Source organism: Diadema setosum, chromosome 3 (genome assembly GCF_964275005.1).
Source record: "Diadema setosum chromosome 3, eeDiaSeto1, whole genome shotgun sequence".
Taxonomy (NCBI): Eukaryota; Metazoa; Echinodermata; class Echinoidea; order Diadematoida; family Diadematidae; genus Diadema; species Diadema setosum.
This window is the reverse complement of record NC_092687.1, coordinates 23,575,116-23,682,732: the sequence shown is the minus strand read 5'-3', so window position 1 is coordinate 23,682,732 and position 107,617 is coordinate 23,575,116. Positions and strand designations below refer to the sequence as shown.

The 107,617-nt window shown below is 38.3% G+C and overlaps 2 protein-coding genes across 2 annotated transcripts; both read left to right on the top strand.

Moving 5' to 3' along the window:
- Positions 1-10,889: 10,889 nt before the first annotated feature.
- LOC140246700 (nitric oxide synthase 1-like) lies at positions 10,890-63,964 on the top strand. Its single transcript, XM_072326037.1, has 22 exons — positions 10,890-10,946; positions 18,369-18,517; positions 19,024-19,186; positions 20,282-20,373; positions 20,961-21,102; positions 21,599-21,738; positions 22,880-23,054; positions 23,164-23,265; positions 23,459-23,739; positions 31,694-31,838; positions 33,691-33,795; positions 35,069-35,127; positions 48,017-48,115; positions 50,196-50,370; positions 51,091-51,320; positions 51,791-51,984; positions 52,564-52,733; positions 59,281-59,491; positions 60,128-60,215; positions 60,775-61,066; positions 62,415-62,606; positions 63,827-63,964. The coding sequence occupies exons 1-22, from the start codon at positions 10,905-10,907 to the stop codon at positions 63,962-63,964; spliced, it is 3,384 nt and encodes a 1,127-aa protein (XP_072182138.1). The 5' UTR covers positions 10,890-10,904.
- A 7,096-nt stretch (positions 63,965-71,060) lies between these two features.
- LOC140246699 (nitric oxide synthase 1-like) lies at positions 71,061-96,777 on the top strand. Its single transcript, XM_072326036.1, has 24 exons — positions 71,061-71,223; positions 71,302-71,429; positions 74,606-74,736; positions 75,481-75,643; positions 77,527-77,618; positions 78,516-78,657; positions 79,079-79,218; positions 82,081-82,255; positions 83,736-83,837; positions 84,350-84,544; positions 84,958-85,055; positions 85,663-85,807; positions 86,398-86,502; positions 86,984-87,042; positions 89,093-89,179; positions 89,471-89,660; positions 90,771-90,994; positions 92,013-92,206; positions 92,552-92,721; positions 92,869-93,079; positions 94,335-94,422; positions 94,658-94,949; positions 95,351-95,542; positions 96,568-96,777. The coding sequence occupies exons 1-24, from the start codon at positions 71,061-71,063 to the stop codon at positions 96,775-96,777; spliced, it is 3,696 nt and encodes a 1,231-aa protein (XP_072182137.1).
- Positions 96,778-107,617: the final 10,840 nt, after the last annotated feature.

The following is a 107,617-nucleotide window of genomic DNA, read 5'->3' as shown; positions in this document are numbered from 1 at the left end:
AATGAAACAAACCTAGTCCGGTAATATGTTATAAGATTTCAATAAAAATAATTTCAATTTATTCTTGAAAGAATTCAAAGTTCGTGCTGTTACAATATCATTAGGAAGTGAGTTCCAAAACTTTGGCCCATCGTAAATAAAGGTGTTCTGAGCCAGCAGAGTTCTGAAAAAGGGCAAATGAAACTCATTCGAACGCCTTGTTGGGTAATTGTGAACGGACTGATTTCTTGGAAACATTGTTTCAAATATATTTGGAAGATTTTTTTTTTTTTATCATAATTAAACATAAATTGTCCTAGGTTATACAGATACAAATCCTTGAATTTCAATATTTTGTTTTCAAAAAATAACGTGTCGGTATGAGACAGAAATGCAGTATGACATATAATACGGAGTGACTTCTTTTGTAATAAAAGTAATTTATCTAAGAATGTTTGATATGTATTTCCCCAAGCAAGAATACCATAATTTAAGTGCGGCAATATGAGAGATGAGTATAATGTAATAAGGGACGACAAAGGAAGACAAAATTTAACCTTGTTGATTATACCAATATTTCTTGAAATAATTTTACATATACTATCAATATGGAATTTCCATGAAAGCTTATTATCAACCGTTATTCCCAGAAATTTAATATGGGAAACAATTTCCAGTGGAGTCCCATCAAAAACAACGTCAACAGGTGGTTTCTCTATAGAGTTGCTAAAAAACATATATTTTGTTTTTTGAAGATTGAGAGATAATTTATTTGCCTATATCCATTGGGCGACATTTTCTAATTCAGAGTTTATTGTATTTACAAGAGTAAGAGGATTATTGTGCGAAAAAAATAAATTTGAGTCATCCGCACAGAGAATAAAGGAAAGAACATCTGATGACCTACAAAAATCATTTATATAAACGAGAAACAAAAGCGGACCTAATAAACTTCCCTGTGGGACCCCACATTTGATGTTTAACATTTGTGAATTATACCCATTCAAAGAGACATATTGCTTCCTGTTCATGAGGTAGCTCCTGAACCACTCCAAGGCCTTCCCACGCACTCCGTAATGATGTAATTTATCAAGATCGAGTGATGGTTCGCGAGTTCAAACTATCTAACGTAGATGAGGGCTGAGTGAATCTCGAAAATCCAAATGTAGATAGACTCTCTTCAACGGCACGCACGATTTACGCTTAGTGAGATGAAAACGGTACTCAGTACACATAGACTCTGAAATACTAGAACTAGGACTAGGACTACTGAGCAGTCAAGGAGTAGGTTCTACGTGGCAGTCCAAGTTTTGATGAGTAGGCCCTACACTCACTCACCGTCGACATTGCAGCTGTAGGCCCTATGTGCACAGCGCTACGGCACAGCGTAACGTTACATACCCTGCTGCCAGAACTTGAAGAAAGTCCAGAAGAAAGTCCAGACCCCAGATCTAGATCTGGACCCTTGTCCTGTAGGCACTGTTGTTCCTGTGCTGAATTTTTCAGGTAAGGTATCTGCTTTATGGATTTCCGATGTTTTGTAGTCGAGTAAATCTCATAGTGGTGTTCTTCACACCCAGGACTAATGTTAGATCTATATAACAGTTTGTTTCAGTAGGCCTACTAGGACCCATATCTCGGAAAAGTGGCCTGACCACGTAGATTCTAACACAGTGTCGCCGCTTCGCGATCCCAGCGCTGGTGTAGGTATAGTGCTAGCGTACTTCCGTATCCATGTAGATATCTCAAAATTCACCTTGCCAAATGGCACCAAACTCACAGGAAGTACTTTATGATTCATATCCAACAGCTCACATTAATTGGAAACAAATCACATGTCGGGAAGCGTAAGTGTAGATGTCGACTTTCCTGTCGGCGTCGCTAAAAATAATCTGCTCTACGACTAACATGAGTGATTGCGGCCAGGCCCTACCTAGAGTGTCTATCTGCTGCGCACGCACAGACTGAAGTTAGCCATTTAATATCATGAGACAAATATTTCAAGTAATCGGGGGCAATAAATAAATTTACAAATTATTTGTGGTAAGTTGGATGAAAAATGTAGTTCCTATATCACACAGGTCGCAAAAATCATTACACTTTTGATTTTAGTTCTCGCGTAAATTCCCCGTTCGCACAGTACTAGTCGGCTAACTTCAGTTCTAGATTGTGCATCTTGCGTTCGCCAAGATCTCTCGCGAAGAGTGATTTTTTTTTGAGTGACAACTTGAAAGTCGGCGTCAATATTGATACTTCTTGATTACTGATTTCGTTCAAATATGAGAGAATACTTTGAAATATACTATGAAGTATATCCTGTAATTTTGATGCGATTTGGTTTAGTGAAATTTGAGATATCTACATGGATAGAACAGTACACAAGCGCCGCCTGCTAGCTAAATTAGGCCTAAGCGTCGTTTGCTACTCGATACGAATTAACGCACGCATATGCAAGCACTTGTAATCAGTAATAGTGAGAGCACCTGTGACATCATATCATCCGGGCTCGTCAGCTCATTAGCATAATACTCACCTAAAAAGTTCCATTTTTAACATTAAACTTAATCGTTATGAAATTGTGATTCTGTTTGCACCGCTGGGTCTTTTAGAATTAAAAGAACAACATATAAAAAAATAAAAAACCGGTAAAATGCCCTTTTAAATGCTAATGACAGTACAGTCTAGTCAACTCCAGTCAGTCAGTTTTGACTGAAAAGCGCATCAAATTGGGCAGTGTTTGACTTCTGCATGTTCAGAGGAATACACATGACTAGGGCATAAAAATTGGGATTTTTTGGTTTCCTCGATTTGGCCATAGTGTATTCGATATACATGTATACAGCGTTGGCTGTGTGAGAGTCAATACTGGTAAGAGCATCAACCTACTCGTTGCTACATATAGCTTCTTTTATTAAACAGTGAATCAATTAACACTTACAGTCTGCACCCATCCACCAACACACACATGGAAGTCAGTTTTTAAATACATATTTTTTAGACTATAGCTAGAAGGAAAATAATAGAGAATTGGTCTTCTCCTGTTTCAGAGTCCAGGTTCATATACATGTTTACAAAATGTACTGTATCATAATACATATGTATAGGAATTGTAAGAATTATTATTCTGCTCCAGGTAATTTACTGAAAATATTTTTATTTCATCACTTTATGTGAAGACTCTATTGTGCTATTTATTGATCATTATTCATCAAATATCAAAGCAATTGTGGAAAAATATATTTCTCCAACCAATTTTCCCCATGGTTTCTCAAAGTACTTGTGAAATGCAACTGTAGTTAAAAATACATTTTTCTACGATATAGCACTGTGGTTAAATAGTGGGTTTACTATGTACAATGGATCATGGTTGTATCGTGATTTGGGTTGTAATTCTGTGGTTTGGCAGCTGTAAAACCATGGTTTCATCTTTTCCTAACCAAACTTTCACCTTTACCTAACCATGGTTTTACACTTCCTTAACCCATGGTTTCACTTTTTCGTAACCATGGTTTGGGCACGGTAAAAACACAGTAGTGACCATGGTAAAACCACAGTAATGTCATGGTAAGTGCGTTCCAATTTACCTCCTTTAAACCATGGTTACCATGGTTAACCCATGCTAAACCTATGGTTTAACCGTGGTTACATGGTTTAACAATAGTGCACCATTGTTTAACTATGGTTAAACTGTGGTTTAACACTAGTGCACCATGGTTTGACCATAATTAAACCATATTGCACTATGGTTAAACCATGAGTTTATCATGGTTTCATCTTGTCCTAACCATAGTTTCACCATTTCCTAACCATGGTTTTACACTTCCTTTACCATGGTTTCACTTTTTCTTAACCATGGTTTTGGTTCGGTAGAAACACAGTAGTGACCATGGTAATACCACAGTAATGTCATGGTAAGTGCGTTCCAATTTACCACCTTTAAACCATGGTTACCATGGTTAACCCATGCTAAACCCATGGTTTAACCATGGTTACCATGATTTAACCATAGTGCACCATTGTTTATGGTTAAACTATGGTTTAACACTAGTGCACCATGGTTTGACCATAATTAAACCATATTGCACTATGGTTAAACCATGAGTTTGCCATGGTTTCATCTTTTCCTAACCATAGTTTCACCATTTCCTAATCATGGTTTTACACTTCCTTAACCATGGTTTTACTTTTTCTTAGCCATAGTTTTGGTACTGTAGAACCACAGTAGTGACCATGGTAATACCACAGTAATGTCATGGTAAGTGCGTTCCAATTTACCACCTTTAAACCGTGGTTACCATGGTTAACCCATGCTAAACCTATGGTTTAATCATGGTTACCATGGTTTAACCATAGTGCACCATTGTTTAACTATGGTTAAACTATGGTTAAACACTAGTGCACCATGGTTTGACCATAATCAAACCATCTTGCACTATGGTTAAACCATGGATGGATCCAATGTAAAACCATGGTTATGCCTCATGGTCAAACCATGGTATTTTTTTACAAGGGCACAACGCCTACGGATGTCTAGGCTGGAGGTGGGTTGGAATGTCTTATATAGAGCACCAACAGTAATTGCAGATTACTTGGCACGCTATCTTTTGAAGAGAAACAATACTTTGTTTCACTCACGATGATAGCAGAACGACAGTTGATAATCATCCGCTCGTGTGAAATCAAGCAGAAGTTTTCCAAAAGATTTCAATAGGCATCTTGGTGAGTTACAGTCTGTTACACATGTCAATATAATGTGAAAAACAAATTGAAGGCCACCTGCAATAGGCCACCTGCATTACAGCCTTGCATTTTCCGACATTACAACAACTTCACGTGAAATGATCAAAACGTTCCACGGATAATCGTGATGGAGAGGGAAAATAATAAACAACAACATAGCAAGATTGATGAAGACAACAGACGGGAACTGATGCCACGTAAAATACATAAACATGTACATGTATATATGTATTTTGATTTCTCCATGCATTTTCCCATATCATTACACACAATCATTGCACACGTATCCTTGATAATATGGTGTTCAGCTCACTGTGTGCAGACTGAGCACGATCCGATAACCTTTGCCTGTCCCGCGAGTCAAAAAGAAGCTTTCTTATCATCTCGTGCATCCTGTAATCTATGCGCAATGCACCTGTCATAGAGACAAGCTTGCCCTCACCCAAACTGTTTAGATATTGCCAATGGAAGACTCTGATGATCGCATACAGTGGCTGTGCACCTGGAAGAAAGCTGGTCTGACCTCAGGATGTCCATTTTAAGTGTGGTGTAGATCTGTGTGCTGATCCGTGCAATGTAAGCTCAATCGCGTGCTTCACTGAAGACGCAGATGCTGCCCTGTCTTGAAAGAGATCGAGGGTATACATCTAGACCAATTTCAGCAGGAGGTTACACTGAATCATCACTTGCTGGCAGAGAGTTTTAAACGGATGATATTACCCGCTGCCATATTACCCTGATTCACACATTGGGTGCAAACCGGATGGCGGCCATATGGAAACAAGCAATATTTGGGCATGGGGGCACAACTCTTGGCCAGGCCCAATTGTTAAGGAATATCGAGTATAAAGAAGACAATAAGAGCAAATAGTAGTTCCACTCCTATTTGGAAGTGAAGTACCTAAAGATGTCATAAAAAAATGCCCCAAGTTGCCTGACCTAAACTTTAACTGGATGACAATAGCAAGACACAGGATTACTTCATGTGGAATGCATGTTGTTAGGCCTTACAGTCGTTTTCCATATGGTCCACGACGTCACTGTATGCTCCAGGACCATGAGTCATTCATCGGAACCATACAGCCCACGAGCTCGAAACTAGGTAGCATTGCCCATGAGCTTGACACTAAGTTTAGGCAAACCAGGCCCCTAAGAGTCCGACACATACGGGGGGGGGGGGGAGGTCCACAAGACCTATACACTTAATAGATTAAGCTCTCGATCTGAAATACATATATTAATCTCGTACCGTGTACCAAGTTTTCCTCGAGTGTCGAGCTCGCGGACCGCACAGCTTGTGGGCCTATTATATTTGATGTCCAGCTCATGGACCTTGTTCACCTAGCATTTAGGTCACAGGATGTATGACTCGTGAGCTGCGTAACTCATGGGCTGTACGACTCTTGAGTTGTTTGACTTGTGACGTACACCTAATGAGGTGGGCCTGTTGTTTTCTGGTTAGCATCTTTCACCCTTTCATCCAGTTCAAGGGACTTTGCCATAAGCCTGTTCACATACTATTAAGCATCAACCCAAAATATGATACTCCTCTCCCCACTTTCCATGTTTAAGCGTACAAACTTTGTCCAGTGCAAATTTGATAATGTTGCACATAATTTCATGCAAGCTAGGCTGCATAACTAACCCAAACATAAATATTATACAGTATGTCCCAAAAAGAAATTACAATCAGATTTTCGCATTGATAACACCACATATGATTAAATTGTCTAAATGCTACTCCAGGGTCTTAAAATATAAAATTTTAGCTCTATTTTGCAGTAAACCCCATTTGATTTGGTTAAGCGGTCACAGAGAAATGTGGATTGTTTTAAAGCATGTCATGAGTTTGATTCTTCCAAGCTTAGCACTTCGATGATCTTGTGTGTGAATACAATAGACACAACTTAGAGGGAAGATATTCCTGACATCCTCTACAAAATTCCTCATTTCTCTTTGACCACTGAAGCAAATCGTATGGGGTTTCCTGTAAGACGTGGGCAATGAGTTACAGTTTCATACCCTGAATTTTTATTTAGATTGATTCGACATTTTTAAAGATATCATTGCGGAGGGTCCCGTTGTATTTTTTTTTTTTGGACATACGGTATTTGAGGTCACTGCCATCACTGAAGACACGTAAGCTTCATTTCTGAAGTAATTGACCGCTCACATTCCTGAGACCTTTTACTATGAACCAATGCCCTGTGGAATATGCATACATGCTTTGATACAACGTCAAGGCGTGATTTGTAAATGATTTAACTTTTAGGATTAAACCAATGAAGCCAAACATCAATAATTGTAATCCTACACAAATTTTGATATTCTAAAAGTCTGACCTCACATTGTCCTCAGATGTCAAAGTTGGATATACACAGGGTAATGACCAATGTTCTGTGGAATGAGAAGACACTTCTATTGTAGCATAAATGCTAATAGCAAAATGCGTGATTTCATACCAGATATACAATTAACCATTGAATATACGTCAGATATCAATATTCTGATATTTTGAGGTCATTGACTTGTCACAGTCCTCGGAGGTCACCGGCAGTGACATGTAGATAATTTCCCTTGATCTGAGGAATAGGAAAGCGATTCAGTTGTAACACAAATTAATTTTTAAGACATCGTTATCATGTTTATCATCAACCAATTGCACCAAATATCAAAATTCTGATAATTTGAGGTCATTGACCTCTGGAGGTCATCAGAGGTCAAAGGTAGAAACCTGTCAAGGATCGGTGGAACATTGAGGCAATTCCACTGTAAAAAAAAAAACAACAACAACAACAACAAACAAACAAACAAACATGGTTTTAGTACATCCAAACTTAAAACTTATCTGTTCCTTTCATACTGAGGACTGTAATTGCTGTATGTCATTAATATTGGATTAATATTGTATTTTTAATTGATATATGTTGTATTCTTTATTTGGTATATATTTGCTTTTGTTTACCATTTTTTTCTTTGTTGAAATGTTTGAATATGTATATGCATGTAAATATATGATATTTTTTCATTTTTGAAGCGCCATGAGCACTGAAAAGTGGACCTGTGCGCTATACAAGTAGCCACTATTATTATTATTATTATCATTGCCGTGTTTATCATTAATCAATATCAATATTCTGATATTTTGAGGTCATGGACCTCTGGAGGTCATCAGAGGTCAAAGGCAGAAACCTGTCAGGGTTCTATGGAACATGAAGACAATTCCACTGTAACAAAAAATGAGTTTTTAGTATATCATTACCATTTTAACATTCATCAATGACGCAAAATATCAATTTTTATCAAATTTTGAGGTCATTGACCTTTGGAGGTCATCAGAGGTCAATTCAGACTTACCTCCCGACTTTAAAATGAATCTTATAACATGTACTAACACTGGTGAAAGTTTCATGCTGTAGTCAAATTTTGCACAATTTTTCGGCTTATCTACTCTACTAGAAAGAGATAAAGGAGAAAAAAAAAAGAAAGAATCGCTTTATAGTCCGGGGGGGGGGGGCAGTTCATGAAAGAACTTGTCGGATAAAATATCTGACAAGTCAATTATATCCGACAAGTTTTGAGAAATTCTTTAATCTGATTGGCTGATTTCGCTGAACTTGTCGGATATAATTGACTTGTCAGACATTTTATCCGACAAGTTCCTTCATGAAATGCCGCCCTGGTCTCAAATTGGCAACTTTGTTTGATTGGCTGGTTAGAGAGATTAGGAGAAGTTCATTGGCTGTGGAGGGAGACCGGAAGAGTACATTTTACTGAAGGGGTGTTTCCCCATTACCACTTTGTATACATTGTACTGTAGAGACCCGGATCGAATCGGCGGCTGGGGATCGTATCGGCGGTGAGGCAAAAATCCCGCCGAGTGGATCCGGGGGATCCGATATACTGGCCAAATTCCACCGATTCGTTCCGGCGGAACTTATCTACTGGCCGGAACGGATCGCCTGTGACACCGGTACAATCGAAAATTAAAGGCGGCACAATCTTTTAATTCTTTGGTTTAAAGAAAAATCTAAGCGGCAGCGCGCCCGCTGCGCCTCCCCCCCCCCCCCCCCCATTCGCCACTGTAGAATATTAAAGAATGCGATTGAACGGATTTTGGAAGGTTGACTTTTAATAGTCAAAGTTCGTTGATCTAGTCAACGATCGTTGAGTTCTAAATCGGAAGACCTGGGAGTAATACGGAGACACATTACATGGGCCAAGCAAATTCACGAGGCTCATCTAAAACACTCTAGGAAAGATTTCTGGCCTGTATTTACAAAGACAGTCCCGCACTGAGTGTCAAATCATGTTTCAACGATGCAGTAGTTTCTCCCACATTGTTGACTGCACCTGGAGTAAGCAATGATCCACGTCCAAGAATAACATTAAAGATAATGAAAAGTTTTGGTACCTCAAAAGTGTCCTTGAATTTCCTTGTCTCAGTTTGTGTTTCAGGTTAAAGTACCTTTCATACAACTAACACTGTGAGACTTACTCTCCCCAAAGTGCTCTCATGTCTTAGTAATCATGCAGTTAACTGCGATCAGCAGCCCCATACGCATAGCGACCAGTAGTCCCATACGCATAACGTAATCGGGCTTCGCATTGTAGCATTCAGGATCATGACAGATTTAGTATCGCAGGGTAAATGTCAACTTAAAATCCCATAAATTCTTCAATTTGAAGACTTACCAATTAAGTTGAAGTATTGAAAACAGGCTTCGGGCAACGTTTGGTTCTGCCTATAGTCCCTTTCTGTTCGAATTGATGACTGAATGTGACTCGGTCGACAGGACTTTAGGAGAGCTACATACAGTACACTGAATACTAGAGCCAGTGCATGCGAACACATCACATGCACACAAATTTCAAATCCATGAACGGATAAGATGTTTGTGTGCGCATGCGCTGGCCATGGTATTCAGTGTACGTAGCTCTCCCAAGGTCCTCTCGACCGAGTCACATTCAGTCATCAATTGGAACAGAAAGGGACTATTGGCAGAACCAAACGTTGATCGAAGCCTGTTTTCAAGACTTCAACTTAATTGGTAAGTCTTCAAATCGAAGAAATTTTTGGATTTTAAGTTGACATTTACCCGCGATACTAATTCTGTCATGATCCTGAATGCTACAATACGAAGCCCCATTACGCTATGCGTATGGGGCTGCTGGTCGCAGTTACTATGCGTACAATGGGCTGCACGCTGCTGGTCGCAGTCAGTGGTTTCGTACAATACTTATCGACGCTGTACAGCGTCGGCTCTGGTACGAACCCATTATTGCATGATTACTAAGACATGAGAGCACTTTGGGGCGAGTAATTCTCACAGACAACGTACTTTAACCTGAAACACAAACCAAGACAAGGAAATTCAGGGAAGCTTTTGAGGTACCAAAACTTTTTATTATCTTTAAACCGCATTCTAGTCATTTCCTTATCATTTTATAATGTCATGACTTGCTGGTGCCAGAGTTTACGCCCCACCCACGCCCTACCAGGAAACCAATGAAACAATTCTAAAAACATGAAATTTCCTGATCATCCAATGAATTGCTTTGTGTAGTTTAGAGCAAACAAAGTGGAACTAGTCCATCATGGATGAGGAATTATTTGAAACAACAACGGCAGCATTCATGCCTTAATAAACATCATGTATGACAACGATGATAACAGCTGCACGAGCAGAGGGAAGCATACCCCTTGTCGGAAAGGAGGGTCGCAGTGATCAGTTTAACGAGCGGGGGTTTTGAGAGATACACCACATGAGCTGCAAGGAGAATGAGGAGAACATCACCGATCTAGGGAACTATATAACAGCGAAACAAGAGCTGACATGGAGAAACAGTGTTCAACAGATGACGTCACAATAATAAGTGACGAAGGCCAAGAGGAAAACTACTCCACCAGTGACACAGTTACAGAGAAGAGCATCCAATTAGTCCTGGTCAACAGGGAAGCGACCAGTTACCATGGTTACGAGGATGGACACAGGGGGACAGTCCCGTCCGCCTTAGAGTCGACGTCCATTCAACCCGATTCCTTTCCCTCCGTGCAGTCGGAAGGAATTTCCGTGAAGACGAGTGTCCAGCAAAATGGACAGTCGCCTGTGACGTCAAGCAAAGGTCCAGGCAACGGGCATGTCACATGTCCCGCGACTCAACGGTACATTCCTTTGAAAAACATGATCGATGGGAGTCGAATTCATGATACATTGCACCAGAAAGTTGGCCAAGTAAGTTGCAATACATCTTTCGTAACGACAGGTCAATTTCACTCGAAGTGCTCACCTATTTCATTATGTGAAAGAACGTTTCAAGAGTTTCATTTCAATAAAAAAAGTTACAAACATAATGTACACACAACTTTACATTATCGCGTATTTTAACGAAACCGCGATAGAGGGTTGTAACTACAATTTGCATAGAAAGTAAATGAAGCGACTGTTACTATATCCCTAAACAGATTACCTTATAGAACAGTAAAATACTGTTCAGAACATATCCCACTGAAGATATGAGGCAAAAGCAATATCTTCAATTCAGCTCAAATTTATTTTCATTATCAACAAAAGCATCACATATTAAAAGTATGCATTCGTCGGTTCATGTTATTGAGCAAATAATATGGTAATGTAGTGTTATTTTGTCACCATATCTTCGTGGTACACATGGCTTAATGAATAGTGTCCGTACCATGTTTATATTTTCTTCTACTTTACACGTACTGTTTATGAATGCTTAATATCATTATAACATCATGTATACATATTTATCTCAGTTGCTTAACGGAACAAATTATTCATATCAAATTTGGTTATAATATTCTCTCGAGTGATCTACGATGTACAAGCTTTGCTTCTTAGTGGATCAATCTTTTTATTGCTTCATTTTTTTTTCGGTTTGTGTTGAAAAGTGTGCACTGTTTTCCCGGTATTATCATTGTCTATATATGTATGCATGTATGTATGTATATATAATATGTATATATATATTATATATATATTATGCAAGAGAGTAATCATTAAATAGGAATGACTCATAAGAAAGACATTTGAAAAGATTGTCTGAGTTGTTTCATGAACAAATCAATCCAATTTTAGCGAAAACAGTTCGATTACGTGTAAGATGATATGCATTAAAATCACTCTGCCTACTGAGACATGTATGAACCAAATGGTTTCTCTGGAACATGAATCATGAATTGTGTTGAAAAAGTTGTTTGCAGTTATGTCGAAGGCAAGATGTATACATGAAAATATCGACGCTAAAACCATCGTCATAATATAAACAGTATGTAAAAAGTAATGTAAATTGTATGCTGCTATTTTTTCCTGCTTAACATACACTTGTATTTGTTAATGGGGAAAAAGAAAAAAGAATAGTCTCGCTTCATGAGAGATGTTAAGGGTGACAGTGGGGATTGAAGATCCCACTCGTTACCACAACGGACGTCTCAAGGTGAATGTGTGGGTTGGAATGTATTGAAAAGCACCAACCGTAATGGCGGATCAACATACTGTCTTTTGAAGAGAAACCATGTTTTGTTTCACACTAGATGATAACAAAAAGACAATAGATAATCATCTGCTCACAATAAATATAACAGAAGCTTTAACAAACATTTCAAGAGGCATTTTTGGTGAGTTACAGTCCGTTGAACATACCAATCTAATGTGGAAAACAAATTGAAGGGCACCATACAGCCTCACATTTTCAGACAATTAAATCTGAAAATATATATTTATATTTAGTCATGATGGAGAGGGAAAAATAGGAAACCACAACGTTACAAGACGTTGGAACGACGTCTTTGAACTCCAAGATGTTAATTCTTCTTACGAAATTGTCTTACAAAAACTATTAGATTATTATGATAAACATATTCCTTTAAACTCCCAAAACAAATGGAAGGAAAAGAGCTCGGCAACCCTGGATTACTGAAGGTCTTATACATTCCATTCTTACTCGAAACCGTCTTTATGAAATATCTCTGAGAAAATCTACTCCTGAAAACGTCAAAAGGTATAAAACATATAGAAACAAATTAACTACCTTGATTCGAGTTTCACGTAAATCATATATTTCAAATAAACTCGAATCTAATAAGGATGATAAAAGTGCTCTTTGGCGAACCGTTTAATGAAATACTCAAAAAGAAACCTACGGAATGTCCTGATAGCATTACTCATAATGATAATGTCATTACCAATCCTGACCAAATTGCAAATACTTTTAGCATTTTTTTTTTAATTTTGGTCCTTCTTTAGCAGCATATATTCCCTTAAATGATATCAAAATTATAGAGATTACTTACAAAATTCTTTGTTCTTTACTCCAATTAATGAATCGGAAATTATTGATACTGTTCGATCTCTGAAATGTAGTAAATCCTGTGGGCCTGATGACTTAATGGTGAATTTGTTGAAAAAAAATGATAATTTAACCCCCCAGCAGCTCCTCTCGCCCATTTATTCAACCTATCCCTACTTAACGGTATATATCCAGACTCCTCCAAAATCGCCAAAGTTATCCCCATCTATAAAAGAAAAGACCCATCAATGGTGAAAAATTACAAACCCATCTCATTGTTACCTGCAATATCGAAAATTCTAGAAAAAGTAGTTTACAATCGTCTCTACTCGTTCATGATTGAAAATGAAAGGAGCACATAATTGGAGTCTTTATGGCTCTTAGTAAAACATTTGACACTATCGATCATGACATTTTACTTGAAAAATTACAAAATTATGGCGTGAGAGGGATTACGTTGTCGTGGTTCAGAGGTTATCTAAGTCATCGAAAACAATATGTTGCACTTAAATCCAGTCACTCATCATATTCTAATGTGTCATGTGGTGTCCCTCAGGGATCTATCCTCGGGCCCCTACTTTTTGTTTTTAATTTACATTATTGATATTATCAATACCTCTCTTCGTTTAAACTTCATCTTATTTGCAGACGACACTAACTTTTTTATTCCCATAAGGACATTGTAACACTGGTTGATACACTAAATATGGAATTAAGCAACATCTCGAAATGGTTTAGAAGTAACAAGCTTTCATTGAATATTGATAAGACATGTTTTATACACTTTCATACGCTTCAATCCCAACCCATCCTTCCTCAAAGTATTTCTATTGATGATACAAACATTGCTTAGAAACATTCAACCAAGTTCCTAGGAGTGACTCTAGATAGCAATCTAACTTGGAATACTCATATCCAGAATATTACAACAGCAATTTCTAAAGCAAATAGTGTTTTAAGGAGAATAAAATACTTAATTGATGATCAAACTTTAATAATGTTATACAACACCTTATTTCTACCATATGAAATGTACTGCAATATCGTATGGGCAACTGTAGCAAAACCAACTTGAACACAATTTTTCTTCTCCAGAAAAAGGCTCTTTTGCACACATTCAAATTTCTTGGCTCACACTGATCCCATATTTTATCGCTTAAACACTCTAAAGGATCATGATATACATTTATACCTAACTGCCATATTTATGTGTAAACACACTCGAAGTTTATTACCATTTTTCCATAATGCCCTAGTAATCAATGACCATATTCACTCATACCCTACCCGTCGTTCCCATGATTTTCATTTAAGTAATCCAAAGCTTTTATTTGCTCAAAAGTCGATCAGACATCACGGTCCGGATACATGGAACACTCTTCCTGAGGAGTTGAAACAGAGTGCCTCCTTGTTTTTATTCAAAGCAAATTTAAAGAAGCACATTTTATTACAGTATACTTCAAATACGAACTAAAAACAAATAATCTATATGACTAATGTTGGTCTCCCGATAGCAAAATCGCATATCGTTCCCTCTTCCAGCAAACCAATTCTATTATTCTAAATTCCAGCCTATCTGCCCTTGTGTACTTTCAAGCACTTGCACGCACATTCATCACCACACATCAGAGTTTATTTTCCCCTGCTATCTTCGCAGTAGAATTTGAATTGTTTCGAATCCATTACGTCTCTACCTTTTCCTCGGGCCTGCCGTCTTTTCAAGCAATGCTTACAATGGCGGCCCTTTGCATAATCACTTCTTAACTACAGTTATTGTAATCACTGCTGCAGAGACATGCATACTGTATTGTATCAATTAATTTCATTTTATGTCGTTGTTTATGCAAGTCAAATGACTCTGTTTCAAATTTACTTTGTATATTTCCCACATGTTCATGATTATGTAACTTATGTATATTGATTTGCAGAAAATAAAGTATCTATCAAACAAACAAGACTGATGCATAGGAATTGCATATGAATTGAATTGAATTGAAATGAATATATTCAAATATTTCACAACAAACCAAACACAGCACATATCACTGGGCAAAAAAAAAAGCATCAAAATCATCAGATTACATTTCAAAACATAAAAGAAAAACGTATTGTTACGAAAATTTATTACAGTATACTTCAAATACGAACTAAAAACAAATAATTTATATGACTAATGTTGGTCTCCCGATAGCAAGATTGCTTATCGTTCCCTCTTCCAGCAAACCAATTCTATTACTCTAAATTCAAGCCTATCTGCCCTTGTGCATTTTCAAGCACCTGCACGCACATTCGACACCATCACACATCAGAGTTTATTTTCCCCTGCTATCTTCGCAGCAGAATTTGTATTGTTACGAATCTAGTACGTCCCTACTTTTTCCTCGGGCCGGCCATCTTTTCAAGCAATGCTTATAATGGCGACTCTCTGCATAATCGCTTCTTAACTACAATGGTTATTGTAATCCCTGCTGCATAGAAATGTATACTGTATATTATACCATTAATTTCCTTTTATATCGTTGTTTATGCAAGTCAAACGACTCTGTGTTAAATTTACTTGGTATATTTCCTACATGCTCATGATTATGTAACTTGTGTATATTGATTTGCAGGAAATGAAGTATCTATGAAACAAACTAATTGAATGATATAATTACGAATCAAGAAGAGGATATGTGTAAGGAAAGATAAGGATTATTATGTAAGTGAATGATTAAATAAAAGCTTAGGTCCGTTACGAATAAAAGCGTTGAATATGAAACCAAAATTACATGAAACCTACTAAAAGAAATTCTTCTTTTTGTTTACCGTACATTGCGCAAATTTGCCCCTGTCTACCTTCAAAATACTCTTCATCTTCACCAACCACCACGTAATCTACGTTCATCGAACTCGCTAAAATTACAGGTACCTCGAATCAAGCATAATTGGGGGGATCGGGCTTTTTCATATATGGGCCCAAAACTATGGAATGGCCTACCAAAATCTCTTAGAGAAGCATCTTCCATTGATAGTTTCAAAAAGAATCTCAAGACGTATATTTTTAATTTGAATTGACAATATTGTATGCCTGTATGTAATGTATGTGTACGTATATATTGTTTGTTGGTTTATTGTCTTATTATTTTCTGTGATACTGTTGTAACGTGACACAATATGTACTCTGTTCTATAGCGCCTTGAGTATCTTTTTTAGGTAGAAATGTGCGCTCTACAAGAGTCTCACTATTATTATTATTATTATTATAAGTGTTACTCGGTTCCTAAGGTTGAATATTGTACACACATATTTATGATGCAAGACAAAATTAGCCATGAGAATGAATATGTTCAAGTTTTTGCGGATATAAAGAATAAACAACAAAATCTTAAATCGGAAAGAAGAAAGTAAGGGAACTATGCCATGTTGACTTGGTTTTAAAAACACTTCTCTAGACCTCATGGGGTCAAGAAAAAAAAAAAAAAGCTGTTTGACCAAAATACAGTCGAACTGACTGTCAGTAGAGTATTGGTTTTCTGCTCAATGACTACAAGACTAGTGATTCCGCAAATCTAAACATGGAGCTGTCGATTTATGTACTACATGTAGTGAATTCATGACAATTGCCTTGACTTCCCCTTTAGACACCTTATTCAAGGAAAAAAAAAACAAACGCTTATTTGTATGAGCGAAAGACAACTTCGTGTTAATAATTCTGACAGAACGTTTCTGGATAAGAAGAATCTTATCAAGAAGAAATGTTGGAATTTTTCCCTTGGCTATAAGATACTATAATACATAGTTATATATGAATATATGAAAGTATAAAAGTACCGTACAGTGGTTGTAGAATGTAAGCGGGGGAAATATCTTTTAGTTTGTAGAGAATTCCAGTGTTTCTTAAAAGTAATTAACATAGAATAAATTGATGTGGGATTTCCGTGAGAGGTCATTATCAATTCATAAAACTTAAAAATCTATACAATCAGTTTGCTACTTATTATCAGATTTGATATGACCAGGAAGAGGATTTTTTTTTCTGATTACTGTTATTAAACACCATAATATGGTGTTTAAAGAATCGATACAATATATTTGTAATGTATATATATATATATATATATATATATATATATATATATATGAAGAGCTTGCTTTAGGATTACGCTGTGTGAAAATATGTTAGAGTCAACTGCACATAGGATAAAAGAAAGTAGGTCGGACGAGTTAGAGAAAATCATTGTTATACTTGATATTTGATACTTGATCCCTTGATGACTGTAATCCCTCTCGCAGCTCAAAGAAGCTATACTGGGATGAAACTACACATGCGTGCCATTGGGAGGTGCCATGGTGATGATCTCTATGACAAGAAGCAGGAAGATTAAGGACCCTTGGTGAACACCACATGGTTTGTTGCGAGGACTAGATTCATGACCATTATTCACAAGAAGTTGTTTTCTGATAGAAAAATGGCTCTTGAACCAGTCCAAGGCCTTTCCATGGATTTATAATGAGACGGTGTGCAAAAAAAAAAAAAATAATAATAATAATATATATATATATATATATATGTATATATATATATATAAAATATATATACATATATATATAATATATATATATATATATATATATATATATATATATATATATATAATAGACCATATGGAGTCTCATACTTGACTACGAGCTTATCCTATAGCTAATCCTCGAAGTTAAGGCTCACTTCTAAACGTAACTATCATCTGTTTCACCATTAAAATGCCCATTCTCTTTGCACGCCGGCAGACACTAAAATTACTTCCTGACTTGCAACATGGATATGTGTGATGAAAGCAGGAGTGGGCACGTGTTCAAAGCCCTTGTTACTTTGTTATTTATGTTCAGTCTCAAAACTATCTAAAATACTGGTATTTAAGAGGCGGCGTCTCTAATTAAAGCTGTCTGACAGATTTACCGTACTATTTATATGGACTTCTTGCAGTGACGGGTCTGGCATGGGCACGCAGACGTTTCGTCGTGAAACATGTCGGCTTGGGTTTCAAAACGTATTACACTTTGAGACGCTGTTTTTCTTGAAACTCATTTTTTCCCTCCATGGGCCATGAGAGAACTGTTGGTGGTGACAGCGACGAAATGATGACTTTCAGCTGAAGGGATCACAAAACATTCTATGTGTTCTGCCATCAGATTTTTCAGGTGTAGGTTTGGAGAGTTTTCATTAGTGCCTACATTTTCGTTTAGGGATTTCTTGTTTGTTTCGATACCATTTTAGACTCTGAAGATGGAATTCTGTATATGTCATCAATAATGTTCAATACTGTAATTGTACTTCAAATTGCGCTGAAATATCTTCACTCTTTCCATCACAGAACGGACCATGTACGGAGCAGAGATGCATGGGATCTATTGTGTTCCCTCCACGCAAAAAGGACCGGACTAAAGAGGAAGTCTTACTTCACGCCGAGGACTTCATTAATCAGTTCTACGTTCACAATAAAAGGTGACTTGTATGCTTCCACAGTATTTGTAGATAATTTCATTATTCAATAGTAAGTGTGCATATTTTACATAGTACACACTCAAGCATATTATGTCAAATACCAAAGAATGACCAAAATAATAACGTTGACACCCATCGCAGTTTGCTAAATCTTCACAGATTGTAATAAAATTCAGGTTAGGCCATGAAAGCGCTGGCTTCATTGCTTGCTGAGGAGAGGAAAGATACAAGTCATTTCCACTTCGTATTTCTTCTCCATGCCAGAAAAACAAGAAGAACGAGACGATTGTTATTGTTGTCATGTTGCTACATTGCACAACAATGAAGATTAAAGGAAAGAATATAGTTGTAAGTTTTTGACCAAAAAAAAAACACGCGAATTTGTTTGTTTTTCATATATCATTTTGAGCACAAACCGATGGGAGAGCTGAAAAAATCGCTCAACCTCTGTGACAAGTTATCCTGTCTAGCAATTACTCATTTATTAGTTTCATTTACTGATCCAGGTCAGGTAGCAAGCTACACAAGGAGAGACTTGCAGCCGTTTTCGGGTCGATTGAGAAGACGGGTACCTACGAGCTGACGGAGGCCGAGCTTACTTTTGGAGCCAAGACGGCTTGGAGAAACGCAGCCCGCTGTATTGGCCGCATCCAATGGAACCACCTTAAGGTTCTTCAAATTCACTTTAGTTTATCCAAGAAAATAGATAAATGAACATATCAATTGCAGACAAGTTAATGCAAAATTGTATGTTTTGTTGGTCAAGCCTGTCTACATGTTCGGTCATGCATGGGAAATTCGATAACAGTTCTTGTGTGCATGTGGCTTAAATAGACATGCAGTTATGAATTTATGTAATATCTGAAAAGTGTTAGTTAAATTGTTCCTTTTTGTGGCATAATTTTTTCTAAAGTTATTCTTGTGGCTATGGAAACTTCCCCATTTACAGAGTATCACCCTTACGTGTCTCATTATGTAGAGTTAAGACCATGCCGTCAAAGAACAACCACGTTCCTTTTACGATTTTCGTTTGGCTGTATGTGAATGTTATGTGACTAAAAACAACAGCAAAATATAGTACCTAATATAGAATTATGCTTTTTTGATGAAGAAAAAATAATGTTCTCCTAGCCTACCTATAAAAGGAAAAGAAATTTACGAAATAATTATAGTCAGTTCAACAAAATATGCGAACAACTCTTAGAGATGATAAAACCTACCTTCCCTCGAAGAAATGCGTATAGGTTGAGACTCGCTTTAGTTTAAAAGCAAAAACGTGCTAAGCACAGGAGGATATCTGACATTTATATCGACAGAGGCCGAAAGCAACATATTACCTATAGATTAATTAAAGCGCAAAGTATAACTTAAGGCACAAAGAATGAGAACACTGAGATTGAAATAGAAATCAACATTGATTGGGAGCAAGCATTGAAAGTCATATATATGTATATGCTGAAATAGAATTATTGCTAATCAAGAGATTGGTCATTTTATTCCATAAGCCTTGTCCGTCTTGGACTACGTAACACAACAATAGGCATTTGTTTCAAATTCAACGTGTCACTGCCTGCAACCAGGAATAGCCTGGTGGTAATACCATTGCCCGGAAGTGTAGATGACAGTGTCTATTCTTACCGACTTCTTTTTTTCGACAAGTTTGTTACAATGTTGATTAACAGTTGCGATGTTTATAGAAAGGGAGACAAATGATCAAAGTCTTTCATTTTCCATGATTATTGTTACTTTTGCTTTCTTTCCAAGGTGTTTGACGCACGAAAAGCGATTTCGTCAAGTGACATGTTTGACGCTCTCTGCAGCCATTTGAGTTATGCAACGAACAAAGGGAACATAAGGTAACCAAAGGCCTGGAAGGTACAAATGGAAAATTGTACTCACCCTCGCCCACCTTCATTCCCACAATACATTCATTGACACAACAATCATGAGATGTATCCCGCAAGTACATGCAGTAGCAGTGCAAACATGCCGAGAGCTAAACCCTTAGGCATCCACTCAGGGCATAGTATACAATCGACTCAACTACCACTGCAATATCCTCTTTTATTTAACTTCTAGATGGTTCTAAGGAAACCCTTACCATGATCTTGGCACTGTCTCACTGGTATCTAAATGATGAATAAACTCAGTAGATGTTGTTTAATCGGTTAATTAAACAGCTCGATATCGTTGCCCAGTGGATTCTTTTCATTTCTCCTATTTCATTACATTTTACTTATTTTCACATCTGATAAAAAGCATTTACAAAGAATACAAGAACTATACATAGAACATTGAAACAATACAGATAAAATGTATTACTTCTATAATCTGACAAGAGACAAAACACAACATGGACATTTTCCATGTGACCAAATAGCTTCAAGTGTGATACTTTATCAACAAGAGAGATTTTACTTTACAATACTTTTATGTGCTTCAGGTCAGCGATCACGATCTTCCCCCATCGCAAAGGTCACAGGGGTGACTTCCGGGTGTGGAATAGCCAGCTGATTAGCTACGCAGGATACAAACAGAAAGACGGATCCATCGTAGGAGACCCGGCAGGAGTAGAATTCACACAGGTATGTGGGATCCCATTTTATTTACACTTTGTTTTAATTTGGCTTGGGATATCTCAGCCAGTTCAATATCGATTTTGATTCTCTCTAACAATAATTTGTTTGCTCTTTAATATTTCATATATTAAGTGGTTTCTAATTGTCTCTAAAAAGTTAAAACCTGAATCACCATCTCAACAGAAGCTATACCATCCCTTTAAAGAGGACTCAAGATGATTTTCATGATTCCACATCATGCAGTGTGCATAATCGATAGTGACATGTTTAAATCTGTGAAATTTATTGTAGTCCTTCAGCAGATAAACCAGTATGGAGGAAAAAAAAGTTGCACTGAACATGGATGATGACGTAGGAGGCTCACATATTCCATTAATGTAGCACTGTTATTAACTACCATTCCACTTGCTTTGCAACTTTACCAGTGTAGAACTTATGGATTCTAAAAAGGGCTTCAGTGACTTCAATAAACAGATGATTTTATATCTGGCGACTGATACAGGTGTGTGAAAAGCTAGGATGGAAAGGGAAAGGGGGTCCTTTCGAAGTCCTCCCACTCGTTCTACAAGCCGATGGCGGGGAGCCAGAGATGTTCGATATACCGTCTGATCTCCTGCTCCAAGTGCCGCTTGAACATCCAAAGTGAGTGGTATTACCAAGGAGGTTCGAGAGATGGAGTTACAACCGACTATGATTATTCAATCAGCTGTCAGTTTTCTATGGATGGACAAAAGAATTCCACAGGTGCATTTGTGCCTTTGATGTTCGATGCTTGAAGTCGCCATCTTTCTGAGCAATCTGAAGATTCATTTTTAACGCTAACATAATGTCGGGCATATGCTGCTCTTTTATATATGCAATGAAATTTCACCTAATGATAAAGCATATAAAACAAAAGTCAATTCCGTTCGAAAATATGTGCAAAAGTGTAAATCTGAGCTGTATTTTGTGAAATTGTTTGAAATTTTACCCTCATGGAAAGCCGGTTTTATCACTTTTCTCCTTATTTCCGCCTAATGAAACTAATATGGTATCATCTTCAAGTATAGTTCTTTATAAATTAATATGTCAGATTAGCGTACAGACACGTACAGTCGAGTAATTTTGATATCTGTTTCAGCAATATTTGAGCAATTTCAATTTGCGCACCCCCGTTCCTTTACCATTGTCTACTTCCAATCGTTTGTAAGTAGGGATGGCGAAAAGTAATTACCATCACAAAGACATATCTTCCTTGGAAAGTGGCTGGTGATTATGCGATGAGACACGAGTCAATTGTCTTCGCATCTGAGCGGCAGATCCAGTTTGACACATACTTCAAATATTTTTGAGTGGCGGCTTCGAGAATGGGATCAAAGCGAATAAGACTGTGGTGACTCCATTTCTCGTACCTCCTTGGTATTACAACAAGGATGAAGGGGTTAATTCCAGTGTTTTTGTTTTATTTTTGTCTGTGTACGTGTGGGCGTTTTGTGTATACCATTGCAAAAGGATGGGGCGGGAAAAGCACATGCATTGACATATGAATCACCTAATATCCTCCTAGGGTGTTAAACAAATTATTTCGTTTAATTTCATTGTACTTCCTTGGAAATAGAATGTAAGATTACCTATTGCAATGTCTGTCTAAGTAACATTTGTATAACAATTATTTATGATTGTATAAAGTGCATCAAAGGAATCGAGCTTTGATTATATACAGAGGCGCGCATTGGAAAGGACATTAAAGTCAAACAACACTTTGAGCTAACAAGCATAACATTTCTTTGTTTCCCATGTGCAGGTACCCATTGTTCAAGGAGCTGGGGCTAAAGTGGTACGCTGTGCCAGCCGTCTCCAACATGTTGCTCGACCTCGGTGGTCTTGAGTTCACCGCCTGTCCCTTCAACGGCTGGTACATGGGCACAGAGATCGGCGCCAGGGACCTGTGCGACAAGAACAGACTGAATATGCTGGAGGTATAGAAGACTTTATTTTTTCATGCGCTTTACATTACAAATAATTATAAAAGCCTCTAAATAATGCCTTAGATCTTGATCTTTGACCTCTGCTTATGTCTATAAACAGAAGGTGGGACGAAGCATGGGTCTGGATACCAGTACGAACTCGACTCTGTGGAAGGACCAGGCTCTTGTTGAGACCAATGTGGCCGTGCTACATAGCTTCCAGGTAAGTGTTTGTCTCAAAGAAGTTTAAGGATGGTATCACTTCCCTTAGCGAATTGTTAAACAGGAAACAATCCAACATAAGGGTCTTAAACATAAAAATCATAGTTGTTAGTAGGTATCGAACGGCTATTCTGGGGTTGTGAGAGAGAAATTAATCTTTCTACCTTAAAATTGTGATTTTCTATGCTTCTAAGAAAATGAACGTGACCATAATTGACCACCACTCGGCGTCGGAGTCGTTCATGAAGCACATGGAGAACGAACAGAGGCTTCGTGGCGGTTGTCCAGCGGACTGGGTGTGGATCGTCCCCCCGATGTCCGGCGGCATTACCCCGGTCTTCCATCAAGAAATGCTGAACTACGAGTTGAAACCATCTTTCGAGTACCAGGTTTGTGCTGCCAGGAACGTCCTCGCACGCTGTCTACGGTATAACCTATCAACAGCGACTTTTAAAGGGGAACGATCAGCAGCTGCGTGGTCGATAATATATTTGTTTTCTGTTTTACGATTTGTGTGCGCATTTTGTTTTAATCTATATTGTTTTGTTTTGGGGTGGGGTGGGGCAGGACTACTTAATATCTTAAAGAACAACTCAAGCGAGTGTCGAGAGAAGATGTTTCCTACTAAACATCCATTATCATGTTGAATCTAACTGAAAATAAAGGGTCTACGAGACACATTATAATGTTCTATAATTAGTTTCTGTGAAAGCAAGCAAAACGTTAACATCCCGTGATTTGTTCATTCTTTGTCTGGGTTTGTGCAGAACGTCTACCATTCACTCTGTCTGCCTGTCTGCCTGTCAGTCTGTCTGTCTATATACCTGATTTAGCTGTATCTATTAACCCTTTGGGTTTTTGAGTGCAAAATTGCAGACACCGTCCAAAGTCCCCTTATGGCACAGCAAGGGTTAACGTCAACTTGACTATGCTGTAGCATTCCACTACAAATTCGACATTAGTAGAGCAGTTAAGCCCTCAAAATCATGAGAATTGTGCAAAATTTGACTAAAGCATGAAACTTTCACCAGTGTTAGTACATACCATAAAATTCATCTTAAGATCGGGAGGTAAGTCTGATTTGACCTCTGATGACCTCCAGAGGTCAATGAACTTTAAATATCAAAATATTGATGTTTGGAGGCATTTGTGAATGATAGGCCTAGATCTTGGTTACACTGCACTAAAATGCATTTGAAGTGTTTGTTTGCAAAAACCGATAAGTCCATATTTGTCAAATGGAGATATTTGCGATTAAAGGTCGAGAAAAATGAAGAGAATAATAAGAAAATGTTTGCTTCTTTTGACCATAACTTCAAAAATGTACCTTTAAGTGTAGTGATCAATATATCATTTAAAAGGTATTATTTTGTATTTTATGACAGATACCGTACTTCAAAATCTTCAAAAATGGACTTATCGGTTTTTGCAAACAAACTCTTCATTTGTACTACAAATCTTCCGTTTCCACAGGGCATTGACAGGTTTCTACCTTTGACCTCTGATGACCTTTAAAGGTCAATGACCTCAAAATACCATAATATTGATCTGTGATGTTATTAGTTAATGATAAACATGGTTAAGATGTGCAAAACAGGCATGTCTGTTTTGCACTGAAGTTGTCTTCATATTCCAAAGAGCAAAGACAGGTTTCTACCTCTGACCTCTGGTGACCTTTAGAAGTTTTTATGCTCTCAAAACATCATAATATTGATCTGTGGTGTCATTAGTTAATGATAAACATGGTTAAGATGTACAAAACAAGCATATCTGTTTTACAATGAAATTGTCTGCATATTCCAAAGAGCACAGACAGGGCTCTACCTTTGACCTCTGGTGATCTTTAGAGTATGTACAAAACAAACATATCTGTTTTACAATTGTAGCCCAGATGGCTACTAGCACATAAAATAAAGAACAAAATAGAATAGAATAGAATAGGATAGAGAGTAAAAGAAAACAGAACACTGCATTCGTTTTCCTAGTTACCCTGTGACGTCAATATGCTCAGTATTTTCCCCTTCTTGGAGTTTATGAAACCGTTTATCTTCCTTCCAGCTATTTTTTTTTTTTTTTTGTCGAAACCCCCTCTCCCAAGAAAAGTCTATGGTCATAGAAATTACAAATTAGACATTGGCTACTTTCCCCGCTAGTGGTCAGTTCCAATGGCTCTCCATCCCCAAAGTCCCGCACCAAATTACGGGGAATGACATGATGGCGTGTTTTTACCCTCTGATCCCTCAACATAAAATGATCTTCTGAGCTGGAAGGTCGCCCTCCTGCCAGAATTTATCTCTCTAAAGGGCTTTTTACACAAGCAAATTTTTGCTTGGTCCCGTACCGACGGTGGGGCTCAGGGGAGGGGGGGGGGGGGGGGGTCTTAGCCCCACCAATAAGGAATTCATTTCTAGTGAACACCACACCCCAATATAAGATTGAGCCAATGAAATGCTTTAGGGTGAGGAAGTTTGTTAGCAAATTACTTATTTAAAAAAAAAACACACACATGTTTGAGCCGAGAAATCAGTTAGAGTGGCAAGCTGTAAATTTGACGACAAATCCAATATCTATGTATCTGTACAATAAGAGGGTCGCCGGCTTGGAGAAGGTCGTAAGGAGCTTTTGAGAACTTACACAATAATGACGTTGTCTTCATATATGTATATATATATATATATATATATATATATATATATATATATATATATATACATATGTATATATATATATATATATATAAGAGAGAAATCGTTCAAGAGGAATGACTTTAATTTACGTTTGAAGGCATTTCAAGAGATGTAGTCTGATTTGTTAAGGGGCAAATCATTCTACTGTTTTCTTTTGAACATGTATTGTGTTGAAAAGTTCTTCGCAAAATTCCAGGGAAAATGTGTACATGAAAATTCCTATGTTCAAAGCATGTAATGGGAAATGCAAACAGTATGTGCGAATGCTTCTATGTTTCCTGTTAAACTTAGTTGTGAGTGGGGAAAAGAAAAGTCTCGCTCTACCATGTCTACACCACAAGACCTACGGATATCTAAGCTGGAGGTGGGTTGGAATGTCTTGTTTAGAGCATCAACCTAAGTACAGATTATTGGCACGCTATCTTTTGAAGAGAAACAACACTTTGTTTCACATTGTTAGTGGGGAAAAGAAAAGAAAAGGAAAGAAAAGAAAAGAGAAGAGAAGTCTCGCTTCATGAGAGATGTTCAGATCCCGCTCTACACCACAACGCCTAGGAATACGGATGTCAAGGCTGGAGGTGGGTTGGAATAGAGCACCAACAATAATTGCAGATTAATGAAGAGGAACAATACTTTGTTTCACACACAGAAAGACAGTTGATAATCATCCGCTCGCGTGAAATCAAGCAGAAATTTTTCAAAACATTTCAAGAGGCATCTTGGTGAATTACAGTCTGTTAAACGTGTCAACATAATGTGAAAAACAAATTGAAGGTCACCTGCAATACAGCCTTGCATTTTCCGACATCACAACTTCACGTGAAATAATCAACACGTTCCATATTATACTCGTGATGGAGAGGGAAAATAATAAACAACATTGCAAGATTGATGAAGACAACAGACGGGAACTGATTTCACGTAAAATACATAAACATATACATACTGCAGTATGTATTTTGATTTCTCCATGCATTTTCCCAGATCATTACACACAATCATTACACATGTATACTTGATATGGTGTTCAGCTCACTGTGTGCAGACTGAGCACGATCCGATAATTCAGAACCTTTGTCTGAGAAAGGATTGTAGCCTATCCCGCGAGTCAAAAAGAAGCTTTCTTATCATCTCGTGCATCCTGTACTCTATGCGCAATGCACCCATTATAGAGACAAGTTTGCCTTCACCCAAACTGTTTAGATATTGCCAATGGAAGACTCTGATGATCGCATACAGTGGCTGTGCACCTGGAAGAACGCTGGTCTGACCTCAGGATAGTTAGTGGTGGAGATCTGTGTGCCGATCCGTGCAATGTAAGCTCAATCGCGTGCTTCACTGAAGACGTAGATGCTGCCCTGTCTTGAAAGAAATCGAGGGTATACATCTAGACCAATTTCAGCAGGAGGTTACACTGAATCATCACTTGCTGGTAGAGAGTTTTAACTGGATGATATTACCCGCTGCCGTATTACCCTGATTCACACATTGAATGCAAACCGGATGGCGGCCATATTGGAAACAAGCAACATTAGGGCATGGGGGGCACAACTCTTGGCCAGGCCCAATTGTTGAGGAGTATCGAGTATAAATAAGACAATAAGAGCAAATAGTAGTTCCACACCTATTTGTAAGTGAGGTACCTAAAGATATCATTTAAAAAAAAAATGCCCCAAGTTGCCTGACTTAATGACCTAAACTTAACTGGATGACAATAGCAAGACACAGGATTACTTCATGTGGAATGCATGTTAGGCCTCACAGTATGTCGTTTTCCAGATGGTCCATGACGTCACTGTATGCTTCAGGACCATGAGTGGGAGTCAGTCATCGGAACCATACAGCCCACGAGCTCGAAACTAGGTAGCATTGCCCATTGCCCATGAGCTTGACACTAAGTTGAGGCAAACCAGGCCCATAAGTGTCCGACACGTGGGGGGGGGGGGTCCACGAGACCAATACACTGAATAGATTAAGCTCTCTGAAATACATATATTAATCTCGTACCGTATGCCAAGTTCTCCTCGAGTGTCGAGCTCGCGGACCGCACAACTTGTGGGCCTATCATATTTGATGTCGAGCTCATGGCCCTTGTTCATCTAGGCCCGAATTCTCAAAGCTGGAATAACTATTCCGCAGAATATTTGTTCCGGGGAATAAGTTATTCCACCCTTGAGAATAGATTCCGGGGAATAAATCGCGTCATTTTACGTCACGAGGGCCTGATTTGCATAAGAGGCGTAATAAATCGGCGGAATAAGCGGTGTAATAAAGTTATTCCACCTTTGAGAATTCGGGCCTTAGTGTTTAGGTCACAGGATGTATGACTCGTGAGCTGCGTAACTCATGGGCTGTACGACTCTTGAGTTGTTTGACTTGTGACGTACACCTGATGAGATGGGCCTGTTGTTTTCTGGTTAGCATCTTTCACCCTTTCATCCAGTTCAAGGGACTTTGCCATATGCCTGTTCACATACCATTAAGCATCAACCCAAAACATGGTACTCCTCTCCCCACTTTCCATGTTTAAGCGTACAAATTTTGTCCAGTGCAAATTTGATAATGTTGCACATAATTTCATGCAACCTAGGCTGCACAACTAACCCAAACATAAATATTATACAGTATGTCTCCCCCAACAAAAAAAAATAAATAAATAAATAAATAAAATCAGATTTTCGCATTGATAACACACAATATGATTTTCTGAATGCTACTCCAGGGTCTTAAAATATAAAATTTTAGCTCTATTTTGCAGTAAACTCCATTCGATTTGGTTAAGCGGTCACAGAAAAATGTGGATTGTTTTAAAGCATGTCATGAGTTTGATTCTTCCAAGTTTAGCACTTCGATGATCTTGTGTGTGAATACAATAGACAGAAGACATTTCTCTTTGACCACTGAAGCAAATCGAATGGGGTTTCCTGTAAGATGTGGGCAATGAGGTACAGTTTCATACCCTGAATTTGTATTTAGATTGATTCAATATTTTTAAAGATATCATTGCGGAGGGTCCCGTTGTGTATGATTTTTTTTTTTTTTTTTTTGGGGGGGGGGGGACATACGGTATTTGATGTCACTGCCATTACTGAAGACACGTAAGCTTCATTTCTGAAGTAATTGACCGCTCACATTCCTGAAACATTTAACTATGAACCAATGCTCTGTGGAATATGCATACATGCTTTGATTATAACGTCAAGGCGTGATTTGTAACTGATTAAACTTTTTGGATTAAACCAATGAAGCCAAACATAAATAATTGTAATCCTACACAAATTTTGATATTCTAAAGTCTGACCTCACATTGACCTTAGATGTCAAAGTTGGCTATGTACAGGGTAATGACCAATGTTCTGTGGAATGAGAAGACACTTCTATTGTAGCATAAATGCTAATAGCATAATGCGTGATTGCACACCAGGTATACACTTAACCATTGAATATACGTCAAATATCAATATTCTGATATTTTGAGGTCATTGACCTGTCACAGTCCTCGGAGGTCAAAGGCAGAGACATGTAAATAATTTCCCTTGATCTGAGGAATAGGAAAGCGATTCAGTTGTAACACAAATGAATTTTTAAGACATCGTTATCATGTTTATCATCAACCAATTGCACAAAATATCAAAATTCTGATAATTTGAGGTCATTGACCTCTGGTGGTCATCAGAGGTCAAAGGTAGAAACCTGTCAAGGATCGGTGGAACATTGAGGCAATTCCACTGTAAAAAAAAAACAAACAAACAAACAAACAAACAAACAAACATGGTTTAAGTACATCATTGCCGTGTTTATCATTAATCAATGACAAAATATCAATATTCTGATATTTTGAGGTCATTGACCTCTGGAGGTCATCAGAGGTCAAAGGTAGAAAACTGTCAGGGTTCTATGGAACATGAAGACAATTCCATTGTAACAAAAAATAGTTTTTAGTACATCATTACCATTTTAACATTCATCAATGACGCAAAATATCTATTTTTATCAAATTTTGAGGTCATTGACCTTTGGAGGTCTTTAGAGGTCAATTCAGACTTACCTCCCGATCTTAAAATGAATCTTATAACATGTACTAACACTGGTGAAAGTTTCATGCTTTAGTCAAAATTTGCACAATTTTTCGGCTTATCTGCTCTACTACATCAAGTACATCTCTGGTTGTTGTGAGAAGCATGTTACCAGGAAGGGCAATTCATCAGTCAAAATGTGCTACAATTACACTGCATCTGTTGTTTGTGTCCCGATCGTTCCCAGGATGACCCGTGGAAGAGCGGAGCGTGGAGGGCAGGTAGAGGTGCCACAAACGGACAATACCTCTCCTCCTTCAAGAGCGTTGGAAGGTGAGGACACAACCATTTCAAGTCATGGTGCGTGTGTGTGTGTGAGAGAGAGAGAGAGAGAGAGAGAGAGAGAAAGAGAGTGCGCGAATGTGTATATGCGTGTGTGGGTATGTGTCTTTCTTTTACATACAATATAACGCGCAAGGTGGCCCAAAACTTGAAATTTGAGCCTGGCGCAAGGTCAGAATCTGAGAATATTGCAGAAATTGTTTGTGCGCGGAGCGCATATCACGAGAAAGCAGGAGTAAAGCAATATTTCACAGCTTATCTCTCTTTGTGCTGCTTACATTCAATGTTCTCTCTTATGTTTTGCACACAAATACTGTATCTAATTACAAGGTACTTTGATGTTTCTTATGCTTTGCACATGTTCTTCACATGTTTGAATACATTTAATTTCGAGCTTGTTGCAAATTCTTCAGGATGTTGCAAAACATGGTCCTGGCATTTTTTTGAAGATGTTGCACAAGATTTGAGGATGTTGCTCAAGAATTTGAGCATGTTGCAGCGAAGTGCTGAAACCCCTCTTGGACCACCCTGAACGCGTATCGCTACTATTTCATTTCATTTCATTTCATTTCATTTCATTTCAAACGGTAAACCTGATACCAATGACACCGATGATAACGAAGAAGTATTGTCAATCTGCCTGTCTTGTTTAGGTCAATTTACATCAAGAAGAAGTGTTTCAACAAAGGTTTCGTAATTTGATTACTATTGTTGCATTCAGACAATGTTATGAAACAATTAACAAATGATAATGAGAATGTTTGGAAGTTTTATGTCTTGTGCGTGTCGACATAGAGTCTGTGGAGCAGACATCAACAAGAGAGGTTCTTAAAAAGGTTTAACGGCTCAACTCACACCATTACTTTCAGAAAATGTTGTTGTTATGAAGTTTACCTGTGCAGTCCATATGCATTGTGTAAGAGCATTTTTCCGAGTCTATTGAGGCAAGAATCCTGCGCTCCGCAAATAATTTGTACTCACCGTTGTACCCATACACGCTTAATGGACTGATTCACTTTAATGTCAGGGTTATTAATTGTACTTGTATTTGTAACTATATATATATGTATATGTAATGTTATGGATACATGTGCATTGTACTATCATTTCTGGGCACTTGATTGTTCCTCGGAGGAATATGTAAATAAAGAGTTCGACAAGATGACCGAGATCGACCAAACACCTTGTTTGAGAGTCTGGGTATTTTTGGTGGTTATGATGGTTCGTTAAGCCAAGTTAACCTCCGTAACAGTAATGAATGTATGATATTTGTATTTTTAACTCTTGTGGACCCTTTTGAAAGCCAGCCTTTTCTTGACGAGAGTGTTCCACCCTACGAGTGGAAAATAAAATTGAACTGAAATGAATTGAATATTTGTTACAGGGCAGTGATGTTTGCTACAAGATTGATGGGTAAAGCCCTCGCCAAGCGAGTCAAGACCACCATTCTGTACGCCACAGAGACAGGCAACTCGGAGAGGTTTGCTAGGATGTTATGCGAGATGTTCAACCACGCCTTTAATGCAAAGGTGACTGATGACTTTAATAAGATTATTTCGATTCAACTCAATTCAATTTTGTAATATATTTAAAAATACATCGGAATGAAGAGACTGGAATCTATGTTACTCTAATAGCACAATACAGAGGGTGTAGATCAATTATAGACATTTCTTCACAAATCGCCTAATAAGATTATAGGGTTTTCGTTACATAGCATGTAGAAGGGCCAACTAAAAAGTAATGAAGCATACGACAATATTCCCTAACTACTCCACGCTTCTCTCATTATGGTAGTACATCTACAAAGCATAATGTGTTAGGTGACCGTGTATCACAAAACAAAGTCGCACCCATTGATTTTACGTGAGGACTCAAAAAAAAAGTGAAAGGGGTCAACCAAATTAATATTGAGTTTTTCATATTTTCTGAAAGAGCTACCCTTCTTCTACATTATTCCAAAGTTAGGGATCATAAAATGAATGGGAAAATGCATTTTCAACAGTTTTTCTACAACACTTTTTTTTTTTAGAGTAGGTAATTTTTTTTGTTTTTTTTTTCTTAGAGATCAGGTGTGTCTTAGACGCCCCTTTTCATTTCTTGATAACCCTTGCACACTCTTTATTTTCAGGTCTAGTAACTTGTGGAGGGATAAAGTTACTGCTTTGAAAGTTGGTATTAATCATAAACAGAATGTGTTAATGGAGCATGTTTAATTTCAGCCTAATCTGAAAATCTCTTCATTGTTGTTGCTCCAGTGGTTTACACCCTGTTTTTGTCCCATTCATTGCACAGCTAGCACGGTTTGATGAAGATTAAGCCCTTGAATAGATCCTGTACTTCAGAGCCTCTTTTCTCGGCTTCACACTTTTCCAAACTGTGTGCTTTCTTTCCAATATTTAGACGGGTTAGGAGAGTCCATTTCAATTGAATTATACATCATTTTAAAACTTAGAGTCTCCTCTTTCGGAATCTGCCCTTAACTAAAAATCTGTGTCTGGCGACTTTTTGTTGGTTTTGTGATGCAGGGTCACATATATTTGAGTTCGTTTGTGCCCATAGTGTTTTTGTGTTCTGTATTCTCATAAAAGAGCAATACCACAATACCTTTTTCATTGTGGTTTTCCCGAGACACATATTTTGCTATTGTTTTCGTGTTGAGGAGCATAGTTTATTGTATAATTTGATTTCATTGGGACTGTATTGACAACCAGACTGATGTTCGATAATTTATGAGTTGGCATTGTATTCTCCTATCCCAGATGAATCCTCCAATATTAAAGGAAAAATCTTTCCTGATATTATCAAATATCAAAGAAGTAGATCTATGATTATTTTTGGGGAAAAAGTTAGAAATCTTTTGAAGTTTAGAAAATATGAAAAATTAGCAACTCTGTGAGACGTAGTTGCTAAGCAGTTCCCTCTTCTATTTGGATAAAGGAATTTTCAAATCTTATTTTTCTCTAATATTTGGGCAGAGACAGTAACTGTTCTTAACCTTTGATGAGGGCATGTAGAAGCATTATTTTTTCATATACCAAGAACAGGTCTAAAATAGTTTTTAGGGACAAAAAGGAAATTGGTAAGTTACTGTGGACAAAGAGAATGGAAAGTTGTTCAACTACTATACATCACACAGAATTGCCAATTAACCTTCCTTTCTAAACTTCAACAGTTAATCATATTTCTCTTAGTCTGTGAGGTTATCCCAAAAGTTTCCATTATCTACTTTTCTGATTTTTTCAGTTTTCATACAAAGCAATATAGAATCGTAATGCAATTCCTCTTTAAGTTGCGGTCGTAGTTTCTCATGTTACTTGTGTGTAACTAGTCTACGATGAAGTCACTTTTTTTCCATGTTGCCTCAAACAATTTTAAAAGGTGGTGTGCATGGAGAACTACGACGTAGAAAACATTGAGAGCGAATCTCTCCTGTTGGTTGTCACAAGTACCTTTGGCAATGGGGATCCACCGGAGAACGGGGAGGTAAGCACTTCACTCTCACCTTGTTCGATAACAAGAAATATAGCAAACACAGTAAGGATCCAGCTGACATACCGTGGTTCGGTGCCTTCCATTTCTAACTGGCACTGCGGGAAGTCCAATTGGAGCAAGCAGTCCTACAATGAATTCTTATATAACTGCACTCAACTGTAAACATACCAAATGCCAGTCTGCGCTAATGGCTTGAATATAAGCCAGTTCGGGGTTAGCTCATGGGCACATCGGTACAAATGACCTTTCTTCTTTCTCAGTTGATTAGGCACTCCACGACTTTTCAAGCGAGAGAAGGTATTTCAGCTTACCCGACGTAACAATTTATGGAATTCATCAGTCATGTTCAAAGAAAGAATGAACTTGAGTAGACCAGGTGACCAGAATGATCCATCAATTAGCACTTTGGAAAGCATCCATTTCATTATTTCGCATTGAATGTATTAACTATCATTTTCTATTGATATTGTCAAATACCGCATTTGCTGTCAGGTGGATGTGCTAGCAAGCACCACTCATAATGATCGCTTGAATAATCATTACATCACAGATGCTTATCTCAGTGAATAAAAAACCAACATGCTCTGCCGGTACTGATGACCTTTTTCTGCTCATGCTCAAAGTGGAACCCCGAACTGGCTTATTGTGGGCGCACCACTCTGCAGTGTGATTGGTATTCAGACCCTGAGCGAGATACGATACGAACGGCAGAAGAAATATAAAAGTCTCTTTTTTAAAACGTGATCATTAACATCAACTTACATCAGTATTATCGTTGTTTTCCAGCATGGTCATTACTTTGTTTACTATTTGCTCATTCATCACTGTCATCTTCATCGTTTCAATCAACAACACCACCTCGGTCATGTTCACCATCAACAGAAGCAGAAAGCCGATGCATTGATTTAGCAAATGGAAGCCTAGTATAGCTCCCCTTTATAGGTCATCTTTGATAAGTTATTGGCACATTCAATTTTTGCACATGTGGCTGTTATGAGTGTCGTTAATGGAGTCTTCATTATGTCGTCTAGAGGGTTTGAAGTCCCATTATTTTTTTTTTTAATCTCAAGTCCGATGTTGACAGAGTCTGCACCATCTTGTTTGTCAGATTTCATTCTATTTTCTAGAGTCAACCTTTAATGATGATGAATTACAAGTAATCTTTATCATGATATATTACCTCATGATAATGGATAGTGACGTTGCTTGTGCGCAATCGTGTTTTAGAATCTGAAAAGCCGTCTTTCGTTGTTGTCTTGTGCAGAAATTTGGAAAGTTTCTATTCGAGCTCTGCAGGGATGACCCCGGAAGCAAACCAAGCTGGTGGGTGTCACTCCTTCCGGGTCGAGTATTTTTGCAGTATGAAGGAATCCGGAGTGTACTCTCCTAAAAACCGAAACTCCACGCTGCATTCAATTTATTTTGATAATTTGAGTACCATTAAACAGACGGAATGCTAAACACTGGTGAAGATTTTATCTTAATCAGACAAATAGTCAAAGTTTCGAAATGTAATTTTCAAGTGTAATGTTTTTATTTTCACTGAACAGTAATTAGTGAAAAAACTATACGGTTAACCAAATGAGGTAATGATCTCATAGCTTATCCATTGGTTTCTCGATTTCAAAAGTTAATTCTTTCTCTCTATCAATGATGCAACAATTATTAACATTTTGTCATTTTCATTTTCCCTGTACAAAGTAACCATTGCTAGATTGTTAGGTTTCAAGATTGTCATGATGAAAGGAGTATAAGTTCTTTCTTAATTCGTTCTTTTTTAATCTGCTTCATCAAAACAAAAGAATAAAACCTTGGTATGGTTGAAGAAAATTTGTGAAGGCATCAACATGTTTCTTTAACCATTTGGCATGTTTGAAAGTGACCGATGTCATTATTTCTTGGAATATTCTTTTATCCGTCTTTTTGCAATTTAAACTGTTTTTTGTGTTTGATTTCGCACTAACCATGTTTCTATATCAACTGTTAATAGAAAGCTGTTTCATTTCAAAGTAAAGCAGGAAAGGAGAAAGAAAAGATGAAAACGCAGATAAACGAATAAATTTAGGTATGAATTCAAAGGCAGCGCTCTGTATTCGAAGAATTAGAAAGTTGGACTAAGATTCGTACCCACAACAGAAAACTGGAGAGTAGGGTACTATTAACTTCAACCTAATGATTATATATTATACAAAATCCACTTGGTACCTGATATCAAAAAATTATGTATCATTCAAGTATGCAATGATACTTTAAGGAGAATTCATTATTCCTTCAACAATGCAGATGAGCCATTCAATTCAATTTCGTATTTAACAATGTCGGATTACTCTCCGTATTCTGAAAAAAAAAAACCCACATTCCTTGAAAATAAATATTCATTGTATTATATCGCACATAGAACGGAAACTATTCTGTGAAATCAGTGGTAGGCCTTGATCTCACCTGTTCGAAAAATAGCGCCGAAGCACCGTCAATGTCCCCGTCATCGAACCATTGTCATCTAAGTGTCACTGCCAGTTTGTGAGAGAAACACACACACACACACACACACACACACACACGCACACACAAAATGTACACTCGCATTTCGATAAGAAAATGTAAGATGACTGCGTTGCTCAAGACAGGATGAAGGATTACTATAAGTTAAGAAATAATTATATTAAAATACCCACTAAATAACTTCATCCTCACATTCTATTTTCGCTAAACTTTTGCAGGGATTCAGAACATAATCTTGACAGGCAAATACGCCGGCAAAGCAGGTAATAAAAGTACTCCTACATAATTATTATGTGTTAAGGGAAACCTCCTATATTATCAAATAATGTAATGAATTCGTGTATTATTATTATTATTATTATTATTATTATTATTATTATTATTATTATTATTATTGTTATTATTATTATTATCATTATCAAAGACTTATTTTGCACTATTTACACATAAAAATGGTTTATATAATGCTGTGTGGGGTGCGGGCCTAAATCAGGATGTTCTTGATTTGTTGTTGTTGTTGTTGTTGTTGTTATTTTAAAGATCGAAAGAAGAGAGAGAGAGAGAAATGGGGCCCTATACAAATAATTTGCCCCAGACAGCACTTATAACATAAAACAAACTTGATTTGTTCCTGTTTGCATTTTATTGAAATTTATTATACTTCGTTATTTTGTTGCAGGACCCCCAAGAATAACTGTGTATGTTTAAATCACTGCGTGATGGGGCTACTCCGAGAAAAGAATACTGAATAGATGAATAAGCTATTGTAAATTTAAATATATACTTGTGCCGGAGACAAACACACACACACACATACGCGCGCGCACAGATGTAGAGGTCCCATAGAAATAGAGACACTAACCCTTTCCTGAAAACATTATGCATATTTCCGACAACAAAAGTTATGTCTATTATAATCATTATACAATGTACATATGAGAATATATCAGTACATGTATTTTGAGCATGATAGATATCTTCATTTTGCATTTCCCTTCTGTGTGTCTACGTACGTGTATACGTAGTTACATGGAGGTCAACATGTATGTATGATAAAAGTGCACGATGTTGTATATGTTAAACTCACACACTGCCTTTTCGTGTTGGGTAATAAGCCAGTTCGGAGATAGCTCATGTGCACGTGGGTACAAATGACCTCTCATTTTTCTCAGTTGGTTAGGCACTTCACTCAATTCAAAGCGACATAATGCAGCAGCTTGCCCAACATAGCAATTCATGGAACTCGTGTTCTAACAAAGAATGAACCTGCGTAGATGAAGTGCCCAGAATGGTTCGTCAATCAACACTTTGGGAAGCATCCATTTCATAGTGCTGTTTTGAATACATTAACAAACTTTTTTTTCTGTTTACATTGCCAAATACCAGGCTTGCTGTCAGGTGGATGTACTGGCTGCAGGCACCATTTATAAGGATGACATGAATATTCATAGCATTACAATAAATGCTTATCTCAGTGAAATTAAAAACCAACCTGTCTCTCGGTACAAATGACCTTTTTCTGCTCATGCTCAAACTGGAACCCCGAACTGGCTTATTATGCACGAGTCAGTACAGGCCGATGTTTTAACCCTTTATGTAGCAATGAGTCAAATGTGAACAAATTCTACACACACACCAATGAACAGGAAATCAATGTGGCGTCAGAGGTTTAAGGAGGAAGCTGCCATCCTAAACTGGAGAACAAAAAAGTAATATTCAATTCAATTCAAACTTTATTGCATTTTTCGAAAAGAACATAAACATTTCACTTTCATTGGTAACAGAAAATAAGGTTACATAATCAAAACAAAGTAAAATTGAAAAGAGAACATAATTGTGGAACCTTGGGGTAACAAATAATGTTGTAATGAAAATTGAATGAAGTGATACAGACGATATAACATTACACAAAATATCGAAAAATGGAGGGACCCACTACAAAGGCAATGCTTGTAGAATGTGGGCCCCTCAGGTACAGAATGTCAATAGAAAATGAACTGATGCAAAAAGGGGAAAAAAGATCGGGAATAAAGTCAGATTAAAAAAAAAAGTCTGGAAGCCCAATAAGAAGACAGAGTAACGGACAGACACACATACACAGGCGAATGAACATTAAACGAGACTGAGACGACAAAACTTATGAAAGGAGACTTCAATACAAGACAGAACGAGACAAGGTTGACATAATAGGAAGACAATACAGCGGACAGAAAGGAAAAACAGATCCAGCGATCCTCGACAGAACTATGTCGAAAAAATATTGGGATGCGAGGAAGGGATACATAAATATGGAAAAATAGAGAGAAATAGATGCGGAGGTATCTACAAGTAGAATTGAATCTACTCAGTAAGAGTCTCAGGACAACAGGGACGAGAAAATATGTGAGAGTATGCTATTGGTAATCAAAATTCTCCGGAAAATAATTAAAATGAGCCATCAGGCTGATTCACTTCTGTAGGAACATAACATTGCAATAGAAACAACTTTAATCTCCTTTTAAATGAAAATATAGAAGGTGAATTTCTTATGTCATTATTCAGAAAATTCCAATACGTTGGGCCAGTATAAATAAGTGTGTTCTTAGCAAGAATCGTTCGTAAGAGAGGAAAGTGAAATTCATTGGAACGTCGAGTGGGATAGTCATGGAATGATTGATTTCTTTGAAACATAGAATCGAAAATGGAGGGGAGTGAGTTGTTGCTGTACGTATACATAAATTGCCCCAAATTAAATAAATAGAAATTTTTAATTTTTAGCAGCTTATTTGCGGCAAATAACATATTTGAGTGGGAGGGTATGAAAGGATAACTGATGACACGGAGAGCTTTCTTTTGTAGAAGGAACACTCTATCCAGTAGGTTCTGGTGACTGTTGCCCCAAACTAAAACACCATAATTAAGATATGGCAATATCAGTGACGAATATAACATAAGTAGTGATTTTTGTGGGATATACAATTTCATTCTATTCATAACACCTATATTACGTGAGATTATGTTGGATATATAATCAATATGTAACTTCCAGGAAAGTTTGTCGTCAACAATAATTCCAAGGAATTTAAAATGTGAAACTTGTTCTAAATGAAAATTATTCAAAACTATGCTGTACTCAAAATGTCAACAGTATTACTAAAAATCATATATTTCGTTTTTGGGCATTCAATGATAATTTATTGGCTCTTACCCAATTATTCACTTTTTGTAATTCAGTATTGACTTTTTGAACAAGAAAATTAACATCATTGTGGGCAAAAAAATACACTGGTATCGTCAGCAAAATGGATAAAGGATTGTACATCGGATGCCTGGCAAAAATCATTGATATAAACAATAAATAATAGTGGCCCTAATAAACTTCCTTGTGGAACGCCAAAATTCACTTCTCTTATTACTGAAAGATTGTCTTTAATTGTAACAAATTGTCTTCTATTTCCTAAATAACTCCTGAACCACTCCAAGGCCTTCCCACGTATTCCGTAATGTGATAACTTGTGGAGTAGAATATCATGATCAACTGTGTCGATTGGAGGCCTTGGGGAAGTCCAAGAAAATAGTAATTAAATGAGAGTGATTATCAATTGCATGAGCCACTTGATCAACAAAGTATAACAGAGCATGAGTTGTAGTATGCTTCTCTCGAAAACCAAATTGAGAATTAGTCAAAATATTATGCAACTTCAAAAAATTAATAGTTCTCTCATAAATGAGTTTCTCTAAAACTTTGGACAACGATGATAATAGTGAAATTGGACGATAATTACTGACTTCATATTTGTCACCCTTCTTAAATAATGGAGTTACTTTGGCCAGTTTCATCTTAACCCTATAAAGCCCAAGCTATTTTGACCCCTTCCAGGCCCAAGGGGGGGGGGGGGGCACATTGTGCCCCCCCTATATAACTTCTTTATTATATGATGTATGACCGTCATATTTGGCACATGGGTAAAGCAACTCATACTCTACAAGACCCAACATTTGAAATTTCCCAAGGTCATCCACTGAGGGCGCTATTAACCAAAATACAAAGAAATACATAGGAAATATGCTAAAATCGTGTTTTTTCTTTTTATTTCTTTATCCCAACTATATATGTTTTTATTTCATATCAATCATTTTCATATTTACCACAAAGGAAAAGCAAGTCAACCTTCACTATTTGTTACTGTTGAAATTTCTCAAGGTCAACATGTGGGGGCGCTATTCAATACAATATAAAGAAATATATGAAACCTATGATGTATTGCTTGGAATGGGGGTACATATATTGGTATCATATTTCAGATTTCCAAAATATTGAAATTTTAAGTTTGCAGGTTGATAATATGATGAAGAAATGATATTACAGGCAAAGCTTGTGTGAAGATAACACAAAATAAAAGGGTAGTCTTTGGAAAATGCCGTATTTTCGATTATTTCTATTATGTCTATTGTTTGATGCCTATGTCATATAAAAAATAAAGGAAATAATAAGACGACCATTTCAGGGTAATTCACAACCATAATAACTTCACATTTTGGTCCTTCAGCAAATTACAGCCAAGAAAACCCCCATTCCATCCATTATTATATTGTTAACTGAAATTTGAACAGAAAATCATGCAAAATCTGACGAACATGGTTGTCAGTTTACGGTTGCCATGGCAACCAGCAATATCGGATATAGCTAATTTATATATCAAAATGTTTGCAATAAGATTTTAGGAAAAGTCACCAAATTTGGTTGAAATCGAGTAAAAGGTGTAGGAGTGGCAAACGAAAATATGGTAGGGGGGCACAATGTGCCCCCCCCCCCTTGGGCTTTATAGGGTTAACAGGAAACACACCATTAGAAATTGATAAATTGAAAATATGAACAAGTGGATCAGCAACTGAAGATATAACACCTTTAAGAATACAATTATGTATATCATCATAACCAGAACTCCTCTTGTTCTTAAAGGAAGATACAATATCCATAATCTCATGCCTATTGGTTTCTTATATCTTTTCATTTCTGACCCTCTCTGCACCTCACTTCTCGTTAACAGCCAACCAGCCTTGTTATATAATTCCTATGCATACAAAGAGCGCGTACCTTTCACAGTCACGCATGGTCGCTCCCCATTATCCTCTGCATTCGCTTTTATCCCGCAGTATCACGGTGGGTTCCTGTCGTGTCAGTTTCTCTGTTGTGCCAACGTTAGCCATGGTTGCCCTCTAGCAGCAATGGCGCGGATAACACCTAGTCAGAATTGCCCCAATTCAGAATGAATGACAGGATAGAAGATGTACCTTTTCACTCTATGTTAGATGATGATTTTTATTATTTATTCAGACCTGTTACGCCAGAATTCGATTTTTTAGATAAAGAAGAAGCTTTTAATAAACGCGCATATCCCTTTGATGAACTAGTTGCGGACAATCTTAATTCTACAGCGGAAGAAATGCAGTATGATTTTAACGATCTGACTCAAGCTCCATTGTGTAATTATGTCACCTTGAATCAATTTAAAGATATTAGAAAGGGTTTTGTGAAAGATACATTTTCATTGGTACATTTGAATATAAGAAGTATGAATAAGCATTTTGAAGAATTGCAGCTATTGTTAGATAATCCAAATCAAAAAAAATTATTTTCAGTGATAGGACTCACTGAAACGTGGTTGTCTTCATGTCCAAAACAATCTTTTGCACTTGAAGGGTATAATATTTTTGCGAATAATAGATCTGATCGCTCTGGTGGCGGAGTCGCTTTATATGTTCTACGCTGCTTTGAATGCACTGTCCTTGATGAGCTTAGCAAAATGAATGACATTGTTGAGTCACTTTTCATTGAGATTACTGTTCCCGGTAATAAAAACATTGTAATAGGTATTATTTACAGACCTCAAAATTCCAACAACAGAGACTTTTTATCATATCTCACCGAGGTGCTTACAAACCCTTTATTTATAAACTCAAACTCTTTTATATTCGGTGATTTCAATATTGACTTGTTAAAGCATACAACGGACAACATCTCGGGAGAATTCCTTGAGACATTCTTATCCTTTTCTTTCTTACCTCTTATTTCGAAACCGACACGCGTTTCACGTCAGTCAGCCACTTTAATTGACAATATTTTTAGTAACGTTTTAACCCTCCCAAATTCGTCGATAATCTTATCAGATATTACTGATCATTTTCCAATAATGACGCACCTTAAATTTAGCCATATTAGTAATAATTCATCCCAGCGATATTTGAGGCGTAAAGTAACCCAAGAAAATTTGTCTTCTTTTTGTGCTTCCTTGGATAATGTTAATTGGGATTGTGTGTTTGATACTGATGACACTAATTTGGCTTTGAATAATTTTTTGGAAATTTTTGATAATCATATGGATATTCACATTCCTAAAAGAAAGGATAAACGGGGGAATTATAAAACAACTCCAAAGCTTCCATGGATTTCCAAGTCCATTTTACGTTCCATAAATAGGAAAAATAAACTGTTTTATGTATTTAAAATGAAAAAAACTGAACAAGCACGAATTAAATATACTTTGTATAAGAATACTCTCACTAAGATAATACGTATTGAAAAGAAAAAATATTATTATAAACAATTAGAGAGATATAGGTGTGATATGAAAAGTACATGGAACGTATTGAAACAAGCAATGAATATTTCAAATGAAAAGTTAAGTATTTCGAAAATGAGATGTAATGATGAAATTATTGATTATCCTGTTGATATAGCAAATGTTTTTAACACATATTTTACAACAATCGGAGAAAGCCTTGCTCAAGAAATTCCCGATACTAATAAACATTTCTCTGATTTTTTAAATCGATATAATATGAATTCAATATTTTTTACCCCTACCACGAGGTACGAGATTACTGATATTGTATCTGGTTTGAAAAACAAAAACAGTTCCGGTTATGATGACATAAGCAATATGATTTTGAAAAGTGTTATATCTTCTGTTGCGGATCCTTTGGCACATATTTTTAATTTGTCAATGTTAACGGGTGTGTTTCCGGAGCAAATGAAAATAGCTAAAGTTATTCCCATATATAAGAATGGAGATAAGTTAGATGTTAGTAATTACAGACCTATTTCTTTATTATCTTGTTTGTCCAAGATTTTAGAGAAAATTATATATAAAAGAACGATGAATTTTCTAAAGATGTGTGATGTTTTTACAAATTCGCAGTTTGGATTCCGAGAAAAGCATAGCACCTGTCACGCTTTGCTTAATTTTGTTGACAAAGTAGCACATGCTTTAGACAATCGCTCACATTTGATTGGTATCTTCCTGGACTTCTCCAAGGCCTTCGACACTATAAACCATGATATCTTACTCTACAAGTTGTCTCATTATGGTATACGTGGGAAGGCCTTGGAGTGGTTCAGGAGTTATCTAACTGATCGCAAACAATATGTATCTTTGAACAATCATAATTCTGATATGAGAGAACTGAAGTGTGGCGTGCCACAAGGTAGTTTGTTGGGCCCACTATTGTTTATTGTTTACATTAATGATTTTTGTGCTTCGTCAGATGTGTTATCGTTCATACTTTTTGCCGACGATTCAAATGTTTTTTACTCACATGAAGACCCAAATATTCTTGTGCAGACAGTTAATTCCGAATTAGAAAATTTATGTAAGTGGATAAAAGCAAATAAGTTGTCTTTGAATATCCAAAAAACAAAATATATGCTTTTTAGTAACACTTTAGATAATTTAAATATGGACATTTGTTTTGGTGACGCTGTCTTAGAAAGTGTTTCCCATATAAAGTTTCTCCGTGTTATAGTTGATAACAAACTTCCTTGGAAATTTCATATTGATAATGTCTGCAAGAAAATTTCACGTAACATAGGTGTCATTAATAGATTAAAACTGTCTATTCCTCAGCATTCGTTGTTAACATTGTATTCATCTTTGATATTGCCTTATTTAAATTATGGAATTTTGGTATGGGGAAACACGCATTAATTATTATTGGATAGGATTCTACTGTTACAAAAGAAGGCTCTTCGCATTATTTGTAATACTGTTCCATATTCACATACAGATCCTTTGTTTTTTGATAACAAGATTCTGAAAATTAAAGATTTGTTTTTATTACAATTAGGGCAGTTTATGTATACTTATAATAATAATTGCCTCCCGTTTGTATTTAATTCCATGTTTATGCGTAACCGGACATACCATAGATACCCAACTAGACAGTCAAATGAATTTCATTTACCTCTGTTAAGAACCTTGCTAGCTCAACAGACTTTTATTTATGTAGGTCCAAGATTCTGGAACTCCCTTCCTATGGATATAAAAAATGCACCTTCATTGAGATTGAAAATGTTTCTCTTGAAGTCTTATAATGTAACTGAATATATTTAATTTTGTAATATTTTTGTGAGCACGATACTATCTTCCCTTCTTCACTGTAAGGCTGCGTTCTCTCGAGGCATCAATTATTTTACTACCTGGTAGTATTCTATAGTGCTTTCGTCCTCTCGTCCTCACAGTTGAATCTCTTCAGCTGAAAAGCTGCTCGACAATGTGTCACTTTCGAAAACACTTGGCTGATTGTCTCTGTGGGCTTTCGCCCTTGGTGTATGCATCAACAATTTTTTGGCTTCTCTCTCTCTCTCTCTCTCTTCCTCTTTTCCCTGTTTTTTGTCCCCTTTCTTTCACACTTTTGCTTTCTTTCTTTTTTTTTCTCTATTCCCCACTTCCCCAGTTTCCCGCACTCTTTGTAGTTATAAATTTTCACCCCATTTTCCCCCTTTCCCTCAGAGGTATCCACATGTTACAAGCTTAGTCTTTTGAGTGGGTACCTCCACTTTTTTTTTTCTCAGGGTGTATATAGAGTGTATGTATCTTTATTGTACTGATCATGTAGACATGAACATGTTGTTAATCCTGTTTGGTTATGTACATTTTCAACGATTCGCATGTCAAATTCATAATAATGTGTCTTGTACATTCTGTAGAAGGAAGAAAGTGAAAATAAAGTTTGAATTTGAATTTGAATTTGAATGAAATAAACAGAATTGGGATTGCACTGATCTAGGTATTCAGTAAAGTGATGCTCTGACGCAGGGATATTTTGGGCGTAATTTTCACCTATCTTTGAAAAATAAGAATTGAAAACATTTGCAATGTTAACAGGGTCACTGATGATTTCATCATTCAACTTAATATTATCAATAGCTGAATGTTTACTCGAAACATTCATAGCTTGCTTTAAAACATTCCAAGTGTTTTTCATATCAAACTTATATCTTTGCAGTTGCTTAAAATAATATTTTTTCTTTTCGGAACGTAAAATCATAGTTGGGGTATTTTTATATGAAGTGTATTTATGTTTTGATCGCTCAGTTTTTTCCTATTTTTATCTATAATATAATCGATTTTTCATGTTAATCGACAGAAGAATTGATTTTGAAATCCACGGTAATCTAGGAGTCTTTTTATAGTCTTTTTCTGTTTCTTTTTTTTTTTTTTTTTGCTTTGGAATTACATTATCCCAATGAAAATTGAATATTTCCATGAAATAATCAAAAGACAAATTGATGTCATCACTTTCAAATACTCTAGACCAGTCAGCATTTTCGAGAACCGCATCAAGACTAGCTAATTTTTCAGACGAAACTCTACGACTTAATAGAGGAGATCTAAAAAAAAAAAAATAGCATTATTAACAGAGGTTTTAAGAGCAAAATGAGTCATAATTGGATAATGATCAGTCATATCTGAAAGAATTATATAAGAATCAGTAAGGGGTAGGGTGTTACTAAACAAATTATCAATAAGGGTAGCAGAGTGATCTGTGACACGCGTGGGTTTCGAAATAAGCGGAAGAAAAGAGGACAAAAATGTCTGAAGAAACTCGTTTGCGACAGTATCATTTCCCGACTTAAGTAAGTCAATATTAAAATCGCCGAGGAAGAAACAATTTTTGTTTTTAAAAACAGGGGATTTCACCAAATCAGAAAGGTAAGTTTAAAAATCCTTGATATTAGAGTTGGGAGGTCTGTACATAATGCCTACCACAATATTTCTAATTCCTGGTATACAAATTTCTATTAAAAAAGGGGGGGGATTCAACAATATTATCCATTCTCGAAATATCATCATGAACAATACATTCAAAAGTATGCGATATATAAAGTGCAACACCTCCACCACTCTTATCGGGTCTATTATTGACAAACATTTTATAGCCGTCAATCGAAAAAAAAAACTTTCAGAGTTAGAATTTAACCAGGTTTCACTTAAACCAATAACAGAGAATGACTGATCAGCATCAGTCTCTAAAAATAATTTGAACTCATCAAAATGTTTGTTCAAACTCCGAATATTTAAATGCAGCAAAGAAAATATATCATTAGAAAAACTATTACACATATCTTTACATTGATTCACCGTAATATAATTACACGACATATTTTCATTTAACTCTTCACTGAAATCAGAGGGCAATTCATTTACGGAAGAGTTTAAATTGTCAGCGACAGAATTGTCATAAAACATTGATCGTGAATTAGATGCTCCACCAACTGAATCTGATTCTAACCTTATTTGCCTGAAAAGCTCAAAAAAGTCATCATTTGATAAAGAACTAAACGGAGCGTTCGGGAAATTAGCCATTGTAAATGTGGGACATATCTATGAGAGTTTGTGTTGTCAGACAATCCACAATTACAGGAACGAGTGAGCATTGCAAGAAAATAATCAACCAACAGAGTGAGGTAGGACACTGGAGAAGCCAAAGAACATGAATTTTTGTCAAAATCATGATGGACAGAGGATCGCTGTGAAGAAGACGAACAGGGAGGAAAAGAGAGCAGTACAAGGTAGACGAGAAAGTTCTGTGAAAACGAAGAGAAACATGGAACACACATAACATGTAAATGAGAACAAATTGGTTGTCTCCGAGGGCTTCCGAGACGATGACAATAGAGAATGTATAACACAGAAATCCGAGCGGACATTGGGAACGACGTGCATAGTTTTTGACTGGCTCCCGTTATGTAAAGCTAGTGCGCTTTGAGCGCGCGAAAAGGTCCAGTAGTGATGTAGTGAATGGATAAAAAAGAGAAAAGAATTACTATGTTGAAAAGAAAGACAGGATAGAAAAAAAAATACCTGTTTGAAAGACAAAACTATCGAGTTCAGCGTCCTGCTATTAGAAATAAGATTCGTATGACACACTTTACGCCTCTCAAACAAGGGCACTCACCCATATAACCTATTCTATGCAATTAAGATGTGACATTGCGGGTACACACGCATGGGAGTTCCTAACATGTCACGCCAACTCATTGACAGTATCACAAACCAAGGTCGAGTAAAAATTACCATTAAACGCATATGGAAAGCTGTGAGTGGTGCGAGGTATTAACCAATCGGGTTTAAAAGACTCCCATTATGCTGTAAGCGGTGCGATGTTTTAGCCAATCGGGTTGTAGAGACTCATCGTTATGCGTAATCAATATACAAGGAAAACATGGGGAAGGATTTATAAACATAATAGGTTTCGGTGACTGAATAATCCAACTTTAAGTCATTGATCCACCAATCCCTACCCTATTATGTGCCACAATAATCTATTGTCCATAGCTATGTGTGTGAAATTGGCGCACATGTGCTCACTGGCACAGAAATAAGTTCACTGTACAAAGGACGTACTCTCCTCACATAATAAGGTTCATTGTACTCATGCTTGTTAGTATCCGATCAATCCGCCTCGACGAGCATTCTGGACCGATACCCCGAGTTAGCTCCCCTTCCAGCCTGCTTCAGAGATGTGGGAAGCTCTTAAATGTCAGGTACGTTCACGTGTGTGTATGTCTGTGAAGTTATAAATATTGATTTTCATCAAAAGTTAAAAGCCGTGATTTTTTTATATACTTCTGAATTGTATTAATCAGAAGAAAAGCTTTCTCTTTTTCATAATTTGCATGGTACATTATGATAAAAAAAAAAGGTGAAAAAAAAAAAGGTGAGCGGTGAGTTGGCTCAGTCGGTAGCGCATCTGCCTCACGATCCTAAGGGCCCGGGTTCGAACCCGAGTCTGGACTGAGCAATGTTGTGTGTAAGCATACCGTCCCCTCTAGAAAGAGGCAAAACACTCTGTCCCTCGGATAGGACATAAAATGGAGGCCCCGTGTATGAAGAGTAACAGCTCATGCACGTAAAAGATCCCGCTTCATTCATTCATCGCAAAGAGCAGGGTGCTTAACCCGGTGAAGTGGACCCACCTCACATCCAACTGGACCCCATGGAAGACCAGCCTAGCGTAGCTGAATATGGGCTATCCAGCCATCTTCTCAGATGGAAATGAACAAACAAATGAACAAACAAACAAACCCAAAATACACAAATAAGCGAGCAAGTCACAAACACAGCAATTAAAACAAAGATAAATATTTCATCAGCACTGAACAAATAAAAAAAAAGTTTATAGAATTTTTATCAATTTCACGAAACGGGGAAATTGAGAGTAGTCACATTCGCGAGTTAACCTTAATCAACGTTTATATGTTTTTTGTTTTTGTTTGTTTGGTTGGTTTTTTTTTTTTGTTTTTTTTTTTTTTTTTGCTTTAAAGGTAGGGAATCCCATTTGCATGCCTTAAATGAAGAGTTGTATAAATACAGTGGTATGTTGAAGAGAGTATCATTTTAGAAACTCCCATAAAGTATTGAAAGTGGAAGGTAACATTTAGTACATTTTTATTGACCGTTAGATTTTGAATTGAATTTTTTTCGGGGCTCACCGTAAATTCCAACCTAGGCTACCTTTGCAGACCCATGCACTGCATGTGTGTCCATCATGTATATTTTGTGAAGAAAGTTCATCAAAACTTACAAACATTTCTATATACATTTTTGCCACACACTCTATATGTTATTACATCAGCTCTTATACTTTTAGATTTGTGTTTATAGATTAAAAAAATATAGAAGACTGCAACAAAAAGGCTTAAGTGTGGCTGACACACAGAACTACTGAGTAGTTGAGTTTTGTGCATTATTCAAATTGTAGATAACTGTTGACTTCCAAATTTCTCAGCAGTGGCCTAAACAAGTCCCCTGAGGTTCATATTTAATGTTTTGCTGCATTTTGGGAGGTCTGTAAAAGGTATCCCCTACCTTTAATTTCGGAATGAATGATAACAGGCACCTACAGTTTTGATTTTTTTTTTTCTGGGAATACTTTACAAACTAACTCAAATATAATGCAGCGGAACTATTAAATCAAATTGTTCTTTAATTTCATATTTGATCAATGTAATTGAAAGGAGGTTCAAGCAAGTTTGCTATCTCAGAGTTCACAACACAGTAGTATATGGGCTTCTGTCATATTTTCCAAATTAGCCGTAATCACGGGACGAGAATAAGATCCCAACGATGAAATACAAATTAACTGATAACTTTAACCGGGAGTACTTATGATTATTACGTAATTATCAGTATTCAATTTTCATATTTATCTTTAGCATGACAAATGAGCAGAACTGAATTTGTTTATGGACAAAATTTAGGGAGCATTTATCAATTCCCAATCACTTTGCAACCTGCTGTAATTCAGTGCGCTTGAATAAATACGATTTTTTTTTTAATTCAAGAAATATTTTAGAATTAAATTTCTGTCCTTATTGAAATCTTTCTTATCGTAATTTCTGAGGCTTTGTAATATCTTCTTATTGAATTAAGTGGAGGAATATAAATTTCTAAACTGGCAATGAATGTTAAGAAGTTGAATATCATTCCTGATTGGCTTGTTGGATTGTGTGTGGGGGTGTTTACCTTGGAGGGCTTGTTGGATTGTGTGTGCGGGTGTTTACTTTGGAGGGATTTTTTTTTAAGTCTTTACTTTAGTTTGGAATACTCATCAAATTCACGCAGATATTCGGTCTTCGGATTGGGCTCACGTGCCTACCCGCATTTCTGCGCATACGCCCGAAAGATAGATGGCGTTCTCGCCACCCTCGGCGGAGAGAGGATAGCTCTAATGGGAGAAGGCGACGAGCTGAGCGGGAGGGAAGAAGCTTTCCGACAGTGGGCACAAGGCGTCTTTAAGGTGAAGGGTTACGAGATGTCTTTAAGGTGAAAGGTCAAAAGATGACTTTAAGATGAAAGGTCATAAGATGACATTAAGGCGAAACGTCACAAGATGTCTTTACAGTGAAAGATCACAAGATGAATTCAGGGTGAAAGGTCACAAGTTGTCCTTAAGGTGAAATGTCACAAGATGACTTTAAGGTGAAAGGTCGCATCTGTCTACTCGGTCGCTTGGTATTTTGTGTGTGTGTGTTCCGCAAGTTTCCATGATATTCAGAAAAGCGATAAAATGATCTGAATCCGACACGAAATCCAACATTACTGTTGAAAAGAACAATATTCCGCCATTCGTCAGTAAAACATGTTTAAAATCGTCCTTTTCCTGTTCTTGTATCCTGGCGTTCTTGGTTTGTTATGTTTATAACTCGAAGGAAAACGTACCCCGAGCGAAGTGTTATGTTTCATACTTTATGATATATTATATCCTTATTCAGTGCTACAGTGCTCCCAGACTGAAATTTAATACTTGCTCATCACACACAATAAAAATGTGGGCTTCTATTATGAAGTGATTAAATTGTCGAACCAAAATCAACATATATATATATATATATATATATATATATATATACTTGCTTTGAAGTATCTAATTACACTTATGAGAGATTCATAGTTTAAGTAAATGATACTCGAAATCGTTGATGAAAATTTTGCTGTACGCTTGCCCCGTATCAATCAGGCCGCCTGTGAGGTTTTCTGCGTCGAAGATTGCCTGAACGTGGAAGCAGCGAACGCGGCCTTGAACACGACAGCTTTCACATGGAGCCCAGAGAAGACTCGCCTCTCCCGTGGCGGCGGGGCTAGCTTGGAAGCGGAGAGTGTGGCAGCGGGGCTCACCCTCCTACACGGCAGGCCGGTGGTATCGTCGCTACTCAAGGAGCGCAGACAGCTACAGGCCGAGCACTCAAGGTGTGATCGTGACGCATTCCAAACTTAAGATATACTGTTATTCTCTACATTTATGTCCTGATAGTTAATAATGCTATATCTATACACACGAATACACACAAATACACTAATTGCATGCATTTTCTTGTGTTCTATATGTCCATGTAAACTATATAGCCCCATTCTATTTGTGCCTTTAAACATATAGATTTATAACTGCATTTTCTTCAAAGAATTAATGCTTATACATATGCCTACATAATATTGCCTCTTATTTTATGTCAATTCGTAATTGTGCATGTGTGTAAGGAATGCAGAGTTACTCTTATTATACATTCCATAAATGTGGCACATTGCATGATGTAATTACAAGTAAAGGGAATTTGTAGTAATGAAAGCGAAAACGGTGGAAATTATCAAATTCCATTGTGTTCATGTGCCGTATGCAAATAAGGCCATCCGGGTATGTCACGACCTTTGTTCACCTGCAGTCGATCGACAATCTGCGTCCGTCTCGACACGCAGGGCGCACCGGAGCTATCCTACAAGCCCGGAGATCACGTGGGCATCTTCCCGCCCAATGAGGAGGAGCTGGTCCGGCGGACGCTGCAGTTCGTTACGGGGGAGCTCCCCCATGACACTGTGGTGACCGTTGAATTCCAGCAGCACGTGCAAACCGCTGACGGTAAGCGTCGTGCGCGGACAGTGAAGTTTGTACCAGTAACCATAGTTCTAAATCAACATCATATTTCATAAACTCTTCATATTTATACCTTGCCTACCATCTCAAGGGCCGTTTCAAAGAGAGGTTTGAAATTATTATAAGCTGCGACAATCTCTAAAGACTTTGCAAGCAATTCACTTAAACATCATGTCAAAAAAGTTGGACAAATATTTTTTTTAAGTCCAGTAAATAGCTGGACTACTGCATTTGTTTCGTCCAGACTAGAAATCGTCTAGATCATGCAAGGTTTCTTTTTGTTTTCTTTATGGGCTCCATGAAAGAGAACAGGAAAACTGCAGATTGTCCAAGTGGACTAGTGGAACGAGCAAAGGGTACAGGGATCCAATTACCCCCGTGTTGAATCGTCTGCATTGGCTATCTGTAGCTAAAAGAATTATGTATACGGCTGTTCTCCTGTATGCATTACTTAGGTCAAGAACCCGGCTAAGATCTATGGTATACGAATGTGTAGAATAGTCCCAATATGTTGCAGCACACCATGTTAGAAATCGCACGAAGAGTGGTTTGTCTAATTTGCAGGTTTAGTGCACAGATGGGTTCCGGCAAAGCGCCTTCCCCAAAGCTCACTAAAGACGGCGCTCACTAACTACCTGGACATCACTAGTCCTCCGACACCAGGCTTTCTGCTGCTCCTTGCATCCCAAGCCTCCGACGAACAGGAGGCGAGAACCCTGAAGCTCCTTGGTGAGGTAGGGAATGAAGACAGCTCAAAAGACCAATCCTGTCCGGCAGCAAATCCCACCATCACTGCAGTGTCCCATGCGCGCACGCGTATGGCGAATGCACGATATATGTATTATGCCGACCGGCTCTCGCCCGCCGCAATATATACCATACATTCAACAATACGCGTGTGCAGCTGGGACACTGCAGTAATGGCGGGTTGTAGAGCCCACTAATGTCAAAATCGACCACTAATGTCAAAACGACCATTAATGTCATAACACGTCGACGAAAAATGTCATAACAACCACTAATGTCATAACACGTCGACGACAAATATCATAACAACCACTAATGTCATAACACGTCGACGACAAATGTCATAATGACCACTAATGTCATAACACGTCGACGACAAATGTCAAAATCGGATTAACCACTAATGTCATACCACGTCGACGACAACTGTCAAAATTTCCATTTTTACTGCAAATGTCATAACACGTCGACGACTAATGTCAAAATCGGATTAACCACTAATGTCATAACACGTCGACGACAAATGTCAAAATTTCTAAATTTTACTGCAAATGTCATAACGCGTCATAGGGGCATATCCAGGAATTCCGTCAAGGGGAGGTGCCTTTACAAAATCAAAGGCTGGCGAGGCCCCCCCCCCCCCCCCATTTTTTTTATTTTTATTTCTGTTAACAAAATATAGAGAGAGGGAACCAGAGGGGGATGCGCCCCCTCTCGATCCGCGATTGCGTCAACAGCAAATGTCAAAATTGGGTTAAAGGGGCATTCCGGACGATTTTCATAATTTCACATCATGTAGTACATAAATCAACAGCTTCATGTATAGATTTGTAGAATTTACTGTGGTTCTTGAGCAGAGAAACAGTACTTTCAAAAACCTTAAACAAATTACACTGAACAAAGTTGATGACATAGGAGCCTCACATATCTCAGAAATGTAGCAGTGTCATTCCATTACAATACCGCATGCTTGCAATCTCACCTGTGTTTAATCTATGCATGCCTTCTTCTTTTTTGTGCTGCTTCCTTGAGCCACATCTCATGCATTCTTATGGTGAGGCTGCCATGTCATCATCCTTGTTCATTGCAATTTGTTATAAACTTCGAAAACATTCTTATTTTTCATCCCAATCATTATAAATCCTGAAACTCTGTACCCAGTATAACTAATTTATATATGTTCAAATGTAAAAATTTGAAAATCATCCGGAGGTCTCCTTTAATCACAAATGTCATAACACGTCGACCACAAATGTCATAACGCGTCACAGGGGCGGATCCAGGAATTCCGCAAAGGGAAAGTGCCTTTACAAACTCAAAGGCCAGCGAAAACCCTCCCCTTTCTTTTTCTTTTTTCTTTCTTTTGTTTTAACAAAAGCAGAGACGGGGAGGGGCCGCCGCACCCCCTCTAGATCCGCCACGGCGTCAACCACAAGTCAATGTCAAAACCCATCATTTGCATTACAGAGACGGATCCAGGAATTCCGTAAAGGGAGGCGCCTTTACAAAGTCAAAGACTTCCACACCCCCTCCCCATTTTTTCTTTTTATTTATGTTGTTAAAAAAATAGAAGGGGGCACCATAAGGGGATGTGTGCCCTCCCCAACCATGATTGCGTTAACCACAAATGTCAAAACTCATTGCTTGCATTACTGGGGCGGATCCAGGAATTCCGTAAAGGGGAGGCGCCTTTACAAAATTAAAGCTGCCGTACCCCCTTCCCATTTTCCCCTTTTTAGTTTTATTGTTTTAAATGAAAGAGAGAGAGAGAGAGAGAGAGAGAGAAGAGGGGCACCAGAGAAGATGCGCCCCTTTTTGATCCGCGATTGCGTCAACCACACATGTCAAAACTCATTGATTGTAATACAGGGGCGGATCCAGGAATTGCGTAAAGGGGGGGGGGGGCACCTTTACATAATTAAAGCCTGCGCATCCCCCCATCTTTTTGTTATTATCATTGTTGTTTTGAAGGGAAAAAAGTAGCGAGGGGGCACCAGAGGGGGATGCGCCCGTCTCGATCCGCGATTACGTCGACCACAAATGTCAAAACTCATTGCTTGCATTACAGAGGCGGATCCAGGATTTCCGTAAAGGGGAGGCGCCTTTACAAAATTAAAGCTGCCGCACCCCACCCCCATATTTCCCCTTTTTAGTTTTATTGTTTTAACTAGAGAGAGAGAGAGAGAGAGGGGGGGGGGCACCAGAGGGGGATGCGCGCCCCTTCTCGATCCGCGACTGTGTAAACCACAAATGTCAAAACTCATTGCTTGACAGGGGCGGATTCAGGAATTGCGTAAACGGGGGGGGGGCATCTTGACTAAAGCCTGGCGCATCCCCATCTTTTTGTTATTATTTATGTTGTTTTGAAGACGTTTTTCTTTTTATTTCTGTTGTTTTTTAAGGGGGGCACCAGAGGGGGGATGCGCCGTCTCGATCCGCGATTGCGTCAACCACAAAATGTCAAAGCTCATTGCTTGCATTACAGGGGCGGATCCAGGAATTCCGTAAAGGGGAGGCGCCTTTACAAATATTAAAACCTGCCGCACCCCCTATTTTTTTTTTATTTCATTTGTGTTGATTTTACAACAACAACAACAAAATAGCTACCGCACCCTTTTTTTTTCTTTTTATTTCTGTGTTTTAACAACAACAACAACAACAACAACAAAAAAAAGATAGAAAGGTGGCACCAGAGAGGTATGAGTCCCCTATCGATCCGCGATTGCGTCAACCACAAATGTCAAAACTCATTGCTTGCATTGCAGGGGCGATTCCAGGAATTCCGCAAAGACGTCTTTTCAAAATGAAAGGCTGGCGTAACCCCCCACAACTTATATTTCTGTTTATTTGTACGGACTTTCTGGACCCGCCGCCGCGGCCCCAGTAATGCAAGCAATGAGTTTTGACATTTGTCGTTGACGCAATCGCGTATCGAGAGGAGGAGCATCCCCCTCTGGTGCCCCCTATCTATTTTTTCTTGTTGTTAAAACAACAGAAATGAAATGAAAAAAAAATGGGGGGGGGAGCGGCATGTTTTAATTTTGTAAAGGCGCCTCCCCTTTACTGAATTCCTGGATCCGCCCCTGTAATGCAAGCAATGAGTTTTGACATTGTGGTTGAGGTAATGGGGGATCGAGACGAGCGCATCCTCCGCTGATGCCCCCCCCCCTCTTTTTTTTTCTTCAAAACAACATAACCAATAACAAAAAGATGGGGGTGCGCCAGGCTTTTATTATGTAAAGGTGCCCTACTCCCCCCCCCCCCCCCCCTTTACGTAATTCCTGGATCCGCCCATGTTTTACAAGCAAAAAGTTTTGACATTTGTGGTTGACGCAATCGCGGATCGAGAAGGTGGCGCATCCTCTCTGGTGCCCCCTTCTCTCTCTCTCTCTCTCTCTCTCTCTCTTTCAGTTAAAACAATAAAACTAAAAAGGGGAAAATGGGGAGGGGGTGTAGTGTGGCAGCTTTAATTTTGTAAAGGCGCCTCCCCTTTACGGTATTCCTGGATCCAGGAATTATGACATTTGTGGTTGAGGCAATCATGGATCGTGAGGGGGTGGATCCCTCTCATGTGCCCCCTTTCTTTAAAAAACCCCAACAACCCAACATGAATAAAAAGAAAAAAATCGTCAAAACAACATGAATAATAACAAAAAGATGGGGGGCGGATGCGCCAGGCTTTAGTAAAGGTGCCCCCCCCCCCCCCCTTTACGTAATTCCTGGATCCGCCCCTGTATTACAAGTAGTGAGTTTTGACATTTGTGGTTGACGCAATCGCGGATCAAAAAGGGGGCGCATCCCCTCTGGTGCCCCCCCCCCCTCTTTAGTTAAAACAATAAAACTAAAAAGGGGAAAAATGAGGGTGGGTGCGGCAGCTTTAATTTTGTAAAGGCCCCTCCCCTTTACGAAATTTCTGGATCCGCCCCTGTAATGCAAGCAATTTATTAGTTTTGACATTTGTGGTTAACGCAATCGCGGATGGCGACGGGCGCATCCCCCTCTGGTGCCCCCTTCTATTTTCTTCAAAACAAAATAAATAATAAAAAGATGGAGGGGGGGGGATGCGCCACGCTTTAATTATGTAAAGGTGCCCCCCCCCCCCTTTACGTAATTCCTGGATCCGCCCCTGTATTACAAGCAATGAGTTTTGACATTTGTGGTTGACGCAATCGCGGATCAAAAAGGGGGCGCATCCCCCTCTGGTACCCCCCCCCCCTCTCTTTCTCTCTCTCTCTCTTTAGTTAAAACAATAAAACTAAAAAGGGAAAAAATGGGGGAGGGGTGCGGCAGCTTTGATTTTGTAAAATCGCCTCCCCTTTACGGAATTCCTGGATCCGACCCTGCAATGCAAGCAATGAGTTTTGTCATTTGTGGTTAACGCAATCATGGATGGAGAGGGCACGCATCCCCTTATGATGCCCCCCTTCTATTTTTTAACAACATGAATAAAAAGAAAAAAAAATGGGGAGGGAATGTGGAAGCCTTTGACTATGTAAAGGCTCCTCCCTTTTACGGAATTCCTGGATCCACCTCTGTAATGCAAATGATGGGTTTTGACATTAACTTGTGGTTGACGCAGTGGCGGATCTAGAGGGGGTGCGGCGGCCCCTCCCCGTCTCTGTTTTTGTTAAAACAAAAGAAAGAAAAAAGAAAAAGAAAAAGAAAGGGGAGGGCTTTCGCTGGCCTTTGAGTTTGTAAAGGCACTTCCCCTTTACGGAATTCCTGGATCCGCCCCTGTGACGCGTTATGACATTTGTGGTCGACGTGTTATGACATTTGTGATTAACCCAATTTTGACATTTGCGGTTGACGCAATCGCGGATCGAGAGGGGCGCATCCCCCTCTGGTGCCCCTGTCTATATTTTGTTAACGCAACAGAAATAAAAATAAGAAAATGGGGGGGGGGGAGGGGTCTCGCCAGCCTTTGATTTTGTAAAGGCGCCTCCCTTTTACAGATTTCCTGGATCCGCCTCTATCATGCAAATGATGGGTTTTGACATTAACTTGTGATTGACGCAGTGGCGGATCTAGAGGGGGCGCGGCGGCCCCTCTCCGTCTTTGATTTTGTTAAACAAAAGAAAGAAAAAAGAAAAAGAAAAAGAAAAAGAAAGGGGAGGGTTTTCGCTGGCCTTTAAGTTTGTTAAGGCACTTCCCCTTTACCGAATTCCCGGATTCGCCCCTCTGACGCGTTTTGACATTGTGGTCGACGTGTTATGACATTTGTGATTAACCCAATTTTGACATTTGCGGTTGACGCAATCGGGGATCGAGAGGGGCGCACCCCCCTCTGGTGCCCTCTATCTATATTTTGTTAACGCAACAGAAATATAAATAAGAAAATGGGGGGGGGGGAAGGGTCTCGCCGGCCTTTGATTTTATAAAGGCGCCTCCCCTTTACGGAATTCCTGGATATGCCCCTGTGACGCGTTATGACATTTGTAGTAAAATTGGAGATTTTGACATTTGTCGTCGACGTGTTATGACATTAGTGGTTAATCCAATTTTGACATTTGTCGTCGACGTGTTATGACATTTGCAGTAAAAATGGAAATTTTGACATTTGTCGTCGACGTGTTATGACATTAGTGGTTGATCCGATTTTGACATTTGTCGTCGACGTGTTATGACATTAGTGGTCATTATGACATTTGTCGTCGACGTGTTATGACATTAGTGGTTGTTATGACATTTGTCGTCGACGTGTTATGACATTAGTGGTTGTTATGACATTTGTCGTCGACGTGTTATGACATTAGTGGTTGTTTTGACATTAGTGGTCGATTTTGACATTAGTGGCTCTACACGGGTGCTCTGCAAAGTCGGATAGGTCTATACTTTTGTGCACACACACATCTCAATGGTCTCCCCGTCAACAAGAATATGTTAGTCATTGAATATAACGCCATTTCTTTTAGTGTAATTGTTACATCGATTAGATGATTAAATTTAAGTGCATATACACAACACACAATAATTTGAAACCCACATTAACTGATAAATTCGTCATAGCATTTGCATCACTTAATATTGGTTTGGGATGAAGAATCTGTATTTAATTTGTCAGAGTCTGTAAACTCCGTGGAAAACACTCGTTTCGAACAAGCATGACCTTGAAAGCAAGTAACAAAACTGTGTTGCAAGTTGAATCATTCCCATGAACTGATAGGCCCCTATATGATTTCACAAAAACATAATATGGACATGAATGAGAAAATTGATAAGGAGTGAAAGATATAATATGTAAAGCAGAAAGGTTTACACAAAAGTTGGCAACATATTTAGGCATTCTAAAGGTGAAATGAAACGAAGAATAAAATAAAATAAGAAGAGATTTATTTACCAGACAGTAACATCGATAACAGGTATAAAATAATCAAAAGTTAAAGATTATTAAAAGTTGGTAAAAACAGAACCAGTAATAACAAGCAAGCTAGACGAGGCCATCAGTCCTTTGTCAATACAAAAGTCATTAAATCAGGGTAAACATGCAGTGTGAAACCGACAGCACTTCATTCATTTTCCTTTTCGTTACAGGGTGGGGTTCACTACGAGGTGTGGAAGTACGACCGCAGCCCGAACCTTCCCGAGGTTTTTGAGGAGTTCCCGTCGGTCAAAGTAAACCCCAGCTTCCTGCTGACCGAGCTACCGATCCTGAAGCCACGCTACTACTCCATCTCCTCCAGTCCTAAGATGTACCTGGGAGAGATCCATGCCACAGTGGCCGTGATTGAGTATAGAGTCAGAGGTTAGTGACAACAATACAAGTACAATACGGTTAAAAATTGTTGATTCTGTTCTATGGAATGCGCACTGGGGTTTTTTAAGTGACAAAACAAATACAAAAGCAAAAGAGGCTAAACAGACGGCATGCCGTAGTATCATGTCTTTTGTGTTCTACCGCAGTTTTTCTGTAATCGAATGCTCTAAATTACTTTTTTGGAAAACGGCATATGTTTAGATACATTACAAACCTTAAAGGTGAGATATGATTGAAAAGTTACGCTAAATCAAAGTTAGACAGATGATGCTGGAATCTATTCAAGTAAGAAAACAAATGGTCATTTACTGTACGTGATAATGATTTCTTATGTCTTAAGACCACTTTGTTGTAGATTGTACTTGATATTTGCTATTCTGGCAAAATTTTGAAATATTTCTTTTGCCAACTTTGTCGCCACCATTGACCTTCTCCTCACTTTGTTTCGAATGACAGGGTGTGTGTCACTTTTTTGTTTTGTTTTGTTTTTTAAGACGGCTCTACCTTTAGCGAGGTTTTGGTTTCTGCCTTCTCTGACGTACTCAGACTGTTTGTCAAATATTATACTGTTCAACGCAATCATGACTATGCCATTATCTAGACTTGCCCATTTGAATTGTTTAGGTGACTCTGGACCAATCCATCACGGTGTGTGCTCCACGTGGCTCAACAGGCTTTCTATCAACGAAATTGTTCCGTGTTTCATCCGTCGGTGAGTTCTTTTCTCATCTAGTAGGAGGCACTATATCCTCATCTGAAAGTATTCTTTTTCTTCTTCTTTTTTGTCTAAGATAACCTCCTTATATTTCGCATTCGATAGCAGATAAGCATGCCCCCAAATCTTGGAACTTTATAACACTTTCCCCAGTGAATTGGGAGAGTCAATACTAGAATTCATTTCTTGGGAGGCCGTCACACTCTGGCAGAATGAAACCACGCGACGCATGAATTTTACCTTTCATTTAGTTTCCAACAAAAAACGCAATAGCAAGTAAACATTTGAATACACATGATTACACAAAATCAGCATAACATTGAAATCAAGGAGAATAGAGTGAACTTAAGTTCAATAGATACTAAAGATCAAATGCCAAAACAAACTGTCGAAAATGGAGTGTGCAACGATGCTTGATAACTTGTACAGTCTTGGGATTGTCAACAAAATGTGGCAGGATGTTTCACAATGATCAGTGAAGACGGCTGTGCATCCCAAACTTTCCACCTTGTAAGTCGCAGCTGCTCTCATCGTAGTGTTGTTTTCCTTTTATCAGAGCTCCAACCTTCCGCATGCCAGAGAACCGGGCCCTGCCAATACTTCTGGCAGGTGCAGGGACCGGCATCGCTCCGTTCAGATCCTTTTGGCAGCAGAGACAGATCGAGCTGTACCAGGCAAGACCGGAAGCAGATGACGAAGGCAAGTCCTTTGGTGACGTCACGCTCATCTTCGGCTGCCGAAGGTCAAAGGTTGATGATCTCTACAGGAGTGAGAGAGAGGAAGCTGTCAAAGAGGGCGCTATTTCGCAAAACTTTACAGCCTACTCGCGGGAGCCGAACCAGGAAAAGGTAAAGCCCCTATCAACGCCCATCACGCTGACCATCGGAGGCTTTGTTATCTGATTCCCCAAGTGCTTGAATATGTATGCTCCGATAAGTTCCGGATCAAATCTGATCCTACAAGCTCTAAAAATTGGCAACAAGGATCACCGAAGATGATACCAACGTCAGAAGCGTCCTAGAACATGTAGGACCGGATTCAAGTTTGATCGATTTATTGACTGATTGATTAATTTCGATATTTTTTTCTGAATTTCTTTTTCATAAATAAATGAAATACAAAGTTAACTTGTCAGATGACTTTAAATCGTCGGAAACTCACCAGACAGGACACATGCGACAGTCGCACAACACAAGTTTTACACATTGAAGTGACATGACACTTATTGGACTGACTCGACACTTATCGGACTGAATCGACACTTATCGGACTGACTCGACACTTATCGGACTGACTCGACACTTTTAATATCGAACTGATTCGACACTTATCGGACTGACTCGACACTTATCCGGCACTGACTGGACTTGTGACTGGAAATGGAGTCCGATGGCAAATTAAGCTCTGAGCTTATTTCCTTCATCGGACGGTCTTGCCTTATTTGACCAAGCTTGTCATGTCTGACACTGACCTTATAATCGACCAACACGAGTTGGGTTCATACAACTTCGATCCAATAAACTTCGGTGAATGGCCGGAAGCAAACAACAACAACAACAACAACAACAACAACAACCTCAATGACAACTTTGCTTTCCAAGAGTGATAGATGACAAAAGAAAAAAAAATCTCTTATTGAACGGGGGTATGAGACAAACAGGGCGCAAACAGCGCGCACCACATTGGCTATTGTCGACGGTTGAAATTTCAAAAGTCACCATACTTAATATTAATGTATCATATTATAATACCTGACAGAATTTTCATTCACCTTGTTAGAATGTTTGGTAAATCGCAATCTCCAAAATGTTTTCGCCTGCTTATTAGCATTAAAGAACAGGGTTGTTGCATTTTGACGTGACAATCATAGTGATGAATCAAAATTTTGAGGGTGGATTTTTGGCAGCGAACTTATTTGTTTAGTTATGTCATGTCAATTTATGAGGAAACCACATGTTGCACAAACGAACGAGCAAACAGAATTAGATCCGTTACATTTATTGGCCAGCACCCCGCCCCATGCGATGTCTTTGAAACTACCCACTCCCAAGGAAAAACTTACCTGCAGATGGCACTGTTAAAATAATTACTTCAAGTAATGTGAATTATTTGTCCTTCACAAACAGCCTTCAAAACACATCGACTCATATCTCTTCAATCGATTATCAGGAACATTCATATCATCCCACCACGCAGGTGTACATTCAGGACATCATGTCCAAGCACGCCGAGCTCGTCTACCAGATCGTCTGCCGTGATAACGGACATTTCTACGTTTGTGGCGACGTGTCGATGGCTGCAGACGTCTGCGCCACACTTGAGCGCATCCTCGCCGAAGAGGGCGGTATGACACCGACAGAGGCGCGCGACTTCATCGGTAGAATGAAGGTATGAATACATTCGTCGTCTGCTAGTTCAGGCATGCTTGATTAGTCGAGAACAAAAAAAAAAAAAAAAAAAAAAAGACCTTTCATTTTCGTATACTTTCCAAGCCCTTACAAGCCCTTAGCTGTCCTATGATAACAAATTTGTCCCCCTATTATCATCTTTAAAGAAAAGAAAGACAACTCGTATACAAATTGTAATCATAAAGACAGCAAAGTTGGTAATCAGATAGAGAAATTTCAAATTCAACGTGTCACTGGTGTCCATCAAAAGAGAGTGTTGACGATTAGACCCTCCCCCCCCCCCAAAAAAAAAAAAAAAAAAAAACATAAGTCAAGGCCCCTTTCCTTATTTCGTCGTTTTCCTTATATTTTTCACCGTAGGAAAAAGCTTTGTAGAAACCGACGACAAGTTTGGATTTGAAAGCAATAGAAGGCTCTGAAATTTGGACAGGAGTGAGAAAAGATATCACACTTTAATTAAGAAAGGCCAGATGCCTAATACTTTGCCTATCTCAGCCATTTCAAAACTTATTTTCATTAAATAAACTTTGTTTTCCTCATTTCACTATACCCTCCCCTATTTTGCAATTTTCTCAGCTTGTGACGAGTCACATACACTCGGACGTAGTATTGCTTCCAATGCGATGTCTAGACAGCAAACTCGTAGATGGATAACTGCTCAATCCGAAAGTTTCGGAGTGTATTTAGTTGTAAAGAAGATATTCTTCTTATTTTATCCATATTTGAGAGTTTTCCAAGCGCATAATGGCTGCCCATACCGTCCGGAGGAAGATTGCTAAGACTGAAAAGTGCTCCTCCGGGTACAGAACCATGATAATGACTATGCTTTACAAGGATGATTTAATATACCGAAAACAGTGATTTTTGTCTTGATAACGAAACCAATTACAACAATGATAATACATGTAATAACTATGCCGATATTTGTAATGCGGATGATTATGATGAAAAGCAGACTAAAAACAGGTAAAAGAAGGAGAGGAAGAAAGAAAAAGAAGAAGAGAGCGAAGAAGAAGATGATTATGAAAATAAAGACTTTTGACTTTTCAAAATGGTACTTTATATGCATTACACTTACATAAGAAGATGAAAAAGAAACACCACTCTAAATAGTAGTAGTGGCATTTTTTATACTATTCTTGCCAAAATTGTACAACGAAATAATTTCGGTTAACTTATGCCCTTTATCTGAACTGATAGGACACGAATCATTACCACGAGGATATCTTTGGCGTCACCAGCCGGGCGGGAGAAGTTCAGAAGATGATGCGACGGGTCTTTAGAAGGAGGCGTGAAATCTCAATACACAAAGGGGAAGACAATGGAAGTCTGTCTTAACCCACTGGAGATGGGTGTGCTGAGTGTTAAGTACGATATTATGATAAATGTCGTTGTCTGGGAGGAAGAGGGTTAAGTAGACATCCACACCTCAGACTCCGAGAGCTTCCTCAACGTATAGCAATGTGATTTCCCGCCATTAGCTTGCTGGCCCTGAGGAAACAGGCGAACTGTGGCAGGAAATAAGACGTGTAATCTATAGGGAAACACAGGCGTCTCGCCTTTTTTTATTTGTATATCATTCTTTCATTCTTGGTGCGTTACAAACATATTTAATCAAATTACAGTGATGTGATGTTTTGTTCATGTGTCTATGCCTTTACTCAGATTCAGTCACAAGCGATTCAATTCATTTTATTCAAAAGAAATAGATTCGAAGTCTATAGTATCCCATGGCAAGATAATAGGAATCATCAATAAAATTATAAAATTAGTGTGTTTTATTTAAAAAGTGTTTAACAGCAGTAGACCCTAGCTTTGAATGGAATTTTGTGGTCTGGAGGCGAATTACACGAAATGCTACTCCGAATGGTAGCAGAAGCCTCAAAAGAAACGATTCAAGATGTATCCCTTCAAGAAATAACACGTAATATTTACGATAACGATATGTTTATCGTTATTGCAACGCTACTGTGTGTTGTTGATGGGTGTTTTGTTTTGTTTTTGGTTCTCTTGATCATATTATTTGATTTTACTTTGAGTTTTCTTTCAATGACAACAACAAGCATATGTGGCAAAACTGCAAAGCATGAACTTTTCTCTTTGCCTTGTCGATGACATTGCACAGAATTATTGCATAATCATGTCTGGAGGGAAATAATTACGACGGAAGCAGATTTCGGGTTTTGTCTTTTGTTTGTGTGTGTGTTTGTTTTTTTCAAGTGATTTTTGTTGCATTTTCTAAACAAAATAGAAAATTAAGATAATGTGGGATAGATTTTGCAATTAACTTTTGTTGAAAATGCCCGAATGTTTTGTTTGGCCATACACTGAGCAAAGTCTTAATGTATAATGTTTTCAATTGTGAGTATGTTTTATATCTATCACATGTCTGATTACAATGTTTGATGTTTATTATACAACTGCTGAATAACGACAGGCACATACTAAGAAGTGCTAAATTGTTGCATAACTTAGGTACAGGTACTATCCGTCTAATGTCCATCGATCCTTGTGTGTCTTTGTAAGTGATTGTTTGTTGGTTACGCTCAATTTAGTATTTCCATTCAATTCAAGATGTAGACATATTTGTAACTGAAGTTCGTTTGCTCTTTCACATTCATTCTGCTTCTCAAATCAAATCGAAATAAAATCACATGATTGTGAAAACTTTAAATAAAACATTACCAAATGACAAAGGAGCTGAACTCTAACAAAATCATTATAAATCATTTATGGTTACATATATTATATACAAAAGGGCCAGTACATTTTGATTCAACAAGGAAGCAGGAGACCGTCAGCATACATATTATGGTTTGACTTGGCTGATGGTCTCATTGGGAATGTGGTGAATGTAGCTCAGGTTTGCCTCTCACAAAAGGTAGTTTTTTGTTGTTTGTTTGTTTGTTTGTTTGTTTTTGGGCAATATTATGCTGTAGTGGAAGAATGATGGGAGGGAGTGCATTAAATGTTTGACCTAGGGTCATACAATATCTGATTATTCTTCAATATATTAATACAATAATACTGACAAATCAGACCAAAAATATGTAAAATCATATTCAATATAAAAATTATATTTTACTAAGTGAATTTGTTGAAATGTACTTCCTTATGCTGTATGAAAACAGTGATGTCCGTGCTTTCAGGGATTCGGGTAAAGCATTCCATGTATCTGGTCTGTGATGCCTCACTGAACGGTGAGCTGTAAGGGATTTTGGACTATTGAAGTAGATGCATGCATGTCATTGCAATCGTACAGAACGTATTACAAATGAAATATTTCACCTGTAATAATTTGTTGTAATGTACGCTATCGTTTTCCTGAGGTATGTGCATTTTAGTTAAATAAGTGAATTTATCTTGTGGAATACAACATTGTGGATTGAATTACTGTGAAGCCGGAAAAGTGATGACTGATGAACGAGGAATCTCATTATGTTAGCTAAAAAGTTAATTCAGCAAAGTCTATGACAACGATACTATCATGTTTGTACGTGTGCGAGTATACCCTCAGGAGGTTCTACACAGTACAGGAAGAAGAAGAAGAAGAAGAAGAAGAAGAAGAAGAAGAAGAAGAAGAAGAAGAAGAAAAAGAAGAAAAAGAAAAAAAAAAGAAGAAGCCCCCTGCTGGTAACATAGTGTCCCACAGTGTGAAACACAATGTGAAACACAGTGTGAACACACTGTGAACACAGTATGAATCAATTCACAGTGTGCGACATTTTTACTATGTGAACTCTCTGTGAAAAACCACACCACAGTGTGAAATCTTCTTCACACTGTTAAATTCGAGCGTTTTCACATAGTCGACCATGTGAACACATTGTAAACACACTGTGGGACACTGTGTTAATTCTTTCCAGCATTGCTATGTAGTGGGTGTGAATGTTTGTGTGTGTGAGTTTGTGTGTATGTGTTAAGGGGAGTGAATGAATTCGGTAAAAAAATCTTGTTATTCATAACTATTCCCACTTCAGAGTTGAAATTCTGATTACTCCCAAAAGACTGTGAATAGCTAAACAAATATACTGAATAATTGGAAAGTTGTTTTGGATTCTTATGGTGGTATGAAGGCATAACTAGGGCAAGTGAATAAAATCATTAAAGGTATTGTTTACGATTACGATTGTTGAAGCATATGTGTACGTCAGTTATATCACAAAACATCCTATACCATATACATTTCACAATAAAGTTTAAATATACGGAGATATCACTATTTTTCTCAATAAACCATGACTGCACACGGTTTACTCTAAAAATGATTTTATTATAACTATTGTTCACATCTTGTATATTTCAGAATACTTAACATTGATTATACTGATTAACTTTAAAATAAAAAGAATCTTTTATTGTCCCGGGTATCTTTGCCTTCCATTTTTGTTTTCTTTATTTTGGTCCTATGTTGCACCCATGCTCCTCACCTACACCTAACAAGCTTGCTTATAAGTAGGTTCCGTCATATTTCTTCAGCATTATACATAGAGCCAAACTTACAAAGATTTACCGCCATGTTTTATATTTTTACATTAATTTTCTGTGCATCCAAGCCGGAAAATGTGATTCATTTCATTTTATTATACTTGATGTAAATTCCTTTATTGAGAAATATGAAAGTAAATTGAATTGAATTGAATTGAATTTAGAACTATTTTGAAGCACTAAAGCTGGGTTTTTGTTTTACCTGCAAATGTCTATAAGCTCATTAGCAATTTTCATCGAAGATATGACTCAATGATATGAATCTCATTGGAAGATAATTATGTTTGTATATTGTAGTGATCAGTACATTAATTATCATTTTAATTCAACATCGCTTTTGATATCGGTTTTTGTAGCCTATTAGAGTGGTGCTACCTACAAGATCGTGGTATTTGAATCGTCACCAACATAAAAAATTGAGGTATAGATGGGTATCAGAACTGCTTATTAGTCTATATCTTTGAAAGAGGGACATTAATTGAATATGCTAAGCATTGTAGCCTTATTGTAGTATTTCACAAATGTCGCCTGATTTTAAACTGCGTCTTGTATAACCTGTCATTCATGGGCACTTTTCATGTTTTGGGTTTCCCTTGTGCAACAACTGTACAGCTCTGTGCAAGTGTTTCTTCTCCTCTCTCCCTCTCTCTCTCTCTCTCTCTCTCTCCCTCTCTCTCTATTTCTCTATCAATCTACCTATCTATATCTCTGTCTGTCTCTTTCTCTCTCTCTCTCTTTCTATTTCATGTACACAGACTAAGAGAAAAAAAAGAAAAGAAAGAAAGTATCAATGTAATATTATTGAAACCCAGTTGTCTTCTTGTCATGTTTTGTTTTGTTATGTTTTGTTTTGTTTTGTTTGTTTTGTGCTTTTGTGTTTTTGTTTTTGTTTTGTTTTTGTTTTTGTTATAAGTGTGTGTGTTTTTGTATGTATTTTATCGTCTCACAAAACCCTTTTTTATCCTTCCTTTCCACCCCCTCCCTTCATTCCTACCCTTGTTTTATGTACATAATCTCCCCTCACCCCATTACACATAGCCTCCCTTGTCTATTCCCTGTTTCCGTTTGGAATTGTGTACCTTTTGTTATTTTTTTCCCACTACGTATACATATATATATATACACAATGTATTTTTTTCCATCTTTTATTCCTGAGGGACCTTGTCTCACAAGCTATGCTTCACTAAGGTCTCCTCGTTTGCCTTTCTCAAAATATTTGTTGCCCTTTCTTTATCATTTCTGGTATGTAATCATATACTTATGTATTTGCAAAAATTTTAGTATTAGTTGTTGTTGTTCCTATATATTCTTGAAAGAAAGTGTCAATGTTATTGTTATGTTATTGTTATATTGCCTATTGTTGGAAGAAAGACAAATGAATAAATAAACTTGAAACTTGAAAACTTGAAACATTTGGTAAATTCTTTTAGAGTTTATACTCTCTTCCCAAGATTAATAGTGTCATACACAGCAAATTCGAGGAAGAAGGAACAGTATAGTCACAAATACCGTCGAGTGTAAAATAAAACACACAAAAAAAAAACCCTGTTACAAGTTGACTGTAGTGAAGATGATCAATGGAGTTTCGTTCCAACTGATGGACAAATTGCCTTTCCTCGACGTAAACCTCGACGATACCTCAGTGTCCTAGTAGTAGCCATGATAGAAAAAAAAAGAAATGATAATAGGCATGTATATTATTATACTCGGATAAATGGACTCGAACCAACAGTCTCTCCATACTACGGACAGGCGTCGTATGCACTAGACAACCGGGCATTCGCCCGACAGCCAGTACTGGTTCTTAGGGCTATCTATCACTACAACATGCATCTTATGACTAGATTAAATATTAGGGAAATGTTTTGAAGTTTGGGTTGATTTTCCTTGTTTGATTTTTTATAAGATTTTGTTAATTACTGTAGAATGTCACTTTTCACTTTCAGCTGACTGTGTTGTCATTTCTTTGTGCATTTCATTGTTGCTTCATTTTTAAGTTGTTGGTTTGGTTGACCATTTAGTTGATTGCGAATAAAGATGATTTTAAAAATGCATGACTGGATTTGTGAGTATGTGTGTAGTTACAGCCTGTCACGCAGTGAAAGAATGTTCTCCAAAAAAAAAAAAAAAAAAATCCCGCAACTTCTGTTGTTTGAAGACACATATCGCTATGTTCCTTCTGATTGACTATAATGATGAAAAGACACGTAGCCTTGTACAATTCAAAGGCTAATTTCTCGAGTGGGTGCATCTGGTGACCGTCTACCCTACCGCTTCCATCTTGGGTTTTCGGAAAGAAACAGGGACACATTATGATATAAGAATTTGCAATGAGGAAACCTATATTCGGTGATTTTAACACGCATTCACAGTAGGAATCTGGTAGGAGAGCCCCAAATATAATGCACTGTAAGTATTATACGAATGCTGGTGCAAAAAAAAAAAAAAAAAAAGAGGAAAACAAAATCCATTTATGAAATATGTCAACTGTCCTATTGTACATCACGGCGAATTCATAGAAATTAGATTACTTTTTGAATTGTTATATTTGAAGACATTTTTGTCATGAATTGTAATAAAAAAGATTGCGGAATAAAATTGTTCTTTTTATCAATATCCAAAATGTTTGTGAACTTTATGAACTTGTGATATAATGATTAAAATAAGAATTCAAAAGGGCAGTTTAGTCAAATTCAAAATAAACTTCTTGCATAATCTTCACACAAGTTTGAGTGTGTCAACATGGGCTATCATCATGGCGCAAGCGAGGTGTCCTAAATCATGCATTGGAAATCTGCGTAGATCTTGAACAAGATTTAATCCCCCTTTTTGAATTCCTGTCAGTAAGTTCTATTACAAGAAACAAAAGCTCACAATTCAACCAGAGGAACCGTGTATCATGTAAGCTAAAGCCTGTGTGTCTTGCTCTTCTGAACTCAGTCAGTCTGAAAAATAAGATATCCATACAGAAAGAGAATGTTTCATACGTTACTTAACGAACATCCCAAAAGGCTCAGAATCCATTTGAATTGAAAATATGTGTCGTTAGGTTTGGGTTTGTTTGTTTGTTTTTTCTTCTCCCATTGGTGTCGATCGTAGCTGCAATGAAGATGCGGAAATATATTTCAAGAAGTGCACATCGTTGACCTAGTTGCGCATGTCATTTAAACTGATGCTCACTGCACTTTCGTTTTTTCGATCGACAGTGCTTAGTTCCATTGTTACATTTTATTGAGTACTCTCCCAAACATCTCCAGTACAAGGCGACTCTGACGGGAGTGAGCTCCGAAGTGGAACAATTTGCTTCAACTTTCGAGCAGAAAATTATATAACACTCGCTATAGTGTATGTACTTCGACTTCAAATCGACAACCTTGCTAGCGTGAAGAATTACGTCCTACGAAATGAATTGAGACAGGTAGGATTAGAAACGAGGCAAACAAGTCGTTTGTCTAAAACCAAAGTTAGGAGCCTTCTCTGCGACACGACGGTCAGACAATATTCTGCGCAGTGGCGTTATCGCAACAGCCTTGCATTGGTCATCAGATCTTTGCAGAGTCAAGGGAAGACCGACTGTGTCGCTCGTCTTCAAACAAAGCCCTAGGTTACGACTCCTCCGACTACCACCTCACATCATCCTTCCGCGTCAGTAACAGTTCAGGAACGTTGTCATTCTCTATTAGTTAGTGGCTACCTCAGTAATATTAACGGGGAAAAGAGGAATTCGTCACCCAAATCTTATAAACTTAATTAAATAAAAAGGAAAGGTTGTCAAGGATAAGTTTAAACCATCTGAACCCTTCACCTCTACTAGGGAAGAACTATTCCCTTCGCTGGAAAGTGGACTAGTGTTGCACCATCATTAGGGTTCGTCATGTTAACAGAGGCATTCGTTTGTGGAAGAGGAAAGTTTATTCTTCAAGGGGTAGCAAGGGACCAGTCCGAAATGCAACTGGTCAACGGAGAAATAAGCGGCGCGCAGACGGGAGGAGTAGCAACCGTTGTGCCCACTACCGAGATATCCGTCCAGACCGACCCCATTCCTTCCTTGCAAGCCGGAGAGAGTTCGGCCGAAACGGTGGTCAAGAGAAATGTAGAATCGCCACCACCGCTGCCACTCCCACCAGCACTGCCCCTACAACGAATACCACCATCACCACCATCACCACTGTCTCCCTTATCACTGTCATCTAGCGGTCAAAGTGGTACTGGTCTTATGTGCCCGTTTAGCAGGGAGCGAGCAAAATACGTAAAGTTGCATGACTTAGCCAGTGGAAAGCAATACGCAGACAGTTTGCATCGAAAAGTTTTGACGGTAAGTAGATCAAATTCACCCAATTTTCTTTTGTGTGTTGGTATTACTTCATTTCTTTAATTTTTCGTAGCCTACACGTTATTTCCAAGTTGTTGTTTTTTGAGCAATTTTACCCCATTATAAATGCATGCTAAAAAAAGCTGCCAACCTCTCATAATATACCGTAGCATTTCAAAATACCACAGAAAGTCTGTGTAAGAAAGTTCTTTTTGCCGCCCATCCTCTATAAATTTTAAGCTAATACTTGTATTTACAGCGCATCGAGAGCACAGTCTTTACATATTCAACGTTGGGACACAAATATACATGAGCTGTGTCCAATAGTATATGCAATTTTCCATATAGCTGTGATTGATTTGTATTTCCTCCATTCATAGAAGTGTTCAAAAAAAGTTCAATGATATTAATCTAATATCTTTTTCACGATGCCAGGTAAAGGTTTCTTTCTATTGTCGCCGTAATTTTCAAATTTAGATACGTGTACATGTATCATATATCTATAACTGCCTCCACTCTTTGTTTTAAGCATAATTCTCAACGACACAATGCGGAAATGAACAGATGGCAACACATTTACAAGGCCAGTAAGTCGCAGGGATATTATCTCGCGTTGTACTTGGGAAGAAAAATACCTGCATTGAGAAAGCTTTAAGTTGTTTCCAATATCGCGTTACATAACTTTCATTCTGCCAACCGATTGGTAAGAAATTTAAGGGAAGTTACATTGTTTGGTGTTACGCATTGTAGTGTCAGCTGCGAATCACTTTCATAATCGTTACAAAACTATCTGAGCATGAATATTCATCGTTGCGCAATATCGTAAGGAAAGGGGGAATTGATGAACCGGTGGATTGCGCGCACGACATGCGCATGTGCTTTCGAGACACAACTCCTCCCTGGCACATTGTGCAGAAAAGTCTCGAAGGAAATGTTTTCAGCCCATAGTGACCTACAATTTTGAAGACGCCGTGAACTTTTCCGAGGTCTTAACGCAATATTTACATCATAGACTTGCGTATTTGTTTCTCTTCAGCTTCGTAGCTAGCTCGTGCATAGCCTCCAAACGTGTAATATATATATATATATATATATATATATATACACATTTTTTTCATTCCTAGATTAGACTTAGTGCTCATTATAAGAACAAAATATGAAATGGATATGGATATGCAAATGCCTAAGGTTCAAAACATCGACTGCAATAATGTCTTGTAGAATGCAAAATCAAACTTTAAAAAGATACTTTTTTACTTTGATCATTTGCAGTGTTGCACTGTTTGCGATTACATAAAGTAATTTTCAAAGTAACACAAAAGTAACTTTAATAAGTAGGAGCCATCGACGAGTTAAAAATAAAATCCTTTCTTTGTTACAAAGGGAAACTTTAAATGGGAGAAAGAATATTAAGTTGCATTTGATTGTATTAGATCTGATTTCTGTTTCATTACTGCATTTCCTTGCGTATCACAGTACATTTTAACAGCAACATGATATGAATTTATATCCCGTCTCGGTCAAACCGAAAGCATTGTCTTGTATCAATGTATCAAATATTTCTACTTCTGACTTCATTCTTATACTCTAAGATTCGACAAACTCTGGTTTAAACTCTAAGAATGGTGCTTCAAAGCAAAATTTACGGTCTTTTTCCAAATGTTTTAAATCTATTGTTTATTCAAATTTTATATAGCCATTTTGATCCTTGTGTTACCATCCCTAAGTAATAAAACTTCCGAAATTCCGTCATCTATATTAGATTCAACAATATCTGAATGTCATCTTTTAGATTCACGCAATATATTTGATTGTAGGAATCTGGAGGTGATCTTCAAACATCGCTGTTAACAAATCTATCAACCTTCAGCTGTAAAGTTTTCATGTAAGAGAGGAGGACTTGAGTAAACTTGTTGATTATCAAATAATGAAAAAAGAGTCGAAACAAGGGAAAAACATACAAAATTAGATACAATTAGAGAAAATGAGAGATAGTTGAGAAGTGTCTCGATTCTAATCGGTACAATTATATCATTCTCGAAAAATATGACCGTATAACGACTTCTTGACTTTGAATCAGGTTTCTTGTTTGCAATAATTATTGCATTTGTACTTTCAGTAGAAAAGCGCAGATTATTCGGCGCATGAAGGGCATCCTTCGCTCATATCATATATATCATGGTCTCCTAGGTAGTCGCTTAGTGAACATCGCCTGAGGAGCTGAACTGTCAGCCGAAAGAATCAATAGCACGTCCCGGATGATTACTAAAGATTTGCTTGATTTCTAATGACTCTCAAAGACCTGATGAATGGACAACCGAGATATCCGCATTTGTGCAGAAGAGGAGAAATTGTTTGGGTAATTGCGAACAATCAAGAGTTAATCTGCTTAGGGAGATTCCTACTTGTCCCTTGAGGATTGCATCAATAATGCTTTAAGCTCCCACAGACCTCCGCCGCGAGAATGGGAGCGGAGCGGAAAGATTCGGCCCTGAGAACATGGATCACGTCAATAGTTTACGGAAACTTTTGAAGTTGTTATTTCAGATCATTTAATACATGCATTCATCCACAGTTTTCAGGTCTCTGTCTTCTCAGCAAGCAGCATCTTCAAACACATCTAAACATAATATTATAAAGACACATTTGAAACAGTATACAACTCATACAAGATGAACACGGTACGTGGCGCAAGCTAACACGAGAACTTTGGATGGAATAAAACATCGTTTGAACTCACTGCACAATCTTTAATGTTAATCGTTGACATAATTAGCATTGTTCATCATGAATATTGACTCATGATACAGAATCATAACTCTGTTACAAATGACTGAAAATAAAGTAGATAACAAAAAAAAACTTCCTACAAAATTGCAGTGTTCAATGTTGCTATTCTAAGAATTATTAAAGTAGATGATAATTGGTGCAAAATAGTGATGGTTGATTTCATCTATAATCCGGGACTTGTTTGTCAGCTACAAAGAGTGCCTTACACTACATTAAAGTTCTTTTTCTATACATATTTAATCTTTTTAAATAGTATGTCTGCTTTTTTACTAACTTTGAATTGCGTTATGCAAAATTATATGAGTCTCACCAACTGTGAAAAGTTACTATTATTTGCAAATGTTGTCTTATTTGTAAATGTTCCTCTAATAATGAATCATGTTTCCCAGGACACGCAATGTACGGAGAAAAGATGCATGGGGTCCGTTATGTTCCCGCCAAGAGAAACTTCTCGGTCCAATGAGGAGGTGTTGTTCCAAGCGGAGGACTTCATCAACCAGTACTACACACACATCAAGGGGTAAGCCAAAGCACCGCTGGGTACACGTCACGAGACCGGCACCCACGAAGCAACTAAGGACCAAGACACCGACACGTTAATGTATAACTCGTGGGTGTCGGTCTCGTAGGATGACCCCGCACGGCTTTTCTGAGTTTTGAAAGGATGTTGCACACGGATGACCGAAACGTCAATGGATTTTTTTTTATTTAAAAGAAAAAAAAATGAATAAATGCAAAATCACAACCACAGTTTCCTCCATGAATCTAAAAAAAAAAAAATAAAAAAACATGAAAGCTTCCTGTACCAGTTGTCTTGAAATGAAATGATAAAAACACTAACACACCAAACTTTAAAGATAGATTTTTTTTGTCACAGCATTCCCTCCTGTCATCACGTCTTTTTTTTTCTTTTTCTTTTTTTTTTTTTTTGCTTTCTTTCTGCCTGTTTCTCTCTCTCTCCTTCTCTCAACACCTATCTTCTTGTTTGGCCCCTATATTTCTCTTATCGTGTTATATCTGTATGTCTAATCATTCGACATTAATATTTCTCATTCTCTGGTTGGTTGTTAATCAAATAGACCTACTCATGACCCTACAACTTCCCATCTTGAAGTAGGTTGTTAGCACATGCATTAGTCATTTCAAATGTTTTGAACAAGATTTACTTTTGATGTGCTCTGATCACTTCAAATACATATTTTAAGGACTCTGGAGAGTTTAAGAGTTGTTTATAACTGTAAATATTTGGATTGCCACTAACCAGGGCACATAGCTCAGATCACACAGAGAGACTTGCAGCAGTCCTGGACTCGATTGAGAAGACTGGAACCTACGAACTGACTGAGGCCGAGCTGATTTTTGGAGTCAAGACAGCATGGAGAAACGCACCTCGGTGTATTGGCCGCATTCAATGGAATAATCTACAGGTGAATGGATAATAAATGAAGTGCTCGATAAAGCTATAAAAATGAAACGAGTGGACTTTCTTGGTTTACAAAAGTGAAAATGGTATCGAACTTAACGTAATATTCAGAGACGCGTCAATTCTTACTTCATACAGTCATAATAAGTTAATATAGGGTTTCCTATTCATTTTCAAACTTTTTTCATTCAATTGTACAAATTTTTACTTCAATTTCGTCGCGGAATGTCGGGAGTAGGCCAATCTTACTTTCAAATTCGACTTTCGTCGTTCATTTTCAAATAAAGTGCATTCAATTTAGTCATTTGGCTTACATTTTCGTCATTTACAGTTCAAATTCGTCATTCTGACTCGCAGCACTCAAAACAGCAGGATCGATTTCGTCTTTTGTCAATCATTTTTGTTAAATTTTCATTCATATTCGTCTCATATCTCTACCGGGTGTGATTTTCCAGTCATTAATGTATTGGGGTTTTTCTGTAATCGTTCACATTTTACAGTCAGGAGTTAACATACACACAAGTGCCCCCCCCCCCCCCCACACACACACACCACATACAGACACACACACACACACAAACAAGTAATCCGAGTACACACTGATACAAACAGACGTATACCGTCTCGCAAACGAAAACACTGAAAAACGATTTCTAGGCAAAATCTAAGTGTAGAATTGTCGCCTGTTTAATGTCAAAGAATGGATAACATAATTATATTTGCTGCTTTCCAGGGTACAAAATTTAAACTTTGCTTCATGCATTATGATGCGAAAACCTGAACATTACGAGTTAAAATTCAAAATGTGACACTGACATACTGTCCTGGGTTATGACTCTTGACTGTCGTTTATCCTTCAATCATTTTCGTTAGCAGCCTTGTTTTTCGTGTGTATTGTTAAAGAAAATAGTTAGGGAATAATGTGTAACGATACAGTTTACGAGAGAAAGTAAAAATATGTCGGCTTAAAGTTGGTTCACCATCAAAATAAAGAATCGACAACATCTGACTAATTTGAATGAAAAATTCATGAAATTGTGTGAACAAAGACGAATTTGATCTTCACATTCTGCGATCCGTCAGCGGGAGGGACGAATTTGAATGACAATTGACGATTCTGAATGCTATGTCTTCAAAAATGTTTGACCAAAAACGAATTACAATGACAACTGACGAAATTGAAGTTAGGATTTGCGTTCCACCGGCTTCTCGGGACGAAATTGAATAATAAATATTGGAAATTGAATGACAAAAGTGCGAAAATGGATGGGAAAACCTATATATGATATTCATATAATAATTTAAGTCATAATATTGCCACTGTAGCGTATTTTGAAATGCTGCTCCTTTCTCTCATTTCTTCGTTGTATTTTTGAGGGCTTTACTTTTGTCTGGAAAAAAAAGATATTTATATTCCCTTGTGTTAGATTCGCAAAGAATCCTTCATAATTCAGATAATTAATTGATGAAGGATATTAAATTGAAACGTTCAGCAGTTCAGGTGCCAGTGTCGTCAATGAAAGCAACGGTTTGAATTAAACCAATTATTTCCGGTAGGAAGTTTATTGCGGATAACAGTTGAGACTACCATGCAATCTATGCAGTTTCATTACAGTTGGGTTCATTTCAGAAATGTATACTCAATAGCAAGTTATCTCGCAAGAATGACAGGTAAAACAATGTTGATGCAGCAGCTATAGTTTCGATCTGAATGTGAGTTAGCTTTCATTCAAGAAGAAAAGAAAAAAACACACACATAACAATAGTAATGTAATTCTGTGTGAGGATTGAGTTGGAAAAGTTTCGTCTGTTGGGAATTGACAGGCTCGTGAGATATGCTGCGACAATCACGTGACAACTAGTGTATTGATTGTTGTTTTTTAACAGGTATTTGATGCCCGCAGTGTTCAGACTCCTCAAGAGATGTTTTGTGCTCTGTGCAGACATCTGAGTTATGCTACGAACAAAGGCAACATCAGGTATATAGACCACATGCATAGATTCCATGACCTTTTAACCTCTGTGACGATGTCGAGTGTTATCTTTTTGTTTACATTTCATCTTGCCGAATGCTGTCATCCGTTATCCCTGATGATACACTTAATGGTTCGACTTTATACCTATTGTCAGAGACATTCCCATTATTTTCATTCAGCTATATTTCTGTTGTAAAACGTTGATGAGTATTAACTTTTTTTATGTTATTGTCAAGAAGTGACACAACTGATACGAATTTGAATAAAGGTTATCATAATCAATGATACACATATCTCTTTACTAGTTTACTTTTTTTTGATTTATCAGTCATTTACTAGACAAGTATAAGAACAAGACAGAGATCATTTCAAAGTGCGACATTTCACTGCCATGAACTGCTCCAGTTCAGATGTAGGGTCGCTGCCACGTAAGCAGTTAGTGTAGGGTTCAAATTCTAAGAGGCTTCTTTCATAATTACGTGGTCTGTCAAAATTGAGAACAAGTATCGGATTTTGGATATAAGAGGAGGTATATTCAACAGCCAAAAAGCAAAAGGAGAGCTTACTGCAGTGTTCCGATACGGAATTCAGATACCCTTGAAAATAATGATCAAACTAAGGGAATGCATAAATGTAATCATGAAAGGCATCTTCTATCCAGTTGTGTCTGCAAACTGAATTTAGACAAATATGAACCATTGCTGGCTCCTGTATCTCATAATCTATATCAAATGATCTTTATACGTGCGTTTACCGGATTGGTCACGTGAAGCATCGGCGCCGATGTTTGGTGCTGGTTCTCAACACCGAGTGTCGCATGCGAAACTTTGAAAGTCTGTAGGTAGTCAAACGATCTGATCTTTTTCTTCTTCTTTTTTTTTTCACTGTGACGTCGGACAGGTCAGCCATCACGATCTTCCCCCATCGCAAAGGTCACAGGGGTGACTTCCGGGTGTGGAACAGGCAGCTGATTAGTTACGCAGGGTACAAACAGAAAGATGGATCCATCGTAGGAGACCCCATCGGGGTTGAGTTTACCGAGGTATACAACTCATAATGTTTTTACTGGTCCTCTTGCTATTTCCACCTGCCTGTGTTCATAATCATTATAGTTGTATTTGTTTAACCATTCCGGTGCCAATGAGTCAAATGTGCAAAAATTTCACACTCACAACCATGAACAGGAAATAAACGGGACACACAGACGATTAATAACCTTCAGAGCATCACTCAGCACTCAGATTCAACATTGTTTAAGATAGGTACACAGCGTGTAGTTTCATTGTGCGAGAATATTGCACTGGATTACAAAAACCTGCAAGAGACGGATATAGTTATATAAATAGATGGGTAGATAAATAAATACATAGATAGATAGATAGATAGATAGATAGATAGATAGATAGATAGATAGATACTATGTCAGCATCTTAAAATCAAATGTTAACTGATTTCTATTGCAGGTGTGTCAGAGGCTGGGGTGGAAAGGGAAAGGGGGTCCTTTTGACCTCCTCCCACTGGTTCTCCAAGTAGACGGCGGCGACCCGGAAGTATTCGAGATTCCACTCGACCTCGTACTTGAAGTGCAACTCGAGCACCCCAAGTAAGTCGCTCGTGATAGGAAGTAGATGAAGTTTATCTCACATTGATATTACATCTTAAGTTTCGTTCTCTTTCTCTATTTCTATTTGTATGTGTGTGTGTGTGTGTGTGTGTGTGTGTGTGTGTGTGTGTGTGTTTATATAATTATTCTAAGTGGCGACTATTAAGGAAGCACTTAAATGTTCAATGAGTAACCTACCAGAGGAGCGAAAGACAAGGTATAGAGATTAAAGGACCCAGCTCAGAGGCATAATTCTAATGCTGGCAGCAGAATCGAACCAGGGACCTCTAATATAGCAGCAACGGCTCTTGTATCTACTGTATATGTCTGACTGTGTGTGTGTCTGTCTGTTTGCATGCTGTGTTTCGTGTCGGATCTACAAAATACCATGTCTGCCCTTCAGAAAGTTTCATTATATTTCCCTCATCCTTCACTGATTGAAGGCAAGTTAGGGTTATAATATCAGCATTATCTGTAAAACAGTTCCATGACATTTGCTCCTGCGACAATTGCTCCCATGAAACATCTGCACGCTAAGCAAAACATAAATTCTACTCACAAACATAACTCTAATCCTTATCCTAATCATCCCATCAAACTAAACCTAAAACCTTATCACAAGCCTAACCCTTACCCTAAGTCCTTGGGAGGGGGAAATAAGAACAATTGTCGCAGGAGCAAAATGTTGTGTCATCCATTAAAACATCAGATATTTGCAGACATGCTAAAGCAAAGAAAAGTTATTCACTTTCCGTTTTGAGGTGTGCAGATCCACTCGGCGTCCGTAAATATAAAGTCCAAACAACACCTTTCCCAGAGCTCATTGCATGAACTCATGTATTGCTTTTCAATGTATCATTTCGGAGTCACTCACTTATGCATTGATAATCAGCAATAATCTTAAAAAGTTATTAGGTAAAACTTTACTTTCTCATTTTGAAATATTTTGTTATAGTTTAAAGGGATCGTTTATAGTGGTGGTTGTGTCCTAACGTCTGATGTTTCTAACGCTTTTTGGTGAGATAACGAGAAAACTCATATGAAATATGAAAGAGCATGAGATTCCACGAAGAATTATTTCATGAAAATTGGTTCTGAAATGGATGAGATTTCCAGAACGGAGCAATGCTAATAGTCCCACCTTTTATTATGATTACTTCGTTTTACGTTGTTTTTAGATGCCTTAGCTATTGCAAAACCGATTTTCATCGAATTAACTTGGAATTTCTCTATATTGTATGCCCTGTACTATTTCATACATAGTTTCTTGGTATCCTCGCAAAAAGTTAAAAGTTCAATTCTCATCTCCATCAATACTATACCATCCCTTTAAAAGAATCTAAGTAAGACTCTCATTTGACATCTGTGATAAACAAAATCGTGATGTGATAAAATCGTCACCGTCATGTCACTGTTGGTCGATTTTCATTCCTTAGCGAACCTTAACCATATTTCGAAAGACATTAATCTTCGTCTACCACATCTACAAAGGGACCATTGAACAAATCCACGTAAACAAAACAAGCAAATGAGGAGAGAATTCTCCTTTCCCATGCTTTTATCCAGATGTTTCTTCTCGGAGCTATGCGTGACGGACATGGTTTGTGACCAGTCATTGTCTACGAGAATTGAAAAATTGAATTGAAAACAAAAGGCATTTACACGTGTCGTAACATGTGGCTGTCATGTTCATTTTAAGATAGATTTCACTGCACTTAATCCTCTGTAAAACTGTCCGAAAGTGCGTTACCAACTGACTAACGTGCATTAGGTGAAATAACATCATCAACTATCATAATGGTTTAAAAAATCAATGATTACACACCAACGACAAGAAGAGATAGAAGAACATATGAGAGGTAAAAGTGTATAATATCGATAAAAGAAAGATATTGATCATGATGGCAATGATGATGACACCGACAGAACAGTGCATGTGACACGTATACAACAGCGAAAAGGAGGCCCCGGAAAATAGTTCGGCCAGTGCCGACAGCGGCATCCTCAATATCGATCCGCTCTGGATAACAGCGATCTTTGTGAGTGTGTCTCAGGGGACCGCCGCATTGTGCGCTGCCTCTCGGGGGAGCGGCGGCTGTAATGGGGAGCCAAGTGGAACGCGATTTGTCAGTTTAAGTACTTTTACAGAACATAAAAGAACGGTGCATAAAACGAGTTATGCCACACCTACTTAAATCATTAGAAATGATCGACAAGCCACAACCTTCGAGTGAAAGAATTAAACAAAAAAGAAAAATCCATACAACCAGTGCAGTACATTCCAGCGACAGTGGAATGTTTGTTAGTGTGTATGTGTGTGTGTACAGCTATGTGTGTGTTTGGGGGCGCTAAGGTCTGGGGGTATATCAAGGGTCACACACCCTGATGATGAAATACGAAGCTGTTTTAGTAGGTTTTAGTGAATTAGGAGATTCTAAAAAATATTTCTCATTGTCTATAGACGTTAAAAGAACTTGGTCAATTTCTCCTGATTATAATTCATTTGATTCGATTTGATCTACCTTAGACTGATTCCATTATCTTGGCTTTGTTTCAGTAATTAGATTTGTTTTGTGGGATTTTATCAGAGACGACCTTTGTCTGCAAGAAAACAGAAAAAAATCAGAGGTCGTGCTTTGGGGTATCATCATATTTGAGATCTGTCTGGGTGATCACCTTATTCCATTATCTCTGCCGCCTGTTGTACTGTTACCATTGCAGCTATTGACGTCTCAGTCAGTGTCAGTAAAGACAGGGAACATAGGAAATGCCCTACTGTCACTGTAAGACGCATGATATTGGTATAGGCACGTTTTCTTGGGTAGTGCACAGCATTAGTCATCCTACGTCTTTAACATGCAGGTACCCATGGTTCAAGGAGCTTGGGCTGAAGTGGTACGCCGTGCCAGCCGTCTCCAACATGATGCTGGACCTCGGCGGGCTAGAGTTCACCGCCTGTCCCTTCAACGGCTGGTACATGGGCACAGAGATCGGCGCCAGGAACTTGTGCGACAAGAACAGACTGAATATGCTCAAGGTACAACAGTCTTGCATTGTGACGTCACTTTACCCATCAATTTCTTTAGCAGTAAATAATTATAATCTCTTTTAGCACATTTTCATCTCTGAATTAGAGTGCATATCTTTATTTGTAGAGCGATGGAATGAAACAGACTCGATCAGTTTTTTAAATCTTCACAAATCAAGGAGAAACTTCAGTATCATGTTATATCCCAATATGAGAGAGTAAAGGAAAATTAAATCACCTCGAGTATATTAAAAAAAAAATCTAAGGCCTATAGATTTTTCAAATTCGAGACCTTTGAAATTCTGCACCCGAAACAAAGAACTATATATAGCTAAGAAATATTTGCTTATATCAAAGACTCTTTCCCCTAACTAATGAAAGGCTAACAATAACAATTACAAAACATGATAAGAAGATGTAGAGCCAAGCCACAGGAATGTGGATTCTCGGAACTCCATAACGGACTACGGAAAGTAACCACAAGTGATGACAATTATTTCCAGATAATTAGTCGTTCCGACAAAATGCCGATCATTACGCTTCTGCTGCAATGTGTTAAAAAAGAAACTGTTTCGATGAAATGCATTCCTATGTGTATGACAGACAGATCAAAATCAATACCTGTATTACCTGCTGCAGCATGCGAACCTCCCGGCAAAGTTTTACAACACACCCGGATCTGCACACACACACACACAGAAAAGAGAGTAATTTCGCCCTCAATCAAAATTGCGTAACTTTTGAACCAATACATTTTGAGCAACGAAAAAAAAAAATCTGGGTTAATATGAGAGTTGTCTGATGAGTCATTTCTTTAATTATTCGTGTATGACGGAATGGATCTTTTCACTCGGAAGTTAGTACATAAGTGTCGAAATGCCCCTGGCAAGTTGTTTAGCTCAAAACTTTTTCGTTCAAATTGACGCCATTTTGTTTAGGGACTTACACTATTTTCATTGTCGTTGTTGTGTTATAGTTCGAGATATCGTTGAATTCCTATCTTTTATGGCTTGTTCTATCTATTGCAGTGTGTGGTTGCTCATTGCTTTAGTGATAATATGCAGGATTAGATGTCGATGAAGCGACAATAATGACAATGAACGATACACGAACTGCGGTGAATTAATCACAAAACATTTTAGTGATCGTCTGCAGATCCTAACGTAGAATAACCCTAGCATCAAGACGGTTACTGCATCAAACAATCTTGGAGAGACATGTCCATTTATGACTTCCATTCAAAAGTCATCTGGTATAATTAGCATCAGCTGCCGATAAAGACACAGCAACTTTAGAAATTAGAACAGAAAAAAAAATCAAAGAATACAACTGAAGAGACATTGGACAAAGACTGAACAATTGCAATTATCTTGGCAACATGCCAGATTTAGTACTTTTTTTCTCTTTGCGAACTAGACTTATAATCATCAGTCAGGATTCAGACATTGTTTGTATGATTACTGCAATGTGTGTATGTCTTCTACAACAGAGAGTGGGGAGGAGCATGGGTCTGGATACCAGTACGAACTCAACTCTGTGGAGGGACCAGGCTCTCGTTGAGACCAATGTGGCCGTGCTCCATAGCTTCCAGGTTGGTATATCTGTGTAGATATGTATGATGATTATTGGTGTAGAATTTTCTAAGGCAGACAACTCGTTACAATGGATTTGAAAGGACGTGATATCAAATATTATCTTTTGAGCATAGTGCTAGATGACATTAATGACGGAGATGTGCTCCTTTCGTTATGAAAAGAAAGATGAGTTTAACAAAAACAAAATAAATTGAACAATAGACTGTTCATAAACGATATTCCCAGTTGTCAATGTCATTGTTGTTTATAGTTTCGTATGTAAATCCGGCAAGTTATCAACAAATAATGACAATAATGCAGGGGGCAAGGCATTCCTATTTGGACGCAGTGACAGGTTGCAATTGCCCCGACACATGCTATTGAAACAAATAAGTGTTTATCCCCCCCCCCCCCGCGCCATTTGCGTAGAGTTAATAATTGTCTTCGATGACATAATTTCCCTAGATCTATCAAATCATACATACATTGGGTAGGCATAAATTACTTCCCTCTCCCCTTCCCGCCGTAGAAAATGAACGTGACTATAACTGACCACCACTCTGCGTCGGAGTCGTTCATGAAGCACATGAAGAACGAACAGCGGCTTCGCGGCGGCTGTCCAGCGGACTGGGTGTGGATCGTGCCCCCGATGTCCGGCAGCATCACCCCAGTCTTTCATCGTGAGATGCTGAACTATTGCATGAAACCTTCATTCGAGTACCAGGTGAGTTTATAACACTGGATGCTTCGTTCACTTTTTGATTGGTTTGCTGCAGTATAATCAACAATATATAAATACAGGAAAGAAAAAATGACGCGAGCTCACTTGAAGACAAGGGAACAAATATAAAGCAGCTGAATGCATGTGTATGTGACACGACAGTCTACGGTTTCATAATGCATTGAGAAAAGGGTTTTCACGTGAGACATAAAGAAGGAGTGACTGTTCACTGTACGTCCTATTGGTCGTTGGCAATGGATTTATGTGAAAGTGAACATTTCTCTACCGTATCCAACACTGATACATACAATTCCAGTAGAGGGTTGTAGCGTAGTATACCCTAGTGTGTTGAATACGTACAATAATTTGAATTTGAATATTTCATCGTCGTCTTTTCGTTATATTCCCAATGGTAGGATGAGGCGTGGAAGAGCCATGCGTGGGCCACAGATTCGGCAGATGGAGGGCGCTGTGTACAGAGACGAAAGCACGTCACCCTGAAGCAGCTTGTCACGTGAGGGCGTACTCTATCAATCTATGACACATGCGCAGAAAAGTGTTCATTTAGATAATATTTCATGGTTATTAAATACACCTAGGATGATGGCAATAATTATTATGAAGAGGAAATGTTATGCGTCCTGAGAATGAGGATTGAGCGTGGTCTTTATAAAACAAAGAAAAACGTTTCCTATAATGAAGTAAAGTTCAAAATCATTACAGGTCGAAGACAACATTATAAACAAGACGTGGCCTTTTGTTCGATGAGCACAGAAAACCGCTTTACACTGCATTCCCTACACACCATCCAAAGTCCGTTGCACAGAAAGGGTTAAAGGTTAAAAGTCTTTCATCTTTGCAGACACCGTTTGTTACGATGTGCATCGTTTGATTCTAAAGAAATAAATGTAAGATAAAAATATTTTACATCAGTAAGAGTTCAGGAGTAGAACTGAGGAAGAATTACGCACGATAGACTTGTACATGCACAATGTCAAAGTAAGCGCTTAAGGGCTTTGTTTTTGCTTTTGTTTTATGTATTCAAGGAACAAGTCAGCTTTTTCACAATCTCTCACCCGAGGAATCCAAATAATTGTTGATCTGTATTTTGTTACTTGCAGAGCGGTGGTGTTCATGACGAGATTGATGGGTAAAGCCCTGGCCAAGCGAGTCAAGGCAACCATTCTGTACGCCACAGAGACAGGCAACTCGGAGAAGTTTGCTAGGATGTTATGCGAGATGTTCGGCCATGCTTTCAATGCCAAGGTAAGATAGAAGAGAGGCGTTTTATATTCAACCCTGCACATAGCATCATTACCTACAGCAGGAGATTTTAATCCTTGCATATGAGCTTTATTTGTCCCTTTGCAGTTGGTGTATTTCTAAACATTAAAATATAAAAAGTGAAAAAGTATTGAATAAATATCCACACTCCTAACTGATACAAACATGTGGTATCAAGATAATGATTATACTAATTATGATAATACCATTCTACAAATTGTATAATCACGATTCTTATTACATATAATGATGATAATGACCGCGTGTCATGCCCTCTCCAAGATTGTAGGTCCCTATCTATCTTTTTAATAACTATTGTATCTTATTTTTTATAAAGAAATTTTATCTACTCATCAACATTCAGGTAGAAATGATTGTCACTAAGATCTATTTTATACTTTTTGCAGTGGAGAAGTTTGTATACGCAGAAAGGTTGCGAATTCAATCTTTTAATCCCAGATGGGAGAACGAAGAGAGAGAGAGGGGAGCAATCAATAGGGGAGGGAAACCAGTAAAGCTGGTAGGTGCTTGGCTAACACCTGAATCTGTTGCCTTTTATTTGCCATGCCAAGGTGCTCTGTATGGATGCCTACGATGTAGCCAATCTTACGAATGAATCCCTGCTGCTGATCGTTACGAGTACGTTTGGAAATGGAGATGCCCCGGAGAACGGAGCGGTAAGCACTAAACCCCTTATTTCTCTCCTAACTTCCTCCTATTAGCACCTCTTTAGACAAAGTTGTAAGATGGTATTACTTTGGTTCATATAATATGTTGCCTTCCTTATTTTACCGATCCCCCATCCAGTTATATTGACCCTCAACACTGTGTCAGATTTGTGAAGTTTGTAAAACCCTTGCCAGCCCGAGCAATGATAATCATTTTGAACTGTTTCATGTTCCTAGTGATTAATCGTCATTGATAACTTTACAAAGACAAACTTAAGCAAGTACAAGTAGTTTCTCTTCACACACTGTTTCGCTATCAAAAGTCTTTTTCCACGTATTCTAATATGTTAATCAGTAGAAATTGAAGCATAAACGATTAACCAACTTTAATTGCAAGCAGTTTTCAAACCATTTGAATAAGACGACGGCTGCCAAAGAATGTTTTCTGTAATATTGATTTCTTCTTTCCCTATTGATTATTTAAATTCAGAATTTTGGGAACTGTCTGCTGGACTTGTGCCGAGACAATACTGCGAACGGTCTAAAGAGGTAATAACCCACTTTCCAACCTTACATTTTTCCCCTCTATAAAGGGAATCACCAGCTATTCCGGTTGTGACAACTTTGTGTCTTAAAGGTAGGGGATACCTTTTACAGACCTCCCAAAATGCAGCAAAACATTGAATATGAACCTCAGGGGACTTGTTTAGGCCACTGCTGAGAAATTTGGAAGTCAACAGTTATCAACAATTTGAATAATGCACAAAACTCAACTACTCAGTAGTTCTGTGTGTCAGCCACACTTAAGCCTTTTTGTTGCAGTCTTCTGTATTTTTTTATATCTATAAACACAAATCTAAAAGTATAAGAGCTGATGTATTAACATATAGAGTGTGTGGCAAGAATGTATATAGAAATGTTTGTAAGTTTTGATGAACTTTATTCAAAAAATATACATGATGGACACACATGCAGTGCATGGGTCTGCAAAGGTAGCCTAGTAATGTACTGGAATTTACGGTGAGCCCCGAAAAAAATTCAATTCAAAATCTAACGGTCAATAAAAATGTACTAAATGTTACCTTCCACTTTCAATACTTTATGGGAGTTTCTAAAATGATACTCTCTTCAACATACCACTGTATTTATACAACTGTTCATTTAAGGCATGCAAATGGGATTCCCTACCTTTAAAGCCAATATTGCATTTCGTTTCAGAGGCTATTATCCGTACCTCAGAAACATCGGTCATTATTTACCAGGTAGATCTAGCCATAGAGTTGTCGTTTATTTTATCATGTGCATGATCTATATTTATACATCTATATCATTGTACACTTTGGTCCGAATTTACCAAGGTGGTTTACATTAATTGAAACCGTCGTTTATAAAATGCAAATTTCTTCTGCGTAAATATGATTGTCAGATTGCGTACGCCAACAGACGTCCAGTAACAAACGCGCACTTCAAAAGTACGCCTATTCTAAGGTTATTTTAGACCATGGTCTAAATTTGTAGCACGGTCAAATTTTAAACCACATTTGTGAATTCGGGCCTTTTAAGTTTGTGTCAATACGGTCATTTACTTCGTTTTACTGAAATTATCACTGTCTGCTGTATATATATATCCAATGTATTTAGCTCTTCCATAGTTGTTGTGTTGTTGGTTTTTTCTTATTCTTTGTCACAATGAGACCATTACTTGTTTTGATGTATTAGGTCCTATACTGTTGTTTTGTTTTATAGAGTGGAAACCCCCACAAGACCGGCCGGGAGCAAAGATTCCGTACACATGAGGTATCTAGTAAATCATTCATTGGAGATATAAGCAAGCTTTAGATATGTATGCAACGCGAACGCAAAAGCGACGCTAGTAGTGTTCTGCACAAGCGCGAGACAACTATTTTCATTGTTCAACTTGGGAGGCTGCCTCATCTTAACATTCGCGTCCCAGATTTAAAGCTCGCTATAATATCTACTTCTGTGTGTGACCTCAGGAATCATTCTACAAAAAGAGAAACATAAAAAGTGTTTGATTGTGGGCTACTCATTTCTGTTCAAAAAAGAAGTAAAGAAAAGATACCAGCCTGAAATACTTTAAAGGTATTGTTTACCACTGGGAGCAGAGATTTAAAAATGTTCAAGTTATCACAATTGATGCATATGTGTTGGTCTGTTGTATCGCAAAACACCTTACCATTATGAAAATTTCGCAACAACGCCTAAATATGAGATATCACATAAGGAGATATCACTAATTTACTCAATATTTTTTTTTCATCTCTAGGGGATGGCTAGTAACTGATCAGTGGAAATCAGTGGGAATGCTGGGGGATGATTGTTCCAATCCTTGCGGGATTCATTTAAGAGTACATTATATATCTATTGTTGTGTGAAAATTATCTGCTTCAGATTGGTCTCATATTCAAGTAATGTGCAGTTCAATGTTTCCAGGTTAGCATGACTGTACAGTGTCGGGGCGATCGTTAATAGCCCGGCACTGTACAGTCATGCTTGTCTGAAAACATTGAACTGCACATAACTTGAATATGAGACCAATCTAAAACAAATAACCTAATGTATTTTTGGTAACTCCTAGTCTTGGCTCCATGCGTTTCGACAAATCTGACACAACTTCCAGCCTGCTCGACCGGGAAAAGAAAGTGGGAATTATCGATAAAGTCAGGTATGTTTACAAGATAACTGTATATTGCATATTTGTTTGTTTGTTTGTTTGCTTGTTTGTTTGCTTGTATGTTTGATAATTATGTCGCAGTATTCTTATTTAAGTATCCGTGATGTCGTTTTTGTTTGCTTGAAGTATACGTAGAGTTCAACCAAATCGGTAGTTTCTTTAGATATTATGGAAACATCATATCATACCAAATCAAAAGCAACAGTTGTCTTTTTCTTTCTCTTTTTTCACATGTGACTCCCTTGTTGTCATTGTTGTTTCTTTACATTTTTGATTGTCTTATTTGAACCATGACAGGTTTTCCGTGTTCGGCTTGGGGTCGCGCGCATATCCACACTTCTGCGCGTACGCTCGCACTGTCGACCGTCATCTGGAGAGTTTGGGTGGAGAGCGGATCAGTGCTATGGGAGAGGGTGACGCACTGGGCGGACAGGAGGAGAGCTTCCGGAAGTGGGCTAGACAGGTGTTTGAGGTGAAAGGTCGTGTTCCATGATGGGTGTTAATTGCGATAATTAGATTATATAATAAAAGCTCCATGTGCAATGAAAGAAGAATAATGTCACAATGTCACTGAAGGGCCTATGTCACTAAAGGGTTTAGCTATCTCACCGGAAGAGACGTCACGGCGACTCATGCGACTCGAAACAAAAAAAAAAAAAAAAAAAAAAAAAACGGCTTGCGCTCTCATCAGGGACGCGACTCCGAACGATTTCGGAGACGTCTCCCAACAAGGTGACAACTTATTCGCCTGGACGTCGCAGGGACGTCACGGCGACGTCCCATATCGATGTAGGTCTCCGCAAGGTTGCGGAGAAGTCCCGGAGACGTCGTGGAAAGAAAAAGTAGTCTCCGCGACTTGGCCGCGAATGTATGACCTTGCGAAGACGTCTCCGAGGCCAGGTGGAGACAGGAAATAAAATCTCCGAAAATATCGAGCATCGATTCTCTCGCGACTCTCTGGGGAGCTGCAGGCTAATCTCCAAGGGGACGTTGCGGAGACGTCTCCGCGACCAGAGAAATTCGAGTCGCCACCAGGTTGCCACCAAGTATCAAATTAAGCTAGTGAGATACCCATTTACGCCCTAAATACTTTGCGTTTTGGATATTAACCAAGCGTCACACGTTGCATAGAATCTCTATGTCAAGTTAGAGCTGTCTTTATGAAGTTACAAGTTTGTAAAGATAAGACTTCAACAGCAATCCTTATCGAATCAAAATTGCTCACCATTATCAGGTGTGCTTTTTACAGAATCGCCGTATCCGTGCACTGAAAGAAAAGGAAAGTATGTACATCATCACTTTATGGCATGTACACAGGCTCGTTTTCTTTCTTTTTCTAAGAGGGCAAAATGCCTAAGGCAATTGTAACACAAAGTGTCATTCGGAGGTAATTCAGGAAAGCCTTTATTTTCAAAGGGCATGCCAGAACATTAGTCTTGCTTCACCCGTGCCGCGTAATAGGCTTACACTTGTTCTTGAATTTCATAATTTTATATGGGTGATGAAACCTTCACAGCTGACTATGTAATGGCACGTTTAATTATTAACGAACACCCATCGCTCTCATGGTATATCTCGGCAGGTGGCCTGTGGTACTTTCGGCGTCGGGGACCCAGCGAACATGGAAGAGGCCAACGCGGCGCTGAGCAAAAACAACTGGAACCCACAACGGTTCCGCCTGACGGTAGGGGACGGAGCGCCCCTGAAGGCAGAGAAACTGACCACTGACCTGTCCACTTTACATGATCGAACGGTTCTCTCTTGTCGTCTGATGGAACGCAGGGAACTACAAGAGAAGCAATCAGAGTAAGCATTGTAATGGATTTACCATGGGCCTTGCAGACTTAGATCAGCTAGCCTTGCCAATGGATGTCGCTCTGAATGAGATTGGCCTTTGAACTTTAGCGCAAGGGACGTAAACTTGCTCTTGTAGACTTTCTATTAATTATCCTTGTAAGAAGTCCACCTGGGCAAATTCTCCATATCGCGTTCGAACTAAGAAATGAACATTGATTGATCGAATGTTATTCTAGCGTTCTTCTGAATTCAAAACTTTGCAAAAAGAATTAAAAGGTAAAATCTCAAGATAATTGTGACTCAGTGGACAAGTTCACGGACTACAAAATAATACATTATTGATCTCGACATCCCTGCTTCCGGTTTCAGTGGATGGAGAGGTTTGTCGCTCTAGTCAAATCAACTATTCCCCCTCATTATCTAGTCCTTCGAATGGAACTTAAAGCAGTTGGTCCCAAAGTTGATGGCTTAGCACTCAGGATAAACCAATCAATTTATGACCAAACAAAATCAAGTTTGTGTCTATCACACGTAGTATGCAAAAACCATTTCATCAGATACTGCTCTTTCCTAATGTCAGCTATCGCATCTTGGAGAATCGTCAGAAAATTCTTGTCAATATGGTGCACTTTTCGCCATTTGTTTTATTACAAGTGCGCTGTTGCTTTCTTTGCAAAGATTGCACTTAATTGTGTATTGTTGGATAAGGTCAGTGATTAAAGTTTAGTCTGACTCCTCAAAGCATGAGACAGTATCAGATTCTGCTGGATTGTTGATACACCATAGTTGTGAGTATTTCAGCAGGCCGAACACGCAGCCTACTGGAAAAATGAAATCATAATCTCATTATGCATGTTATGGGTCAAAAATGTATGCTGTCTTAGTGCTCAGTACTCCGCGCAACTCTATAATCATTAATGGCAAGCCGCATTTTTTTTTTTTTTTGTGAATAAAGGTCACTGATGTCGAATTACATTTTATTTCTAGATGGACAATGTACACATACTTCATTTTTTTTTTCTTGCAGACGATCAACAATCTTCATCCGGCTCGACACACAGGGCGCCCCAAAGCTCCTCTACGAGCCAGGTGATCACGTGGCTATCTGTCCGTCCAATGATAGCGAACTGGTAGACAGAACGCTCCGGTTTGTCTCCAGTGAATTCTGTCCGGATACGGTCATCATTGTCGAGTTTCAACAGCAGACTCAGACTCCACTCGGTCAGTGAAAAGAAAAACAGAATAAGTTAATGATGTCTCTTCCCTTAAAAACATCATTTCCTTCAGGAAATGTACATGTTTCGAAATGTATGTTTCTTCGAGGTATGCAAACTTCTTGTGTGTGTGTGTGTGTGTGTGTGTATGTGTGTGTGTTTTAATCAAATTTCTGTCTATTTGTGTTCATTCATGAAGGCTTACTTGAACTGGCGTTGAAAGGTAAGTGCAGTTTCCCTCTTGTAATTATATACTAACATCGTCTCCTTGCTGTTGTTGATGATGATTTCTTTAGAAGCTTTCTATTGTATTTCCCCTGTGACAATTATCTCCCTTTTTCTGTTTTCTCAGGCATGATGAAGGCGTGGCATCCCGCGGAACGCCTTCCTAAATGCTCCCTCCGGAGAGCGCTCTCCAATTACCTGGACATCACAAGCCCTCCGACTCCGGATTTTCTTCGGTTACTTGCAACCCAGGCCACGGATAGGGAACATCAGAAAACACTGGCGCTGCTCGGGAAGGTAAAAGAAGCTTAACCCTTCACGTGCCCACTAAGTTTTCAGTCAGGGCTAGAGTACTAATAGTCCGGTGCTTGATTTATTCGTAGTGTTAAGATAAATGGCGGACTCCAGATAATGTTGCGAATCCTCCCGTCCTCTTCCCTGTAGGGTGGTGTCCACTATGAGGTGTGGAAGTACGACCGCAGCCCGAACCTTCCCGAGGTTTTTGAGGAGTTCCCGTCAGTCAAGGTAAACCCCAGCTTCCTACTGACCGAGCTACCGATCCTGAAGCCACGCTACTACTCCATCTCATCCAGTCCCAAGATGTACCCGGGAGAGATCCATGCCACAGTGGCCGTGGTCGAGTATAGAGTCAGAGGTTTGTATCAATCATGGCAAGCCGATGATATATCTGAAACCTTAAAGGCACATGGAGCCTAGGACTAAAGAGGGCGCTGTTGAATGGCGTGGTGATCCCCGCCATCTTTATCAGGAAGATGTATGACACATAGCTAGTTAACAACCAATCAAAGTAGATCGCGAGCGCGTAGTGCGCGCGCTTTCTTTTACAAGGATTCAATATTCGCCCATGATTCGCTGCCTACGTAGCGCAAGTATGGTACGAGCATGTTGGACCTGGACTGCACATATCATACTAAGATTGATATCTACAGTGTAGTCTTACCACAGTTAGCAAGCAACTTTTTTGACAGATTCGTATGTAGTAAACGAAACCGGCCAGGAACAACGGCCTAATCAACTGAAATTGACATATTGTAAATTTCTAAAACTATTTTCGACATACTTACGGCAGGAATCCATAGCACATACATGTAGCATATGAATTTACGTGGGTCCAGAGCCATCTACATAAAAGGTAATAGATGGCTCTGGATTCGCATGTCTATTTTATGCATGTCTAAAATTCTATTCACCATGATATAAATTTTGTATAGATGGCATTGTGTAGGCTTAATGCAACAGCGCCTTCTTGAATCCTGACACTTTCCCTAACCAGTAAATTCAATCAATTTAACTACAGAAGTCTTAACTAAATTGCTCGTTAAAAGAAAGTCCAATGTTCTCACATTCCACACGAAACATTGATATTGTTTGCAATTTCATATGAAAGGTACAGATAAGGAGATGACTTAATCACCTAACAACTCCTACCCTCGGTTTGCATGGAAAATTGGATTTTGGTGTTTGGTCAGTGATTTAGCAACTAGGTTCCTACAATCCCTACCCCCAGAGGTCATCATAGTTTGGCTATTAAAAGATAGCAGTAATTTCATGACTGTGAAATCCACATTCTTTCTGATTTTCATCATTACAAATGGAATAAAAGAACGTGAATATTTAAAAAAAAAAAAAAAAAAGCTAATGGGAGATTTCTTGAGGTGCTGCCTTCACAACTCCAGCAAGTTTTCATGTACACATAGCATAGTTGAAGTCGAACATTTTGTAGTAGCTCCGTTATATTGGTGCATATAAACTGATAATAATCATGCCAACAATTTGATAAATTTTGTCGTACTTGATTGAAAATAAATTGCAAAAATTAACCAAAACTGCACTGGAATGAAGAAAAAATTTTTGTGTTAATGTTGACTTCCTCTGCTACCGTTCTCTAGGTACATCCGGGCCTCTTCATCGCGGTGTGTGCTCGTCTTGGCTGGACCGTCTGGCAATCAACGAGCCCGTCCCTTGCTTCGTAAAACGGTGAGTCTTAGATCTGCCTGTAGTAACCCGAGATCATTCATCAAAAGCCAGTCGTACAGTGACCGTCTCTGTAAGACATGTCATAAATCTCCGCTGGTTCTTGAATGGAATTAACTGTATACCTACTATACTGTAGAAAACCTCCTTCGCTATAGTGCAGACACGTTTGCATTCGTGTTTCTTATCAATTTACATATTTTATTCAAAACATCATTATTTTGTTCATTGCCCTCAGAGCACCAACCTTCCACATGCCGGCAGACCGGACAAAACCATTGATAATGGTTGGTCCAGGAACAGGCATCGCTCCTTTCAGATCCTTCTGGCAGCAGCGCCAGTTTGAGCGACGCAGCGCCAATCAGGACGCCAAGGGCGGGCTTGAAACATTCGGTGACGTCACGCTCATCTTCGGCTGCCGGGGGTCAAAGGTCGATAACATCTACAAGGACCAAAAGGAGCAAGCTACGAAAGAGGGCGCCTTAACACGCAATCTGACGGCGTATTCACGGGAACCGAATCAAAAGAAGGTACTGCTGAGAGGATTTGTATGATGTCAATAATCATCAAAATGACATTAATTGTAAGCATTTGAGAAGATGCTGATATCATTTGCTTTTTAAACGGAGCCTAGGTCTTAAAGAACAGCTTTTTCTTCTTCTTCTTCTTCTTTTGCAAGAATCTTTGCAATCTTTTTTGATGTTGCTGAAAATAACTTGATTACAGTAGGTAGACCCTGTATTACAAATTTCATGTCATTGATGATGAAGCTAAAACTTATATAACATGTATTTCTCATCATGACAATAACAGAGGTGATAAAGATAAGATTATAACGGCATTGTAGTTGTCATACTTGGAGTTATACGAGGCATAGTATTACATTATGATTATAAAGAGTTATTTGTATTTTAAATCTAAACCTCGTCAGGTGTACGTTCAGGATATCATGACCAAGCAGGCCGAGCTCGTCTACCAGACCGTCTGCCGTGATGAGGGACATTTCTACGTCTGCGGGGACGTGTCGATGGCGGCCGACGTCTCCGCCAAGCTTGAAAGCATCCTCGCCGAAGAGGGCGAAATGACACGTAGCAAGGCACACGAATACGTGAATAGAATGAAGGTAAAAATGAGTCATATTTCAGTTTCAGTTTTCTTCTTTTGTTCACATTTCTCTCCATTTTAAGATCCCAAGCTGCAAAGCCTAGCACAGGACGTGAAACTGTTTAGCATTTCATGGCTTTTGCATTGTTTTTTCTTAGAAGTGCTGACCATCAACACTTTCGCGCTTCATCACCTGCACACGCACTCACAGGCACCACTCCTGTTTACCAAGTAATTGTATAAAACTGGATTTACACGCACTTTAACATGGCCCATCTGTATTAGTGTTCAAGTACTACAATAAAAAATGGTAATTTAACTCTGGCTGTCCGTCTGTTCAAGCACGGCTTATAACGGCGGCCCTCTGCATCATATGTATATATTATATATTGTACTGTGAATTAAGTCATTATTGGCCATATAAACATTTTGTATGTTATTTAACGTTTCATTTGTCTTTACATACAAAATATGACTTACTATGTAATATGTCAATAATTTTCAGAATTGTATTTGTGTAATTGAACCTGCCTTTGTTATTTTTGTTATTCTGAAAGAAAATATGAAATGCAGAAAATAAAATCTTTTCAAACAATTTTCAAACAATAGTTAAAATACAGCAAGGTATCAAGCCAACACATTTTTGTTTTAATATGAGCGAGATCGTACTGAGTGGTTTGGTTGGATGATGGATATTGTTTGTTGTTATTATTGACAAAATTCAACCTTAAATAATTTATTAGTGCCTTACTGAGGGAGGAAGTGTAATTTGTGTGTTATATCTATAGGGAAGTCATACAAAAGTAGGTTAAAACAGAAAGTGTTAACTTGTTGATTACTGCCAGAATTTATTGAGACTGAACATTGATTCAACGTCTATGGTAATGAAATATTTTTGTTACTTTTTTTTCACCATACCCAGATACCGCATTAGTTGAAGCATAATGTCCAGTTGATTTCATTTTCATTTCATTTTTTTTTTATTTCATTAAGTTGACATTCTCATTGTTCATATATAAATCTCCATGCTCTTCTCCAACCAAGGACACAAATCGTTATCATGAAGACATCTACGGCGTTACGAGTCGAGCGGCAGAGTTTCAGACTAGGATGAAGAGCGCCGCCAAGCGACAGCAGGTTCTTTTGTCAGCTGAAGATGCCAAGATCGCGAAGTCTTCCGCCCGAAAACGTCTACGGGATGAAGACGACGTCGAAGACATTGAACGACCTCAAAAATTTCAGGCGAAACCGTAAGAGAAATCTGATGAAGCGACTTGATTGGCACCTGGCGAACTATTGGCTATAAAGTAACCATGACCTGATAAAAAAAGAAAGAAGTGTAAGATCAGAGTATAAACGTATACAGCGGTGACTCTATGACAATGACGAGGCAAGATATGAGATGATATGGGAGATTTAGGGATAGCAAACATGATAGCAAGATATTACATGCTAAAGAACACAGGGAGAGAAGGAAGTAGAAAAAAAAGAATATTGTTCAGATTCGCCTTTAAAGCTGCACATAGGTATGACCGTGTTGTTTTTATTCCCCAACGCAAAATCCAACCCGTTTTCTCACCACCACTGAAGCGTCAGGTGCAGGTAGGGCAGTGAGTTGGCTCAGTCGCTAGCGCGTCTGACTCCGGATCCATAGGACTCGAGTTTGATTGCCGAGCCTAACTGATCAATGTTGTGTGTAATCATACCGCCCCCTCTAGTCGAGGCAAAACACTCTGTCCCTCAGATAGGACATGAAATGGAGTTCCCGTGTGTGAGAGAGTCACAACTCATGCACGTTAAAGATTCCGTTTCATTCATTTATCGAAAAGAGCAAGGTGCGCAACCCGGTGAAGTGGTCCCACCTAACATCCAACTGGACCACATGGAAGAGCAGCTATTGCAGCTTATTACGGACCATCCAGCCGTCTTCTCAGGTAGAGAATTTAAAAAAAAAGTGCCGACTTACGGGGGAGCTGCGTCTTTGATTTTCTTTATGTGATTAACATTTGGTTGTCATTATATGTGCCTATCAAAGTTAGAAGATTATATTGTAGCCATACAGTATTCCAATGTTTGATATTTCATGACTCCAGGCCATTGATTAATGTTTATATGTTTCAAATGTCTGGTTTGGGTCAAATATTTTTAATTTGCTTATAGGCCGTTGTCCAAGTCAAGCGATTTGCTTATCGACAAATGGTCTCCTCCACCTGTATACTTAAGGATAATATGTCGTCATGAAATATATGTATCATTTACATAATTACGTACTGAGAAGTCCTGTATTATACTGATATATGTCCATGATTTGTGAATATATTTGATATTGTAATACTAATTTTTGTTTTATACAAATGGAGAAATAAAACTTACTCATACTGATACTGATACCGTTGTAAATAATTACATGGACATATGTCTGCCACCTTTGGAGTAGCACCTTTGCAAATGTCTGGGAAACGAAGCCGGCACCCAGAGATTGGATGAATAATATACGCACACTAATAGCAGCTCTTGTTTGTGGCGATAATAACATGTAATCCTTATAGAAACAGTTCATAGACAGAGATATTCCTATAAGGAATCGATCGTGAAGAAGGAATATACATTTATATTGTATCTTCCAAATTTTCACAAAGTTTGTATAATACATGTATAGATGCGACTGAACAGTATTGATTATTGTGCTGGTCACTATTATTTTTTTTTCTTCGTTTGATAGATTTTTTTTCTTTGTTATTTCGCATTCTGATGTGCGTCAATTTTTTTTCATTTTGTTGTTTGAGATTTTTGATTTGTTTACTTTTTATTACGTTCATATTGAAAGGAGTTCAAATGATGAGGGCTGTGTACATTTTGAATGAACTTTCCAGAACTTCTTTAAAGAGGAAATCCAGTCCAAATATAAGTCAGTCTGATAAAAAAGAGTAAAATTTTATGAGTTCAAAGGTGAAGATTTGAGTGAAATCGGATGAAAAAATAAGGAAGTTATGAAATTTTGAAGATTTGATAATTTCTCCCTAACAGTTCTTATACAATGGGTATCAATATGCAAATATGCAAACTTCAGAATAATGATCAGTTAGATATATGAGGATTTGAGCCTCGGGCATAATTGCGTTTGAATGAAAAACAGGAAATTTCCAAATTTAATGTACAAACTATGGTAAGTTGTGAGGGAATGACATGCTCAATTTGTCATTTGTATATTCATATTGACTGTTCAAGAACTGTTTCCTCCAAAAACAGCGAAACTTCAAAATGTCATAGCTTCCTTATTTTTCGTCCGATTTCGATCACGTTTATACCGTTGAACTCGTAATATTTTACTCTTTCTTATCTGACTAACTAATATTTGGACTGGATTTCCCCTTTGAGTTTGCGTGCTGTGTATGGAGTGTTTGTGAGGTGAGAACCAAACTTAAATGTGTTCGAAGCAGTACAAATGAAAGACTCTGAGCCGCCACTTTAAGATAACTTTTTACATTTTAAAAGTGGTGTCTTTCCGGTTTGTTAGTAAGACTGATTGCAATGTTCTACTATAATGTTGTATAGAGTGAATAAAAAAATGCTTATTTACAGTATTCCGTTTTATCCATGCAGCGCTCGTATTTTCAGCATGATTATATTGTGTATTAAATATTACAGTAGACGAAGACATAGAAGACATTATGACAAAAATTTATGATGGAAATCTCCATAGACATTCAATTTGACAAAAGCCAGGGGAAATGTAAATACCATTATCTACGCGAATAAATCTACACGAAAATGTTGTCTATAATTGTCTACAATTGTAATTTTAGGCCTAAAGTTGTGTTTCTTTTTACCTGAATGCGGTGCCATGTTTACAAAGTGCAAGTACATAGCCTTGCATGATCATCTTCCACAAGCGTTTATCTCTTCACATGCCAGACAAATTGCTGCTCTATGGGGTTTGTGTGTATTATATTTACAAAAGGGTTCATTAAGCAAGCTGTAAGAATCCATTCCATGTTTTAATTGGTACTACCCACCCTACCGAAGTTAAAATAAACAGAACTTTTAAAGTTGCGCAAAAATTGGATATAAAATAAGAAGGTTATGAAAATATGTTTCACTTTTCTTCCCAAAACGGTAATATTGGTCAAAGTCATGTTAAAAAAAAAAAAAAGGTTCACCACGGCAGTGGTCAATTTCATGTATGAAAAAAAGAACTGGTCACAGCAAAAATGACGCATTAGGATCAGAAGCTGTCATTGCTGATATTAATTATGAGAATGTACAGTAATTTACTGATAAGAATAAAGCCAACAACAAATCTAGTCACGCCACATTCTTTTTGTTTAAAATGTATGTAACTTTCACGAAGTTGCGTAAACATATTGTACACTTCGATCAAGTTGTACGAAAAAAAAACGAGAAAATGCTAACAATGTGAAATTTTGTACAAAATGAGAAATTACTGGTACCTTGTACCTATCTTGTCTTTAAAAAAAAAAGTGTGGTTAGGTATATAATATATTGAATATTGAAATATATTTATTCAGAATTTTAGAATGATTGTGTATTGATGAATGTTATGTGTGCGTTCAAATAAAGTGAAAGGAATCTTCCCAGTTCACCAGCCGTCCTGAGTCTATTCTTCGTTCAGCGGGGCACACATGATTATCTAGTGCTGAAGGATTCCCTTATCAACCATGGTTTCCTTCCTGTTTCCATGGAAACATGCAGAAGTTGGGGTTTTTTCGGGATTCTCATCGCGGAAGAAATTCCGCATAATTGTTTTTTGTGTACCGGCAGCATTTGTCCGTGGTCCAACGAAGCGTGTTTTCTAATCTGTATACTTTAAAACCAGAAATTTTCGCAGCCCTAAATTTTTCGCAAATTTCGCGATGAGCCAGGATTGGCGAGATTAAAATACACTGCACATGCTGTACATGCGAAAATCCTCCCTGAGCATGTTTGAAAGCACATGGCTTTGATTCTTGATTGTGCTTTTGGTTATGTATAAAAACCGCAACAACAACAACAACAACAACAACTGAATTACTGATCAACTTTGCTTAACTATTGCTTTGATGTAACGGATAGAGATATGCATTTTTTGCATTATATTCCATTTCAGAATGTATTCTTGAAAAGAGTGGAGTTTGGTGTGTGTTGATATTGGAGATATGCTTCAGGAACTAGGGGAGTCGTTGCGCGAATGGTCTGAGGTGGAGAATACATAGACTTCCACTGTTAAGTATGAACCCGATACAATCTCGTGGCACTGCACATTTAACGGATGGGACACCTGACTTCCAATCGGAGGTTCCGAGTTCGAATCCCGTCACGTGCCTACTTCCTTGGACAAGATGTCTTTACCCACCATGTCTCTCTCGATAAAGGTGCATAAGTGGGTACCTGGTAACGCTTGGGTAATACATGTAATAGTGGCAGGGCCCTCTGATAGAAGACCACGTAGTTAAAAATAATGTAATGTAATGTAAAAAATAATGTAAACATGTTGCTGAGAAAGACGTTTAAGCGCTGGTAATTGCATGGGCGTAAATCCCGGGGGGGGGGGATGGGGGGGGATATATCCCCCCTGAAATGGAGGAGGGGGGGATGGCCTGTACAAACGACAGTTTTTAGGACTGAAAATGTCAACATTTTCAAGCTCACTCGCTTCGCTCGCTAGCATTTAATCAGTATGCCATTCTCCTGATGTTGCTGCCAGTAATTGCGGGCAGTTGCGCCCGGTGTGCCCCCTTAATTTCCAAAGCGAAAAAATACTGCCACAAACGGCAGTCTTTGGACTGTAAAATGTCAAAATTTTCAAGCTCGCTCGCTCCGCTCGCTCGCATTTAACCGCTATGCCATTCTCCTGATGTTGCTGCCAGTAATTGCCGGCAGTTGCACTCGGTGTGCCCCCTAAATTTCCAAAGCGAAAAAATCTAGCTACAAACGGCAGTTTTTAGACTGTAAAATGTCAAAATTTTCAAGCTAGCTCGCTCCGCTCGCTCGCATTTAATCGCTATGCCATTCTCCTGATGTTGCTGCCAGTGATTGACAGCAGGTACATCCGGTGCGCCCCCCTTGATTTCCAAAGCGAAAATATAGCTACAAACGACAGTTTTTAGGACTGGAAAATGTCAAAATTTTCAAGCTCACTCGCTTCGCTCGCTAGCATTTAATCAGTATGCCATTCTCCTGATGTTGCTGCCAGTAATTGCCGGCAGTTGCGCACGGTGTGCCCCCTTAATTTCCAGAGCGAAAAAATACAGCCACACACGGCAGTCTTTGCACTGTAAAATGTCAAAATTTTCAAGCTCGCTCGCTCCGCTCGCTCGCATTTAACCGCTATGCCATTCTCCTGATGTTGCTGCCAGTAATTGCCGGCATTTGCACTCGGTGTGCCCCCTAAATTTCCAAAGCGAAAAAGTATAGCTACAAACGGCAGTTTTTAGACTGTAAAATGTCAAAATTTTCAAGCTCGCTCGCTCCGCTCGCTCGCATTTAATCGCTATGTCATTCTCCTGATGTTGCTGCCAGTGATTGACAGCAGGTACACCCGGTGCGCCCCCTTAATTTCCAAAGCGAAAATATAGCTACAAACGACAGTTTTTAGGACTGGAAAATGTCAAACTTTTTCAAGCTCACTCGCTTCGCTCGCTAGCATTTAATCAGTATGCCATTCTCCTGATGTTGCTGCCAGTAATTGCCGACAGTTGCGCCCGGTGTGCCCCCTTAATTTCCAAAGCGAAAAAATACAGCCACACACGGCAGTCTTTGAACTGTCAAAATTTTCAAGCTCGCTCGCTCCGCTCGCTCGCATTTAACCGATATGCCATTCTCCTAATGTTGCTGCCAGTAATTGCCGGCATTAATTTGCACTCGGTGTGCCCCCTAAATTTCCAAAGCGAAAAAGTATAGCTACAAACTGCAGTTTTTAGACTGTAAAATGTCAAAATTTTCAAGCTCGCTCGCTCCGCTCGCTCGCATTTAATCGCTATGCCATTCTCTTGATGTTGCTGCCAGTGATTGACAGCAGGTGCGCCCCCCTTAATTTCCAAAGCGAAAAATATAGCTACAAACGGCAGTTTTTGGACTGTCAAATGTCAAAATTTTGAAGCTCGCTCGCTTCGCTCGCTCGCAGTTAATCATTATGCCATTCTCCTGATGTTGCTGCCAGTAATTGCCAACAGTTTTTGCCCGGTGCGCCCCCTTAATTTCCAATGCGAAAAATACAGCCACAAACGACAGTTTTTGAGACTGGAAAATGTCAAAATTTTCAAGCTCATTTGCTTCGCTCGCTCGCATTTAATCATTATGCCATTCTCCTGATGTTGCTACCAGTAATTGCCAGCAGTTTTCACCCGGTGCGCCCCCCCCCCCCTTAATTTCCAAAGCGAAAAAATACTAGTACAGCCACAAAGGACATGTGGGACTGTAAAATATCAAAATTTTCAAGCTCACTCGCTTCGCTCGCTCGCATTTAATCGTTATGCCATTCTGATGTTGCTGCCCGATTGCTGGCAGTTGCGCCCGGTGTGCCCCCATAATTTCCAAAGCGAAAAAATACAGCCACAAACGGCAGTCTTTGGACTGTAAAGTGTCAAAATTTTCAAGCTCGCTCGCCCCGCTCGCTCGCATTTAGCTGCTATGCCATTCTCCTGATGTTGCTGCCAGTGATTGACAGCAGTTGCGCCTGGTGTGCCCCCCCCCCCTTAATTTCCAAAGCGAAGAATATAGCTACAAACGGCAGTTTTTGGACTGAAAAATGTCAAAATTTTAAACGCAAAGAGATTTCACCGTAGGAGGGGGAAACCCCCCTACCATACCCTCCCCCCTCGCTTGATTCGTTCCCTCACCCTCCTAAGATCATATCCTGTCTACGCCGATTATAGGCACCATTATTTAGTAGGCCTTCACAGTGATGTCGCACAGCAAAAGCTGAAATACCACGATTTTGTCATTCAATAATATATTGTGAATGTTTCATTTTCTTTTTGTTTTTTTTTAAGAAAACAAAACAAAATTTTCACCACAAGTGAGCACCAGATCGCTGAATTTCAGGTCTGAAAATGCAAAATCTTCCTCGTGTGGGAGAGGGATACCCCCCCCCCCCCCCCCATACACACCCTTCTCCCGTTCGGTCGTTCCGGTCCCTCTCACAGATATTTCCCAAAAAAAAAAAAAAAAATGTTTTCATACTTTTAAGGTCTGATTTTCCGCCGAAAGTCGTCTGACAAGCAAAAAAAAGCAACAAGAACAAAAAGTCTTTATGTTGTTGCTGCCACTTTTCTCCCACTTTATATTTCATGCAAAAGAGTGGGGCATCCGATCCCTGTAAAGTGTGTGTGTGGGGGGGGGGGAGGGGGGCACAAAGCTTCTCCCCCCCCCCAAAAAAAAAAAAAAAAAAAGGCTGCGCAGGTCCGGTTATGGGCTTGTAATCGTGGTGATGGTGACCATCCCCCCCCCCCCCCACTCCTCAGTATGGATTTACGCCATTGGAGGTGATCACAGGTTTATGCAAATCAATGATTCTTGCGTAGCGATGTCTTAAATTGCAACTGCCTTCATCGACGTAAATAAATATCGACTATTCAGTGTCTGAGAAATAGCCATGCTAAAATAAAATAGAAAATACCAAGCAACACGGGCATACATACTCGCTTGAGACTTGAATATGACGCAGTACTCTCTGCTATAAGGAATCATCACTGGCTATCGGGAGGAAGACCTGTAATTTTGTGAATCTGACGCCTGTCTAATAATCGGTATAGGTGCTTTTTTGTCGAGTCCCACCTGGGCCCTGTTTTATGAAGAGTTAAAATTATAAAGTTGATTTCTATCATAAGTCTATGGCAGCTTGTGTGTTAAAGAAATTTAGAATCGATTATATCTCTTGATAAAACAGGGCCCAGGTGTGGATGTCCATGATTTGTTTTTTGTTTCTTATCATGGCTATTACTTTTTTTTTTTCAATCAGTTGCAATGATGGAAATGTTTGTTATTTTGGGGAGAATAAATGTGCATGTATAATGCTGGAGTATAGGTCTTGTAATGGAGTATATTGTCATGATTGTGGAGCGAGAGTGTGCATAATTATGTTTTATCGTCCTCTTACCAGCTTCCGTCTGTTTCGAAGTTTTTTCTTACAGTCTGAATATTAACGTGCGAGGGGGTTAGGCAGAATTAACCTTCAAAGCGTAAGCGCATATCTACTGAAGATAACCTATGGTGAGATAGCTTTACAATGGCTATACCTTTTGGTGTTTCACCTAAAGTTACTTGGGTAACATTATAGGCAATGTTAACATGGTTGTTGTGACACTTACTTGTTCATATTTTTCTGTCGTGCCTCTTTTCTTCTGAGTCCTCCGTTTTTGTGTTGTTGTTGTTTTTTTTTTTTTGTTTTTTTTTGTTTGTTTGGTTGTTTTTGTTTTTTTTTTGGGGGGGGGTGTTACCAATCATAAGCTGTGATTGTACTGTTTACGTTGGTGTTCGGGTGATCATTGATTATAATGTATTGCTCGCACTTATGTGAATTTTGTTATTGAGATTGAGTTTTCTGTACTTTCCGTTTCGTGGCATTTGTTTTTACAATCGAGCACTATACGATGGATTCTATTTATGGTATCACGATAGTTGAGAGGGCATGGGATGGCCTGCTGTAGGTCTTCTTTACCGTGAGCCGTCTGCTGTTGTAGTTCCGTTGCAGCTTTTTCCCCAGTTTTAATACCCGAATCGCTAGGTCTCTTAGTTGGCTAGAAACTTTTGAGTAAGACAGAATTCCATTGCTTCTTTGAGAAATAAAGCTTGGAGCTTCGGTGTTGCACGGTTAATTACGTCATCATTGTTTGCCATTGTATTGAGTCTTGTCACCGGTTTTCTCTAGGCCCAGTGACTGGAGTGCAACAGCTGGCAATATCTGCGCCGTATGCATCCAAGTATGAACACGCTTTCTCTCTCTTATACATCCCGTTAAACTGTCCTGAAACACGCAGTCAGTTATGTACTTTACTAATGCCATTGCTGTTCACATTCATGGTAGATTTGACTGAAGCCCGAAAGCCTAAAAGAAAGCGGGTTGATGGGAAACACGGGGATATACATTAAGATCACATCGTTCTGTTGTCGCTAAATATAAATATGATAAATATGAACCTATATTGATATATGCGTACATTCATGTTATGAGTGCGTTAGTTGAGTTCGGTCAGTAAGGTCATCCACATAATTAGAATTAGCAAAAAGAAAATAAACGATGAATAAAAGAATACGAGTACGTAACGTTTTGAGCTAGGGCGGGACTAAAAACTTGGCCGGCTGTCGATAACACAGCGATTTGTTAATACGCCCTCTGTTGGCTGAGATGAATCATAGCCTCTGTCATTGGCTGTTTATGCGACTTCTGTCATGACTTCAAACATGTACTTTAAAGTCATGTGGACGATACCATTTCCATCACTCTTATCAGAGATGGCTAATCGTCAATTCCTATTAGCTAATAATCAATCTGTCGAATGAAGAGACGGTTATGGCGCTTTCATCACTCCGAGACCGTGATCAAGAAAGGAAGGAAACGGCGTTGGTTCATCCAAGCATGAGAAACTCATCGGAATCTATCGACACTCTAAATATTGGTGTCTTTTTGTTGTTAAAACCAGCAATACTCGACATTTTTGATAAAACAATGTTACACACGTTCGTGCTAAAATTGTAATCAGAAGAGAGAGAGAAAAATAGATCTCTGTAAAGCACGTGACAGATTCAATATGGATTGTGTTCAGTATTTCAGTAGACATATCTCACTTCCATCCTTAAATGAAAACTGTACTGACATTTTCTAATTGTCTGATAATTCTAATATACATTTTTTGATGCCTACTACTGGAAAGAGAGGATCCGCTTAAAACCCAGGATAAGCCTGTAATGATTTTTTTTTGAAAAAAAAAATGAAAACGAGTAAGCCATGGAACGATCCACACAATTTGGCCTACGTCACAGGTGCTCTTGGTGCACAACTCCGACATTAGCAAGACGAACTACATAATGCCAATTTACCGATGAAATCTCACACGAAGTACTGCAAAAGCTGTTATTTAGTATAATTGCAATATGGAGCTATAATAAACATGTTAAACAATACCTATTAATCTTTAAAAGCAATCTCTTCAACAGCTTTTTATTTAGATAACTGGGGAAATTCCAGATATGCAAAATGAAATTGGCATCGTTATCCGAACGTGCTGCCCATAGAAGACTGTGTGTAAGTAACGTTACGCATTGATGATCATGATCGAGCGATGGTTCGCCAGTTCAAACTATCTACGTAGATGAGGGCTGAGTGAATCTAAATCCAAATGCAGATAGACTCTCTTCAACGGCACGCACGATTTACGCTTAGTAAGATGAAAACGGTACCCAGTACACATAGACTCTGAAATACTAGAACTAGGACTAGGACTACTGACTCTACTGAGCAGTCAAGGAGTAGGTTCTACGTGGCAGTCCAAGTTTTGATGAGTAACTAGGCCCTACAATACACCCACTCACCGTCGACATTGCAGCTGTAGGCCCTATGTGCACAGCGCTAATACGGCACAGCGTAACGTTACATACCGCTGCTGCCAGAACTTGAAGAAAGTCCAGACGAAAGTCCAGACTCCAAATCTAGATCTGGACCCTTGTCCTGCGGGCACTGTTGTTCCTGTGCTGGATTTTTCAGGTAAGGTATCTGCTTTATGGATTTCCGATGTTTTGTAGTCGAGATAAATCTCATAGTGGTGTTATTTACACCAAGCAAGGACTAATGTTAGATCTTACAGTTTGTTTCAGTAGGCCTACTAGGACCCATATCTCGGAAGAATGGCCTGACCACGTGTGCATCTTGCGTTCGCCAAGATCTCTCGCGAAGAGTGAGGTTTTTTTTTTTTTTTCTTCTTCTTCTTCTTTTTTTTTGAGTGACGACTTGAAAGTCGACGTCAATATTGATACTTCTCGATTACTGATTTCGTTCAGATATAAGAGAATACTTTGAAATATGCTATGAAGTATATCCTGTAATTTTGGTGCGATTTGGTTTGGTGAAATTTGAGATATCTACATGGATAGAACAGTA

What these genes read in the sequence shown, in the direction of transcription:
- LOC140246700 (XM_072326037.1), top strand. Translation starts at nt 10,905, where the DNA reads ATGATCGATGGGAGTCGAATTCATGATACATTGCACCAGAAA. An exon ending in GTGCCGCTTGAACATCCAAA is followed by an intron (nt 21,739 to 22,879) that starts GTGAGTGGTATT and finishes TCCCATGTGCAG; the next exon opens with GTACCCATTGTTCAAGGAGC. An exon ending in GGGGAACGATCAGCAGCTGC is followed by an intron (nt 23,740 to 31,693) that starts GTGGTCGATAAT and finishes TATTTGTTACAG; the next exon opens with GGCAGTGATGTTTGCTACAA.
- LOC140246699 (XM_072326036.1), top strand. Translation starts at nt 71,061, where the DNA reads ATGCAACTGGTCAACGGAGAAATAAGCGGCGCGCAGACGGGAGGAGTA. An exon ending in TACTACACACACATCAAGGG is followed by an intron (nt 74,737 to 75,480) that starts GTAAGCCAAAGC and finishes GCCACTAACCAG; the next exon opens with GGCACATAGCTCAGATCACA. An exon ending in TCGGGGTTGAGTTTACCGAG is followed by an intron (nt 78,658 to 79,078) that starts GTATACAACTCA and finishes TTTCTATTGCAG; the next exon opens with GTGTGTCAGAGGCTGGGGTG.